The following is a 144,179-nucleotide window of genomic DNA, read 5'->3' as shown; positions in this document are numbered from 1 at the left end:
TTTAAGTTATTTATTCTTTCTCTGTGGACCGGTACCAAATAGCCCACGGACCAGTGGCCCGGGGGTTGGGGACCACTGCCCTAATTTATCAGGAGGCTAACACAGATGATTTTAAGCAAGTGACAGCTGCTCAGTTTCACCAGAAAAATCCACCAGTAAAGTTGAGAGAAAGCCTCAGAGTACCTTGTGCTGCACAAATGAGAAGATTGCCGTGGAATCTGGATTGATCCTGGCAAGGCCACCTCTCAGAATTCTGTGCTCCTGCTGGGATCCTGATCTCTCCCTCGTCCCCTATTTGGTTCTCCATATTCACTCTTCTGATGCTATTGACCTTAGATGTCTGCAGAACCCTTCCACTGTATTCCACTGGAAGTCACAGCTAGCCATTAGCAAATCCCATGTATCCTCAATCTCTTTTACTTTCCCTTTGCTTCTCATTCTAACAGAAATCTGTTCTTAAAGGACACTTCTTCCCCAACAACCCTAGGAAAATTGCTGTTTTATCTCCAAAGTCCTTGTACCACAGAGCCCAGGCTGGCTAAATGTTCTTCTTGACCATCATGGAGCCTCTTGACCATCCTTATCCCCTCCTCCTTAAAACTTCCAGCTTTAAGTAATGTTGCCAGACTATCCTACCCTCTATCTTCTCTTTGTTGCTGTCATCTAGGACCTTTAATTCATACTCCTTCAATTTTGGAGATTCCTAGCATCTGTGTTCCTTGACCTCATCTCCTCCAATGACATTGTTCTACACCCTAATCTAGCCATTCATCCCCACAGTCATATCCTACACCTTATTTTTACCCATACTTGCAATTTTTACCTAATCTCAGTTCCAAGCATGACACTTTCTGATCACCACCACCTCTTATATTTCCAGTTTTAGCGTCCCAATTCCAACAGGTGTTTGATGCTACAGAGACCTACAAACTACAGATTTTACTTCTCTTCACTGCCTCTACCGTAGCACTTTGCTGTGGCTTCACTCCCCACTTTCCCCAGGATGGAGTCTACAGCCATCATTGTAATTTCTCCCTTCCATGCACTTTCAACTAACTTCCCCTTTTCTTGCTTCATTGTACTTACTCTTTGAAATCTCCAACCTCAGTGAGATTTTCCTCTTCACTTCACCCAGCCTGCACCTGAAGCTGAACCTGGCTGCAGGTAAACACTGAATCGTGCTGACTGTTCTGATTTTAAGTTTATGACTTCTGACTTGGAGCAGACTCATGGAGCTGCTTGGGAATCATCTCTGTGATCCATTCAGTCTCCCACTTTCTTTGATAAGTATTTCATTCATTTTTCTCTCTTTAAACATCCATCCTTTCTTCCATCATTATTCCCTCTTTCACTGAGGCCAGAGAAAAAGTCACATAAAACTTCTAGAGGCTGCACCACCACATTTACCTTCACACACGTGTCTGTGCCTGTCTTTTCTGCCTTCCCTCTGGTTACTGTGAATGGACAGTCTACTCCTGCCTAGGCCAACCTGTCTAATCCAGAGATTTTCAACCTTTTCATTGCATGGCACACATATACTAATTACTAAAATTCTGCAGCACATCAAAAAATATATTTTTGCTGATCTGACAAAAAAAAAGAAGAGGTATAATTTTGATTCATGCACACCAGATGACTATTGTTGTGTTGGCTGTTGTCATTTCTTTATTTGACAATCTAAGGGAAAAGAGGGTAGTGCTCCTGACTAAACAGTCAGGTATTGCATGTTTTAAAAAGTCTTGCAGCACACTGGTTGAAAATTGCTGGTCTAATCTAAATGGATTCCTTCTCTTCTCTGTTACTCAAAAGCCTCACTCAATAATTTTTCTCTCTCTCTTTTATGTTATTGATTACTAACTCTTTATAAAGTCATCCCCATCTGCAAAAAAGAACACTTGAAATTCTGTTTTTAAAAAAAAAATTTTAAGACTTTATTTATTCATTTTAGAGAGAAGGGAGAGAGAAAGAGAAGGGGGGAAAAAGCAGGAAACATCAATTCCCATATGTGCCATTACTGGACAAACCCAGGGTTTTAAATTCAGCATTCCAGGTCAACACTTTCTCCACTGCACCACCACAGGTCAGGCTGACACTTGAAATTCTTTCATTTTTTAAAAAGGAAATATTGAGATTCCACATCCCATTCCAACTGACAACCTAATTTTCTGCTCTCTTTTGTAGTAAAATTCTTGAAAAGAGTTGTCAATGTTCATTTTCTTCAATTTCTCTTTTTCTGTTCTCCAAGGAATCCACCTCAAACAAGAATTTACCACTACCACTCCATAAGTAGAGCTCTTATAAAGGTCTTTAGTAATCAACATTACCTAACTGAATAGTTATTGTTCATTTTGTCAATCAGGAATATTTAGTTCCCCCTTCTTTCTTTAAATATCTTATTTGCTTGGAATCCAAAAAACTCCATCCTCTTAATCTCACTGACTGCTACTCAGTCCTTAGGTCTGCTCTCTTTCTTTTTTTTTTTTTATTCAGTGAGGGGAGTGGAGGTAGAGAGAAAGACTCCTGCATGCACCGGGACTGGGATCCACCTGGCAAGCCCACTAGGGGGAGATGCTCTGCCCATCTGGAGTGTTGCTCCATTGCTCAGCGATGGAACTTGTCTAAACACCTGCAGCTCACCATGGAGCCATCCTCAGTACCCTGGGCCAACTCGCTACAATCAAGCCATGGCTGCAGAAGGGGGAGAAAGAGAGAGAGAGAGAAGTGAAAGGGGGAGGAGTAGAGAATCAGATGGGCACTTATCCTGTGTGCCCTGACTGGGGACCAAACCCAGGACCTCCACACGCCAGGCCTACGCTCTACCACTGAGCTAACCTGCCAGGGCTAGCTCTCTTTTCTTCATGTATAATAGTACCTCTTTATCCATGGCTTCACTTTCTACAGTTTTTGTTACTCATGGTCAACCATGGTCAAAAAACATGAAATGAAAAATTCCAGAAATAAATAATTTATACGTTTTAATTGAGTACCATTCTGAGTAGCATGATGAAATTTTGTACCAACCCATTCTGACCCACCTGAGACATGAGTCATTCCCTTCTATAACATATCCATGCTATTTTTTCACCCACCCAATAGTCATCTAGTGGCTGTTTTGATTATCAGATCAACTGTCATGGTATAGTAATGCTTATGTTTAAGTAAACCTTATTTTATTTAATAATGCCACATTCATATAACTTTTATTATGGTAGATTGTTCTATTTGTTCTATTTTATTATTGTTATCAATCTCTTATTGTATTTAACTTATAAATTAAACTTTGTCATGGTTATGTACATATAAGGAAAAATTCCTTGCTGGTGGCTCATTGGATAGAGCATCAGCCCAACATATGGACATCCTGGGTTCAATTCCCAGTCAGAGCACACAGGAAAAGTGACCATCTGCTTATCCCTTAGTCTCCCTCTTCTCTCCTTTTTCCCCTTCCACAGCTAGTGGTTCCATTGGTTCGAGTGTGGCCCTAGGCATTGAGAATAGCTTCACTGAAGCTTTAGCCTCAGGCACTAAAAATAGCTTGGTACTTGAGCATTGGCCAAAGGTGGGGTTGCCAGGTGGATCCTGGCCAGGACACATGTGGGAGTCTGCCTCACTATCTTCCTACTCTTCCCTTAAAAGATATAAATAGATAAAAATAAAAACCATAATATATAATAGGTTCAATACTGCCTTTGGTTTCAGACATCCACAGGGGTCTTGGACTATATCCCCTAAGAATAAGGGGGGGTGAGAACTACCGTACTCATATCCTTGTAATCTCATCCAGCCTGACAATTTTAAATATATACAATCACCAAGCCTTCTAATAGGTATCTCAGACATAGCATGTCTGAAGCCAAACTCTTGATTTTCTCATACAGCCTCTGCTTCTATATTTTTTCTATCTCAATTAAGAAAACTCCAACCTTCTGGCTTCTCAGGTTAAACTTGGAACTTAATAATGATTTTTTTCTCTAATATCAGACATCAAATCCATCAGCAAATTCTGCTGGCTACATTTTTCAAATATCTAAAATCTAGTCTCTTCATACTCACATCATTACCTCTTTGGTCCAAGACACCAAACCCAGTTTATTGCAGTAAACCTGTTCACCAATGTCCCTATTGCCTCCCTTGATGCCTAAATCTATTCTCCATTTTTTTTTCAAATGTGTGAGTATGTTACTCCTCTCTGTAAAACCCTCCTGTGATTCCTGCTTTACTCAGAGTAAGAGCCAAGGACTTCCATGTAGAATAAACTAGTCTCTTTTTTCTCTGAGTTCTGTATGTACCATTTAAATGACAGTTATACTGAATATACTAATGGTCTAAATTTGCAGTTTGCTGTTGCCTACTCTGTTAATTCCTTGAGGATGGGGGTTGTGGACACTTTTTTCTTTTTCCTTTCCGTATCCCCAGCTCCTAGCACTATGCCTAATACATAGAAGGAAACCAGTAAATAGTCATCAAATTTTAACTGCACATGAGCACAGTGGGTCCTCCTAAATTCACAATTTTTCTAGAAGGAAAGTCCCAGGTGCACTCACAATTAGGCTATAAGCTCCATGAAGGTTGTTCATAGGTCTGTCTCCTGTACCCAGCATGATGCCTACTACCTAGTGGGTGCCAGGTAAATGGCTACTGAATGAACAAATGAATAAATTAGTAATGAGTGATGAAATAAAGGTCACCCAGCTCAAGCCCAAAATGCCATTGTCATCTCCAGAACACCTTCCTGTACTTTTCTGAGGGAAGGCTTAGAGCTGTTCACTTCTTTGAGTAGTGCCATGTTGGCAGAAACTGCCAGCCTCATCCCGCCCCCTGGCTGGGCTCCCTGCCCATTGTGGCCTCAGGGGAGGGGGAGGAAGGGAAGAGCAACTATAGATCACTGTTCAGTGAGTGAGCAGCACTTGCTTCCGCAGAGAAAATACCTTCTTTATTCACCTTCACCTCCACGCAGAGGAGCTCCCCACCCACCAGCTTTGTCCCCAGACAACTTCTCCCTAGCCCCAGGAAGCCGCAGCCGGGGCCCACGCCCTCTTTCCTGCTGTGTGGTCTGAGTTTCAGTTCTGTCTGGCAGACAGTATGGAGGGCTCCAGGTCAGCGGGGTCATCAGAATGCGAAGAGGAAATCTGATTGATGAGCGAGTGTCAGAAGGCATGAATGGGAGCCTTAATTAATTACTTCTGCCCTGTTTCAAAGAAAATGCCCTTACACCCAGTTCTCACTTTTCTCTGGAAAAAAAAAATTATGGTTGGGTGAGAGACTGAAGAAGAAAAAGAGGGAAAAACAAAGTTTTCTAAACAACATGAAGGAGACTTCAAAGACAGACATGGTCAGTTTTTTATGTGCGAGACTGGTTCAGTGATTCTCTCCTCTCTTTGTTCCCATGGACAGCTAGGCTCCATTCCAAAGTAAAAAATAAAGGCCACATTGTTCTGGGGGAGCTAGCTTTTATAAGAGATTTGCTCCTCACCACTGGGACAAATTAACTGCCTCAGCCCTGGTGCTCCGAGAGCGTTTCCTCCAGAGCTGGCCCCGCAGGCCAGCCTCCCACTCCTGCTCTGCTCACTCTGGCCAGAAAACAAGCATAATCCACCCAGTGCACCCAACGGGCCTGGAAAGTGGACAGGTGTGAATGATCACAAGTCAACATGACAAGTGTGCTCACAGAGGTCTGATCAAGGTTCACGTGCAACAGAGAGGCAGCATTAGGTTACAGAAGAATTCCTAGGACAGGAGGTGTCTAACCTGAGGTTTACAGTCAGTAATATTAGTTTGGAATTCTGCATTCAGCATCTGTCACGTGCCTGGATGATGCAACAGAATATAAGGAGGAAAGGTTCAATCACAGATCAGGATGTCACCTAATCTCTGCTCTTAGAATCCTCTCCTGTAAATTTCATAATATCCATTTCCCGGGATTGCAGAGGAAGCAATGAAATGAGACAACATAGGAACAATTTTTATTCAGTACTTGGCACACAGAAGTTAATCACTGAGAGTTTAAACACCAGGTGGGGAGTTAGTCTTTTACTGCAGGCCCTCTCAGAGAGCAACAAACATGTAAAACAAGAAACCACATATTAGCATAGACTGGGTTGTGTATAAACAACAGAAACACTTCTCCCACTTCTGAAGGCTGGGAATCCAGGATCAGCATGCCAGCACGGTCAGAACCCAGTGAGGTCCTCTTCTGGGTGTACAACTGATGCTTTTTGACTGTGTCCTCAATCATGAGGGCTCCACACTCATGACCCCATCGCCTCCCAAAGCCCCACCTCCTAACACCATCACACTGGGGCTGAGGACTTCAACATATGGATTGGAGCGGTGGGACACAAACGATAAATTGATTGCACGCTATGATATTCCAAAGGCTACAAGAGGTGTGCACAAAATATTGGGTACAAAATGTAAGTTTAAAGCAGAGCAGGAAGGTATAGTAATGCTCAAGGAGAAGTTCAGCTCAGGCTTAACAAAGAGGCCTGAGAGATGAAAATTAACCTGAGAGTTGAAAAGTAAGTAGTAATTCAACAAGTGAAAGAAGCTGGGAGGATGATCCAAGAAGAGGGCCATGAAAGCACATCAAGCTGCTACTAGGGGCAATTTGAGTAGAGACAGTTACAGGTGACGGAGAGACATTAGAATGACAAAGCAGTTAAAGGTGGTGTAATGCTGGTGGTTGAAGCCAGGCAGGTTCACATTGAATTTGGGCCAACGGTAGAGGAACTGCGGAGCTGGGCAGCATCGGGCCATACGCATTTACTGGAGGCTAGCTCGCAGAGGCAGGCGAGCAAATCCACAAAGGAGAACCGCTTTTCCCAGTGGAGGGCAAGGGATCAGGAACACTGCCCCTCCCGGTGGTGGTGGCTCCTGAGGGAATCAGGGAACCGCACCTCGCAGTGGCAGGAGAGTGATCTCGGAGAATCGCCCAGAGGGAAAGCACCCATCATAGTGACACACAAATGGCTTTCTGCCACGTGCTCACACACTAATTATGCAAAGTATTTGAAGCGGGAAACCAGCAAGCAAGCCTAACACAGCTGTTTTCCCCACAGGTGGCAACAGATTGGACGTGGGGTTGAGAGCAAAGGAAGACACCAAAGATGACTGAGGGTGGGCTCGGTGGCAGGAAGATGGCAATGTGCCAAATCAATTTCCTCAGGAACAAAAAAGAGTTGCTCATGCAAAGACAGGTGAAAAACTGAGTAGATCCATGAACACAAACCAGTCTGGTCTTTGGCTGCTCATAGGCTCCCAGAAGTAATAAGCTGGAGAGAGGACACTGGCTGGCCTTGGCCTATCAGGCTCCCACTATAGCAGACCCACCTCTGCCATTCCAACACTTTATGACCTGCTGGTGAAACCTTCATCGGATAGTCCTCGAGCAACCCTGGCAAGCAGGTGAGCACACTTGCTGTCATTCTAAAGATGAGAAAGCTGGAACTCTGAGTAACCTTTTACAGAAAAGTTATAGGCTTGTTTTTTTTGTTTTTTTATTTTTTATTTTTATTTTTGTATTTTTCTGAAGCTGGAAATGGGGAGGCAGTCAGACAGACTCCCACATGTGCCCAACCGGGATCCACCCGGCACGCCCTCCAGGGGGCGATGCTCTGCCCATCCGGGGCTGCCCTCTGTTGTGACCAGAGCCACTCTAGCACCTGGGGCAGGGGCCAAGGAGCCATCCCCAGCGCCTGGGCCATCTTTTGCTCCAATGGAGCCTTGGCTGCAGGAGGGAAAGAGAGAGACAGAGAGGAAGGAGAGGGGGAGGGGTGGAGAAGCAGATGGGCGCTTCTCCTGTGTGCCCTGGCCGGGAATCGAACCCGGGACTTCTGCACGCCAGGCTGATGCTCTACCACTGAGCCAACCAACCAGGGCTATAGGCTTGTTTTAATTAACTTAATTGACTTAACTGATTGTGCCTGAGTTAAATTTTAGGAATTCAGATGGCTGAATTTTATGAAGACACCTAAAACTAATAAGTCAAATCATTTTTCAAGTACAAGTATGTATAAAGTTAATTTACAAAAATTACTTTCTACAAATAGATTTTCTTTACCATTTCTACGTATTTTTTAACCAGTAAACACATGCACATGGGAAAAAATAAAAATCTAAAGGTATAAAGCTTACAGTAGAAAGCAGAACTACCTGTCCCTAGCTATCCCATATACCTTAAAGTGATTTAAATGGTATATTTTATGTCATATATATATACATATATATATATATTACCAAAATAAAAAAATAGAGAAATATGGTTCACAGGTTTTCAATCCCTGGGTTTAAAAAGTAGCAAGATGCTTTTTAAACATATACACATCATCTCAAAGGCACAGCGAAAGAACCTGTTTTCTAAAGAACATGCTCTAAGAAAGGAAAGGGAAGCAGTCTCTTCTCTTACTCTAAATACGGAGAACTAAGCCTCTTATTATTTTTTTATATGCAGGAAATTTAAACTAAAGACAAACAGTTCACCCTTTGCTCCCACCTCCTACCCCCTGCCTACTCTGGCAACCCCCAGTCTGTTCTCTGTTCCTGTGAGCTGAGCTAGCCTAGCTTTATTTTTAGATTCTGTATATAAGAGAGATCCTATGGTATTAGCTTTCTCTGTCTGAGTTATTCCACTTAGTATTATGCTCTTGAGGTCTGTCTATTGTTGTAAATGGCAAAACTTCATTATTTTTTGTGACTGAATAATATTCCGCTATATACAGGGTAGAGCAAACATAGGTTCACAGTTGTTCATATGGAAAATAATATTATAATTAATAATTAATAATACAAGAATAAACTCTGTGCTTTGTGTACTCACAACTGTAAATTTACTTTTGCTCCACTCTCTATATGCCACAATTTCTTTATCCACTTATTCATTGATAAATATTTAGGTTGTTTCCATATCTTGGCTTTTGCAAATAATGCTGCAATGCACATGGAGCATAGATAATGTTTTGCAATCCTATTTTTGTTTTCCTCAGATAAATACCCAGAAGTGGAATTGCTGGAGCATATGATAGTTCTATTTTTAAATTTTTGAAAAATCTCCATACTGTTAGAAAAAATATCTATTCAGACCTGCCCATTTTTTAAATGAATCATTTCTTCTTTTTGCTATTGAGTTGTACACATTTTTTATATATTTTGTATATTATTCCCTTGTCCAATATATGATTTGCAATATATTCTCCCATTCAGTAAGTTCCATTTTTGTATTTTTAGTTTGATGTAGAAACCACTTGTTTATTATTGTTTTGGGTGTTTTTGCTTGTGATGTCAGACTCAAAAAATTATAGCTAAGACCTATGTCAAAGAGTTTATTACTTATGGTTTCTTCTAGCAGTTTTATGATTTCTGGTCAATTTTTGTGTATGGTGTAAAATAGTGGTCCAGTTTCATTCTTTGGCATGTGGCTGCTCAATTTTCCCAACATAATTCAGTGAAGAGACAGTCTTTTCCCCATTGTGTATTCTTCGCTGCTCTGCCATAAATCAGTTAATCATATATGTATGGGTTTAATTCTAGAGAGCCACTTATTTTTAATTTGTATTTGCCCTTATAATCTAAATTCTATTCCCTAATTTCACCGTTAAGGAAACTGAAACCCAAAGAGATGAAAGAGCTTGTCTCACAGAAGGTGAATGGAAAATTTAGTCTTGACTTAGGTCTCCTGGCAGCCACGCTGATATTCACTTCCAAGATCCCTCCAGAGACAATAAAGCCCGTATACTTGTGTCTGAATGAGCAGGATCTTATCTTGCAGTTCACTGCCCAGACGCTGTGCATGTTAAAGAGGCAGTGTCCTTCGGCAGCATCTCTGCAGCTGGAGTCAACATGACTCATCCCAGTTTGAGCCAAATACAAACTTGCCAAGAAGCCTCTCCAGAGCACTCACCTCCTGCTGTGAGGAGGAGAGTGAGGAGGCAGGTAGTGTCCAGCCACGCTGCTTAAGGAAGTTCCTCTGCCTCCCTTTCTAATATCTTGGCGAGGACAGATGGTGTAAGTTCCATACTCCCCATTCACTTCAAGGCCCAGAAAAAGCTCTGTGAAGGCAGTGCAGAGGAAGCCAAGCTGGAAGGGGTTAGAGGAGAAAATCCTGCTGCTTGGCCCAAAGTGGTGCCATCTCTAAGAGCCTGTATTATATTGCTTTAGGTACTAACAATAACAGACTGCATATCTATAGCAATTAAAAGTTTCCAAAGTACTGTAAAACCATTTGTATTATTACAACCCTCTGAGTAAAAAAGGAAGGTCTTTATACTACTTACCGCCTCTCCCAACCCCTCCCAGCCCCCTCCCACCTCCTTCACCTTCCCCTAACACACACACACACACACACACACACACACACACACACACACCACTTTACCTTTCAGTCAAAATACACAAATCTTGTCCCCAAACCCCATTTTTTTTCTTTAAAAAAACCCTCAGGATATTCAGGAGGTCAATAAATATGGCAACATAGGGCATTCCTGAACTCCTCTCCCCCATGGGCACAGTGAATAGACGGCTGCACATGGAGCAAGTCTCTCTGAAAGAAATCCAGGTACTAGCTGAGCAGCGCTTACACATTGTGTAAATGGCTAAATACCTACATCAAAACAGGTAGGAAAGGCTGGGACATAGTCTTACCTTAGACTTCAACCCCAGCACAGTGCCATAAATTTGGGAGGAAACTCCCAACTCCCAGCTTCTCCCTGAGATTCAAAAGGTTTGGACCCCAAATTTGGTGCTCTAATTTTTAGACTCCCATCTGAAGGATTGGTCCCCAAAATAAATAGCTCTGAAAGCTGATAAGGTTATGTTCACAAATCCCACAAAACTACAGCAAACAAATAAGCAGATCTCTTTTTTAATGTTTATTTATTGATTTGAGAGAGAGAGAGAGAGGGAGAGAGAGAGAGAGACAAAAACATCATTCTGTTCCTGTATGTACCCTGACCGGGGATTGAACCAGCAGCCCCTGCCCTTTGAGGTGATGTTCTAATCAGTTGAGCTATCTGGCCCTAGCAACAAGTAATTCTTAATGAGCATGCAAGTACTAACTGTAGCTATATGCCTCAGGTCTCAGTGCAGAGGGAGCAGAAAAAAATAAATCTATCTCCCAACCTTTCCCTAAAATAAGTCCATATGTGTACTTCGAAAGCTGCTGTCAGCCCTGGATGGTTGGCTCAGTGGATAGATCATCAGCCTGGCATATGGATTTCCCCAGTTCAATTCCCACTCAGGGCACACAAGAGAAGTGACCTCCCCCATTCTCTCCCCCTTCTCTCACTCTTCCCCTCCTGCAGACAGTGGCTCCATTGGTTAGAGCAGTGGTCCCCAACCTTTTTTGGCCCACAGACAGGTTTAATGTCAGAAAATATTTTCACAGACTGGCCTTTAGGGTGGGATGGATAAATGCACAAAATAAAATTATGCGGCCGGTATAAAAACTGGCATTTTTAAAAATAATTGTCGAACTTACAAGACAAGTGTCAAGAGTGAGTCTTAGACAGATGTAACAGAGGGAATCTGGTCATTTTTTCAAAATAAAACATCGTTCAGACTTAAATATAAATAAAATGGAAATAATGTAAGTTATTTATTCTTTCTCTGCGGACTGGTACCAAATGGCCCACAGACCGGTACCGGTCCATGGCCCTGGGGTTGGAGACCACTGGGTTAAACACTGGCCTCAGACCTGGGTTGCTGGGTGAACCCCAGACAGGGCATGCAGGAGTCTGCCTCACTATCTCCCCTCCTTCCACAAAAGAAAGAAAGAAGGAAGGAAGGAAGGAAGGAAGGAAGGAAGGAAGGAAGGAAGGAAGGAAGGAAGGAAGGAAGGAAGGAAGGAAGGAAGGAAGGAAGGAGAAGGGAGAAATAAAGAGAGAGAGAGAGAGGGAGAGAGAAAGAAAGAAAGAAAGAAAGAAAGAAAGAAAGAAAGAAAGAAAGAAAGAAAGAAAGAAAGAAAGAAAGAAAGAAAGAAAGAAAGAAAGAAAGAAAGCTGACTGCCTGTTAGGTTCTAATTAAGCACACACCTTAGGGACTTCTGCCCTCCTCCCCAAACATCGAAGAAGCCAGTGGACATCTCCCTATCCTCATCTTTCCAGCTTGCTCCAAGTTACCAGTAATTCCCTGGAAGATGCTTGTACACATGTTTGCACCCAAATTTTTGTAGCCAACATCCAAGAGACAGAGCCCCAGATTGCCTGGCTCTGATGGCCAATGAGACTTCCATTAGGGAGTCCTACAGGACTTTTTTTTTTTTTAATAAATTTTTATTAATGGTAATGGGATGACATTAATAAATCAGGGTACATATATTCAAAGAAAACATGTCTAGGTTATTTTGTCATTAAATTATGTTGCATACCCCTCGCCCAAAGTCAGATTGTCCTCCACCACCCTCTATCTAGTTCTCTGTGCCCCTCCCCCTCCCCCTAACTCTCTCCCTCCCTCCCTCCCATGTCCTCCCTTCCCCCACCCCTGGTAACCACCACACTCTTGTCCATGTCTCTTAGTCTCGTTTTTATGTTCCACCAATGTATGGAATCATGTAGTTCTTGTTTTTTTCTGATTTACTTATTTCACTCCGTATAATGTTATCAAGTTCCAACATTTTGCTGTAAATGATCTGATGTCATCATTTCTTATGGCTGAGTAGTATTCCATAGTGTATATGTGCCACATCTTCTTAATCCAGTCTTCTATTGAAGGGCTTTTTGGTTGTTTCCATGTCTTGGCCACTGTGAACAGTGCTGCAATGAACATGGGGCTACACGTGTCTTCACGTTTCAATGTTTCTGAGGTTTTGGAGTATAGACCCAGTAGAGGGATTGCTGGGTCATAAGGTAGTTCTATTTGCAGTTTTTTGAGGAACCACCATACTTTCCTCCATAATGGATGTAGTACTTTACAGTCCCACCAACAGTGAATGAGGGTTCCTTTTTCTCCACAGCCTCTCCAACATTTGCTATTACCCGTCTTGTTGATAATAGCTAATCTAACAGGGGTGAGGTGGTATCTCATTGTAGTTTTGATTTGCATTTCTCTAATAACTAATGAAGCTGAGCATCTTTTCATATATCTGTTGGCCATTTGTATCTCTTCCTGGGAGAAGTGTCTGTTCATGTCCTCTTCCCATTTTTTTATTGGATTGTTTGTTTGTTTGTTGTTGAGTTTTATGAGTTCTTTGTAAATTTTGGATATTAGGCCCTTATCTGAGCTGTTGTTTGAAAATATCATTTCCCATTTAGTTGGCTGTCTGTTTATTTTGATATCAGTTTCTCTTGCTGAGCAAAAACTTTTTATTCTGATGTAGTCTCATTCATTTATCTTTGCCTTCACTTCTCTTGCCTTTGGAGTCAAGTTCATAAAATGTTCTTTAAAACCCAGGTCCATGATTTTAGTACCTATGTCTTCTTCTATGTACTTTATTGTTTCAGGTCTTATATTTAGGTCTTTGATCCATTTTGAATTAATTTTAGTACACGGGGACAGGCTGTAGTCGAGTTTCATTCTTTTGCATGTGGCTTTCCAGTTTTCCCAACACCATTTGTTGAAGAGGCTCTCTTTTCTCCATTGTGTGTTGTTGGCCCCTTTATCAAAGATTATTTGACCATATATATGTGGTTTTATTTCTGGGCTTTCTATTCTGTTCCATTGGTCTGAGTGTCTATTTTTCTGCCAATACCATGCTGTTTTGATTGTTGTGGCCCTATGATATAGTTTGAAGTCAGGTATTGTAATGCCCCCAGCTTCATTCTTTTTCTTTAGGATTGCTTTGGCTATTCGGGGTTTTTTATAGTTCCATATAAATCTGATGATTTTTTGCTCTATTTCTTTAAAAAATGTCATTAGAATTTTGATGGGAATTGCATTAAATTTGTATATTGCTTTGGGTAATATGGCCATTTTGATTATATTTAATCTTCCTATCCAAGAACAAGGAATATTTTTCCATCTCATTGTATCTTTTTCGATTTCCCTTAACAATGCTTTGTAATTTTCATTATAAAGGTCCTTTACATTCTTTGTTATGTTTATTCCTAGGTATTTTATTTTTTTTGTTGCAATTGTGAAGGGGATTATTTTTTTGAGTTCGTTTTCTAATATTTCATTGTTGGCATATAGAAAGGCTACGGACTTTTGTATGTTAATTTTGTATCCTGCGACCTTACTGTATTGGTTTATTGTTTCTAATAATCTTTTTGTGGAGTCCTTCGGGTTTTCGATGTATAGGATCATATCATCAGCAAAAAGTGATACCTTTACTTCTTCTTTTTCGATATGGATGCCTTTTATTTCTTTGTCTTGTCTGATTGCTCTGGCCAGAACTTCTAGCACCACGTTAAATAAGAGTGGAGAGAGTGGACAACCCTGTCTTGTTCCTGATTTAAGGTAGAAAGTCCTCAGTTTTATGCCGTTTAATAGGATGTTGGCTGATGGTTTATCATATATGGCCTTTATCATGTTGAGATATTTTCCTTCTATACCCATTTTGTTGAGAGTCTTAAACATAAAATTGTGTTGTATTTTATCAAAAGCCTTTTCTGCGTCTATTGATAAGATCATGTGGTTTTTGTTCTTTGTTTTGTTGATATGGTGTATTACGTTAACCGTTTTACGTATGTTGAACCATCCTTGAGATTCTGGGATGAATCCCACTTGATCATGATGTATTATTTTTTTAATATGTTGTTGTATTCGGTTTGCCAGTATTTTGTTTAGTATTTTAGCATCTGTATTCATTAGAGATATTGGTCTGTAGTTTTCTTTCTTTGTGCCATCCTTGCCAGGTTTTGGTATGAGGGTTATGTTGGCCTCATAAAATGTGTTTGGAAGTATTGCTTCTTCTTCAATTTTTTGGAAGACTTTGAGTAGAATAGGAACCAAGTCTTCTTTGAATGTTTGATAGAATTCACTAGTATAACCGTCTGGGCCTGGACTTTTATTTTTGGGGAGGTTTTTAATAGTTTTTTCTATTTCCTCCCTGCTGATTGGTCTGTTTAGGCTTTCTACTTCTTCATGACTCAGTCTAGGAAGGTTGTATTGTTCTAGGAATTTATCCATTTCTTCTAGATTGTTGTATTTGGTGGCATATAATTTTTCATAGTATTCTACAATAATTCTTTGTATATCTATGATGTCTGTGGTGATCTCTCCTCTTTCATTTTGGATTTTATTTATTTGAGTCCTGTGCCTTTTTTCCTTGGTGAGTCTTGCCAAGGGTTTGTCAATTTTGTTGATCTTTTCAAAGAACCAGCTCCTTGTTTTATTGATTTTTTCTATAGTTTTTCTGTTCTCTATTTCATTTATTTCTGCTCTGATTTTTATTATCTCCTTTCTTCAGCTGGTTTTGGGTTGTCTTTGTTCTTCTTTTTCTAGTTCCTTAAGGTGTGAAGTTAAGTGGTTTACTTCGTCTCTCTCTTTTTTGTTCATATAGGCCTGAAGTGATATGAACTTCCCTCTTATTACTGCTTTTGCTGCATCCCAGAGATTCTGCTATGTCGTATTTTCATTTTCTTTTGTCTGTATATATCTTTTGATCTCTGCGCTTATTTCTTCTTTGACCCATTCAATTTTTAGAAGTATGTTGTTTAGTTTCCACATTTTTGTGGGTTTTTCCCCCTCTTTTTTGCAGTTGAATTCTAGTTTCAAAGCTTTATGATCAGAAAATATGCTTGGTACAATTTTAATTTTTCTAAATTTGCTGATATTGTCTTTGTGGCCCAACATATGGTCAATTCTTGAGAATGTTCCATGTACACTAGAGAAAAATATATACTCTGTCGCTTTGGGATGAAGTGTCCTGTAGATGTCTATCATATCCAGGTGTTCTAGTATTTCGTTTAAGGCCACTATATCTTTATTGATTCTCTGTTTGGATGACCGATCTAGAGCCGTCAGCGGTGTATTGAGGTCTCCAAGTATGATTGTATTTTTGTTTTGGTTTTAAGGTCAAAAATTAGCTGCCTTATATATTTTGGTGCTCCTTGGTTTGGTGCATATATATTAAGGATTGTTATGTCTTCTTGATTCAACTTCCCCTTAATCATTATGAAATGACCATTTTTGTCTCTGAGTACTTTTTCTGTCTTGTAGTCAGCATTATTAGATATGAGTATTGCTACACCTGCTTTTTTTGGGGGGTTGTTTGCTTGGAGTATTGTTTTCCAGCCTTTCACTTTGAATTTGTTTTTATCCTTGTTGCTTAGATGTGTTTCTTGTAGGCAGCATATAGTTGAATTTTCTTTTTTAATCCATTCTGCTACTCTGTGTCTTTTTATTGGTAAGTTTAATCCATTTACATTTAGTGTAATTATTGACACTTGTGGGTTCCCTACTGCCATTTTATAAATTGCTTTCTGTTAGTTTTGTATCTTGTTTGATTCTTCTCTTTTGTTTTTCTATCATTTGTTTTTGTTTGTTTGTGTTCCATACTTCTTTCCTCTGTTGCTACCTTTTGTAAGTCAAGTGTTTTTGTGGTGGCTTTTTCCAGGGTGGTTACCATTAAGTAATGAAAAGGGTACCTACCATATTCATTGTAGTACCCTATCTTATGAGTATTTCTGCACTTCATCATCCTTTGCTACTGTTAATCTCCATCCTCTCCCCCCTTTTCTTCCTTTATTGTCACAGTTTAAGTTTGGTTTTATTGTGTTCTTGGTGGAGCTGTTACTTGTGGTGTTCTTTTCTTTTGTTCTTTGAATCTGGTTGGGAAACCCCCTTTAGTATTTCCTGGAGTGGGGGCTTTCTGCTGATAAATTCTCTCATCTTTTCTGTATTTGTGAATGTTTTTATATCTCCTTCATACTTGAATGATAGCTTTGATGGGTATAGTATTCTTGGCTGAAAGTTCCTCTCTTTCAGGGCTTTAAATATTGGCATCCACTCTCTTCTAGTTTGTAGAGTTTCTGCTGAAAAATCTGATGATAATCTAATAGGCCTTCCTTTATATGTTGTACTCTTCTTTTCCCTGGCTGCCTTGAGAATTTTTTCTTTGTCATTGGTTTGTGTCATCTTTATTATGATGTGCCTTGGAGTGGGTTTGTTGGGGTTAAGAAAACTCGGTGTTCTGTTTGCTTCTTGAATTTGAGGCTTTAGTTCTTTCCACAGGCTTGGGAAGTTCTCGTCCATTATTTGTTTGAGTATATTCTCCATTCCATTTTCTTTCTCTTCTCCCTCTGATATACCTATTATTCTTATGTTATTCCTTCTGATGGAGTCAGACAATTCCTGTAGGGCTTTCTCGTTTTTTATTATTTTTGAGTCTCTTTCTTCTTCTCTCTGTTGTGCCTCAAGTTGTTTGTCTTCTATTTCACTAATCCTATCTTCAATCTGGGCTGTTCTGTTAGCTAAGCTTGTTACCTCATTTTTCAGCTCGTGAATTGAGTTTTTCATTTCTGTTTGATTTGTTTTTATAGTTTCAATTTCCTTGGTAATATATTCTTTGTGTTCATTGAGTTGTTTTCTGATCTCCCTAAATTGCCTTTCTGTGTTTTCCTGTATATCTCTGAGTATTTTTAAGATTTCTATTTTAAATTCTCTGTCATTTAGCTCCAAGGCTTCCAATATGTTAAGTCTTTTCTCCATAGATTTTTCCACATCTATTTGTGTTACCTCTCTTTCTTTTGTATCCATAATATTCGATTTCCTCTTTCTTATTGGCATCTGAGGTGGTCTTGTTGATAGCACTAATTAGAATTAATAAAGAGTAAAAAGTAAAAAAAAAAAAAAAAAAGGTAAAACACCCCACAAAAAAAATACAGTAATAATTTATTATTTCCCCCTTTTTTCTTTCTTCTCTTTCCCTCCTCTCCCCTCCTCAGGGAAATATCATGATGACCTGTGAATTATATTATGCTAAATGGAACAAAAACTGCCTATAATGGAGGGCCTGATTTGGGGTGAAGAGTTCAAGGGGCAAAAAAAGGGAGTAGGGACCTACTAAATGCAAAAAAGGGAAGAAAATCTTAGACAAGCATAAGATGATTTGCTTGTAAGTGATGGTCGACTAAGAGATATAATGAGAGGGATAAGAGGGAATCAGAAAAAAGGAGGAAAAAAAAGAATAATAAAGAAGAAAAAAATAAAAATAATAAGTAAAAATCTGTTGTATTAAGTGGAGCAAAGACTAAATACAGTGGAGACCTTGGGTTGGGAGGAATGCTAGTGAGTTAAAAAGCAACGTCAAAAGTACCCAAAATGCCACAAAAATAAACAAACAAGAAAAAAACAAAAACAAAAGCGAAAAAGAAAAATAAAGCCAAAAAAAAAACCTTGAGTCCCAAATTAACTAATTTGTTCGTGATTGAGGATTAAATGGGAGGAAAGTAAAATGAGAAAAGAAAAAACGAATAGAAAGGAAAAAATAAGAAAAAGAGAAAAACGAAGGAAGAAAAAAAAAGGAAGAGAAAAAAACAAAATAAAGCAAAACAAAAAAAACAAAAGAGGAGAGAGTGAGAGTTACGTGTTTTGGAGTATAACCTTAAAAGAGGGTGAGGATGAAGAAGAGAAATAAAATGTAACACTCATGGGTAGTGTAGTTCAAGAAAGGGGAAGCATAAGATGGGCAGAGAATAGAAGGACCGAGGTGGAGGAAATAGAAATAATAATAATAAAGGCAATAAGATAGAAGAAACAAACAACAACAACAAAAAAATTAGTGGAACAAGTTGTAAAGTCTGTGGATTTTTCTTGATTTTGAGAGGTTAACTTCTTCCTTTTTCTTTTCTCTCCCTCTTCCTGGTTGGTGACTCTGTACCCCAGGCTGTGCCCCTGTGTCACACTTAGGTAGGGATTTGCAGTTGATGGGATTCTATGGCAATGTCATATAATTGGCTTTAGTCTTGCTGGTAGTCAAGGCTTGTTGGCGTTTGCAGGGTCCAACGATGAGAGAGTTTGCTTTCCTGGAGTCTCTCTCCTAGTCCCCCCTTCCTGAATTAGCAGCCTGGTGATCCAGCTATAAGGCTGCAACTGCTTCTGCCTGGGGAGTAAGAGGCTCAAAGAGCTGGGAAATCCCCACTCTATCCCCACTCAGCGCAAGGCTTTGGGAAAGGCTCTGGCAGTCAGAGCCTCCAGTGTAATCAGGCGGGGGTGGGAGTCAATTGTTGTCAAGGGGACTGTTCAGCGCCTAGCATTCAGTTGGACCACTCAACCCAGGCTTTCCACACTTTGTAGCCTGTTTTGGCTGGGAAGAAGAGGCACTAGTCTCTGCTTGCGACTAGTGTAGTATAGATCTTATTATCTGCCAAGTCCCTCTTGTTAGCGTTTATCCCTGAATATGGAGGCTCTATCAATCAGAGGTTGCCCTCGCCCCTTTAGCGAGAGGCACTAAAAAATATCACACCTCTTGTCTTGGATCACTGAACTGAGAGAGATCTTATCAATTAGAACCCGTGGGTGCGCAGATTTCATGGGTTAAGCTAATTTCAGTGATTGGGTCCGCAGCTGCGCTCCCGAAGGTATTTCAGGCTGCCTGCTCGCCCCTCCCCCAATGCTTGATTGTTAGCTTGAATGGCTGGGTGAGGTGCCCCACCCACGGAGAGTATCTCCCAAGTAGGGAAGACCGCCCTGGCACCTCTCCCGCTCGCCCCACCACGGCTGGAGCACACCAGGCGCAGGATAATGGGGCACCCTGGGTGTGCGGGCCAGTAGGGCGCTCTGGGCGCATGGAATGCCCAGGGCACGTGCGTGAATGGGGTGCTCCGGGCACTAGTGGCTGGGGACTCTCACTCGCAGTGCGCGGGCCGCTGGGAATGTTAGCGATGCTCGCTCTGCAACCAGACCGGGCGCGCGCCGGCGGCTGCTCGCCACTCCCGAGTGTGGGCTGACTCACCACAGGCGCACTCCCTCCGCGGCTTGAATGAACGTCCCTGCGGTAGCTTCCTCCACACCCTCGTCTCTCAGATTCAAGTGATAACAGTCCTTTCGCTTTCAGTTTGTGTGGAACTCTGGAATGCTCCGAGGATAAATTTTTCTGTTTCTAGTTGATAAATTTGTTGTGATTTTGGGGAGATCTGTCAGACGCGCTGCTCACGGCGCCATTTCCGTGACGTCTGTTCCCCACAGGACTTTACAAACAAAGAAACAGTTCCCAACAATGTATTCCCACAAGGTTAAGCACAGAGGGAACAGGCAAAAATGAGCCTCTTCTAGTCTTTACCTCAAAGGGATTCATCTGCATACTATAAAAGATACTACCTTAAGGTAAGGCTTCCAATTTAGCACCCACCTATGAGCTGACTGTGATCTTCCCCAAGGACCAAGGAATATAACAGACATAATTCTCCAACTTTCTTCCTCTAGGCAGCTCTAAGTTGCCAGTATCTCCATAGAAGAAGCTTATACACACATCTGATACCCCAGCTTTTGCAAAAGCTAACCAACAGATGGGCTGCCACATTGCCTGGTTCTGATAGTCAATGGAGCTAGTATTTACAAGTCTCAAGAGACTACAGAAAACAAGAAATCAATTCTTAACAGGTGTGGTAGCACACCCCTGTAGCCAAAAGGAAGCAGGCAAAATGCCCATCTACCAGTTTCTTCTTGGAAGGGGCTTGAATACATACTTTCTCATCTGCTGCCTGAGAATCTGACTTCTAATCAGCCTGCATCCTCCCCTTTGGGACAATGACAGGTCTTGGCACACCTATTATAGGTAGTATTAAGAACCAAGAAGTACCTTGGACAATAGCAGAAGTTTGAGAGACAACCAAGAGCTAGGGGCCAGGCTTAACAACTAGGATTATCTCCTACATGAGATCATTTCATAAAGACTGGGAAAGGCTAACGGACAAACATCAACACACATAGTCAAGAAAAAATTTAAAAATGTAAGACTATATTCCAAAAAAAAAAGAATGAACTAAAACTCTAGATGAAATGAAAATAAATGATTAACATGATGAAATGTTCAAAATAATGGTCATAGAAATTATCACATAGGCAGAACAATGCAAGAGAAAAGCAAGAATCCTCAAAAAACAAAAAAACAAAACAAACAAAAGTGAGATGGAAATATATGTACCAGAAAGAAATCACAGAGCTGAACAATACAATAACTGAACTGAAAAATTCAATAGAGAGAATCAATAGTAGAGTAGGTCAAGTAGAGGAAAAGATCAGCACACTTAAGGACAGGGCACTAAAATTTATCCTTTCAGAGGAGCAAAAAGAAAAAAAAAGAAAAAAGTTACCTTAACTGTAAGGGACTATAGGGCATCATTATATTTACCATTATATGTCCCAAAGAGATCCCAGAAGAAGAGAGACAGAAAGGGGCAGAAAGCCTATTCAAAGAAATAATGGAGATGGAAGTGAACACAAAGTATGTTGTATGAGATGTGTTGTAGAATTGAACACCTGAAGCATGTATAAATATGTTAACCAGTGTCACCCAAAAAAACACAATTAAATAAAGAAATAATGGGGAAAGAAGAAACAGACATCCAAATCCAGGAAGCCCAGAAAGAGTACTAAATGAAATAAATTAAAAGAGACCCACACCAATTATAAATAAATTGTCAAAACTTAAAAACAGGAAAAGAATCTTAAAAGCAGCAAGAGAATAACAACTTGTTACATACTAGGGAACACTCCCAGCCCCGACCTCAAGCTGCCTTCAAGACCATCTGCAGAATTTTCGTCAAAAACTGCAGGCCGGTAGGGAGTGACATGATCAATTCAATGTAGTGGGAGAAAAAACCCTGCCAACCAAGATATTCTACCTGGCAAAGTGGTCCTTCAGAATTGAAGGAGAAATAAAGAGTTCACCAGAAAAGCAAAAACCATCACCAGTAGACCAGACATACAAGAAATGTTAAAAGGAATTCTTCAGGCTGAAATAAAAGAATGCTAATTAGTACAAGAAAAACATATAAAATTCACTAGTAAAAGTAAATAGTTAAATTCAGAATACTCATGTTGCAATGATGATGAGTAAATAAAAACTCTAGTGTGAAGATTACAACATAAAAGCATAAAAAATAACTTTGAGTACAATATAAAAAATGTAATTGTGACATCAAAAAAATAAAATGTGGGAGAGGAGTATAAAAGTATACAGCTTTTCTATGCCTTTGAAGTTAAGTTCTTATGAGGTTAAATGGACTGTTATAAATATATAATGTTTTATGTAGTAAAAAAAAAAAAAAGACCCATAAGCATAGAGGAAATAAAAACAACTATCAAAAACCTCCCCTAAAATAAAAGTCCAGGACCAGATGGCTAAACATTCTACCAAACATTCAAAGATTTGGTACCTATACTTCTCAAAGTCTTCCAAAACAAAGGAGAAGAAACAATATACTTTAACATATTTTATGCAACCAACTTAACTCTGATACCAAAACGTAGCAAGGACAACATAAAAAATAAAACTACAGACCAATATCTCTAATGAATACTGATGCAAAAATCCTAAAAAATATATTAGAAAATGGAATACAACATATCAAAAAAACTAATAATACATCACGATCAAGTGGGAGTCATTTTAGGAGCTCAAGGATGCTTATACATACAGAAATAGATCAACATAATATACCACATCAACAAAACAAAGAACAAAAATCATATGATCCAATCAATAGATGCAGAAAAGACATTCGATAAGATACAACATCTCTTTATGTTTAAAACACTCAATAAAATTGGAATAGAATGAAAGTACCTCAACATTATAAAGGCCATATATGACAAACCATCAGCTAATATCATACTAAATGATGAAAAAAATAAATGAAGTCTTCCCTTCTAAAATCAGGAACAAGAAAAGGTTGCCCACTCTATCCACTCTTATTCAACATAGTTCTAGAAATTTTGGTAAGGGTAATCAGGCAAGAGAAAGAAATAAAAGGCATCCATATCAGGAAAGAAGAAGTAAAGGTATTACTTCTTGCAGATGATATGATCCTATATATAGAAAATATCAAAATTTCCACTGAAAAACTATTATTGAATAGAAACAATAGTCATTACAGTAAAGTTGCAGGATACAAAATCAATGTATAGCCTGACCAGGTGGTGGTGCAGTGGAAAATCAATGTACAAAAAGTCTATTGCTTTTTTATATGCCAATGATAAAACTTCAGAAAATAAACAAAAAATATTTATTTTACAATTGTAACCAAAAAAATAAAATACCTAGGAATAAACTTAACAAAAAATACAAAGGACCTATATACTGAAAAATACAAAGCATACTGAAGGAAATTGAAAAACACACAATGAAATGGAAAAATATTCCATGTTCATGGATTGGGAGAACCAACATAATTAAAATGACCATATTACCCAAAGCAATATTCAAATTTAATGCAATCCCCATCAAAATCCCAATGTCATTTTTTTAAAGAAATAGAACAAAAAATCACCAAGGTTGTATGGAATCATAAAATCCCCAAATAGCCAAAGCAATCCTGAGGGAAAAGAATGATGTCAAAGGTATCACACTACCTGATTTCAAATTATAATATAGAGCCACAATAATTAAAAAAAAAGCATGGTATTGGCAGAAAAACAGACATACTGACCAAAAACAGAATTGAGTCCAGAAATAAAACCACATATATATGGACAAATAATCTTCAACAAAGGAGACAAAACACAAATAATGGAGAAAAGAAAGCATCTTCAATAAATGGTGCTTAGAAAATCGTAAAGCCACATGCAAAAGAATAAAACTTGACTACAGTTTGGCCCCCTGAACAACAATTAATTCAAAATGGATCAAAGATCTAAATATAAGATCTGAAACAATAAATTACAAAGAAGAAAACATAGGTAATAAACCCATGGACCTTGGCCATAGAGAACAATTTGTGAATTTGACCCCAAAGGCAAGGAATATGAAGGCAAAAATAAATGAATGGGACTACATCAAACTAAAAAGCTTTTGAACAGCAAAAGAAACTGACAACAAAACAAAAAGGCAGCCAACTAAATGAGAGACGATATTTGCAAACAACAGCTCTGGTAAGGGGTTAATATCCAAAATATATAAAGAACTTACAAAGTTCAGCAACAAACAATCCATTAAAAAATGGGGAGAGGACCTGAACAGACACTTCTCTCAAGAGGACATACAAATATCCAACAGATATATGAAAAGATGCTCATCTTCACTAGCTATTAGAGAAATGCAAATCAAAATTACAGTGAGATACCACCTTACCCCTGTTAGATTGGCTATTATCAATAAGACAGGTAATAACAAGTGTTGGAGAGACTGTGGAGAAAAAGGAATCTTCATTCACTGCAAGTGGGAATGCAAATTAGTACAACCATTATGGAAGAAAGTATGGTGGTTTTTCAAAAAATTAAGAATAGTACTACCATATGAATTTAATAAGAAATACAAATTTCTCCCTTTTAAAATAACTGAAATAGATTTAATCTGTTCCAGCCCTGTGAAACATCCCCAAACTATCCTAAATTATGAAAAAAGACATGTTTTTAATTAAGAAACACACATGTATACTTTACCAATGCATAACAAAATATATAAAATAAAAGAAAAAAGTGTTATTTAGTACTGTAATCTTACCTTGGAGACAGATGAGTGCGGCTAATAGAGGTGAATGATGGAGGAGGAGGGAGGGAGGAAAAGATGCAGGCACTGTAGACATGTAAACTAAAACTGCACTTTCTTAACACTAAACGTAAACTAAAACTGCATTTTCTTTACTTTAAACAAAACTAAAACTGCACTTTCTTTACTTAAAATGAAACCACAAAAACTTAATTGTAAAAAAATGCACTTTCTTAACTTTAAACTTAACCTAAGCTTAACATTACATATTTTTTATTTAATCATTACCTGTTTTTGCCTTTTTGGCTGCACTTTCAGCACTTTCACTTGCAGGACTTTTGAATAAAAATCTATTCAAAGAGGTTTGCTTTTGCCTGCCTTTTAAAATGTTATGGAAATGTGACAAACAAGTGTCATTAAAAAGTGCTGAAGCAGGACCAATTGAAACTTTTTCTGGGTGTTTCTTTTCAATGAAACTTGAAAGCTTCTCCCACATTGCCAGCATGTCTTTAATTTCACTTGTAGAAATCACTTCCTCCAACTCTACCTCTTCCTCACTACTAATCTCTTGCAGAAGCTCCGTATGTTGCATCATCTGTAGCTCCTTCAATTCCTCAGTTGAGAGTTCCTTCTCATGTTCCTCAATGAGCTTGTATATGTCACCCTCACCTCCCTACCCATCGACTTTCCGAGGGACACAATCTCCTCCAACACTTCTACCTCAGTCTCAGTCTCTGGTTTGAATTCTTTGAAGTCCCTGTCTGCATCAGGCCATAACTTTTTCCATGCTGAGTTCAAGGTTCTTCTTGTAACCTCTTGCCATGCCAAGTCAATAATGCGTAAACATATCACAATGTTGTAGTGATATTTCCAAAACTCTTGAAGGGTTAGATTTTTATTCTCAGTCACCTCAAAGCAGTGGCAGAACAAGTGCTTTTTAAAGTTGGAAATGACCTGTTGATCCATAGGTTGCAAGATTGAAGTCGTGTTGAGTGGGAGGTAGAGGACTTTCACGAATTTGAACTCATTGAGAATGTCATCTTCAAGACCAGGTGGGTGGGCTGGAGCATTTTCAAGGATTAGTAATGCTTTCATCGGGAGTTTATTTTCTTGAAGATATTTCTTCACTGCAGGACCAAAGAAGAGATTTACCCATTCAATAAAGAACTACCATGTAACCCATGCCCTAGCATTGGCGTACCACATAACCTGCAGTTTTTCTTTAAGAATCTTGTGAGTCTTAAAGGCTTGAGGATTTTTGGAATGATACACTAGCAGTGGCTTTACTTTACAGTCACCGCTAGCATTTGCACACAATGCAAGGGACAGATAGGCCTTCATGGGTTTATGGCCTGGCAGCTTCTTCTCCTCTGCAGTGATGAAAGTCCTCCCGGGCATTTTTTTCCAAAACAATCCTGTTTCATCACAGTTGAACACCTGTTGGAGGATGTAGCCTTCCTTTGCGGTAAGTGCAGCAAAACGTGCGATGTACTCCTCAGCTGCCTTAACATCAGCACTCACAGCTTCACCATGCCTCACCACTGAGTGGATGCCAGATCTCTTCTTAAAATTTTCAAACCAGCTGTGACTTGCCTTAAACCTATCTTCTGATGCCTCTTTTGAGGTTGATGGTTCTTTCTTCTTCAAGTCGCTGTTAATAATACATGCCTTTTTGTATATTACAGTCTCCGTCACTGTATCTCCTGCCAGCTCTTTCTCTTTCACCCACACCAGAAGAAGCTTCTCCATTTCTTCCAAAAATAGAATAGGAATATACACTTCCAAATTAATCTCACAAGGCCAGAGTTACCCTGTTAGCACAACCAAATGAAGACAATACAAGAAAAGGAAATCACAGTCTAATAATGCTGATGAACTTAGATGCAAAAATTCTTAGCAAAATATAATATTTACAATCCAAATTCAATAATACACTAAAAAGACCATTCGCTAAGATCAATTGGATTTATCCCTGGGACACAAGGATAGTTCAACTTTTGCAAATCAATGTGATATATCACATTAACAAATAAAAAATAAAAATTATATACTTATCTCAATAGATATAGAACAAGCATTTGAGAGTTTTCAACATCCATTCATGATACAAATGCTCAACAAAATGGGTATGGAGTAAAATACTTTAACATAAAAAATGCAACATATGACAAACTAACATCATACTCAGTGGTGAAAAGCTAAAAGCTTTTTCTCTTAGATCAGGAAGAACACAAGAAAACCCACTCTCACCATTTTTATTCAATATAGTTTTGTACATCCTAGTCAGAGCAATTAGGCAAGAAAAAATAAAAGGTATCCAAATTAGAAAGGAAAAAGTAAAACTGCCTCATTTGCAGATGATATGATATTATATTAGAAAAAAACCCTAAAAACTCCAACAAAAGACTATTAGAGTTAATCATCAAATTCAGTAAATTTGAAGGCTATAAACTCAATCTAAAAAAAAAAACAAACAGTTTTTTCTATACCCTAATAATGACTTAACAGAAAGAGAAATTAAGAAACAATCCCATTTATAATAGCATCAAAAATAACAAATCACTGCTTGTCTTGTGGTGGTGCAGTGGACAGAGCATCTACCTGCAATGCAGAGGTTGCCAGTTCAAAAGCCTGGGCTTGTCCAATCAAAGAAAATATGACAAGAAATCAATCAATGAACAACTAAAAGTGAAGCCAAGTATCAGTTAATACTTCTTGCACCCTGTCCTCTCTCTCCTCTCTTTATAAAATCAATGAATAAAATCTTTAAAAATAAAATAAAACACTTAGAGTTCAAAGATTTATACACTAAAAACTATAAGAGAGTTGTAAAAGAAATTAAAAAACACAAATAAATGAAAAGATATTCCATGCTCATAGATGGAATTAGTAGTATTAAAATTTTTATACTATTCAAAGCAATCTACAGATTCAATGTTACCCCTATTAAAATTCCACTGGCATTTTTCACAGAAATAGAATACACAATCTTAAAATGTGTATGTAACCACAAAAGAACTCAAATAATACTAGCAATTTTGAAAAAGAAAAACAATGTGAAGGCATCCCACGTCCTGACTTTGAAATATATTACAAAGTTAACAGAAATCAAAACAGTATGGCCCTGGCATAAAAATAAATATATTGACCAATGGAACAGAATAAAAAGCCCAGAAATAAACTATACATTTATGGTAAACTGATCTTTTTATTTTTTTTTTATAATAAATTTTTATTAATGGTAATGGGATGACATTAATAAATCAGGGTACATATATTCAAAGAAAACATGTCTAGGTTATTTTGTCATTAAATTATGTTGCCAACCCCTCGCCCAAAGTCAGATTATCCTCCATCACCCTCTATCTAGTTCTCTGTGCCCCTCCCCCTCCCCCTAACTCTCTCCCTCCCTCCCTCCCATGTCCTCCCTCCCCCCCACCCTTGGTAACCACCACACTCTTGTCCATGTCTCTTAGTCTCATTTTTAAGTTCCACCAATGTATGGAATCATGTAGTTCTTGTTTTTTTCTGATTTACTTATTTCACTTCTTATAATGTTATCAAGATCCCACCATTTTGCTGTAAATGATCTGATGTCATCATTTCTTATGGCTGAGTAGTATTCCATAGTGTATATGTGCCACATCTTCTTTGTCCAATAAAAATGGGAAGAGGACATGAACAGACACTTCTCCCAGGAAGAGATACAAATGGCCAACAGATATATGAAAAGATGCTCAGCTTCATTAGTTATTAGAGAAATGCAAATCAAAACTACAATGAGATACCACCTCACTCCTGTTAGATTAGCTATTATCAACAAGACGGGTAATAGCAAATGTTGGAGAGGCTGTGGAGAAAAAGGAACCCTCATTCACTGTTGGTGGGACTGTAAAGTACTACAACCATTATGGAGGAAAGTATGGTGGTTCCTCAAAAAACTGCAAATAGAACTACCTTATGACCCAGCAATCCCTCTACTGGGTATATTCCCCAAAACCTCAGAAACATTGATACGTGAAGGCCCCATGTTCATTGCAGCACTGTTCACAGTGGCCAAGACATGGAAACAACCAAAAAGCCCTTCAATTGAAGACTGGATAAAGAAGATGTGGTAAACTGATCTTTAATAAGGGTGTCATGAATACACAATAGGGAAAGGATAGTCTTTTCAATAAATGATGCTGGGAAAACTGGATATCTACATGTAAAAGAATAAAATTGGACCCCTACTTTACACCATACACTCAAATCAAATCAAAATAGATTGGAGGCTTAAAAGTAAGGCCTGAAACTATAGAACTCCTAGAAAAAAAAAAAAAGGGAAAATGTTTCTTAACATTGGCCTTGGCAATGATTTTTTTTCAATATGACACCGAAAGCAAAGGTGACAAAAGCCAAAATAAACAGGTGGGAATAATCAAACTAAAAAGGTTCCACACAGCAAAAGAAACAATCAACAAAGTGAAAAGGCGACTTATGGAATGAGAGAAAAACATATGCAAATCATAGGATTAATAAAGGGTTAATATGGAAAATATATAATTCCCTCGCCAGTGGCACAGTGGATGGAGTGTCTTCCCAGAGCATCAAGGTTGCTGACTCAATTTCAGAGTCACTGGTTCCAACCTGAGGGTGCCAGATGGACCCCAAGGTCATCGATTCAAACCCCAGTCAGGGTACATATGAAAAACAATCAATGGGTGAACAACTAAGTGGAACAACAAGTTGGTGCTTCTCTATCCTCTGTCCGTCTCTCCCTCTTCATTCTCCCTTTCTCTGTCTCTTTCTCACATATATACTGCTCAGAAAAATTACAGGATATTTCAAAATGAATATGAAGCAATAAAAAAAGAATCATTCGATTTTTTTATTAAACAAGAACATCAGAAAAATAAATGACAAATCAAATAAAGTTGTTTTATTATGCAAATGAGATGCAAAACCAACTTTTATTTCATTGGTGAAAATGCACTTACAAAAGGCTGAAAGTACTGCAGTATCTGCACATTCCCCGATTCTCTAATTTTTGTGAGCAGTGTATATGACACTCCTACAACTCAATAGCAAAAAACCCCTAATTTATAAATGGCCAAAAGGCCTGACTAGACATTTCTATAAAGGAGAAAATATTTAAAGATCATAATGTTAGTGTCCAATTAAAACATAAGCTATAGAGACATGATGCTTACAACCTTTCTTGACAAGTGTCCCTTGATAAAGTTAAATTTTACAGAAAATATTTTTAAATGATTTTTTTTTTTTGAGAAAGAGAGAGAGAGAGGGAGAGACAGGGACAGACAGACAAAAAGGGAGAGAGATGAGAAGCATCAACTCATAGTTGCGGCACCTTAGTTGTTCATTGATTGCTACTTACATGTGCCTTAATGGGGGGGACTCCAGCTGAGCCAATGACCCCTTGCTCAAGCCAGTGACTTTGAGCTCAAACTAGTGACCTTTGGGCTAAAGCCAGTGACAATTGGGTCATGTCTATGATCTTACACACAAGCCAGCAACTCTGCACTCAAGCTAGTGAGCCTGCACTCAAGCCAGTGACCTTCAGGTTTCAAACCTGGGTCCTCAGCATCCCAGGCCAATGCTCTATCCACTGTGCCACCACCTGATCAAGCTGAATACTTTTTATTTAATTTCTTAAGAATGTTGAATAGCTAAGATAATTTCTGTATGCAATGGAGAAATGCTAATTCATTATACACAATAGGTACTTTAAGTACTAGAGAATAATACTTTCCTGAAATATATGAGAAAGACTCAAATAGAGAACCTAAGGAAGTCTACAGCCATACAACCCTGAACTCACCCAATCTCATCTGATCTCTGAAGCTAGGCAGGGTCAGGTTAGTACATATTTGAATGGGAGAGACAGAGGAAGAGAGACGGATCAAAAAGGAAACCTGAGATTCAGGCGTGGGACATGGGGAACTGGAAGTCCTATTTACTGAAATAAGAAACACAATACCCCACCCACACCCCGCTGAGTGGAGCAAGTTCTGCCACATCTAGACTGCTATTTCTTGTCCTTCCTGCTCATTCGGCTTGGATGTCCCACAGCAGAATCATTCCTCATGGTCTCATTTTTCGTTTCCCTGCATCCCCTTTTGACCCTCACTGGATTGGACTTTACCCTGGAGATGACAGATAGTGGTTCATAATCATCGATTCCAGGGCAGGGTCTATGCAGATGGTCCTACGCAACCTCACATAGTGCCTACCACAGGGCAGGTACTCCATACATACTGAGTGATAATTGGAAATGCATTTATGATGATGATTAAACCATTTAGGGCTTTTTAAAGTAAGAAAATGACTTAAGATTTGTATTTGAAAGGATTACTGTAGCTGCGAAACCTCCTGAATACGTTTTCTCAAGCACAGCACTCCTGGTATTTGAACTGCTAATTGTGGGGGCTATCCTGTCCTTTGTAGGATGTTTAGCAGCATCTTTGGCCCCTAAACACTAGGTTCCAGCAGCACTCCCCTCCCTGATTAGGACATCCAATAATGTCCTCCAGATGTTGGCAATGTTATTTGAGAAGGAAAATTGCCCCTGGATGAGAACCAATGTCCTAGAGAAAGAAGAAGATAAGAGATCTTCAGCCACTTCACTAGATAATGATATAGAAGGAAGGAGATACACTCCCATTGATTGAAAATGTGTTCTATGTGCTGAGACTTTGCATATGGTATCATATTTTAAAGAGAGATTTGAGAGAAGAGAGCCCCACTCCCACATCAGGTCCCCCTGAAATCCTTTCAGGGTTACCTGAGGTCAAGCTCCCAAATGATTAAATCCTAGAACAGACAGCATCACTTTCCCTGGCCCCACTGAGTGCAGTGAAGTCTAATTCCCACGCTATGTCAGAGAGGAGTGTTTGACACTGCTCCATGGGTATTAATTTGTTATTCTAGGGAGGCCTCAAAATCACTTTCCAGTCAACTCCAAGGGGGTAAATGACAGCGGTTCTTTGACACAAGCTGGTCAAACTCTAGGACTTGGGTGTCTTCCTTTGTCCAAGCACTCAGCATCCTTGGGGAGCCTCTCCCTGGGAACTATGCAATAGCTTATACCTGATGCTGGAGCTGGTCTGTTGTCCTGATAAAATCCAGTTCAAAGGGCCCTGCCAGGTGCCTCCACATTCTCTCCACAGCCTGGGGACTTGGTTTGCTCTTCTCTGCTCCCACCAACACCCGCTGGTTGCAGCTGGTATTAATAACATAAGCAGCAGGAGGCTTTGCCCCAGAACCAGAGCCGTCTGGATAATTATCTAGTGGCCAAGGACCAGTCAGTAAATTGCTCTGTGACCTGGGAATTCAGCAGGTTACCGCCATCACTCAGGCCTGCTCACTTTATTGCTCTCCCCTCCTGCTGCACTGACATTTATCTTGTTTATATTCAGAGCATGGATTCATGCCTTTTTGTTTTCCGTCTTAGAGGTGAGAAGTAGCCCCTTTGGGGACACGGGGTCTGGGGTCAGGGGATGGCTGGGCTGACTGGGGAGAGGGACTCTGGAGACCTTGCCCGGTGCATCATTCAGTGTGCGCCCAGCGCATCAGCACCTGCTCTGTGCACTCCCAGACGTGTGTCCATCTTTCTGAGCTGTGACACTCTCTAGCAAACTGACTCTATGTGGGACCTTTCATATTGGAGAGGGGAGGTCAGAAAAAGAATTCCTCACTCCCAACTCACACACTACACTTGAGCTATACCAAATGGAAATAGCACATTCAAGGTAATTTTCCAAAATGCAGTGGTATCTGTTCTTGGGGCATTCATAGTGCCTGTTCCTCCATCTAGAACACTCTTTTCCCTTCCTGTTCACCACACTCTTAGTCATCTTTTAGGTCTTATCTTAGATGTCCCTCTCCTCCCAGAAAGTTTTCCCTTGCCCATTCAGAACTCAGTTGGATTACTTCTGTCCCTTCTGAGGTGCCTTAGCATCCTACTCCTTATTATACAATTACAAAGATACCTCGGTTTTCATCAATAATCCCTCCAAAAACAATTGGTGAAATCCAAAACTGACGAAAACCAAAGCAATTATTTCCATATGAATCAATGTAAATCCAATTAGTTTGTTCTACACACTCCAAAATACATATCAAAAACACATTTTATAGAGAATAAATGTAGTGTTTGATACTAAAAACAATAAGAAATTAATATGAAATACTAATGTAAAGAATAAATGAACATTTAACATGCATTTACCTTTCTAGAGACTCTTCTTGGTGTATGTAAGACAGCAAAGAGGGGAGAGAAAGATGCAGATATTATTGTTTGAAAGGGGAACCCCCCCTCCATAAGGACCTTAGGTATCAAGGCACTATCTGGGGTCACTTCCCTTCTTGATCTTTTGGCACTAGGACCAGCTTCAGAGTCAGTGGACCCATGTCACACAGGAAAGCTGTCCAAAGACATCTATTTCTGCCACCTCTTTAAGATTTGCCCAAAATGGGGCAAGACATTTTCATTAAATAAGTTGCAGACATGTTCTGCAACAGCTTTGTCTGGGTGATTTATTTCCACAATCCCCTGTACCTTACTCCACATGGAGAAGATGTCCTTAATCTCTGAAGAAGGCACATTCACCCCTGTCTCTTCCTCCTCGTTTGAAGCAACTGCTTCCTCTGCCATCTGTTGCACTTCTAACTGAAGGTCTTGCAGCTCTTCCATGGTGAGTTCTTCACTGTGGTCATCCACCAACTCTTCCACATCCTCACCACTCACCTCCAAACCCATGGACTTCCCCAAATCAACAATTGGCTGCACCACATGTGTAGGGTCACCAGGGGAAGGCTCAAACCCCTCACAGTTGAAGACTTGTTGGGGGATGAATCCTTCAGCCTCTATGTAATTTTTGAATTCAGACACAAATTTTTCGACCCCAGACTTATCCAAACTCACACCTTCGCCATGCCTAGTAACACTGTGTATGCCAGTGTGCCTCTTGAACTCTTTGAACCAGCCTCTGCTGGCCTTAAAATCACTAAAGTACACTAGCACTCATCCCAGGCATTTTCTTAATGAGATCAGCATACAACAGTCTAGCCTTTTCACATATGATGACCTCCAAAACAGAATCACCATCTGACTGTTTTTGACTGATCCAAATTAATGATAACTATTCAACATCTTTAATTGCTTGCAATCTCTGTTTCGTTAGCACATTCACACCTTTTGCTACATTAGCTTCCTTAATTGCTTCCTTTTTCGCCTCAACGGAACTTGTCATGGATGGTGACTTCCCAACTTCCTGTACATAGGGCCAATTTCAGCAATCTTGAACCTGCTCTCGTATTTTTCAGTGATTTCCTTCTTCAACTAGATTGTGTTCCTGGCATTCTTCTTGAAGGACTGCTGGCTCTGGAAACTATCTTTGGTCCCATGATGTAGCTAAAAGGAAAGGGTTAACTTATTAGCAAGGGAAACATTTAACAGGGACAATGAGATTTGAGTACATGTGATTTTATCTTATGTGCATTAGGTACATTTTGAAACTGAAAAACAAAAAATAAACACATTACACCGAATACTGTATACGCAGTAATCACTTACATGTAATTGTAGTATTAGCACTCACAATCAATAAGAAAAATCACAAAAACACTGGAAAGCAATGGAATTGTTTGGCTAGATGCGCGGGGTGATGCTCACACAACGAGAAACAATGCCACACTGAGCAGGAGAACACGTGGGTCACCCTTTGTTTTCACAAAATTAGCAGCGAGGTCACTTGAGCACTCCAACGAAATCTGAGCCAACCGATGTAAACTGAGACAAATGTTTTGCGGAAAAAATCAACCAAAACCCAAACCGGTGACAACCAAAGTCAACAAAAACCAAAGTATTACTGTAATTCCAGTTTGTTGCAATTACCTGTTTTCTTCTCTGTCCTTCCTTTTGGATTGTGAAGTCAGTGAGAACAAGAATATACTGACATCAATACCAGGCCCCATTTAAAGTAGCCCGTGAAAATTAATAAGTAAACCTAGGAAGAGATTCCCTAACTAGCTTGCAGGCCGACCTCATTCCCAGCTTCAGCTCAGCTAACTCACAGATCCTACCGTTCTCTCTGGAGAGAGCTGTCACACAGGCTCCAGGCGGGCAACTTACAGCTTCAGCCAAGCACTTCATTTCAATTCCCTGGAATTACTCACTACATCTCTCCCTCTTTGCAATTGTACCAATTTCCATAAGTACCTGAAGATAGTCCTGCAACTCTCTCATTTAATGTTCACTTTAACTCCATAATTCAATCTAAAAAAAAACAAATATTCCAGGCTCAGCTGATTTAACTACTTTATAACCTGAATTAGACATTTATATGCATTCAACCTTAAGTTGCTCTTATATAGAATGAGGTCATTATCTTTTAGGTGCTTTCCCTCCTGAAAGTTTTCTGATTCTAAAATTTGAAGTATCTTTTGTTATTCTGCACAGTAAAGGTGGCAAGAGTTTCCACTTTGCTGCAAAACTCTTTTTAACAAACATGATATAAACCAAGTAATAATTAAAATAAATAATATACCTACATTTTTCACAAAGGAGCATTGTGAGAGGTCGTGACCTAGCCCCTTCTTACCCCTCCGGCTGCCCACTCCACCAGGAATCCCACACTGCTTCAAGCTCCTCTTCTCTGCACACTTGCTAGCCAATGTGCTTTTACCTATGCTGTTCCACCTGCCTGCAATGCTTTCTCCTCCGTACACCTGGCAAACTTCTAATTCTGTCTTGAAAACCAGCTATGCTCAGCTCCTCTGGGAAGTCTTCCTTGAATGAGATGCAGCACAGCACAATGACTATAAGTCAGACAGACCTGGGACTCCAATCAGGCCTGCCGCTACCAGCTGAGGTTCTGTGGAGAAGTGACATAATTGATCACACCGAGCCCCAGGCTCCTCACCTGTTCATTGGGCATGATAGCTCCCACCCCATACACAGGGCTACAAGGGCTGAATGAGATAACACAAGTAAAGAATTTGGCTCAGCTCCTGGCAGGTAACAAGCACTGTGTAAGTTTTAGCCATTATTATTAGTGACTCCAAGTTAGTGGAGTCACTAATAATCACTTCCAATACACATTCATCAAACTGAAGTTTACATGCCTGTAGGGGACTACAGGATAGTGACCTTCTTAAAATTCAGAGGCTTATTCTTAGCTATATCCCCAAACTGTGCGTGATGCTCTGCACATAGTAAACAGCCAACAAGTGTTTTGTTGAGTGAAATTGAATTATACATTTATAAAACAAGAGTATTTTCAAAAGAACTAAAATTAAAAATACTTTAAATAAATTTAGATAGAATAAAAACTGTAAAACATGTTATCAGATGTCCTAGATTGGCTATGACAGTTTCACATTCATGTTCACATTTTCACTTTGGTTTCATAGTGAATTTGTGTGGCAGGTATTATTATCCCGAGTTCACAAATGAGAGGACAGACAGAGGGATTTCATTTTGGCCCAAAGTCACAGAGCAAGTTGCAGAACCCAAGTCAGTATCACTTTTCTCACCTCTTATGCTTTTGCCCCCCTCCCAATCCCATCCCCAGAGAGGAGTAGCTAAGCCACTCTTAAAGCTCAGGTGTAAGAATTTAAGCTTCCACAGTTGATCCCTCACCCAGCACCCAATGAAACCAAGCACTGGACACAGGCCCTTCTCCGAGATGTCATTCCCACCGGTGACTGCAGCCCTGCTCTCCACGCTCTGTGGAGAAAGCATGTGTGCGCTGTTATGTTTCACGCACAGCATTCAGAGATGATGTTGGTTTCTGCCAGCACTTTGGGCTCCTCTAGCCTTTTCCTGTGCTTTGTGCAGCTGAGAAGATGAAGCAAGGGTATCAAAAGCTGCAAACAGTCCCTACCTCTGGAGACAGACTTTTACTAGAAGAAAGAATGAACCAATGGCTTCCCAGAGCATTGTTCAGCCTCTTTAGAGAAAGGATTAAGCAGATACATTCAGCTATTCTAACAGATTTTCTCTAAGCCTTGAATGCGTCTCTCACACTCACTCAGATAATCACATTAGTTTTGTCATTAAAAGATCCCTTTTATAGAAAGTACCTAAACCGCTTAAACCACCCAGAGAGGTTGCATACATTATCTAACACTAAGACAAACAAAAGAGATTTTCTGTTCCATATCACAGTTTTTCCGACTCCTCAAAATATTTGTGCGTTCGAGGTAGGAATGAGTTTGCAAATGACCAGTGGCAGGACAGCAATTCCCACTCCTTTCCTAGGCATTTCCTCTGCAAATGGAACTGGGAAGGCTGAACAACTCCCTCAGCATTGGGGCCAGCAGAAAACAGAAGACAGAGATGAAGACAGCAGGCAAGAGGGGGCAGAAAGAAGTGGGCTTGCCTCCTGCCACAGAGAATTGCATTTGGAACCAAGGAAGAGTAGAAAAGCACAGGATTTGGCATCAGACAACTGCCACTAACTACCGTATTTCCCCAAGTATAAGACACATTTTTTTCAAAAAAATTGGGGTCTTAAAACTCGGTGCATCTTATACAGTGGTTGTAGTTTTTTTACTTGCATTTCCCGCTTTTTCATGCTTGTTTTTGCGCTCATTCTTAAAGACAGTGATTTGTCATCAGACACACATGAGGACAAACTAATAGAAGGGAGTTTTGACAGTGATGAGGAGTTGTATGCATTTATGATGAATAGAACTTGAGTTCAGCCTGACCTGTGGTGGCGCAGGGGATAAAGCGTCAACCTGGAAATGCTGAGGTCACCAGTTCGAAACCCTGGGCTTGCCTGGTCAAGGCACATATGGGAGTTAATGCTTTCAGCTCCTCCCCCCTTCTCTCTCTCTGTCTCTCTCTCCTCTCTCTCCCTCTCTGTCTCTCTCCTCTCTAAAAATGAATAAATAAAATAAAACTTGAGTTCAATAACTTTATGTAATTCACTTTTTTCAAATTTCAGGCCCCAAAATTAAGGTGTATCTTATACATGGGGACATCTTATACACGAAGAAATACAGTAGTAGATCTGTTGCCATGGCTTGAAGTGAAAGAGTTCCTTCACCTCTCCTGGCCTCATGGTCCTGCTTTATAAAATGGAGGTATTACCTCCCTTGACCCTCACCCAGGGTTATTGAGGGGCTCAAATGAGAAAAGGCAGGCACAGAGTTCTGAGGTCTATAAAGTATGATATAAACATTAGAGAGGAGGTTTCCTTCGGCTCTTTTTATGCCCCCCCCCAAACAATAAGATCTATGTCTGTGATTTTTTTCAGAGTAACATGATTGGTGCCTAATTCTTGGTACATAATGGGTGATTAATAATTTGTTTTTATTGAATAGTGCTTTTATTGCCTGTTTCATTAAGCCCCACCCACCCTGCAAACTCCTCCTTTAAGTCTCAGTTCAGATGTTACTTCTCCTTTGAAGCTTTCTTCAGTCCTTTAGGATGAATGAGTCACTTCTCCTTTCAGGCTTACATGGCATCCTGCACGCCTCTCAACCTCTCAGCCCAAAGCACTTAATCTGACATGGTGAGCCTCTCTGATTAAAATTGAGCTTCTGGAAAAACAACTGAGATTTGCCTTTTTATTCTTACTACATTACATTGTACCTGCATAGTTGCTATTCAATAAATACTTGAATGACTGATTGAGAAGTGAAGAAACAACCCCCAAACCTGAGGTTATTTGGTCCAGGGAAGAGAAATTCAAGGACTCAATTAAGAAACAGTCTCCAAAATAAAAGTTATTAAATTTTAAAGGAGAATGTGTCTGTATTACAGTGTTTAGACTGTTGATTCTAAACATTGTGCTACTGGGTTTTTTTTAAGAGTGTAAGACTACCGGATGAATTGAATTAGCAATCAATTTTCCGTCTCTTTCGCATGGTAAAACTTGAGAAAAGGATTTTAAGTTATGATAGAGATTTAGGTTAGACATCCACACTATCACCATTTGGGGTCACATAATTTTTTTTTTATTAAGCGAGAGGCAGGGAGGCAGAGAGATAGGCTCTCGCATGTACCCTGACTGAGGCCCATCTAGCAAGTCTCTTACCGAGAGATGCTCTGCCATCTGGGGCTGCTGCTGCATTGTTTGGCAACTGAGCTATTTTAGTGCCTGAAGTGAGCTATTTTAGCATGGAGCCAACCTCAGCACCTGGGGCCAACATGCTTAACAGGGGTTGGGAACCCTTTTGGCTGAGAGAGCCATGAATGCCACATATTTTAAAATGTAATTCCATGAAAACCATACAACGACCCATGTACCTTACGCATTATCCAATAAAAATTTGGTGTTGTCCTGGAGGACAGCTGTGATTGGCTCCAGCCACCCGCAACCATGAACAGTAGGAAATAAATTAATTGTAATACCTGAGAATGTTTTATATTTTTAACGTTATTATTTTTTTTATTAAAGATTTGTCTGCAAGCCAGATGCAGCCATCATAGGTCCCAACTCCTGTGCTAGAACTATTCGAGCCAAGGCTACAAGAGTGGAAGAGAGAGAAGGGGAAAGGGAAGGGGTGGAGAAGCAGATAGTTGCTTCTCTTGTGTGCCCTATCTGGGAATCAAACCCAGAATATTCAAATGCCAGGCCAGCACTCTACCACTGAACTAAGCAGTCAGGGCCACACATAATTCTTTGTTGTAGGAGTTGGTCTTTAATATCATAAGATGTTTAATAGAATCTCTAGGACCTACTCATTAGATGCCAGCGGCAACTCCCCTGTACCTAGAGTTGTGACAAATAATGTCTCCTGACATTGCCAAATGTCCCCTGTAGGACAAAAGTGCTGCCTGTGGAAACCACTGACTTAGACTGGAAGAATAAACTCCTGCAGTTGAGGGTTTTGTGACATCACAAAAGGAGACAAAAGAGATGGTGGAAATCTGCCTGTGAGTTCCTTAAATATAAAGCAGATGGGTATTTTACTAGTATATATTATACCATCCATCCACTTTGAAGGTAGGTAGATTGACCCAATATACTGACATCATGGTAACATATGAAAGGACTTCTGTCAACTGTAAGGGATATTTTTGAAACATGAGTAATTTGATGGTTTTTGCTGATGAAAGAAGGAAACCGCTTTCCAAATCATCTGGCTACTTCACTGTACTGCACTTATTCGAGAGTATTTAGTGTATACCTGCAGTGTCATAATACACTCTATATATCACCTGAGCAAAAACTTTCATTTGGAGTTTAATATCTTGGAATTATTGATTATTAGTTTTTGGTAAAACAGAAAAAAATTGGTTCAAACCACTTCCTCAAAGCCACAGCGTAATTTGGTAACAGATGCAAACATCTCTGTGGTCAAAGCACTGGACTCTGTCTCTGCTCTGCAGCCATGTAGCTGGTGCGCTACCGTTGGTCCAACAGATTACTCGTGAGCCATTAGATGACAACCAGTTCAGGTGTCTGAGCTTATCTATTTCAAACTGCTTCATTTACGTTATAAAATACTATTCTTTCCCCTTGTTCAACTATCTACAGCAAGTAAGCTAGTCAGCTGGCAAATTTTTGGCTGACAGTCTTCCTCCAATACGGTAAAATCTATTTCTAGATTAAGCCAGATCAACAACTATATGCCAGTAGTATATTTCATTAGTTTGTTATAGAATAGTTGTTATGCTTTGGTGTTTTGACTTTCCTCTGTACTGAAGGATTATATAAGGATGGATACAGTGACATTTAGCAATATGTGTAGAGAAGTTGAAGATCTCATTCATTATTTCTGAGGCTCTTTGAAGTTCCTACCTGGGCTTCTCCAGACTGACTGGTCTGGTTTCATCTTATGCACAGTGTGAATTGTTTAACAGACTTTGCTTACCTCTTTGCAGATGGCCACTAGACAGTTTAGAGCTAGCTAGATTTTCTTGGCCCCTATCTTCAGAAAATATACAAAAGTCCACGGCAGCGTCTCCCAGTGGCTGTTTGGCAGAGTACTAGCTCCTCAAATGTTGCTGATAAAAGGGATTCACAGCAAATAAGTTTGAAAAATGTCACATTCTTGATTTAAATGCACATGGCATATCAACGTTTTGAGAGAGTCTGTTATAAGGATACGTGTTCACATTTAATTCCACCATGTCAAATGTTTTGATCTTGTACCCCTTTTCTATGTAACACCCACTAACAGCAGACTTTACTAGCATTCTCTGAAACTTATTTGATAAATGCTGCTTTATGGTTTGCACCCCTAGATCCATGTTACCTCTCTGTTCTTTTTAAATCTCTTCTTATGCCGTGTTTAATTTATATTTTTAAGTCATCAGAAATCCTTTTAGAACCAGGTGTGACAAAAATTTTGAAATAAATAATGAATAAATATATTAGCTCTATGACCTTGGGCAAGTAACTCTCACACTCCAGGCCTGTTACTTAATAAAAATGTTAGCCACATTAACACACATACAAAACAAAATGATCCCAAGGTTGCTTTCCAGCGCTGCTATTATAACCTTCTATCCTTCCACCTCCTCTATCAGGCAGCAAATTTGCTGAAATCAGCCCCATCTCTGACCCCTGGCATTGAAAAGTGGCTCCCGAGAAAACCATTCACTCCAATGGCTATTTCTACCAGAGTTCTCTCACCTAACAGGAAGGGGGCATTACAGCTTCCTTGAGGAAGAATGCCAGGGAGATGGTGGGAGAAGGAACCAGGGGCACACAGTCGAAGTGAGGAAAGACCAGGGAGTCCAGGTTCTAGAGGTTTAGAATGCTAAGAGACCCCCTTTCCAGAATTCAGGGAAGCCCAGGGGAAGAGGTAACATGAGCAGAGAGAGAGGTGGATAGAGGGCTTGGCTTTTCTACACTGAAATGTGTCTGTTCATATAAACTTAGGGCCCACTGAGACCATGCTGCCTGGCCCCATGCAGGATGCCCGTTACTATCAAAAAAAGGAATAAGACATCGTCCCTGTCGTCAGAGAGCTTAGTGTTCCTGCAAAGAGGATAAGAACATCTAGCAAATATTACAATTTGGGCTATGTGTACTAAATTAGAAGTGCTCAGGCACCATTTAAGGTCCTGGAGATGCAGAGATGAACAAGACAGACAATCCCTACCTTGATGAAGTTCACATTCTAGCCAACAGGCTAGCTGTAAACCTTGTTCTGTGAGAGAATAGATAAGGAAACCATTCCCTTTAGGAAAGCTGAGGAAGACTTTGCAGAGGAAGTAATCAAGGTGATCTGGGCTTTGAAAGACACACAGAAGTTTGCCAGTAAAAATATATTAAAGGCTAGTGCTGAGAACAGAATTTTAGACAGAGGGGTGGTATTTTATTTTTATTTTTTATTCTGTTTTAGTTTCACAGAGGTTGAAGAAATGAACTCAGGAAACAAGGTCCAGTGAAAGATGGGCCTTAAAGCTCAGGAGAAGGAGGGGGAGACATGTACTTTGAGAGCAGAAAGCTGGAGGAGAGGTTCCAACTGTTCTGGGGTGGGGGCAGGGTGGGGAGCACCCTGAGAAAACAGGGGTTGTCAAAGGAAAGGCTCAGGAGTTCTCCATACAGGAGCAGTGTTTTAGAATGATAGGAAGTTTGTGTGGCTGAACTACAGGGTGTTACAAAAGCGAAAGGTGGAGAATAGGAAATGAGAACAGAGAAGTAGATCCCAGTTTAAGCAGAGACAGTACCAGGGATCAGGTGGTGGGCTGACTCAGTGGAGTCATATGTACTAGTTATAGGAGAATTGGGATGTTTGGGGATCTCTTAAGAATGTATCATAGTAGGTACAGTAACGTAGCAGCTCCTGAAGCATCTTACCTGCCTGCAAGTCACTTGAACTCACACTCATGCTTTCATTACTATCTACAGTATTCACCATGATTTTCCCACCTACTCTGGGTTCCAGTTTGTACATCCAACAGCCCTACTTTACAGCTAGCCCCACCTGTTTATTTCAAAAGTGCATAAAACTCACAAACTTAAAAGCTACCTGCCAAACCTGGCACTGTCTGGTGCTCTTTCCAGTGTATGACTCCACTATATATTCAAGTACACAAGCCAAAAGTATCATCCTTGACACCTGCCCAACTTTGATCTCATATAGAAACCAACACCTAATCCCACTGACATTCCTTACTAAACCTCTCTCAAATTCATCCTTCTTATTTTCACCTCTACCACCCTAGTCAAAGCTCTCTGTTCTCTTACCTGAACTACTGCAACGGTGGTCTTCTATGTCACATGTTTGCCCCTACAAAGCACACTCTACTCAATAGCCAGAGTAATATTTATTTCCTAAGTTATTGTGATATTATTGACTTTATTTCCTATGCTGTACAAAACATTCCCATGACTCAATTATCATTTGGAGAGTTACAATGCATATTTACAGATTAAAAAACACCAACTATTTAACTTCATTTAACCCACTCTTTTCAAACTTGCTTGACTATGGGTTTTTTTACTACATAAATCATTTGCATTTTATCAGACACCTGGGTCCCCAGAAACACTATAGGATAGGAACATACTGAGATGGATGAATAGCTCCCCTTTCATCCCAAATAGTGTATTTCTGATGCCATGTATTTATGACCTTGTCCCTCCCTAACCACCCGAGAGTGTGGACTTGTGTGGTGGTGCAGCCTCTGGGGCCTGAGAACATCATTTTGGGAAGTCATTATGGGCCCTGTGCAAGCAAAGAAGAGAACGAAGCAGCAACAGGAAGAGAAGTGGTAGGCAGGACTTCCACACTCAAATGGGATCAGGCAGGGCACTAGGAGCAAGTGAACTGAAGGGACATGCTTTCTGAAGAAACTGACATTCAGAATTCTTTCACCTCGTTTTCAAAGTGTGATCCCCCAGCATCACCTGGGAAATGGTAAGAAATGCAACTTCCCAAAATTCACCCCATGACTTTTATTTATTACAAACCCTGTGGTGGGGCTCAGCAATCAATGTGCTAACAAGCCTTTCGGTTAATTCTGATGCACATGCACCCCTTTAGACTGCTAGCCTAACTATAAACACCTGAGGAACAAATCTCCTCCACAGGCGGATGACTGCGGACTTCTGTTCACAGTGAGAGAAAGAGGAACAGCAGTCCTGACTGAACGATTCCGCAGACTCCTTCCATTTCCTCGTGATTCCACCTTACCCAAGTCCTGGAGTCTTCCTGCAGTTTCTGTAAATTCCCTCTTCTGTTTAAATGGGTTCGATGAAGTTTTGTTTCTTGAATCCAAACAAAGATTAAGCTACACCAATACAATGAAAACAGCAACAACAACAAATCTGGATTCAAAGCCCAGTTCTGACAAAACTGAGCTGTGAGGCCTCACACAAGTTCCTTCTCCCCGCGCTGCAATGGCAGCCACCTGCAAAGGGTGGGGTTGGACTGCATGTCTGAGGCGCCTTCTCTCTAATGTGCTAGACATTGGCTCCTCTGGATAATCTCTCGACTATACAGAACTCTTGAGAAAGATCCCTAATTTTCCTCAGTTTTACCCATGGACTCTAGGTACTAAGTAACAAAAGCAGAAAATAAAACCCACCCAAACTCTCTTTGTGTCTCTTCACTGGTATTTCAAAAGCATCATCTATTAATTAGAGGGATGCTTTAAATGAGGTTTATTTAATGTTCTAATTCCTTTCTTTAAAAAAAATATTTTATTTATTCGTTTTGGAGAGGAGAGAGAGAGAGAAAGAAGTGGGGAGGAGCAGGAAGCATCTACTCCCATATGTGCCCTGACCAAGCAAGCTCAGGGTTTTGAACCAATGACCTCAGCGCTCCACATTGATGCCCTATTCACTGCACCACCACAGGTCAGGCTCTAATTCTTTTTCAATTTAAATTTCAGCATATTATAATTAAGTTAACTTTAATTAAGGTTGCCATCTGCCATGAAATGTGCATAGAAAACAGCATTGTACATAAGACCAACTATAGTTGCAGAAAAAGTCATTTTCGGCAATTATTCTCTTCACAAAAATGCAATTCATCCCAAGAATAAATATTAAGTGAAGTGGCAAAGTATTTTAAAGATTTTAAACAAGTAAAAAGTTTCAAGGAAAATATCCTATAATCAATAGTATCCTCAAATAAATAGTAAGAATACCTTCCATTAAGCCCATAAACCCTGCATTACATAACTTCTTTGTTGACAAAGAATAAAAACTAGAAACTAGTGTTGTTTTGACCCTAAAATTGGCACCCTAGCAGACTTTTCTCTGATGTTGAAATGAAAATAGTGACCAAATGCTTTGATGGACAGCTCATCACAATGAGAACTGAAGGCTTCTGAAACTAGACAAAGATTTCTCTGTTATCTCCCGGATGGCAGAAATATTTCTGTCTCTCACCCAAAAATTAACTTTAAATGCACTAAAGAAAATAATGCTTCAAAATGATAGAGATCAAGGTACAGTTTTTAAACAGCAGAAAATGTTCTCAAGTTAGGGTAAAGAAAAAAACTTTTGAGAAAAAATAAAAAGAAACAAGAGAAAATCCTTCAACAAAGTAAAAACCGTTAGTTTCTCTCTGTATCCCTGAAAGGTTTTTTCACAACCCTATTTGTTACTCTAGAAAAGCTCTTCTGAAGAAAGGTTTCAGTGTAAATTCTGCTTGAGAGAAGCCAACTCTTTGGAAATAGGAATGGCTCGGCCATTTATTAATGTCAAATATGCTGCCTGCATGAAATAGCTTGCCTTTCAGAAGCACACAGAAAAGTCCTCGTGCACCTGCCTCTTAGTGTCCTGACACTTCTGGCTTTAGCAACAGCAGAACGACCACCAGAAAATAATTTAAAAAAATTTTAATGCTGAGTATAACTACATTCTACCTTCTGAATAGTTGATTCATCAATTTTTAAAGGCTTCTTACTGAAGTATCATCAGTGACCACAGTATATAAAAGTTTGCCCTGATGTAAAAGGAGAAGCAAAAGAGTCATTTCCCTAAACTGGCAAAATGTAACCAAATTACCACAACTGACCTTAGAAACAGAGAAATGGAGCAGAAAACTGCCAGATTTCTTATTGGCAGTACCACAGTGGCAAATATCCCAGAACTAAGAAAAGTTGCCAAGTAGAAGAGATTTTGAAACTTTCCAAAAGCAGCCGAGTCCGATGCACACAGCATCCTCAACAGCTGGGGTGAGTTTCAGAAGCAACACACAGGTATAAGGCCCAGCCTCATTCTTTATTCACAGCACAGTTCAAAGTTTTTATATCAAGTACAAACAAACAAACAAACAAAAAAACAACTCCTATTCCATGGATTGGCACCAGACATCCTTCCTACCAGCTGCACTTACAGCACTTTTCCCTATCTTCTGCTTTTCCTATCGGGAGGGTGGGGATGGGCAATGACAAATGGGCCAAAGAGACTTTAGTCTCAAAACCAAGAACAGTTCCTGCTCGCAGAGAAACAAAGGAATTGACGCTCCCTCTTGTGAAAGGCAGTGAGGACCCTGCTCCAGTTATGAGGGCCACTGATGGATGAGAAACTGTCACAAAGAGTCTTCCTGGAAGTGGTGCAAAGATGGCAAGGACCTGGGTGTGGGCTAGCTGCTGTCACCAACTTTAAGGTTGATGCTAGACATGGCCCTTCCCCCTCCCCAACTACATGACACCTTGGTCACAGATTCTGATTTCAGGGTCATGAGATAAAGAGTAGTAAAATAGTAACTAAGGTTTTACTAAGAACAATGAAACTGAGTCACCAGATATGTATCAAGGAGAGACAATTCAGAATGGTGCATACCCTTATCCCCACCCCCTGCTTACCTGCTTACTTGCACTTAAGACAAAATGTTTCCCTTGAGTAACTGCCCAGGACTTAGCTATTTAAATAGCAACCCCGCCCAGTGAGGTGCAGAACTTCACCTTCTGGTGCTGCCCCTCTGTATAAGTAATAAAGGCTGTTTACCCCATCTAGTCCTCCATGTAGTTTGTTTGGGATCTTATAATACCAGATCCATTTTCCAGGTCTGGATTTCATACATTACATTTGGTGTAGCCAGCCAGATTGCACAACCCAAGGGACCCCCAATTGAGCTGACCCTGAGCTATGTGACAAGTGGGAGAATATCAAAGGGAATCTGGGTTGGCCAGCTGACTGCATGTGGCGTGATGTTGCCATGTTGGTGGACTGTTGGGGTCTGCCAAGGGACTGAGGGGATGCCACTACAAGTCCCATTAGCCTAGATGCCCTGAAGGTGGTGGAGGACCATTGGGAGTTGAGTAAGAGAAAAGACTTAAGGTGAGCCATGGTGGTGCTGTGTGACCCCTCTTGGATTCCTTGTGTGCCATCACACAGAAACAGCCACTGAACTGATTGGAGGAAGAACTTAAGCTAGATATGGACATGTGGCTTATACAAGCTGATAATAAGGAGTCTTTGGGGGAAAAGCTGGAACAGACTAGTGTGCAGTTAACAGATTTAGCTTGCTGCTTTACTTACAGTCAGGGCCACCCCTTGGCTATGATCCATGTCCGAGTGGTGGTCTCTCAAAACAGGTGGATCCGATCACTGAGAGTGACTCTGATTTTGATGGTGATAGTGAAATAATGGTTAATAATGATGAAGAAGCAGAGGTGCCTTGGCAGCCTGCCTGGCGGTAGTACAGAAAATTAAGTCTCAGCAACCAAGGGTGCTGGGAGGGCACAGCCTCCCCCCACCCAATAGGTCAACCACATCAGGCTGGGCTGTATGCTCAGGCTGAGCTGGTTAAATTGGTGGGTAAATTCCACCAGTAAGGCACTGAGAACACAGCTACCTGGCTTTTATGTCTGTGGTACATGGGTGCTAATGGTATTTCTCTAACAGGGAAAGAGCTATCATGAATGTCTTCTTTTAAAATTCACCCATCCCTATGCCAGCAGATACATGATATTAGTTTCCAGGCCATGCAGACTACATCCCTGTAGATGTGGTTGATGGTGGGGTGTCCCACAGCATGGTCTAATGGAAGGGATCTTCCTTACTTTTGGGGTGTGGTAGATGACCCTCATGAAATTGAAGCACTTTACCTGTGAGTTACACATGTGGCATGCTATTTACAACTCTATTATGCAGGGGCCAGATGTGGAGACTTTATGGCTAGCCTGAGGGACAGAGTGGTGCAGATGGCCCTTTCAGAGTGTCTTGGCACTCTCATTCCCATTCTTTCTGCCCATGTGAGGTAGCTTACACAGATTGTAGCCCAATCAATCATCAATTTGGAAGCAGTAGAGATTATGAGGTAGAAAAAGGAGAAGGGTGATGCTGCCCCTGGTAAGAGCATCCTGTCAAGGTTTCCTACAAGCAGCTATGGATAGATCAGTGGTTCTCAACCTTTCTAATGCCGTGACCCCGCAATACAGTTCCTCATGTTGCGGTGACCCCAAACCAAAAAATAATTTTGGTGGCTACTTCATAACTGTAATTTTGCTACAGTTATGATTCGGAATGTAAATACCTGATATGCATTATGTATTTTCCGATGGCTTTAGGCGACCTCGCTGGGGTCGCGACCCACAGGTTGAGAACTTCTGGGATAGATAGACCTTGTAAAAGTGGGGGTAGACATTGCCAAGATTGATGAGCAGCTTATTCAGGTCCTCCTCACTCTTTGGCAGCAATTAATGGAAAAGCATAAGTGGCAGCCCCTGCCAAAGACAAGTGTACATTCTATAGCATGGGTTCAATCCATGGCTGCTACTCTGTTCGTTCCATCATTGCCAGACATCAAGGACTTGCTGGTCCAGTTGCTACCTGCATACCCCCAGAATGACCCTTGGGGAAGGAGTGACCTTCTGCTCCCCTAAGAAGCAGGCTGAGAGACCCAAGTGCAGGGACCCAGTGAGGACTGGAGGCTATATGTTGAACTAGCCAACTACCCACAAAATGTTCACCATGTATTGGCCATCATGGATACTGGCACTGAGTGTACACTCATATATGGCAACCAAAATGTTTCATGGGGCCTTTATCTGTCATTGACAGTTATGGGAGATCCGCCATCCATGTGAAATCCATTACTCTCAACCTTGGCATAGAGTGGATCCCCCCTCATCCTTTCTGAGTGTATGTCTCCCTCATTTCTGAGTATATTCTTGGAATTGACGTACAGGCAGGCATGGGCCTACAAACCACCACTGGGGAATTTTGTTTAGAGCAAGGTAGTGAATGCTGTCTTACAGGGAAATGCAGCTATCATTCCCTCGACAGGTGGTGAACATCCACCAATACTGTCTGCCAGGGGAGCATACTAAATTAACCACATAGGAATTGGCCAAAGTAAACATAATTTGTACAGCTCAGAGTCCCTACAATTTTCTCCATGTGGCCTGTCTGCAAGCTAGATGGCACCTGGTGCATGACAGTGGACTAGAAAAAGTTAAATAAGGTAGTGCCCCCCTTGCATGCAGCAGTTCCCAATTATCACAAACTTGCTAGATGCATTGAGTCACCAGCTCAGGACATATCACTGTTTGAGACCTAGCTAATGCCGTCTTTTCTGTAGCTATTTCTATAGCTATTAGTGAAAACCAATTTGCTTTTATTTGGGAGGAGTGACAATGGGCCTTGGGATATCTGCACAGCCCAACTATCTGCTACAGGATTATGGCAACTGATTTGTCAGCCTGGTCCAAACCAGCAGAAGTGCTATTTAATTATTACATTGATGATGTCATGCTAACTTTTGACTCTCATGCCCTAGAGAAAGCAGCTCCCTCTTTGTTAACCCACCTCTGACAGCAAGGATGGGAGGTCAATGAGAGTAAAATGCAAGGCCCTGGCTTATCTGTCAAATCCCTGGGGGTTATCTGGTCAGGTAAGACAAAGGTGATGCCAGCCACATTGAAAAGTACAGGCCTATCCACGACCACAGCAGGACAAGCAATTGCAGGAGTTTTAAGTGTGTTAAATCAAAGGGTCTTCATTCCCCATTTGGCCTGACTGGTGTGGCCCCTTAATGCACTACTGCATAAAGGGGCTGTCTGGGATCAGACAGAGCACCACAAGGCAGCTTTTCAGGCCACTAAGTGAGTCATAGCCACTATCCAGGATCTGAGCAGTCGACTAGAGCCAACCATGTGAACTAGATGTTCACGTAACACATGAGGGGTATGACTAGGGGTCATGGCAACATCAAGGCAGGGTGATGACACCACTAAGGTTCTGGTCCCAACTGTGGTGGGTCAAGGGCCAATATAGTACCATTGAGCAACAAGTTAGTGCACTGTGCCAAGCCCTGTTAGAGATAGATGCCTTGACAGGACTGGCCCCAATCAAAGTCTTCACCACCTACCCCATCACCAGCTGGGTGCACCCAGCCATGTAACAGCCCAAGAGTATGGTGGCACAAACATCCACCCTGACCAAGTGGAGTACATATCTCTAATAGAGAAGCCACCTTTCTAATCCATTAAGCAAAGAACTGCAGGGCATTCTCGGGCTGGTGACATATCAGGATGTTGAAAACCAAAGCCCTGGTCGGAGATGCTGCTGCCATCACCTGTCCCCAAATGGAAGGCACCCATTCCTGAAGAAGCATGGTACACAGATGGCTCCTGCTGGGGGACCACACCCTGGTGTCACACTGTTGTGTATCAACCTGTGACTACGAACATCTGGTTAAAGGATAAAGACAAAACTCGGGGCTGTGTGGACCATCACACGGGAGCCCGAACCACTGACCATCTGTACTGACAGCTGGGCAGTATACCGAGAACTGACGCTTTGGCTCCCTGCCTGGGAATATGCAGGATGAACAATACATCAGAAACCCCTCTGGAGTCAGGCCATGTGGGCCAACCTGTGGTGCATGCACGATGAAAAGACTGTGACTGTATTCCATGTAAGAGATTACCCACCTTCGTAGAGTCCAGGAAACAAAGCTTATGCTTTGGCAAGAGTTCGCAGGCAGGAAGATGCTTCAGGGGCAGACATTGCCAAGTGGCTATATCAGAAACTACACCACAAGGGTCAAAGGACCATGGGGAAACTGTTAAGTCGTGGGGTCCCCCACTAAGATACGTGGAAGTAGGGACTGCCTGTCAGCAATGCCCGGTGTGTAATGAGACACAACCACATCTCCTCCCCCACAACAGCACAAAGAAATGTTGGGGTAGGACACCACTGACTCGATGGCAGATGAACTACATTAGACCCTTGCCACATAGCAAGGGGTCCTGATTTGCCTTAACGTGTGTGGCTATCACTGCTGGTATTCTGCAGGCCTACCGAAGTGGAACAGCTAACCAAAGAGCAACCATTTGGAGGCTCTAGCAATTGTGTGCCTCATTTGGCGCCCCAGAGAGTGATCTGGGCTCTCATTTCACTATATACTTAGCACAAGAATGGGCTGAAGCCCTCCACATTGACTGGCATTTTCCCCTTCCATACAGCCCACCAGGGGCTGGACTCATAGAATGATACAACGGCCTCTTGAAGAATGCCTTACAGACTGACACTCCTTCCAGGGTTGGACAGATGGTGTTCAGGTGCTAAAGGAACAGCCACAGAGAGGAAGGGCAGCCCCACTAGCACTATTAATCCAACCATGGGTGATGCCCATTCACATTCAGATCTGTGCCAGCCCTGGCCTCAAGCTGGGACAGGGACAAAAGAACATGCTCCTACCAGCCCCTCAGAATGTTCCCCTGGGTTGTCAAACCTGACTTGCAATTGGGCAGTGCGGATTAGCCCCAAGTGGTGCTCTCTTCTCTCCCTCTGGGGCAGGGTTTAAAGCAATACCTGCAGTTACAGTCAACTGTTTCAGGGACATGGCCCACCATGATCCAGAGTCACAATCTTTGTTCAGAAATAATATCAAGTGGCACTTACATTGCCTCTGAACGGCAAATCAGAACTCCTCCTGTCTTTCTCTCTGCTGGGGAATGGGATGAGGGGCAGCAAACATGGCCTGGTACCTTAAGCCCGGCCAGGCCCCACAGATTGTAACCTTTTTGATGCAGGACTGTATAACAGATAACATCCTGCCAGATGGCAACGACCTTCCACTTATTGTTCCTTTATCTCATTTGTCTTACCACCCTTAGTCTAGGTGCCTGCAACTCCTTTCTGCAGTGGGTAGGTGATTTTGCAGACATCCAGAAACAAAGTGCTTCCTGGGTATGCTCCGAATTCCCACTTCACCACTGACAGCCTGCCTCAGCAGATTCACCCTGTGAATCATACTGAATAGTCCTAGCTTAGTCAATGGGACACTGCTGATCCACCTTCTCCTTTTGCTTTTTTGTGCTTGTAGTATATACTGTATTAGTGGTATCTGGATGCAATGTGCTACTAACGATCAGCCCACAAGGGTAATGGTAGAAGAATCGCATGTAGACTGTGAGATGTGAGAGCAATATTGGGGTGGAGTATAGGGCTGATGCTGGATTGACCCACCCCCCTCCCCAGCCACATAGCACAGTGGTCACAAATCCTGACCTTGGGGTCATGAGATAAAGATAAAGATGCATCAAGGAGGGACAACAAAAAATGGAGTATAGACTTCTCCCTGCCCCCTGCTTACCTGCTTGCTTGCACTTAGACAAAACATTTCCCCTGAGTAATTACCCAGGGCTTAGCTATTTAAATGGAAACCCAACCCAACAGCATGCAGAACTTTCACCCATTGGTGCTGCCCCTGTACATAAGTAATAAAGGCTGTATTTGCTTCATCTGGTCCTCTTTGTGGTTTCTCTGGGATCCAACAACAACACCAGATCCATTTTCTGGGTCTGGACCTCCTGTGTTATACCACCATCACCCTTTTTTCTGTCTCAACCTTTGCCCTGCCAAATCTATGGTACACAAGGGAAAGTAATTATGTGTCGAAAACCAAAAGGAACGGGAATGTGGGTGGAATGAACATAAAAGAAGAAACTGAAAATGATCAAAAGTTGCTGGCTCAGTGCTTCTTTCTCAGACTGCTATAGAAATCTCTGATCCACTGCTTCATGTATTTAACTTCCAAGGAGCGGGCTAATTGCACACTCATGGGATCAAAGGCATTGTTGGCTCGGAGATCTAGATGATGGGCCGCCTCTCGGATGGTGATGGCAACCAACGTGTCTGTGATGTTCTTGGTTACTCCACCTCCTGACCAGGGATCTAGGTCACCATTGCTAAGTGAGGGAAAGAAGAAAAAATAAGATTGTTAGTTTTTCCAGTCTATATCCAAATAACAGAGGAGAAACCACTTATATGCATAATATCCAAAATTATAAGCTTATAACCTGAGGGATTTCATCTGAGAATTTAATCTGTCATATATAAAGGTGATTCATACTAGAGTTTTACAAAACTTCTGCAACTAAGTGCAAGAAATAGGACCAAAGAGTAAAAGTGGTGTGCCAGGAATCAATTCAGATTGCACTGAAAATTGCAATTTAGAAGCCAAAATTCCAATCCCAGCTTCATCACTCAAGAGCCATATGACCTTCTTCCTCTATGAAACAAATAATAAGTTTGACTTCAAAGGTTTGTTGTATGGGTTAAACAGGATGGTACATGTGTTGCTTCCCATAGTGACCTGACTGGGATTAAACCTGAAACATTGGTATTTCAGAATAATGCTCTTACCAACTGTGCTGATTTGCCAAGGCCTATGTATTAAATAAGCTTAAGTGCCAGGCACATAGCAGTCCCTCAATTAATTCCAGTGTCCTTCTTTCCTGAGACCTAACTATTAAAATAAAGAAAACTCTCATAGTTGAAAAATGTTAATTATCTCTTAGCTTTTAACAAAAAGAAAAAAACCTTCATTTTTATACAATATGTTCTTTGAAATACTGTAATTTAGAAAATAGGGTGACATCTGAAAAAAATTCCTCTGAATTTGATTCAAAAAATATGATCTTTGATCATTACTCAAAGATCCCCATTTTGCATTAGCTTTAAAGTTAAGGAAAAGCTATTAGGGTCCAAGTTAAATACTATATGTGAAAGGGCCGTGGCCAGAGAGTTCAGTTGGACAGAGCATCGTCCAACTGATTGAGGTTGTCAGCTCAATCCCCAGTCAGGGAACATTCAGGAATGAATCACTGTTTCTATTTCTCTTTCTCTTCCTTCCTCTCCCTCTACAGTCAATGAAATAAATAACAACAACAAAAATACTAGATGTGAAAGGTATAAATTACCACATAAATGTGTAGTATTATTATAATTATTATCATATTCTGTAAGCATGAGAAGTGTTATTATTTCTGAGAGGTAAACGAATCACAAGGGATGTGAAAGCATTTCTCATAAAAATTGGGCCAGACAACACAATAGTTCTTTTCTAGGCAAATGTACAAAGTAAATGAAAAAATATGCATTTAGGAACATTAAGTATATGTGTCTTTGAAATGCAAGTTTAAATTCCCACCACACTATTCTTTAAAAGAAAAAAATAATTTGCCCTGGCCAGGTAGCTCAGTTGGTTGATGTGGTTGAGGGTTTGATCTCAGGTCAGGGCATGTACAAGAATCAACCAGTGAATGCATTTACAAGTGGAAAACGAATGTTTCTCTCTCTCCCTTCCTCTCTCTCTCTAAGATCAATCGATCAACAAAAATTTTTTTTAACTGAAAATAGAACTACCTTATGACCCAGCAATCCCTCTACTGGGTATATACCCCCAAAACTCAGAAACATTGATACGTAAAGACACATGCAGCCCCATGTTCATTGCAGCATTGTTCACAGTGGCCAGGACATGGAAACAACCAAAAAGCCCGTCAATAGATGACTGGATAAAGAAGATGTGGCACATATACACTATGGAATACTACTCAGCCATAAGAAATGATGACATCGGAACATTTACAGCAAAATGGTGGGATCTTGATAACATGATACGAAGTGAAATAAGTAAATCAGAAAAAACCAGGAACTGCATTATTCCATACGTAGGTGGGACATAAAAGTGAAACTAAGAGACATTGATAAGAGTGTGGTGGTTACGGGGGGGAGGGGGAAATGGGGGAGGGAAAGGGGGAGGGGGAGGGGCACAAAGAAAACAAGATAGAAGGTGACAGAGGACAGTCTGACTTTGGGTGACGGGTATGCATCATAATTGAACGACAAGATACCCTGGACTTGTTATCTTTGAATATATGTATCCTGATTTATTGATGTCACCCCATTAAAAAAATAAAATTATTTAAAAAAAAATTTTTTTTTAATTTCCATTGCAACTTAATAATATCATTCTTGAGGGAAAAAACAATAGAAAATGTACTTTTTTGGTTTTATTAAAAACAAAAGGGAAAGCTCACTTGAAAAATAGGATCCTTAGTTTTCAATTACCAGATAGAATTTTTAAAGTAAACTACAGAAGGGTTTGGCTCTGTCTGGTCAGCTCAGTGGTAGAGTGTTGGCCCACCGTGTAGAAGTCTTGGGTTCGATTTCCAGTCAGTGCACACAGGAGAAGTGCCCATCTGCTTCAGCACCCTTTCCCTGTCCTTTCCTCTATCTCTCTCTTCTCCTCCCATAGCCAACGCTCCATTGGAGCAAAGTTGGCCCAGGCACTGAGGATGGCTCCATGGCCTCCGCCTCAGGTACTATTGAAGGGCTTTTTGTTGTTTCCATGTCTTGGACACTGTGAACAATGCTGCAATGAACATTGGGCTGCATGTGTCTTTACGTATCAATGTTTCTGAGTTTTGGGGGTATATACCCAGTAGTGGGATTGCTGGGTCATAAGGTAGTTCTATTTTCAGTTTTTTGAGGAACCACCATACTTTCTTCCATAATGGTTGTACTACTTTACATTCCCACCAACAGTGTATGAGGGTTCCTTTTTCTCCACAGCCTCTCCAACATTTGCTATTACCTGTCTTGTTAATAATAGCTAATCTAGCAGGTGTGAGGTGGTATCTCATGACAGTTTTGATTTGCATTTCTCTAATAACTAATGAAGATGAGCATCTTTTCATATATCTGTTGGCCATTTGTATTTCTTCCTGAGAGAAGTGTCTGTTCATGTCCTCTTCCCATTTTTTTATTGGATTGTTTGTTTGTTTGTTGTTGAGTTTTATGAGTTCTTTGTATATTTTGGATATTAGGCCCTTATCTGAGCTGTTGTTTGAAAATATCATTTCCCATTTAGTTGGCTGTCTGTTTATTTTGTTGTCAGTTTCTCTTGCTGAGCAAAAACTTCTTAGTCTGATGTAATCTCATTCATTTATTTTTGCCTTCACTTCCCTTGCCTTTGGAGTTAATTTCATAAAATGCTCTTTAAAACCAAGGTCCATGAGTTTAGAACCTATGTCTTCTTCTATGTACTTTATTGTTTCAGGTCTTATATTTAGGTCTTTGATCCATTTTGAATTAATTTTAGTACAAGAGGACAAACTGTAGCTGAGTTTCATTCTTTTGCATGTGGCTTTCCAGTTTTCCCAGCACCATTTATTGAAGAGGCTTTCTTTACTCCATTGTGTGTTGTTGGCCCCTTTATCAAAATTATTTGACCATATATATGTGGTTTTATTTCTGGACTTTCTATTCTGTTCCATTGGTCTGAATGTCTATTTTTCTGCCAATACCATGCTGTTTTGATTGTCGTGGCTCTATAATATAGTTTGAAGTCAGGTATTGTAATGCCCCCAGCTTCGTTCTTTTTCTTTAGGATTGCTTTGGCTATTAGGGTTTTTTATAATTCCATATAAATCTGATGATTTTTTGTTCCATTTCTTTAAAAAATGTCATTGGAATTTTGATGGGAATTGCATTAAATTTGTATATTGCGGCCCTGGCCGGTTGGCTCAGTGATAGAGCGTCGGCCTGGTGTGCAAGGGGTCCCGGGTTCGATTCCTCGCCAGGGCACACAGGAGAAGCACCCATCTGCTTCTCCACCCCTCCCCCTCTCCTTCCTCTCTGTCTCTCTCTTCCCCTCCCGCAGCCAAGGCTCCATTGGAGCAAAGATGGCCCGGGCGCTGGGGATGGCTCCTTGGCCTCTGCCCCAGGCTAGAGTGGCTCTGGTTCGCGGCAGAGTGACGCCCCGGAGGGGCAGAGCATTGCCTCCTGGTGGGCAGAGCGTCGCCTCCTGGTGGGCGTGCCGGGTGGATCCCGGTTGGGTGCATGCGGGAGTCTGTCTGACTGTCTCTCCCCATTTCCAGCTTCGGAAAAATACAAAAAAAAATAATAATAGTAATAATAATAATAATAATAATAATAAATTTGTATATTGCTTTGGGTAATATGGCCATCTTGATTATATTTATTCTTCCTATCCAAGAGCAAGGAATATTCTTCCATCTCATTGTATCTTTTTCGATTTCCCTTAACAATAGTTTATAGTTTTCATTGTATAAGTCCTTTACATTCTTTGTTATGTTTATTCCTAGGTATTTTTTTGTTGTTGCAATCATGAAGGGGATTATTTTTTTGAGTTTGTTCTCAAATGTTTCATTTGTTCATAATGTTTCATTATGTTGGCATATAAAAAGGCTATGGACTTTTGTATGTTAATTTTGTATCCTGCGACCTTACTGTATTGGCTGGCTTATTGTTTCTAGTAGTCTTTTTGTAGATTCTTTGGGGTTTTCGATGTATAGGATCATATCATCTGCAAAAAGTGATACTTTTACTTCTTCTTTTCCGATATGGATGCCTTTTATTTCTTTGTCTTGTCTGATTGCTCTGGCTAGAACCTCTAGCACCACATTTAATAAGAGTGGAGAGAGTAGATAACCCTGTCTTATTCCTGATTTAAGGGGGAAAGCCTTCAGTTTTGTGCCATTTGATATGATGTTAGCTGATGGTTTATCATATATGGCCTTTATCATGTTGAGATATTTTCCTTCTATATCATTTTGTTGAAAGTCTTAAACATAAAATTGTGTTGTATTTTATCAAATGCCTTTTCTGCATCTATTGATAAGATTATGTGGTTCTGCTCTTTGTTTTGTTGATATGGTTTTATGGATTTATACATAAAACGCTAACCGTTTTATGTATGTTGAACCATCCTTGAGATTCTGGGATGAATCCCACTTGATCATGATGTATTATTTTTTTAATATGTTGTTGTTTAGTATTTTAGCATCTGTATTCACTAGAGATATTGGTCTGTAGTTTTCTTTTTTTGTGCTGTCCTTGCCCGGTTTTGGTATGAGGGTTATGTTGGCCTCATAAAATGTGTTTGGAAGTATTGCTTCTTCTTCAATTTTTTGGAAGACTTTCAGTAGAATAGGAACCAAGTCTTCTTTGAATGTTTGATAAAATTCACTAGTATAACCGTCTGGGCCTAGACTTTTATTTTGGGGGAGGTTTTTAATAGTTTTTTCTATTTCTTCCCTACTAATTGGTCTGTTTAGGCTTTCTGGTTCTTCTTAACTCAGTCTAGGAAGGTTGTATTGTTCTAGGAATTTATCCATTTCTTCTAGATTGTTGAATTTAGTAGCATAAAGTTTTTCATAGTATTCTACAATAATTCTTTGTATATCTATGATGTCCATGGTGATTTCTCCTTTTTCAGTTCGGATTTTGTTTATATGAGTTCTTTCTTTTTTTTCCTTGGTAAGTCTTGCCAAGGGTTTGTCAATTTTGTTGATCTTTTCAAAGAACCAGCTCCTCGTTCTATTAATTTTTTTCTATAGTTTTTCTGTTCTCTAATTCATTTATTTCTGCTCTGATTTTTATTATCTCCTTTCTTCGGCTGCTTTTGGGTTGTCTTTGTTCTTCTTTTTCCAGTTCCTTAAGGTGTGAAGTTAAGTCGTTCACTTGGGCTCTCTCTTCTTTGTTCATATATGCCTGAAGTGATATGAACTTCCCTCTTATCACTGCTTTTGCTGCATCCCATAGATTATGATATGTCGTATTGTCATTTTCATTTGTCTGTATATATCTTTTGATCTCTTTGCTTATTTCTTTGACCCATTTATTTTTTAAAAGTATGTTGTTTAGTTTCCACATTTTTGTGGGATTTTTTTCCTCTTTTTTGCAGTTGAGTTCTAGTTTCAAGGCTTTATGATCAAAAAATATGCTTGGTACAACTTCGATTTTTCTGAATTTGCTGATGTTTTTGTGGCCCAACATATGGTCAATTCTCGAGAATGATCCATGTACATTGGACAAAAATGTATACTCTGTCACTTTGGGATGAAATGTCCTGTAGATGTCTATCATATCCAGGTGCTCTAGTGTTTTGTTTAAGGCCAATATATCTTTATTGGTTCTCTGTTTGAATGACCAATCTAGAGCCATCAGCAGTGTATTGAGGTCTCCAAGTATGATTGTATTTTTGTCAGTTTTTGTTTTAAGGTCAAAAATTAGCTGCCTTATATATTTTGGTGCTCCTTGGTTTGGTGCATATATATTAAGAATTGTTATGTCTTCTTGATTTAGCGTCCCGTTAATCATTATGAAATGGCCATTTTTGTCTTTGAGTACTTTTGCTGTCTTGTAGTCAGCATTATCAGATATGAGTATTGCTACACCTGCTTTTTTTGGATGTTATTTGCTTGGAGTATTGTTTTCCAGTCTTTCACTTTGAATTTGTTTTTATCCTTGTTGCTTAGATGAGTTTCTTGTAGGCAGCATACAGTTGGATTTTTTTTAATCCATTCTGCTACTCTGTGCCTTTTTATTGGTGAGTTTAATCCATTTAAATTTAGTGTAATTATTGACACTTGTGAGTTCCCTATTGCCATTTTATACATTGCTTTCTGTTAGTTTTGTGTCTTGTTTGATTCTTCTCTTTTGTTTTTCTATCTTTTGTTTTTGTTTGGTTGTATTCCATACATCTTTCCTCTGTTGCTATCTTTTTTTAAATTTTTTTTAAATTTTATTTATTCATTTTTAGAAAGGAGAGAGAGAGGGAGAGAGTGAGGGAGAGAAAGAGGGAGAGAGAGAGACAGAGAAGGAAAGAGAGGAGAGAGAAGTGGGAAGGAGCTGGAAGCATCAACTCCCATATGTACCTTGACCAGGCAAGCCCAGGATTTTGAACCTGCGACCTCAGCATTTCCAGGTCAACGCTTTATCCACTGCACCACCACAGGTCAGGCCTGTTGCTATCTTTTTTAAATCATGTGCTTCTATGGAGGTTTTTTCAATGGTGGTTACCTTTAAGTAATGAAAAGGGTTCCTACCTTGTTCATTGTAGTGCACTATCTTGTGAGTACTTTTGCACTCCATTGTCCTTTGCTACTGTTAATCTCCATCCTCTCCCCCCCCCTTTTTTTTGTTGTTGTCACAGTTTAACATTGGTTTTATTGTGTTCTTTGTGGAGCTTTTACTTGTGGTTTTGTTTTGTTTTGTTTTGTTTTATCTGGTTAGAAAACCCCCTTTAGTAATTCCTGGAGTGGGGGTTTTCTGATGATAAATTCCCTCATCTTTTCTGTATCTGTGAATGTTTTTATTTCTCCTTCATATTTGAAGGATAGCTTTGATGGGTATAGTATTCGTGGCTGAAAGTTCCTCTCTTTCAGGACTTTAAATATTGAGGTCCACTCTCTTCTAGCTTGTAGAGTTTCTGTTGATAAATCTGATGATAATCTAATGGGCCTTCCTTTATATGTTGTATTCTTCTTTCCCTGGTTGCCTTGAGGATTTTTTCTTTGTCATTGGTTTGTGGCAATTTCATTATGATGTGCCTTGGAGTAGGTTTGTTTGGATTAAGAAAATTCGGAGTTCTGTTTGCTTCTTGAATTTGAGGCTTTAGTTCTTTCCACAGGTTTGGGAAGTTCTCATCTATTATTTGTTTGAATATGTTCTCTGTTCCATTTTCTCTCTCTTCACCCTCTGATATACCTATTATTCTTATGTTATTCTTTTTGATGGAGTCAGACAATTCCTGTAGGGCTTTCTCATTTTTTTAAATTTTGAGTCTCTTTCTTCTTCTCTCTGTTGTGCCTCAAGTTGTTTATCTTCTATTTCACTAATCCTACCTTCTATCTGGCCTGTTCTATTAGCTAAGCTTGTTACCTCGTTTTTCAGCTCGTAAATTGAGTTTTTCATCTCTGTTTGATTTGTTTTTATAGTTTCAATTTCCTTGGTAATATATTCTTTGTGTTCATTGAATTATTTTCTGAGCTCCCTAAATTGCCTTTCTTTGTTTTCTTGTATATCTGAGTATTTTTAGGATTTCTATTTTAAATTCTCTGTCATTTAGCTCCAAGGTTTCCAATATATTAAATTTTTTCTCCATAGATTTTTCCTCATCTATCTGTGCTACTTCTCTGTCTTTTGTATCCATGATATTCAATTTCCTTTTCCTTAATGGCATCTGGGGGTGGTTTTGTTGATAGTATTAATGATAATTAATAAAGAATAAAAAGGTAAGAAATAAAAATAAAAAAGAATAAAAAAATTATTATTCCCCCCTCTTTTTTTCCCTCTCCTCTCCTCTCCCCTCCTTCTTGAGAAAATCTTGTGGTAAACTGTGAATTATATTTTGCTAAATAGAACAAAAACCACCTATAATGGAGGGCCTGTGTTGGGGAGAAGTTATAAAGGGGCAAAAAAGAAGATATGGACCCACAAAATGCAAAAAAGGAAAAAATTGGGGTCAAAAATAAAATGATTTACTTTTAGGTGATGGTTGACTAAGAGATATGATGAGAGGAATAAGAGGAAAACAGGGAAAAGGGGGGAAAAATTTAAAAATTACTATTGTATTTAGTGGAGCAAGAACTAGATAAAATGGAGAGCCAGGGTTGGGAGCACTGCTAGTGAGTTAAGAAAGCGAAGTAAAAAATCCCCAAAGCACCACAAAAAAAAAATTTGATTTCCAGATAAAATAATTTGTTCATGACTAAGGATTGAATGAGAGGAAAAGTAAAGGAGAAAAAAAGAAACTAATATAGAGGGAGAAAAAAAAAGAGAAAGAGGGCCCTGGCCGGTTGGCTCAGCGGTAGAGTGTCGGCCTAGCGTGCGGAGGACCCGGGTTTGATTCCCAGCCAGGGCACACAGAAGAGGCACTCATTTGCTTCTCCACCCCTCTGCTGTGCTTTCCTCTCTGTCTCTCTCTTCCCCTCCTGCAGCCAGGGCTCCATTGGAGCAAAGATGGCCCAGGCGCTGGGGATGGCTCTGTGGCCTCTGCCTCAGGCACTAGAGTGGCTCTGGTCGCAACATGGCGACACCCAGCATGGGCAGAGCATCGCCCCTGGTGGGCAGAGCGTCGCCCCTGGTGGGCGTGCCGGGTGGATCCCGGTCGGGCGCATGCGGGAGTCTGACTGTCTCTCCCTGTTTCCAGCTTCAGAAAAATGAAAAAAAAAGAAAGAAAAAGAAAAAGAAATAAATAAATAAAAAGAAAGAGGAAAATACAAAAAGAAGAAAAAAGAATAAAAGGAGAGAGAGAGAGAGAGTTAAGGGTTTTGGAGTGCACCCCTCATAGAGAGAAAGAAAAGATAATGGGAGATGTAACACTTATGGGTAGTGTAGTTCAAGGAGAGGAGAAAGTAAGACTGGCAGAGAATTAAATGACCAAATTGGAAGAGGAAGAAAATAATCAATACAAGAAGATAAGAGAAACAAACGGACAAATATAATAAAATGGGATAGGTTATAAAGTCTGTGAATTATTCTTGATTTTGAGAGGTTATCTTCTTGCTTTTTTTTTTCTCTCCCTCTTCCTGGTCGGTGACTCTGTACCCCGGGTTCTGCCCCTGTAGCATGCTTAGGTAGAGGTTTGCAATTAAGTCTCTATGTTGATGTCATATATTGGGCTTTAGTCTCGTTGGCAGTAGACGCTCATTAGCATTTGCAGGCTCCGCCAATGAGAGAGTCCATGTTCCCGGAGCCTCTCTCCTAGTCATTCCTTCCTGAATTAGTAGGCTGATGATCCAGCTATGGGGTTGCTGCTGCCTGTGCCTTCACGTTTAGTGTGGAACTTCTGGAGGCTCCAAGGATGGATTTTTCTGTCTCTGGTTGAAGATCTTGTTGAATTTTTGGGGAGATTTATCGGTATCGCTCCTTATGGCGCCATTTCTCTGACGTCACTCCCCGCCTCAGGTACTAGAATGGCTCTGATGGCTCAGATCGCAACAGAGCAATGCCCTAGATGGGCAGAGCAACGCCCCCTAGTGGACATGCCTGGTGAATCCCAATTGGGCACATGCAGGAGTCTGTCTCTCTGCCTACCCACTTCTCACTTAAGAAAAAATTTTAAAAATAAAAAAAACTACAGAAGAGTTTAGATTCTCCTATGTGAACAAATAGCCTTTATCATTATTCCCGACTGACAGGACCAACCCACAAAGAAACTCTCCATTATTTGCAATACAAAAAGTCATCCTAACAGCCACATAATAAGCAAACTGCATTTGATTTAAAAGGTCATCTGAATCAGCCTAGTGACTTAGCATCAGTGTTTGGAGTTGCTGAGAGAACTAAGATGTACATGAACTTGAATTTCTTGGTTCTAGACATGTGAAAGTTAAACCAGTCACTGGAAAATATATAAACAAACAAACAAAAAAATTAATTAATTAATTAATTAATTAAAAGTAATAACCCTTTCTTAAAAGAATATAGATGCTGGGATAAAATTCCCCACATGGAGCCTCACTTAATTCCTGACAATAATTAATTTGCCAAAACAATTATGTTAAACTAATCAGCTTCTCAGAGATTCCCTTTTGGTTTATTTTTAAATAACTGAGAATGACCTCTGGGGTAAGGTAGTTTCTTAATAATAGGGGCTGGGGAAAAAATTAATCCTTCCAACATAACTACAATGGAATAAGAAATATTTGTTGAAATGGAACTATTAATAGTTACTATTTTTTAAAGTCCTCATTTACTTAACAAATGTTTACGAAGTGGCCTACTCTGTGCCAGGCACTGACTGGGCACAGGGGGTTCAGCAGTAAACAGACAAAATCTCTGCCCTCATAGTGCTCCCTTCCATAAGAGTCTGTGTACTCCTGAAATAACCCTGGTGGGCAGACATTATTTCTAGTGCTCCCTTCCAGTAAAGTCTATCTACTCCCTAAAATAGCCCTGGCAGGTTATCATTATTTCTAACTTATATAAATTAGCAATCTCCCAAAGGCCAGGCAGCTAACTCAGTGAAGAACCAGAACAGCACCCGAGTCTCTCTGACTTCAAAACCCAAGCTATTAACTGGCAAATCTCCAACCCAACAATTACGGAGTGAACACTCCAATCAGAAAAGCAGTCACACTTGGATTTGTGTGAGGCAACCTGAAAAGAAAAGCATGAACATAAGGATTTTTCCCTGGCCGGATAGCTCAGTTGGTTAGAGCATCGTCCTAAAGCTCAGAGGTTGTTCATTCTATCCCCAGTCAGGGCTCGTACAGGAACAGATTACTGTTCCTGGTTCTCTTTCTCTCCCTTCCTCAAATCAACAAGTAAAAATAATAAAATAATGAACATAAAAATATTCCATATGGTTCCTTGAACATCTTCTTACTCCTCAACCAGAAATATTTCTAGCAGGTAGCCACTAAATACATAGAACAGAGACACCTGAGGCCACTCCTTTACTTTGAGAATGTGCTTTCTTCAGAAAAGCAGAATTCTGAACTTTTAAAAACAGAATTTATTTCTTACATTTTTACATTAGATTTTTCAGCTAGCAATATGGAAAATGATTTATTTTTACTGGTAGACTTGCCACTGCAGAAGGATAAACCAGCACCTTCACATACACAGCTCTGCCTTTAAACTCTGGCATGCCCCTGAAGCCTTCCTGAGCTTTGTATTTCAGTCCTCATCCTTATTGACATCCTCACTTATTGCACATTCATTATGTGCCAGTCATGGTAGCAGGTGCTAAAGGCACAGAGATGATTAAGACAGAAGTTCACAACTCATGGGGGCAGACAGAAACACAAACAGTAATTTCCACCTGGTCTGCTATGACAATCACAGGCCCTAGGAGGCCCTGTAAGGGGTGTGGGAACCCTAACCTCCCTGGAGAAGTCAGAGAAGGTTTCTTGGAGGATGCTGGAGTCTTAAGAAAAGGAGAAAAAAAGGAAGGGAAAGGACATTCAGGGACAAATACACAGTTCCCTGTGGCTTCGATGTAAAGTATAAGGCAGAAAGTGTACTTCCATTTATTCATTCAACAAGTATTTTTTGAGCATATACATTTACCAGTTCTGAGACAAGTACTTCACTGGGTTAACTATTGTAAGCATTACAACAATTTTATGGGGTGAGTGATATTATTATTCTCATAGTGTTCAGAAGAGAAAACTGAGGATCAAAGAGAGCTTAAGTAATTTTATTTAAGACAGCTCATTCTACCTTTTCACAGCTGTCAGAAAGTCCTTTTTTATACTGGACAATAATTTTTAACACTGAGCTATAATTTCTACCTACATGTTTCAGTTCTATTCCCCAAACTTTTCTCACAAAATCTGTCCCCTTCCCAGTGAAAATGATGATAATGATGATGATGATGATTGTTATTTTGATGGTCTGAGGGAAATAATACAAGAGAAAAAATGAGTAAATAATATCCTATCTGTAATGGATAAATCCAATAAAAAAGGACAATGTAGTTGACTAAAACTCATATATTAAAACCTTCATACAAATATTTAAAGACTCCACTTTATAATACAACTTGAACTTCAGCTTAATAAGGTCAAAGCAAGCAAGGATGAGCATCAAGTGTCAGTATGCTAGAGAAGTCCACATGAATATTACATGAAGATAGATTAGCTCCTAAAGAAAAACAAGAAATTGACAAAGTACTTCCTGCTTGAGGAACAAAGATGCGCCTGGAGCCCCAGGCTTGTGCTTAAGCCTTTTTCAAACCTCTCGTCCTTTTACCACCAGGATTTGGCACAGTTTCCTTAAGTGTCCTAAATAGATTTACTTGTTCAACAGTCACTTTCATAAGGCTAAGCTGAAGACTATAGTTGGGAAGAATCCTACTGAGAGCAAAGAACACAATTTAAGAAAATTAAACAAAAAGAATCTTGGACTTGCCAGGCAGTGGTGCAGTGGATAGAGCATTGAACTGGGATGCTAAGGACCCAGGTTTGAAACCCTCCCATCTCCGGCTTGAGTGCAGGCTTACCATCTTGAGCATGGGATCATAACATGACCCTATGGTCTCTGGCTTGAGCCCAAGGTCGCTGGATTGAGCAACGGGCCACTGGATCAGGTAAAGTCCCCCGGTCAAGGCACATATGAGAATCAATTAATGAACAACTCAAGTGAAACAAGTTGATGCTTCTCATCTTTCTCCCTTCCTGTCTGGCTTTAGCTGTCCTTCTCTCTCTCTCTCTCTCTCTCTCATTTGAAGGAAAAAAAAAAAAGAATCTTGAAGTTTTCCATCAAAGTATTTTACCTTTTATTTTGGGTAGGTAAGCTGCTCGGTGAGAAAACAGCATCAACCCAGTAAGACAGACTGCAAAGTGGGCAGTGCTATGGGCCTAAACCTAGAGAGTGAACCTTCCATCAAAACACACTCCTCACTCCTAAAAGCTATTGAGCATGTCCTGAAGGCCAAATTTGACTCTTGTTTATAAGAGCTTGTAAAAGAAAGACATTTACAATTTGAACAATAGCTCCAGGTTAAGAGATACAAAGGGGAATCTCTACTATTTCTATATACCTAAATTTGGGGAAAATTTTGATTAGTTGCTATTCTTAATAGCTGATAACATGATGTACAAACCAAAGCATGGATATTTTGAAGTCACAGTCAGATACAAAGAGTCTACTCAAATAACTCTGATGTGAACCAATAGCAAATATGTCCCTATAAGGGCAGTGTAATGCAGAACAAACCGGATTTTTGTGGTCAAACAAGCCAAGGTTGAAACCTGGCTTTATTATAACTAAAACAAAGCTGGATAAACTTGGGCAAGTGACTGAACACAGTGACCTTCACTCTCCTCCTCAGTAAAAATAGAACTATAACAACTATTTCACAGGATTTTTGTAAGCTTCAATTTTAGGTAATTTATTTAAAGTGCCTCATGCAGTGTTTGTTGAATAAATTTACCAAACATTTTTATTAACATTAATAACAACAGTAACAAAAGTAAGGCAAATTGAGAATAGATATGCTTCATTGTGTACTGGGTAGCTTTTTTTTTTAATATTTTAATTATGTTGCTGTGTTGTTTTAAGCCTTTAAGCATGTTGATAATAGAGTGTATAATCATATCTCTTCTCAGCATCCTCTATCTTTCAAGAAACAGGGAAACAAGATACCACTGGTTGTATTCTATATTGTTTTATTTTCCAACATTTTTCCTCATTCTATTTTCTCAGTTATTCTACAAATGTCTTCATCAGTCAAAGTTTTTCTTTGGACCAGCAAAAACTCACCTGAAAATTATGTTCGTGTGGGAATTGATGTTTTTGCCTCCATACATAGTAGTGATCCAGGAGGGCCTTGGTTTCACACCCCACAGATTAAAACAATCATCTGAAAATTTCTTCAAGTCCCATGTGTGAGGTTCAAACATATCATCAAAACCATTTGTACAAAAGGGCACGACCATTTCTGTGCAGGCCTGAGAAAGCAAGCCAGGAGAATCTAGTGAAAAACTAAGACACAAAGAAGTTGAATAAATTGTCCAAGGCCACATGGGTAGTCAGCAGCAAAGCCAGGGGGTGAACTCAGGCGGTCTCGCTGCAGAGCCCCCGCTGTTTCCCTCTATGCCATTCCACCCTCCCTGCCCCTGGAAAGGTTCTATGGAGAAGCCATGGAAGGTAGAACTATACACCCCCTTTGTGCACTGCTTTCTTTCCCATCTGTTAACATATGAATCCTCAAAACAACTCTTGACAGGAAAGCATTCTTATTATTCTCATCATACAGATGAAGAAATAAAAGCTCAAAGACAATCAAGTTAGACTTCCCTTCTTTTATGTGTCCATAAAATGCCTCCTTCATAGAAATTATCAACATCTGTTGTAATATTAGCTATACTTCTTTTTCAAGCTACACTTGATGCTAAGATCATGTCTTATTTATCTTTGTATCTTTGAAGTCTATAAGGGTGCTTGACCTATGGTAAATACTCAGAATATATTTGGTGATGATTAATTCCATGAATGAATGAGTGAGTGAATAAATGAAGGATTTTATCCATGATTTCAGAAGGAGACTAGATTGAGATTCAGGTTAGGTAAAATATCTTGTGAACATTATGTTACACACAACCATATCAGTGAAAATTAAGTTCTATGTGGGGAAACAATGCACCATTACCTGATAGCTCCAACTAAGGTGTCCCATACTGCTAGTTGATGTCTCTGACATATTCAAGCATATCGCCTGGCCTGAATAATTGTAATATACATTAAGAGCTTGGAAAATGTTCTGTAGCAACTGTGTATCAGATACACCAGGATTTTTCAAATATTGGCACGCCTCCTGTCATTTTAGAGATAAAAAGGAAAAAGGTTAGAATATGAAAATAAAATTATAGTGTAATAAAACAAAAAAAGACATGACTTTGATTTGATTATAAAACAATCCTAAGCATTTAACTTGCACTACTTGACAATTTTTATCTTTTGAGTATACTCCCTTTCACAAATAAATAAACCTTTTACATTCTCCCCAAACTGTAGAAATAAACCAAAGTCCTTTGCATAGCATGCAGTCCTCCGTGCCTCCCACTCTGGCTGCATCCCCTGCAGCCTTTGCTCCAGCCCAGCAAAACCATTTCAAGCCCACCAAGCGTTCCTTTCCTCTTTGCTCTTGCGCTCCCAGAAAGTCCTTTCCCCACTCTCCCACTCCACCTGCACCTGGAAAACACTCCTCTTCCCAATACTCAGCTCAAGTACTGCCTCCCCTATGCGGCCATCATGGCTATGCCCTCAAGTCAGGAAGAACTAAATCACTCCCTTCTTCATGTCTCACTATGCCCTCTGCCTATTTCTATCACAACCCCCATAACACTGTACAGCACTCATCTGACTCTAGAATGTCTCCCTCACCACTTCCTTTGCAAGGTATCAAGCAACTAAATGTTGGCTGAATGAATGACGATATTTTTTAAAAATACTAAATTTATAAAACGTCTTATGGAACAACTATGCAAAGCTCCAATGTCTTCGGTGTGATAAGCAGACAAGGCAGCTCCCCAGCTCCCAAATACTCCCTCTTCCAGACGCTAATCAGACCTGAAACTCCACTACTAAAAATCAAGACATCCTCAGGGCTGAGAGGGAAAGCAGGGACTGACTAGACAGGGGCAGAAACTTTCGGGGGGTAGGTAAATGTTTCAGAGCTTCGTGGTGGTCTGGCTTACACAGCAAATGGTACACTTACAACAATCTGTACGTTTTACTGAATGCAACTTTTACTTAAATAATCATAAGTTAATACTGAATCCTAGTTATTGATGGGAAAGCTGATTTAGGAAGTATACTGATGTTTATAACTTATTAGGAAATGCATGAATAACAAGGTAAAATAAAGGACAAATAGAAGGATGTTTAGGTGACTATATATAATAAATATAACAAAATATTATTTATAGAATTTAGGTGGTACACTTATGGGAGTTCACTGTCAATTACTTCAACTTTTCTTTGCTTGAAAATTTTCACAATAAAATGTTGGAGGGAAATCACAGAAAATGGAATCATAGCTGAGTAACAACAATAGCTCCTGATGACTGACCCTTGGGTTTAGAATCATTACATCACTTAATCCACACACAATCATGTCAGATGTGTTATCATCCACTATTTTACATGAAGAAACTGATTCTTGGTTTAAATCTCTTGTTCAAGGTAATCCAGGTAGGAAATGGTAGGACCTAGACTCCACACCAGGTCTCCTGGTTATGAAATATACGTCTTATCCATAATGCTGCACGGCTTAGGTTGTATCCCCTGTAAAACTGCAAAGAGCTCCAAGACAAGGGAAATGCATTAAGTTTCCATCCTCTATTAACACTCTCATGCAAATTCAGTGTTCTCATCCTTTCTCATTTCATATGGAAAATATCTATACACCAGGCAGGTCCTGACAAAAAAATAAAGAGATGAAACCAGAGAGGAGAAGCTTAGAAAAGAGAACTCAGTACCCCACTCTAGGGAGAGACTGTGGGCACAGGAGCAGCCAGGCCCGGCGGGGGAATGCTCCCAGTCGGGAAAGCAGGGCACTGAGAAAGGAGGGCAGGGCCCACAAGCGAACACGGCCTCTCATCCCAGTCCGGCCCAGTACCAACTCCCAGCATCACTTTCCTGAAGAAAAAAAAAAAAAAAAAAAAAAAAAAAACACCTGAAAAGACTGCTGAGCAAATGAATCACAGAAAATATTAAATGCCTCTCCCTGATGTTTTCAAAACAATAATATTTCTATGTAATGTTACATGATACTTCGTGGAAAAAGTTTTGTTTTGCCTGACCAGTGGTAGCTCAATGGATAGAGCTTTGACCTGGGATGCTGAGGACCCTGGTTCATATCCCCAATGTCATTGGATTGAGTACAGATTCATCTGCCCTGAGTGAAGGTTCACCAGGGTGAGTGCAGGATCACAGGTGAGCGTGAGATCAAAGACATGATCCCATGGACGCTGGCTTGAGCAAAGATCACTGACTTAGCCCCCTGGTTAAAGCACATATCAGGAAGCAATCAGTGAACAACTAAAGTGATACAACTATGAGTTGATGCTTTTCATCTCTCTCCCTTGCTAAAATAAATAAATAATTAAAATGTTTCCGTTCATAGTTAATTTTAGGAAATATATTAGCAAATGTAAAGTTTCCTGAACTGCAGAATATTTCAAAACCTTTAACATGATCTACTATAATGGTGACTTACCAAAAGTGAGGTAGAGGATGTATTATTCCCAATAAGTTTTTGGAAATACTGAGTTGAGAAAATTCAGAAATTAAGATGTCCAAATAATGAGCTATACTGTACCTTTAAAAAGTAATTGTGTGTCTAAAAATTTAGTCAAAAAAAAAGTAATTGTGTGGCCACACATCAGGGTTTAGAGCACACAAAAAGAAACAAAATCATGCTTCACTGAGAGCTTCACACCTACCAAGCACAAGCAACAAGGAAATGTAAGTTGAAGAAAAAAGGCAAAACAGTGTTACTATTCTGACAACTCTCAATTATTCATGGTAAGTAAAAAAAAAATTAATTGTATAGCACTTTTCTCAGAAAATGCTCCTAAGAAGTATGCCAATCAGAAATAACCAAGAATATATGGAAATCAAGCACCAATCACAGAATTTATTACACTACCCATTCCCACATGGGATCGGCATTCTTTTCTGCATGTGGACACCAACAGTGGACTCAGCTCTTTCACAGCGCAGCACAGAACTCCAGAGGGGACACAGGGGATGCAAAGCGCCTTATATGCGAGCACAGCATGGCAGACGAGGCGGGGGGCATGCAAGCTGGGCCGGGAGTAAGGAATGCTGACGGGCAGCAACAGCAGCCTCTTACTCAGGAAAAGAACAGTAGCAAGTGAGTGTGACACACATGCTGGCATCAGATCCCCTCCCAATGCTAGAACACTGGGCCTCTGTCAGGCAAAGAAAGGGTGTCCCCATGAATAGCCATCTCTGCAAATAGCAGTTACTCTCACTCCTTAAAAGACACAAGCACGGCTGGGGACCAGCACCCGTTGACAATACTTGGGTTTCAGCAACCCCACTTACACAAAGAGAAAGAAGATCATGGTCAGAAACTGGCCTCTGATGATAGAAATTCCATGTCCAGATTAAGGACCATCCTGGGCCCACTGTGTTCAATGAGGTCAGAGCACCCTTGGAGTACTGGGTCCAGTCTGAGCAACACATTTTAAGAAAGACACTGATCAACATGAGAAAATCCAGAGGGGAGCTGTCGGGATGGGGAGTTGAGAAAGAGTTGAAGAAACCCTATAAGTGGTCATTTGTATTATTCTCAATCTTTCATTATTACAAATAAGGCTACAATAAATAAACTTGGGGCTCAATGTTTACATATATCCTTAACTGTTTTCTGGAGATAAGTTCTTAAAGAAAGTACTGGTTCAAAGATATAAACATTTTTTAGGCCTTTGCTACATCCTATCAAATTGCCTTATAGAAAGAAAGTACCCATTTAAAATTCTACCAATACGCTAGGTAGAAGGCCAGAAAAATATTACTTAAAATGTTTTTGCACCCTGGCTGGATAGCTCAGTTGGTTAGAGTATTTTCCTGAAGCACAGAAGTTACCAGTTCAATCCTGGTCAGGGAGATAGATGTTCCTGTTTCTCTCTGTCACTCTCTCCCTTCCTAGCTCTAAAAAAAAATCAATAAAAGTTAAAAAAAAATGTTCTTGCAATATATCTGCCAATTTACTAGGAGAATTTTGTTATTTTAGGTGGTTTTAAAGTTCCTTTCTAAGTCAAAGCGACTATAAGTCCAAGCATCATCCTCTAGCATAAAAGAAACAAAATTTCTGCATATCTCTATGTATTTCCTTAACAATTTGGTAGCAAAGAATAAATAAGTTTTCAAAAAAAATACTTAAGTCATACTGGCAACACCTCACACTAGTCCCATACCTAGTCAAAGACTGTAGTAATCAAATGGAGATAGTCATATACTTTTATTAAAGATCTGTAGGATGCACAAAACACTTATATAAATGTTGTTAACCCCTATGAAATAGACAATCAAATATTGGCATATTTGGTTCAACCTTATATAATACTCAAGCTTAATAATTTGCAGATGTCTCCCACTTGATAAGGGCAAGTTGTTAGTCTGTCAGTTGTTTACTTGGGGCCTGTGATCTAATCAGACAATAGGAAAAGACTCACTGCCAATCACTTCCATCCAAAATACTCAACAGGAAGGCAGCCCCTGTATTATATCTTTTATTTATTTTGTGGACACTAACAAACAGCATCTTCTAAACAATTTCTACTTAAGGTACTGCATAAGGCCATAAATTCTCTGATATGGGGCAAATGGGGCTGAGGCTGCTAGTACAACTATTGAATGTTCCTTGAGGTAGATTCTTTCCCTACAATGACCATCCCCATTTCACAGAGGAAGAAACAAACTCAGAATTTATAAACTGTGAATATAGGTTCTGAACCCAGATTTTAGCCACAAAGTCCTGGTATAACAATCTGTTTTCCTGACATTGTTTTTATTGTTATTATATAACTAGCACTGATTTAGCGCCTACAATATATCTGGTCCTATTAAATCCTCATAATGACCCTAACAAGTATTACAATTACTATTATCCTCATTTTGCCCATGAGGAAACTAAAACACACAGTAGTTGAGAGACTTGCCTAAAGCCACACAGCCAGGAAGGGTAGCAGAGCTGGCATTCAAATACAGACTTACTATGAACTGCCATTTGTAACCACTATGCTACACACAGTCAACTTTGAAGTTACAGTGTATGAGAGAAATAACACAACAGTGCCTAAATACACTTGTAATCTCATCTTTATTATTTAAATTTCTATTTGTCAATTACAGTTGACATTTAATATTATTTTATATTAGTTTCAAGTACACAGCACAGCAACTAGATATTTATATAATTAAAGAAGTGATTTCTGCCTGCCCCATGGTGGTGCAGTGGATCAAGTGTTGACCTGAAATTCTGAGATCATCAGTTTGAAACCCTGGGCTTGTCTGTTCAAGGCACATACAAGAAGCAACTACTACTAGTTGATGCTTTCCACTTCTCCTCCCCACCCCTTACCTCTTTAAAATCAATAAATAAAATCTTAAAAAAAAAAAGAAGTGATTTTCTCCCAGTAAATCTAGTACCCACCTGGCACCATACAAAGTTATTCCAGTATTACTGACTATATCTATATTCCCTATGCTAAATTTTCCATCCATGTGATTCTTTTCATTCTTAATTTTTATACATCTTTTATTATTAGGTTATCTTTACATAACTCAGATAAAACTTAGAAGAGATTCTGTGACACTATAAAATCTTCTTTATTGTGTGCAAGAAGAAAACGGTAAAACAGTGACATGAGGCTCAAGAATCACATGAAATAGACTGTATTCACTTTCTGTTTCCTAGGACTAAGGTAAACATTCAGAAAAAAACTGAAAAATAGTATTATAAGTCCATTTTAATAATCATGCTTTTTAGGACTATAGAAATCATGGTGCTAAAAGAAGAGTCTAACCTTAGTACCAAACTAATCAGCTCTGTACCCAAATATAAATACTTAGGTCCTGCCCTATGAACACCAGAGTTTTTAAAAATAACAATTTGTTTAAAAGCTTTAAGTGTCCCCCACCTATGAGGATAAGAGGGAAAAAGGGGGGGCAAAGAAAATTTTTAAAAGAAGGAAAGAGGACAGGTGAAAAAAAAACAGTTTCCGCTCAGAGGGTATGGTCCATCCCCATTAGAGAAAGAATTAGGCAGATACATTCAGCTTTTCTAACAGACTTTCATTCTCTAAGGCCTCAATACCCTTCTCACACTCACTCCAATAATCACATTAGTTTTGTCATTAAAAGCTCCCTTTTCACAGAATGCACCTAAACCGCTTAAACCACCCAGAGAGGTCGCATACATTATCAAACACCAGACAAACGAAAGAGATTTTCCAGTTTATGTCTTATTATTTCACAATATCTATCTGCATGCTCAGAAGGCTAAACTAAAAGATTTAGTGAGTTATCAGCTAAGAAAATGATTCTAAAATAAACAAACTCTGCAGTGTCCTTTAAAATGGCTCTTTAAGCTGAGAAGAGACCTAGTAGTTTCATGCTGACAGAGCAGTCAAATGACAGAGGGGTTTTCAATTTCCCTTTTCTCTTCTTCCTTGTCTTCTATCAGCCGAGTCCATGATTATTTCTGCCTGAATGTTGCAGCTTCGGTTAACAGTAAACAAAGCAAATGTCTGAGCAGGTAAAGCCCAAAGACAAATGAAAAAGTACAATATCGAGTTGGCATGGGAAATGGCATTCAGTTGCTGACTATGGATCCATCAGAACCAAACAAGGTCCAGACAGACTTTGAAATCACCTGCTTTTCTCCATAGTCCACTGTCAGTTATTATCTCACCACCCTAAGCCTGAGTGGGATATAAAACTGAATCGCATAGACACAGACAACAGCATGGTGGTTTTCAAAGGGAAGTGGGTAGGTAATAACGGGTAAAGGGGTCCAAATACATGGTGATGGAAAAAGATTTGATTTTGGGAGGTGGGTACATAATACAATATACAGATCGTGTATCATAGAAATGTTCATTTGAAATATATATAATCTTATTAACCAATGTCATCCCAATAAATTTAATAAAAAAAAGAAAAGAAAATGAAAGTTTAAAAAGAAAGAAAGAAAAAATGGCTGTTTGTCAGCCCTTTCAAAAGGAGGAAGTGAATGAGAAGGAGGAGGAGTCCTGGTTAAAGGAACTATCCGAGTGAAAGAGCAATCCCACTGGGTAGTGTTCCAGGGATTAGAGGGCTGGGAGAACAGACTGGGGCTCAAGAAAAGAGAAGCAGAATGAACAGTGAAGGAAAGTGAGCTGAAGCTAAAAGTCTGGGAGGGAGACATGTAGTGGAAAAATTCTAAATCAGATAGGATGAAACTGAAGACAGATGCATTCAAAGTTTCTCAAGCAAGAGGCAAAGAAAAAAGGTTATTTTTGGTGAGGTAAGACAAGAAACAGAATCATAAATATATCATAAACAATAAAAAAATTCCTTAATATACTGCTCACAAAATTTAAGAGATATTTCAAAATGAATATGAAGCAAAATTTGATTTTTTTGATTAAATAAAAACATCAGAAAAGCAAACAAGTCAAAGAAGGTTGTTCAATTACGCAAATGAGATGCAAAACCAACTTTTATTCCATCGGTGAAAATGCACTATACAAAAGACTGAAAGTACTAGAGTATCTGCACGTTCCCTGATCCCCTAATTTTTATGAGCAGTGTCAAAGGGAAGGATAAGTCAGTAAGAAATAATTGAAGAAAATGACAAGAACTAGTCCTGGATAAAAAATATAAAAGGTGACTGTGGGACAGACACAAAGTTATCATGTCTTAAAAATAAACTTTTATAATACACACACACACACACACACACACACACACACACAAAGATAAAAGAATTATGTTAAATCAAAAAAAGATGAGGCCCTGGCCAGTTGGCTCAGTGGTAGAGCGTCGGCCTGGAGTGCAGAAGTCCCGGGTTCGATTCCCAGCCAGGGCACACAGGAGAAGCGCCCATCTGCTTCTCCACCCCTCCTCCTCTCCTGCCTCTCTGTCTCTCCCTTCCCCTCTGGCAGCCAAGGCTCCATTGGAGCAAAGATGGCTCCATGGCCTCTGCCTCAGGCGCTAGAGTGGCTCTGGTTGCAACAGAGCGACGCCCCCTGGTGGGCGTGCCGGGTGGATCCTGGTCGGGTGCATGCTGGAGTCTGACTGCCTCCCTGTTTCCAGCTTCAGAAAAATAAAAAAAAAGATGACAAAAATATTTGAGCTGGAAAGAATTACTTGAGATATACTCCATTTTGAGTTATTATTTAAGAGAGAGAAAAATATTTATTCACATTTAAACTCAACAGAAAAATATCTCAAAAGGAACATTAAAGAAATGAAGAGAAACCAAAGTTAGACTATTCACTGTTACAAATCATAAATAAACAAACAGTAAAAAGCTGGACTCTTCTAGCTTTTTTCCTAAATCAGGGTTAGCAAACAACAGCCCCCACACCAAATCCAGGACACTGCCTGTTTTATAAATATTAAGTATTATTGGAATACAGTCACCCTCATTCATTTCTATATTGTCTATGCCTATTTTCTGCTACTTTCTTGCTATACCAGCAGACTTCAGTAACTGGGGCAAAAACCATATGTCCCACAAAACCTAAAATATTTACAATCTAGTCCTTTACAGATAAAGTTTGCCAAACCCTGTTTTAAATAAGAAGTGAATTCCTCATGATTTTACCATCTAAAAATTCATTTGTTCTTCTGGTGGGCATAAAGATGCAGATGTAATTCTCACTTTGTATGCATGCAGAGTACAGAATGAAATCTGACAGCTGTCACACTGTGGCCAGCAATCCTCCCAAACCTTTAGTCAAGTCATCCAGTATAAAGTGTTAGATCATAGGCTCTAAACAATGGTATACCTGAGTTCAAATTCCACAATGGTATACCTGAGTTCAAATTCCATATCCACAGCCTCTTCATTGAGCTTAAATTTCCTATCTATAAAACTGAGATTATACCTCTTTTTCTATTTTGGGGATTGAATGAGAGAGTGTATAGGTAAATGCTTTGTTAATATGTACTATTAAAATTTTATTTAATTCAATACCCATTTACCTCTGGCCTTCTATGTACAAGATACCCACTGGTCATTATACTTTTTAGATGAAGTAAACTATCTCTAATAGCTAATGTCCTGTTACATTTGGGTTACAAAGTTTGAAGTTAGGTGTGCATTTAACAAAGGGACAGTTATATTAAATGTGCTCTGGAAACCTGGTTCCCCTATGACCAATTCAATTTACATTTCAGCACTCATTCTAGCTATAGAGTCAGTTATATTCTCTAAAGTCAATAACCATCAAGCCTGACCAGGCGGTGGCACAGTGGATAGAGTGTCGGACTGGGATGCAGAGGATCGCTGGCTTGAGCCCAACGTCACTGGCTTGAGCAAGGGGTCACTAGCTCTTCTATAGCCCCGCAGCCAAGGCACATATGAAAAAGCAAACAATGAACAAGTAAGGTGCTGCAATGAAGAATTGATGCTTCTCATCTCTCTCCCTTCCGTTCTGCCTGTCCCTGTCTGTTCCTTTCTCTGTCTTTGTCACAAAAAATAAATAAATAAACATCGTTAGCCAGCCTCTGTTTTCAAAACTAAGGAATGTTCCTTATTAAAAAAAAAATGTTTTCAAAAGGGCACATACAATAACAGAGTTTGGTATAAAAGAAAACTAATATTTATAGTGTGATGTGTCTGCACTTTCTGGACTGTTTTCACATCCAGTATTTTATCTGACACTCAGCGCACCCCAATGGAAAAAGTAAGTATCATTATCCTGTTCTGCAGAGGAAGACATGGAGGCTCAGGAAGGAGAAAGCCTTGCCCAAGATCACACAGCTGGGAACTGGTAGCTCTAGATCAAGGATCCAGAGTCAGTGCTCATTCCACTCCACCTTGCTGCGTGTGGTTCACCCCTTCATGATGGATGTAGAACTTGAATGCATAAGCAGTTGACTGGATCATAGTGCTGTGATATGAGATGACAAAATATCTGAGCAGCTGCCACTCATTAAACACTGACCATATATTACATACTTCTTCGTGTCTCACATACATCACAAGAATTAAATCAAATGAATATGCAAAGAGCATAGCACAGGACTTGACATATAGTAATATTCCATTATCAGCAACTATTTTATTTCTAATTCATGTAACTCTTTAATCTATGCATTTTATTTCCATTATTCAAATGAAGAAACTGAGTACAGAAAAGTTGGTAACATGGCCAAACCTGAGTAACCAGAGGTGGCAAGGCCAGAATTCCTGCCCAGATTTGACTAATGCCCCAGCCCCTTTGTCACTGGGATTTCCCCTGATGCTGAAAGTCAGAGAATGCACACATACAATTAAAAAGAATGTTATTACATATGATGAAAGGACATTTTCCTGTTACCTTGACTGGCCAAGCAGGCAAAGGCTGCAAAAAGTTAGCTTCATAAGGGTAGTCCACCACTGCCAGATTTACCCAGGTTTCAGAGATCCAGTCTTTCAAATGCTGAACATCCTGAGAATTTGTTAATGGGGTACATAACTGGAGAGCTTCAGAAAGCCAACGCAAGCCAGCCCCTGAAAATAAAATCACAATGCTGAAATCCAAAAAGCCCTGCTCAACATAAGGTTTTAGTCTTCACTTGATATTCTAGAAAATTCAATCTTCTATACCATTTCTCCAAGATACTTTTTCAATATCACTGAGATAATTTTAGAGCAACTGGATAATCTCAAGATAGACAAGTTGCCATTCTCTTGGAGCTTACCAGAATTTGTATTATGAATTACTGCCTAATTTAAAGACACTATTGAAATAAATGAACAAATGAGTAGAACATTATAAAGCAATAAGAAGGCACAAAGTACAACTAAATAAAACAAATGGAATTGTCTAAAAAACACAGCATTGAGCAAAAGACAGCAGACACAAAAATACACACTATGCAATTCCAAAGACTATAAAGTTCAAGCGCAAGCAAAATTAATCTATGGTTTTAGAAGTCAGGATAGTAATTAGCTTGGGAAATCCGAAGTAGTGACTGGGAAGGGGAGAGGGGCCTGGCTTGTGGTGGCGCATGGATCAAGCATCAACCTCAAACACTGAGGTTGCTGGTTTGAGGCCCGAGTTGGTCAGGTCAAGAAACATACCAGAAGCAACTATGAGTTGATGCTTCTCACTCATCCTTCCACCTTTCTTTCTCTTTCCTAAATCAGTAATTAAAATTTCTCTCTAAAAAAACAACAACAAAAAAAAACCCAAAGGCATGCGGGGATTTGAAAATTCATCAAGCTGTGTATTTTGATTTGTGTACTTTTCTGTATGTTATATTTAAATACATATGTTATATGCAAATTAAAAGTTTATAGGAAAAGTGGTAAATGTTGAATTTAATAAGTGAAAGGTAAAAAGCATGATTTCATTCTCCTAGTTAAAGCTTACCTGTTCTTGAGAATCGGTTAATGGCATCCCAGGACCTGCGGATGCTCTCTGAACAATCCGGGTCATTTTTCCTAAAATCTGTAGTTACAATTTTCATAAATACACCACAAGGTACTATATCCTCAAACTGCCAGATGGGGGCAGAGGCTGCAAGAGCTCTAAATGGTAATAAAACAAGGAAGGAGAAAAGAGGGAAAAAATGTTACTCATCGAATTCAAGTTTTAAAATTAAAACTGATATTGAACAAAAATGATAAGAAAAATAACAGCTGTTAATGAGATAGAAACCAGCACAATACAATAAAATGGAACATATTTTACCCAAAACTAATCTCTAAGCTTGCCTTGACAACCATTATGAAGTGCTTGTGTCGAATATAAATGCACTTACCCAACCACCACATGAGGATATTTCATCCTGAGCCATGCAGCAAGCATGCCACCATAAGAGCCCCCCACGGCAATAACAGGTTGATTATCAGCTCCTGGGTTTGTTCGTTTCAAGTGTTTGATTAACTGTGCAAAATCAGCAAGAGCTTGTTCTGATGTCAGAAAATTCATGTGTTTGGAATCCTAAAGAAAAATAACAAAGAACACAGGTATAAATGTGCACATAACAGCAGCTCAGGCATAGCATAGATCCAGAAAAAAGCCAGAGTCAGATAATCTTTTCTCCAAATAAGATTTCTAGGCAATTGAGTTAAAATGCCTACTTGAAGCCATAGCAATGCTGATTTACAGTAATTTTAAGTTTGCATAACTTAATAACATGCTGCATTTTGCATTCAAATATAACTTCTATTAAATGCTATTTACCAAAGATTTTGTTGAGGTTGTAGAAATAATAGAAATATATTGATAATAACATTTAACAGCAAATGTGATAGAACATAATACCAAGCTTAACAGACAACTGCTGTATCACAATGTCTTTTCAAATCTTCATTTAAAATGGCTACCACACAAGCAAAGGTAAACTAAATCCTGCAGAAAAGTAAAAATCAATAGTGGGGGGGGGGGGAGTAAAGAGGCACAAATATATGGTGAAAGAAAATTCTTTGACTTTGGAATGATGGCCACACAACCCAATCAATAGTTCAAATGTTTTAGAAATGTTTATTTGAAACCTATGTATTCTTATTGACTAATTTCACCCCATTAAATTTAATTTCTAAAAAAAAAAAAGTGGTCCTGGCTGGTTGGCTTACTAGTAGACCATCAGTGGGCATGTGGAGGTCTCGGGTTCAATTCCCAGTCAGGGCACGCAGAAGCGATCATCTGCTTCTCTATCCCTTCCTGCAGCCATGGCTTGAATGGTTTGAGCAAGTTGGTCTGGGATGCTGAGGATGGCTCCATGACCTTACCTCAGGCACTAAAATAGCTCAGGTGCCCAGCAATGAAGCAAAGGCCCTACATGGGCAGAGCATTGCCCACCTGGTAGGGGGCTTGCTGGGTGGATCCTGGCTGGTTGATCAGAATGCATGTGGGAGCCTATCTCTCTGCCTCTCCACCTCTCACTTAATAAAAAAATAAATAAAAATAAATAAAATAAAATTATTAAAATAAAATTCATCCTTCTTTATCAGAAAATGATTATGATGTCTGATATATCAACAACTGAAACAAATTTGCCTGCCTATTGTAAACAACTATAAAATTAGAGTCAGAAAAAAAAAACTATGGAATAACTATTTTCAGGAATAGGAAAACAGAAACACAAGACATTAATACCTCAGAGGGATACTCATAAAGTAAATTCATGATCATCTAGCTCTCTGCCTAGGGACAAGTTCTCACTGCGGTGTAGGGTAGTGCAACTCAAACAGAGTCTTGCTAAGCTAGGGAGACTAACAAGGTCCCTTTAAAAGTTGAAGCCTACTCTCTCACTTTGAACTTGGGCTAGACTAAGTGACTTGCTTTTAACAAAGGGAATGCAACAGAAGTGATATATGACTTCCAATGTTAGGTCAATAAAAGCACTGAAGTTTCACTTTGCTCTCTTGAATTGTAAACATTGAGGGAATCTAGTCTCCATGTCATGAGGCCACTCAAGTAGTCCTCTGGAGAAATCCATGGGGAGACAAACTGAACCCTCTTGCTAACAACCAGTACCACTTTGTCACCTATGTGGATCCTCTGAGAGTGGAGAGGGACCTCCAACCCCAGTCAAGCCTTCAGATGACCATTGCACCAGCTGACACCTTAATCCATGAGACTCCCCAAAACAGAACCACCTCACTGAGCCATTCCTAATTCCTCACCCATAGGAACTGTGAGATGGTAAATGTCTGTTATTGTTTTAAGCCATTAAGATTTGAGGTAAATTGGTGTATAGCGACAGATAACTAATATAGCTGTATACCCATATTACGCTATCCTATATGACCTTCATGCTTTGGTTTCGCCACTCTGACTCCTTCCATCATTTGGCACATTCGGAATCACATAGTCCCCATCTTTCTTATGTATGTCACCGACTCCTTAAGCTCTGACTTCTACCCATGCCTCTCATTGTCTATCATTCTTTTAAAAAAAAAAAAAGATTTTATTTATTCATTTTTACAGGACAGAGAGAGGAGGAGAGAGTGAGAAGGGAGGAGGAGCAGGAAGCATCAACTCCCATATGTGCCTTGACCAGGCAAGTCCAGAGTTTTGAACTGGCGACCTCAGGGTTACAAGTCGATGCTTTATCCACTGTGCCACCACAGGTCAGGCTCTGTCACTATTCTTTACTTCGTTTTCATGCCACTATGTATACTTGAGTGAAAATGTTTTTTCAAGTCCTTACATAATATTTGTAATAAAGCCTAGGTGACTGACAAATTCTGTGAGCACAAAAAGAGGAAATGCATATATCAAAGAAGCCCTTTGCTCCATTTTGCTAACAAAATATAAACCATAGGGACCTAATAGAGGTTATGTTTTTGTGTGTGTTCTGTGTGTGTGGAGGTTATGTTTCTATCTGCAACAAGCTGACTACTTCCCAATGGTTTCAGGACCTGTCAACTTCCCTAACCAGATAATTATGCAAAATAATAAGCTAAAAGATAGAGATTTTCATGCAGCCCACAAATATCAAGAAATTGTTCTGCTTCTCATTTATAACACATGGACTTTTTATTTATAATACAAGAAAATAAAAACTCTAAGAACAAAAATTTTTAAAAGCCCTTTAAAAATTGGCAGCCAAGAAAAATAATTGACCACTCTGAGTTAGTTTTTCTAACTCAGAGTTCCCAAAAGTATAGTATGTGTATACTGGTGGTATGTATGATGATCTCAGGTATTACATAAACATTTTTAATTTAATACTTGTTTTAATGTAATTTAGAAAAAAATTACTAGTATATAAAGCCCTTGTTAAGATAGTGCTAAGTTTGAAAACTGAGTTGTTTAAAAATATATATTAAGTAAATAATAGTACAGGTGACAAAATCATATAGCCAGAAGAATTACAAGGATATGACAGGAATGACTCAGCTAAGGAAAAAGTGTCCTGGTTCATTAGGTGTCGAGTCCATGGCCAAGGCCAAAGCTCCTTGTGAGAACAGGAAAGGCCAAAATGAATCCATGTGGCCAGCTGGCCTCACTGAATCATAGAGATTCTTTGTCTTTATTCTACTGAAAAGCACTTTATTAAACAAACATTTCAATTCTTATTTTTTTCAGTAGTAGACCCAATAACTTAAGTGTATAATTTGCTGACATTTTTGAAACAATGAAAAGTTCCCTCCAGTCTCTGTAGCCATAGATTAAGATTCGTCTGGGGAAGGCTAGCCTCATAATACGGAGTTAAAGACTGATCAACATTAGAAATGATAACATGGTTTAAAAAAGTCTCAATATGTTCAAATTGTACATAAAAGTGAAAGATTAAATACAAATTATTGAAATTACAGGAAGTTCATATTAAGCTATTCTTTCTTTCTTACAGCAGGATTATAATTAGAAAATGTTCTAAAATTTAAAATAACTTTTAAACTTTAGAAGTGAAAAGTATACTTAACCTTGAATGAGTTGGCACCAAAGGGTAGAGACTTTCCATAGTATCGATGTTCAGCAAACACCAACATTGCTTTCAGTTCCTCAGCCACATCCCACATGAACCCCTAGAAAGAATTTACACAGTCAGATGATAAAAGTAGGATACAATAATAAAAGTCATTAATTTTTTTGCAATTCATATGAATCAGATGCTCAACCAGACCAAAAAGAGCTCTCTGAAAATTTTACAATTTATTTGTTCTACAGATAAATTATATAATTGCTGTGTCATTGTTGCCCATCAATCTCACACTGTATTAAAGTGAAACGATTAAAAATCAGCCATTGCTCAATCACTACTCACTCCAATTCTCTGTATTCTGACACTGTAGACACAGAATCAATATTATAGTCTAAAATAGTCTTCAGGTTGTAATGTGTGCCAAATAGCCTAAAACAGAGCTGAAGATATCTTAGTTCACTGCCTACCCATAGATATTTACAACATAAAAAGAAAACAGCACAAAAAAACATACTGGATTCACATGGGTTTTATATTAATCTTATTTACTTGAAAATAAATAATAACTAGAAATATCTAATATTAATTGAGTGCTTACAATGTGCCAGGCACTGCTCTGAACACTTTGTATGTATCAATTCACTTAATTTTCATGGTAATCTAAGAGATATGCATTTTGATTATTCCCAATTTACAGATAAGTCACTGAGGCACCTGCCACGGTCACAGCTAGACAAGTTAGAAAGTGGCAGCACCAAAATTCAAACATAGGCTGTCTGGCTCCAGATCACAATCAACAGTGTTGTAAGATATTCTTACTTCTGTACATAATGCATCAATCATTGAATTTTTTCACTTAGATCAGTGGTGCCCTCAGAATTCCTTCTCAACAAAGCATTCCAGGCAGCCAACATCAACCAATTAAATTTAGATTTAGCAACATTAACTATTTGTCATTCATACTGTAGATTTCTGCTTTTTTTTTTTTTTTTTTGTATTTTTTTCTGAAGTTAGAAACAGGGAGGCAGTCAGACAGACTACCGCATGCGCCCGACCGGGATCCATCTGGCACGCCCACCAGGGGGCAATGCTCTGCCCATCTGGGGCGACACTCTGTTGCAACCAGAGCCATTCTAGCACCTGAGGCAGAGGCCACAGAGCCATCATCAGTGCCCAGGCCAACTTTGCTCCAATGGAGCCTTGGCTGCGGGAGGGGAAGAGAGAGACAGAGAGGAAGAAGAAGGGGAGGGGTGGAGAAGCAGATGGGCGCTTCTCCTGTGTGCCCCAGCTGGGGATCGAACCCAGGACTCCTGCACGCCAGGCCGATGCTCTACCACTGAGCGAACCGGCCAGGGCCGATTTCTCTTTTTTAATGAGGCATTGCTCCCTAATAAGGAGCAAGAACCTCCAAACATTTTTGTTTAGATCAATAAATGTCAACTGAGGAGCTGTATGAAGGTGAGGATGGAGAATTTAACCTGATATCTGTGATGATTTCAATAACCCCACCACTTCTCTTAACACCCTGCTCCTTCCCTGCCAGCTCTATAGAGCCTGTACACAGCAGCTCAAGTGCGCCATCCTCTGCCTGCCACACCCTGGCCTGCTGCTCCCTCCTCTCAACACTAATGTGCTAAATATAGATAACCATTACTGTGCTGCAATAGTTGCTTACACATGTGTCTTACCCTACCAGTCTATGAGCTTCTTCAGGTAAAGACCATCCATCAAAACACCCAGACCTCTGTGGAGTTGACCCTTGGCTTTGTAATTGAGCTAATTGACACTGTAATAAGTGATGATTTGCCTCAACTTCAGGGGTATATTTATTTTTCAAAAGAGGTCCATGTAATATGTTAATTCTCAATAACATTATGTGCCAGCTTTGCTCTAAGAGCCCGATTCTTATCTAGTCTTCACATAACTCTATAAACTAGACATTGTTACTATACCCATTTAACAGATGAGAAAACTGAGGCACAGAATGAGCAACCCAAAGTCACACAGCACAGTGGCAAAATAAAAATTCAAACCCTATCAGTCTGGCAGAAGTCTTCACTCTTGACTACCATGATAGACTGACTCTCAATAAATGAACGTCCAGGACATATCAACACACACTGGAACACTTTAGTAAGTAAAGAAGGTGTGCAGGGCTGGGAAAGGACCAGGAGCTATCCTTCCAGGATCGGGCTCCAGTCAGTTCTCTGGGACTGTTATTACACTATGTATTCCTGTCTACCACTTCTGAGGTCCGGGGTTTCTGGGCAGCCTTTAGTTACACTGCAGTGCCAGTGAGGACAGCGGGTGGGAGGGGCAGGACAGCTGCCTGCCTGTAATAAAGAAGAGGAGGAGCTGGGAAAATGAGTGGGCAGGAGAAGCTGCCTGTGGCCTTGGCATGAAAGGGAAGTTACACAAGGAAAAGGAAGGAAGACGAGGCAGACTCAGTTATTTCACAGCGTACCAGAGCTGGAGTCTGACACAAAATAGGTTTTAGATGTCACTCGTCTCTGATCTAAGAAATAGACATTCTAGCATCTCATTTCTCAGGGAATTATTTTATTTTCAAGTAACATATTGCATATTTAGAATCTCACCATTGCTAAGAAAATATCAGAAATGTGGTGTGCAATAACAAAGTATAATTGGCTTCATAATTTTGCTTTCAATTCAGTTCAGTTCAGTCCAGCATTTACTGAGACCTCCTGAGTACCAGGCACCACACCAAACATTGACATTAGAGAAAATATGATTCAGTTCTCACTTTTAAAGAAAAGCAGAGACTAGGCTTTTGGTAGAAAGTTTTCATTTCCTAGTCAGAGCTCTGACACATTAGCAAGGAAAATTTCTTCCTTCAATGTGTCCTTCTAAATTAAGTTTTGTTAATGGACTGAAGAATTATTGTCCCTGGCCATTTGGCTCAGTGGTAGAGCATCAGCCCCGCGTGTGGAAGTTCCGGGGTTTGATTTCCAGTCAGGGCACACAGAAGAAGCAACCATCTGCTTCTCTACCCACCCCCCCTCCTGCAGCCATGGCTCGAATGAGCAAGTTGGCCTCAGGCTCTGAGACTAGCTCCATGGCCTCATCTCAGGCACTAAAATAGCATGGTTGCCAAGCAATGAAGCAGTGAGCCCAAATGGGCAGAACATCAACCCAAGACAGGGGTTGCCAGGTGGATCCCAATCTGGGAGCCAATGTTTTATCCACTGTGCCACCATATGTCAGGTTTATGTGAAATTCTTTAAAGCTGAACATGCAGGCTTACTGGATATCTGTATTTGCTCTCTTGTGAATTGCCTATTCATATATGGTTTTCGTTGTTGTTGTTGTTGTTTTATAGTGTTATCTTTTTGTTTTTTTAAAAAAGAAACTTTACATTTAAGTACATTAATACTTGGTCATATATACTACAAAATATTTTTCCACTTTCTTATGACAGCAGACAAATAGAGCATAGGAACTACACAAATCTGCACATACCGTGTTGTTACATATCCAGACAATGTCCCCTTCGTTACCAGTATAGAAAAGTATTGATCCACCATCTCTCTTCCAGTGTTTATCAGCAATTAGGTACCGTTGTTTAAAAGTTCTATCAGTCTTAAATCCAAAATGATCAACCTGTGACAAAAACAAAACAGACAAGATACAAAAATATTAAACTTCATTTGATTTTATTAGTAGTAGCAATATTAATACTGTTATTTTCTTTATATTGTAAGGTAAACCAAATTATTTTTTTTATATTGCAGGATAAAGCAATGTTATTGGTGGTCAAGATTTTCAGTATAAGAAAAAAATGGAATTATAAAATCAAGTAGCTACTTTACTAATGTTAAAATTAAATTGGCAATACTGGTGCAAGCTTTTTAAATTTTTAATTTGATTTATTGGCATGGCATGGGTTAGTAAAATTATATAGGGTTCAAGTGTACAATTCTATATCATCTATATATTGTGTTGTATGTTCACCACTCAGAGTCAAGTATCCTTCTGTCTCTATTTATCCCCCCTTAACCTTTTTGTACTTCCCCTCTCATCTTTCCATCTGGTAATTACCATTCTGTTTTCTATGTCTATGAAGGAGTTTTCTTGTCTTACTTAATCCCTTCACCTTTTTGACCCAGTCCTCCAACCCCCTCCTCTCTGACAGTTGTCAGTCTGTTTTCTGTATCTGTGAGTCTGTGTCTATTTTGTGAATCTATTAATTATTAAAATACAGATATCTCTACCATCTAAATTTTCATTATCCAAACTTTCGGTATCAAAATTCAAAAACTAAACAGACCACTGAAAAGGTCTATAGTCACTGTCACCCCAGTAACATTTGACATTTCTGGTATCTAATGCCATTCCCCACTAAAAGGAACTAGGCTTGTTAGTGACGAGTCTGACTGGCACTGGGACAAGGAGGTTACTAGATAAATCTAGGCATTTTGCGGTTCAAAGCAAGGAAGTACTCTAAAATTAATTGAGTTATGTCTAACAGACACAAGAACTAACTACAAGAGATTATCACTGGGTATAGTTTTAAATTAAATATAAAATATACTGAATGTAAAAGGAATAATTATAGTTAATTTAATTATTCAATTCATGAAAATAAATTAGTCCATAAGGATATCAAAAAAGAAAAATATTCACTTGCTACCATTTAGATGTCTATTAAACCAACTCCTTTGAAATTGGGAATAAAAAGAGTAAAGAACTCAAGTTTTAACCTACCTTTTCAACAGAATTGTATTTCAGGGTACTAAATAGTCCCAGTTGATGAAAAAGAGCTGTGTATAATCAAATATCAACTATTGCAGCAAATATGACAGACTTATAAAAATGATAGTTTTGTAAACCCTAATAAAGTCACTGATTAAGGAATTACAAAATGGAGTTAAAAGCATTAGGAGAATGGATGATAGGGAAATGAACATTCACATTAGTGGCTGGTTATATCATACAGAGTACTCTCTTTTCACAAGGGAAATGTGTAACTTTGCAATGAAAGGATCAGGCTGTCATCACTTTAATCTAGTGATCAATGTTAGTTAGCATCACTAACAGTGAGGTAGGCAGGGATTGTGTATCTCTTCACATGATACATGAAGCACAAATCACCCATGATGAATTCTTGACAAAAATGTTCAGCTGTATCTTAGACCAGCCTTTAGATCTAATTTCTAGTTTCCAAGAAATACACAGGATAGAAGAATAAGCTTAAGACACTCTGAAGAGGCAATCAGACAAATCTAAAGTTGGGACATTTTACAAAACAATGACAAGGCAATGTCATTAAAAGAATCTGTTTAAGTCCTGGCCAGTTGGCTCAGTGGTAGAGCGTCGGCCCGGCGTGTGGAAGTCCCAGGTTCAGTTCCCGGCCAGGGCACACAAGAGAAGCGCCCATCTGCTTCTCCATCCTTCACCTCTCCTTTCTCTCTGTCTCTCTCTTCCCCTTCTGCAGCCAAGGCTCCATGGGAGCAAAGTTGGCCTAGGTGCTGAGGATGACTCCATGGCCTCCCCATCAGGCACTAGAATGCCCCAAATGGGCCCAGCCTGCCCCGTGGATCCTGGTCAGGTGCATACAGGAATCTGTCTGCCGCTCCCCATTTCTCACTTCGGAAAAATACAAAAACAAAACAAACAAAAAAAAAAACCCCACAACTGTGCTGGAGTGCCAGCCCATGCTAAGGACCCCTGACCCAATTTAGCTTATAGCTACAGCTACAGTAGAAAATTCTTACATGCCTCAGTAGGTCTAATCTTACTAACAGAGGCAGGATATGCGTTCTTCGTGCGTCAGCCTTGCAGAAATTGCAGGAAGAAGGAACAGTATGTACTTTTACAAAGATATTGTACAAACGTGCTGAACACATACTGAACAGCTGTAACCTTGTGGTTTTTGCCCTTAAATACTCCTCTCCCACCAAGCTATTCATTGCTTCTCGGCCCAGCGGACAGATGCCGGCCAAGCTTTCCAAATTCCTAATCAATTTGGGCTCTGATTCTGTTCAGTGTGAGTTGCACCGCAACAGAAATTGTTTAATTTTATACACACACACACACACACACACACACACACATACACACACACACACACACACACAATTTACATGCACCGTTAAGTTCACTACAAGATTATTGACAATATCTGAAACACAGAAGCAACCCAAGTGCCCATCAATAGATGACAAGATAAAAAAGTGGTGGTACATATATATAATGGAATACTACTAAACTATAAAACAAGTAATTTTACCATTTGCAATGGCATGGATAGATGTAGACGGTATTATGCTATGTAAAATAAGTCAGAGAGAAAGACAAATATCATATGATTTCACTTACATGTGAAATCTAAAGAACAAAATAAACAAACAAAATAGACTCATAGCTACAGAGAACAGACTGATGGCTGCTAGAGGGTGGGGGCTTGGGGTGCTGGGTGAAAAAGGTGAAGGGATTAAAAAGTACTAATTGGTAGTTAATACCAGACATGGGGATGTGGAGTTCAGCATAGGGAGTATGGTCAATAATAATGTAATAACTCTGTATGGTGCCATATGGGTACTTGAAATATTGGGAGGATCACAGTATAAATATATGATTATCTGGCCACTATATTACAAGTCTGAAACTAAAAATAATGTTTAATGTAAACTGTGATTGAAGAAATATTTTTTTAATTTTAAAAATAAAATTTTTTAAAAAGAAAGAGAATGTATGATCCACCCAAGAAAACAAAATGACTTTAGCTGAGTGATCTGTAGAAAGTCGAAAGATAAAACTGTGAAATACAATGTTATTCGAGCAAATGACTTACTTTGTTGGCAATTAACTTGCTCATCTGTAATTTCTAGAGATAAACTGCAATCAAATTACAATACCTTCTATTAGTTTTGCCACTGGGAATTGTTTGATCATAGTAAAATTATCCTAACAATAAATCTGCTCATTTTTACTACCTCAGAGGAAGTTGCCATTAGAATGCTGAGAGGGGCTAGAATGATGACCAGTATTATTTCTTGGTCAGGGGCTTTTCTCTCCTCTCAATAGAACGGAGCAATTAATTCTAAGCCCCTGCCTCTGACTAAGAACTAAATAGGAAAAGAGGAATCAACTGCTCTTCCCACTTCCTCAGTGTATGATTCCCAGGCATACTGGCTGTAACATGCTGGAGCCATACCTTTGTAGTTCCAACATCACTAATTCATATTTGATGATCATTTAGGTAGAGCTAAGTAGCTCTATCTATTTTTTTATAAGGTTGCAGGACAAATTATGGTGTAAATGCCTTGACTGGATAGCTCAGTTGGTTAAAGCATCGTCCTGATGCACAGAGGTTACAAGTTCAATTCCCAGTCAGAGCACGTACAGGAACAGATTAATGTTCCTGTCTCTCTCTCTCCATTACTCTCCCTATAAAATCAATAAATAAAAATTTTAAAAAGAAATCAAATTATGGTGTAAAAAAGATTACAAGGAAAGTGTTTAAACTACTAAGAAAGTAAATTGTTTTTAAGCACTTAAAAAAAGAAGATAGGTTAGCTAAATTTTAAACAACACAATAAGCAGATGCAAAGCATGATTCTAGGTTGTATCCTGGTTTGAACAAAGATGGTATAAATGACAATCTAGGGGAAAATAGGCTAATTTTAATATGGACTGGATGTTGGATGATAGTAAGGACTTGTTAATTTTGCTAGAAATGCTCATATTATTTAGGCTACATAAGAAAAAAAATTTTATTGATTTTTATAGAAAGGAGAGAGAGAGAGAATGGGAGGGGAGAAGTAGAAAGGATCAACTCCTAGTACTTGCTTCTTGATGCACCTTGACTGGGCAAGCCTGGTTTTCAAAATGGCAACCTTAGTGTTCCAGGTTGATGCTCTATCCGCTGTATCACTAGAGGTCAGGCAAAAAAATTTTATTTTTACAAATGTACATAGAAGAATTTAGAGCTAGAATGGCACATTGTCTATCATTCACTTGAAAATACTCCAGCATAAAAAAAGTAAAATAAATTTAAAGGAAGAATATTTAATCTATATTAAAAGAGGGGAAACACTGGATACTGAGATTTTGCAAGTCAGATAATATCAAATATGTCAAAAAATAACAATGTTAAGCCTAAATTGAACTTTGAATATAATTTTGAGGTTATTTTTCCCCTTTGCTGAATAAACTCACCATTTAAAATATAATCATCAAACCCTATAGCACAGTAAGATTCAGGTACAGTACCTAAATTTGCAGTTATCTCATAGTACCAGAGCTCTACAGAGCCTTTAGGATCATGCGGGCTGAGTCCCCCAGTGCTCTGGGGAACAGCAGTGAGAACGCAGTGTCTGGTCAAGGGCAGACATAAGCTGATCCAAGTGCTGCTCAGGCTTCCCTGGGGCAGGAGTTGGTTCTGACCTCACCCAGACCCTGCAAGTCTTCCTAGGACCATCTAAACAGATGGGACTCCCCTACCCAGCTATACACACACACACTTCACATTCCTATCATGGGTCCCGGAATGCAAGCCTCTCAGAACTGAACCTAACTACACACTCCTTGATGTCCGTGATCATTGCCATATATGGTCCTAACATACAAGCCATTTGAATGTAAAGACTCCCTACCTTCAGGAAATACGCAGTACACATACAGCAGGTATACAATAATAATGTCCACGTGCTAAAAATCCCTCCTTTTAAATGTTAATTCACACAATCATCATTCAATAAAAATCTTTTTTTTAATTAATTTATTGTGGTAACACTGGTTAACAAAATTATACAGGTTTCCAGTGCCCAGTTCTACAATACATCTTAATACACCCTATCATGTACTTGCCCCTCTCCCCGCCTCAATAAACAAGCATCTATTGAATGCACCAAGTACTTGTTCTAGGCCAAGTAGTAAGCTAAGCAACAGGATAGAGGTGGCTGAGCCACAACCCCTGCACTTAACACAAACTAATCCAACTGCACCCACTCCGCCTAAAAAAGAGAGAAGACAGACAGTGCTTCTACCTGCTTCCATGCAATGAGTACAGTGCTTCTTCGCATGAGGTCCCTAAAGGAACAGCATCACCTGGAACAGCCAGCAGAAATTCAAGTCCTCTGGCTGAATCCCAGACCCACTGAATCAGAAACTGCGAGAGCAGAACCCTGGAACCTGTATTTTAACAAGCTCTCCAGGTGATTCTGATGTACAGTACAATAAAGTTCTGGGAACCACTGAGCTAGCATGAGCCACAAAATAAGATACAAGTCCACTATTCCTTGTCTCAATCAATTCAGAATACTTCTCATACTACAAGCACCTAACCATGCTGAATGAGACTCTGGTGTTTAAAGATGTGACTTACCAGCTAACATCACCCCCAAATACGAGCCACTGGCATCTTTTAAAGTATCTTTTCAACAAGGCAAGAAAGACTGGCTGTGCTGGATTTAAAGAAAGGAAGCATATACATGTCTTTTTAACAAGATGCCTTCCTGGGGGATTTTCTTTCTTTTCATTTTTTAATGTTGATTTTCTTGATTTTAGAGATAGTAGAAAAAGAAAAGAAAGAAAAGGAAAGAGAGAGAGAGAGAGAGAAAGGAACATCAATCTCTTCTTGTATGTGCCCTGACCAGAGATCAAACCGGCACTCTGTGCCTCAGGACACTCCTCCAACCACCCGAGGAATCTGCCCAGGGCCCTGTGGGATTTTCAAAGATAATTTTGCCATAGTTATGTTCATCTTATCCACTGACTTTAGAGCCTAACCTTCTTGTAAAATGAAATCTGGCTGTATCATTAAAAGCAGCCCACAACATTCAATAATCCAGGTTTCAAATTTAAAAACATGAGTAAGCCCTGGCTGGGTGCTCGGTTGGTTGGAGCATCATCCAGGAGTGTGGAGGTTGATGGTTTGATTCCCCTGTTAGGGCACATACAAGAACAACTCGATGTTCCTGCCTCTCTCAAAAACAAAAACAAAACACCCATAAAAACATGGGTATATATGTATATATCATGTTAAAAATGAATGGCAAAATTTCTCACCAGAGGAAAAGCTTTCATCTAGAAAAACAAGGGCCAATAGAACTTCAGAACCAGAGAAAGTCACACTTCCTTCTGTGGCCATTCTCAGGGTACTCCTGCTCCCAGCAATCATCCTTAATTGGATAATGGGGTAGGGGTAGGGAAGGCTAGGAACCCTGGTATACTGGAAGGCTAGCAGGTTTGAGAATTAACAGACTGAACTTGAATCTCTATGGTGAGGAATCAGGGTATCTCTTAAACTTAACCTTTGAGCCATGGTGTCTTCCTATATAAAATGAGGATAATAACACATAATCCAAAGGATAGCTGTGAAGATTAGAGGAAATGTACCTAAAGTACCAGGTAAAGTTCCAATTAAATAATTACTGCTCAATAAATGTTAGTTCTCCTTTTCTTCCCATTTGCACACCAATCCTAAGCATGGAGTACTTGGATGCGCTATGAAGTAGAGAGATGAACAAACTCTTCATAGAATTAACAGGAAATATCTTTGGGATGTCAAAATCTCCTATATTTTGAGTGCTTTACCTAAATATTAAGCTTTTAGAAACAGGCATTGAAATATCCTTTGAAAAACATTAATTTACAGAATTTTGATGGCTCCTTCCTATCACCATAAATGTACTCGAGTTTCCAGTACCTAGTCCTAGTGGCTTAGCACACTAGGAGCACTGTGCCCTCTGCTGTAGAGAACTGGGACCTATGTGCCACTTTCAGCTCTGTGCTCCTGAATAGTTTTATAAATCACATGAAATGGGACAAGGGCCTTAGAAACTATCTGATCTGTGTTGTTCAGCTAAAGAAACTAGGCTCAATGGTCAAGTGACTTGGTGAGAAGACAGAAGCACAGTTGGACTTTTAATTATTTTTGTAATTTGGTTTATGAACATAACTAAAATAAATAATAGTTTTGTAAAAGCAACAAAGAAACACAGTTAGTCACATACAGTAGTCCTTTCCAGAATGTGGTCCAAGAAATTTTAAGACATATTTCCCTCCAACTTGTAGAGGATAAAGATCCATGAGATGGATAAGCAAGGTACAAATAGAACATTCTTTAAATAAGTTTATTGTGACAAAAATAATTATTTGGCCTTTAAAGCTCAAAAGAGAAGTACAAAAAACAGAACTGTCCTTCCCTGGCCACAGGGATACTCTCTTCATTGCCAACCTTAGCAGGTCTAGTTTCCATTTTACCAATGAAGGTGAGAGTGTCCTCAGATACACCCTTCAAGTAAAATCACTGTCTGTGTAATAAGACACTGCTCTTCACACATTTCACACACACCTTCTGACCATATTAACCAGGAGAGAGAATGATACTCTCTCCTTCTATTCTTCTTTGGTAACCTATCCCTAACCTTAAAAAGGAGACTGTTGGTGCTCCTTCCCTCTGGGGAGCACGCCAGCACCTTTCCCTTCCCTCCTTTTCTCCCCTCCTCTTATCCCCCCCACCCCACATGTTACCTCTGCCTTTCGCTCCTAAGTTCCAAGAGCCTTTCTACTACCTCAGTAACTTTCTAAATAAACATTGCCTTACAATTTGAAGGGGGGGACGGGACGGACGGAGACTCTTATTTAAAGAGAAATGACCCGAAGGAAAGGAAGACAAGGAGAAACTGGGGAGAGTCCCCCCTGGAAAAAGTTTGGCTAAGTCCAGGCTCCTGTACTTACAAATAGATCATTAGAAAGGCAAGAACACAAGAGCTACCACAGAGCTTCTGTACCACAGATACTTTACAAATAATTATTAAATAAATGCAGTTCAAATCTTCTAAATCAGTGGTTCTCCACATTTATTCTTACGTTAAAATTTTCATAGACATGTTCTATTTTAGCGGCCAGTGCTTGAGAAAATATATGAGAACTATTATAAATTCAATACTGATATAAATATAATATAACAATCAAATTATATTTAAAAAATGTATATACTTGGTAGGCAAATGGCTTCAAACATCCTCTGCAAGTTACTGTGCAGTGCTCACAAACCCCCTCTTCCATGACCAAGGACTGGTCCAAAGAGGGAATCACATTCTAATTTACCAAAATTCTATGAAATCAAAATACACTCTGCTCTACTGCTACAGCAGAGGTGGAGATATCCTGCCCTTGAAAACACTGAAAATGTTCCAGTAAATCAAGAAACAACATATTATTATCAAACAAGAATTAAGTGTTTCATTAGATAAAGATTCTGGCTAAACAGCTCTGGAAAGCAAAACATGATCAAAAATACTTCTGATGGCTTCAGGAAGTTTGTACCACTAGAATTATCTGGCCACGACTTATGCTCTAAAATCAGATATAAAGTGCTTCTCCGATTATGAAATACATACAAAAAATTTATACCACTAGAGGGCGCTGTAGTATAAGAAGTAAAATGGGAGAGACTTAAAGGTTTAAATATTAGATTTGTAAAATTTTAGGACAGGAAGGGAACTTAGATCTCCAGTCCAAGTCTTAAATGAAAAAACTGAGATCCAGATATGCCAATTATTTTAAGTCTTCATTTTTTAAAATATTCACATCATTTAAATATGGTATTCATCATCCTTTTTAAAGTCAGGGTTTTAAATTTATGCTATTAGAAGTCAGAATAGTGTTTACCCTGCAGGGGAAAAGTGATGCAAAAAGAAGAAGAGATGCTGGAGTTAGGATACTGCATTTTTCTATAAGCCAACAAATAGCTTTGTTAATATTTAAGATTCCCTTTAACATATATTTTATATTTTAAGATATATTTTATAATATACATATGGTGCTTACATTTCTAGTTCACTATAGTCATCTGTAAATTACATTGCACCAAATAACAACTTTATTAAATGTTTCATTTCAAAGAAAAAGGTATTGAGTACTCTTAAATGACAGGCATTAAGGAAGATTCAGTCCCATCTCTCAAGTTTTGAACCTAACAAATGATGAACGTTCTAATAAACAGTGGCATGATGGTGTGGAAAAGTTCTGCAAACAAAGGGCTGTGGGAGCTCAGTAGAGGGGGCTGCCCTCCTGCCTGAGGAAATCTTGGAAGGCTGCAGAAAGGAGCTGACATCTGAGCTGAACCCTGATGAGTAACAAGAATTTTTTTAGGTACAGAAAGACAGAAGAGCATTTCAAGTTAAAGGGAGCATGATGAACTGTGCAGAACAAACATTCAGGAACTGTTGTTTTATGGCAGGATGTATATAGTTTATGAGGGTAAGACTGGATTCATCAGGCTGCCATTAGACATAGATATGAAAATATTCCATAAAGAGAAACCTAAATGAAATCTGAAATTGCTTCTCTAAACAAGCAGTGAATGCAATCAGTCCACTTGAAATAGAACCTTAACGAGGCCGAGGCTGTAGTCTGTTTTGTCCACTGCTAAATCCCCAGAGACTAGAATAATGTCTGGCAAATAGTAGAAGATCAGTGTATATGTAGAGAATAAATGAATGTAGGTATACATCTTAGCTCTTCAACTGATATCAAAACAGACCAAACCTAGCTTCGAAGAAAAGCATGACTAAAAGCAATGAGAATGAAGATCGAAGTTCCCAAGATCAACTTTGTGCAGGTTCTTTTATTGCATGGGTCTGTTACCGGCTTTGGAAGAGTTGCAGAATGCTATACTTGGATGTGCCTTTTGCCCAGTGACAAACCATAGAACTAATGCAAAACTCAGCATAAAATCTAAAATTAGTTCACCCTGGCCAATTAGCTCAGTCAGTTAAGAGCACCATCTGGAAACAACAAGGTTGCTGGTTCGATCCCTGGTCAAAGCACACACAGAAAGCAACCAAGGAATGCACAATTGAGTGAAACAACAAATGAATGCTTCCCTTCCTCCTTCCCTCTCTCCACACTACCTCCTCTCCGTTCTTTCTCTCTATCTCTCTCTTTTCCTCCTGCAGCCATGGTTCAGCTGGAACAAGTTGGCCCCAAGCACTGAGGAAGTTCCATGGCCTTGCCTCAGGCACTAAAATGGCTCAGTTGACGAGCAACAGAACAAGAGCCCTAGATGGGCAGAGCATCACCCCATAGGAGGTTTGCCGGGTGGATCCAGGTCTGAGTACATGTAGGAGTCTATCTCTCTGCCTCCTCGCTTCTCACTTAAGAAAAATAAAAAAATAAAAATAAAGTATAATGCCCAAAGGCAATAAGTGATTAGAGGGGACAGTTGAGACTATATTGAGAGGAGGATTTCATGATACTGAGAGATTCTGAAGTGGTAGGAGGGAATGGGGTCCATAGCACAGATGGACGGATTTGACTTGGACAGGAGAGAAACCCTCTTCCACTGAGAAACAGATTGGTACAGAAGGAGGTTTATTTCTAGGTAAAAAGAAGGAAACTGAAGGGATGGTGCCTCTCACACAATATCGTAGTTTTTTAATCAGTAAAGTTGGGGGCAAGACTATCTATTTAAAAGAGAGTTAAAAAATGTAAAAAATAAAAATAAAACAGAGTAAAATAGCAAAAGTGTAGCATGGAAAAAGAACTGATGCTTAAATGTCCAGAGGGTCCCTGCCTGAGGTTTAAGGCTGAATTTGCAGGTGCAACAACCTGCCTAGCTGTAGGTTTGCTTCAGCAGGTATCTTCAACCCAGAGTTAGAAAAGAGAACTTGAATGGCTATATAAAACCAGGAGGAAGTTTCACTAAGAAGCTGTGACACAAATACAGAGCAAGAGAATGGAGCTCATCCCCAATATCCATATAACCATGAATAGCCAGCACGATGAGGTCCCCTCCACCACAGACAAATGCTGCCAAATCTGCTTGCTTACTAGCAAGGGAATCTAATCTATGCTATAGTTATCCCATTTTAAGAAGAGAAAAATGTTTCTAGAACTCATATATACAATATGTAAGCATTTCAATGGTAATCTTATAAAACTTATATAATGATGTATATTATCAAACAGAGCTTTACAGGTTTGTATTCTCCTGTTTTGTTAATACAATATGTTGTATTGCTAATGTTTTTCTTTCTTTATATGCTATTGTTCTGAATACTTTGATACATGCAAAACATTCTCCTAGTAATACTACTATAATCATATATCATGCCAGATCTGAGAGATGGAAGCTGGTATCTGGTATAATACAAAAGAATAAAACCTCACCCCCACCCCCAAAATAGGCAGAGCCATGCTTCTCACATAAAGAAGTACAGACTTGTGATGTGTATAATTCATAATCTTATCCTCCATACTACCCTCCTCTGAAGGGACAGCCCTCCTGTAGAGGGCTCCTATGACTTCCCAAATCTCTTCTTCAACTGAGCAACCTGGTTCTTACCCATATAACACTATTTCTATAATCTTTATAATCCTGTTCACATCTCGGTTCAAGTACATTCCCTTTCATGGATGGTGTGCCCAGAATCCAGTACAATGTATAAAATGTGCTCTAATGAAATGCCTTGCTCACCACTGGCCAGAAATAAGTAACATGTTTGTTTATAGGTGTAGCTCCACTAATGCAGCCTACTTTAAATTGAGAGTCAGGGAAAGCGTACTGGGTCAAATAGTGTCCCCCAAATTCATGTCCTTCCTGGAACCTCAAAATGTGACTATATTTATAAATCAAGTCATTGAAGATGTAAGTAGTTAAAATGAGGTCATGCTGGTGTAGCCCTTACACCATTATAACTAGGATTCTTATAAAATAGGATTCTTATAAGAAGAGACAAGATACAAAGACATACACACAGAGAGGAGAATGCCATGTGAAGACACAGAAGCCATGTGGTGACAGAAGGAGGCAATGGAATTATGCAGCTTTAAGCCAAGGAATGCCAAGACTGCCTGCAGCCACCAGAAGCAAGGAGTGGGCCAGACAGAGACAGATTCTCCCTCTGAGTTCCCGAGAAGGAACCAATCTTGCGGAGACTTTGATTTTGAACTTCTGGCCTCCAGAACTGTAAGAAAATAAATTTCTGTTATTTTATGCCTCCCAGTTTGTGGCACTTTGTTACAACAGTCCTAGAAACAAGGCCCTTTCATCCCCCTACCACTTTTCATGCACCTAATGCATGTACCTGGCTACACTAGATACAATGATAAAAGGCAGTTTGCTCTAAAAGAGGCCACACACTAGCGCAGACAAGCAAGCAAAGAAACTATTTCCACACAAAGGATGCACACTGTGAATGCGGGTAAGCACGGGGTGTCTGCTGTGGCAGCGGAGAGGAGATGTCACCCGACTATCTGCTGTACAGGAAGGAGCTACAGTGAAGGCAAACCCAGAGGAATAGTAATGCCACCACCAGGACCGTGCCCACCACTTTCCCCACTTCATCTTCTACCACTTGCCCCTCTCCTGCCTCATAATTCAGAAATCCTCTGAGCATAATACACGTTCTCAAGTCCCCACGCTGTCGCACATGAATTCTCCCCCACCCAGAAGATCCTCCTCCCTCAGGTCATTATAGAGATCTATTTCATCCATCACCCTTCCAAGTGCTCCCCTAAGCACTGTTCCCTCGGTAAAGCTTTCAAGGACAACCCTTGGTCCAGAGGGAAGTACCCCTTCTCCAGTGGAAATACACAGCTTTGTAGCCTGACAATTCTGGGCTAAAATTCTGATTGTGCCACTTTCAAGTTAGATGAATTCCAGCAATATTAATTTTAAGCGGACTGGACCTGAAGCAGGTCTGCCTAGGCTGGCGTGTAGAGTGGGTCCTTGATTTCAAGCAGGAAAGATTCACAGCATGAGTCCAGCTGATTTTGACAGTATGTTTATTAAAGCTGGGGACAGTGAAACAAAGGAAGGGCCTAGGATAGAAGCAGCAACAGGAGACTAGGTGGGGCTGCTTTGGCTCTCTAGAGATGTTATGAAAAAGAAGTGAGTCAAGGTGGGGCTGCTGTCAGCACACTGGGAAGTCAGAGAAAAGGGGCTTTGGGGACAGGTTCAGGCAGTTACCCCGGGACAAGCTCCCACTGCTCATCGCTGCCTGGTTGCACATCTAGTGGATTCCCTTAGAGCAGTGGTTCTCAACCTGTGGGTCGCGACCCTGGTGGGGTCGCCCAAAGCCATCGGAAAATACATAATGCATATCAGGTATTTACTTTCCGAATCATAACTGTAGCAAAATTACAGTTATGAAGTAGCCACTAAAATTATTTTTTGGTTTGGGGTCACCGCAACATGAGGAACTGTATTGCGGGGTCAAGGCATTAGAAAGGTTGAGAACCACTGCTTAGAGTTTAGGAGATGCACGCCAGTGGGGGAAGGACAGAGGGGAAAGAAAGGCGCCGGTGTGCTCCCAAGAAGGAGAGTGCAGCCCAGCAAATTTTTTCACATCTAAACCTTAGTTGCCTCATCTATAAAAAAGGGGCTACTAATATTTCCCTTACAAGGTTGCAAAGATTCAAGGTAGTATGTGTACAAACCCCTGACCACAGTATAGGCTCAAAATTTATTGAATTATACCAAATAACCTCTGATGGTTTAGCAATAATTTTACCTTGTGATATTAAACACACAAATACACACACACACACACACACACAAGTACATTACAACTATATGGATATTTTCACATTTGGCATATGACCCTAGGGAACCTAAAAAACAGTTTAATTATACACTTTCACTTGGTACAATACAATACTGTTCTCATTAAGGCAGTAAAACTAATGTAAGGCAGCCTGTATATACCGCCTCTTCTATACGGAAACAAACTGCCACAAAGAATGTAACCAAGAAAAGCTCTGTCTCAAAGGCTCGTACCATCTAAGAATAAAAATGTTAAAAATCAATGGAAAATAAACAGCACATTCTGAGGGAATTACTCAGAAACAATAATAATATTCTTCCCTAATATAATATTTCATGTCAATAGTAATTGAAAAATAAAAATAATAAGCTAAACAATAATTGTTTACCAACATTATTTACTATAGCATATTGCCTCACTTTAAAACTATAATCTGGGCAGCCTACAATGAGAAGGTACTTACAACTATTCACAAGTGGTGAGGTTTTCATCCCAAAGCCTAGTACTTTCCAGAGCTCCCACTTTTTAAATAGTATTTTTGTTCATCCCCAAAATGAATGAATATTAAGGAAGACATAAATCTCCTCCCTTACAGTATCTTGTTTTCCTTGTGTTTAGAAATACAATCCATCCTGACCAGTGGAAGCACAGGGGACAGAATGGCGACCCAGGACACTGAGGGCCCCAGCTCAAAACCCCAAGGTCTCCTGTTAGGGTACAAAGTCACTGGCTTAAATACACAATCATCAACATGATCCCAAGGTCAATGGCTTTAGCCCAAGGTCACTGTTTTGAGCCCAAGGTCACTGGCATGAGCCCAAGGTCACTGGCTTGAGCAAGGGGTCACTGGCTTGACTTGAGCCCCCAAGGTCAAGGCACATATGAGAAGCAATCAATAAACAACTAAAGTGAAATAACTACAAGTTGATGCTGCTCATCTCCCTTACCCACTCCCTGCCATCCTCTCTCTCTCTCTCTCTCTCTCAAACAAACAAACAAACAAACAAAGGGGAAGGAAAAAAGGGAGATACAGACTAACTTTGGAAACCTCAACTACTAGCTCTGCTATTATTGCAAGCACACAAACACCAAGAAGAAAAACAGAACAGTGAATAAATAAAGAGAAAATGGATGAATGACCGCTAAGAGATACTCAAGTCTCTTCTCTCCCAAACAAAATCAACTTTCTACAACAGAAAGCAGTTGGCATGCAATTATCCTTCCTCTGAACTCTCATGCTGCATACTTTTCTTGCGATAATTTACAACTCAACCTATAGTAAAGATTTTTCCTTCCAGACCTTACCTCTTCATTCCAGGAGAAATATTCATCTTTGTAAGGCCCATATAGTATAGGTCAGTGTTACATAAATGGAAGTAGTGATCCACTATGGGGATTTAATTAAGTTAAATTATAACTTAATTTAGTGGGTCATGGTCAGTATTTCTCCTTAATAAAATTGCATATCATTCACCACCCTAGCTGCAAAGTTTAAAATTGTGTTGGTCAAGAAATTTTTAAAATATAGATACACTGAACCATATGCTACAGTATATGTATTAATTCTAAACCAGATATGCTTTCTACTTTAGAGATAACTATCTGTTAAACCATATAACAAGATGGAATTACAGTTCAGGCAGCAAGAACAACTTCACAAAGCAGACAGTTAAAAGCTAAATGAATGCTATAGACAATAAATACTAGAGAAGCTCAGAGCAGGATAGCTTGTGCTAGGCTAGGTCAGTGGGAAAGGTTTCCCTGAGGAGGTGGGGTTTAAGCAGGGCCCTCTAAAGCCTGGATTGGAAAAGAAGAGAGGAGAAAAAAACCATTGTGCCAACTGGCCTGGACTGAGACTAAAAGAACAGAGGCACGAAGAGCTTATTCTAACAGTTTAGCTGGGAATTATATGGACCTTTACAAGGTGGTAACCCCAGGAAAATAAAGGAAGGGATAAAAACTAGGAAGGACTCATAAAAAAAAAAAAGGTCTTGGTGATTGATTGGATTTTGGTGAAGAGGTAAAGGTGAAGAAATCAGCAGATTCCAAAAAAAACTCTAGCCTGGGTGACCAAGAGGAGATAGTGCCATTAACAACTGTCAACCAATGGTCAAAGGTGCCAGTACAATACAAACAGAAATCTCTGATTTGGGATGTGGAGAAGAAAATTTATTTAGTGCAAACAGCTCAATTTTTTTTAATTTTTTAATTTTTTTAATTCATTTTTAGAGAGGAGAGAGAGAGAGAGAGAGACAGAGAGGAGAAGAGAAAGAGACAGAGAGAGAGAAGGGGGGAGGAGCTGGAAGCATCAACTCCCATATGTGCCTTGACCAGGCAAGCCCAGGGTTTCGAACCGGCGACCTCAGCATTTCCAGGTCGATGCTTTATCCACTGCGCCACCACAGGTCAGGCCAAACAGCTCAATTTTGATACAGCCTGGCTGAGAGAAAAATAGTATGGCTCTGAAGAGGCCCTGGGGCAAGATGGCTCTGGGGCCAGGGGGCCTGGGAGGAAGGTCCCACTCTGACTAGTCAGCTCTGCTCAGCTCTGCTCTGCTTGCTTGCTCTGTTCCACTGAGACATCTTCAATGTTTCAGCTCTAGCTGAGAAAACACAGTGGAGAAGTACACTCCCTATCCAGAGTGTAACAGGCTTATAAAGAAAAAGTCCTCAGCCTTGGTTGCTGATTGGCCCATCTTCATGCAAATGAGGACTCCAAAACTTCACAATTTGATTGGTCAAAAAGGAAATGTCCCAATTGGTCAAAATGTAGCTGCTCTCACTGGTGGGTGAAGATGCTGATCAGAATATAGTTGCATAACTCTGAATAGATGAAGAAAACCCTCAGCCCTATTGGTTAAAATACAAGTCCAGGAACTCCTTCATGGGTTGGCTCAGATGGCAGGAATACAGTGCAGGCATGAAGTTCACTTCCCCCTGAAGTGCAGTTTTGCAGGAGAAGCCCCTGTTTAAGCATAACTGCTAGGCTCTGCTTTTAAATTTGAACCCCATTAGTCACCAGGAGCTCTTCTTACTGGGAATCTTCTTTCTCAGGGATCACACAGTAATGTGAAAAAATCAGAAGACTTTTAGAAGGGAGAGTTAAATGACAACAATATTTGTTATAAATGTTTAATTTATAACACTTTGAACTTATACCTACGAGCTTTGAACACTTATACCTACGAGTTGCACTTAGGTATCTATATGAGGGGCCCTAAGCAGTCAAAGCAGCGTTCTATGCTTACAGCACTTACTACCTGGAAGAACCAAGGCTGTTACTCACCTAGTTCTTAAAAAACTTCTAAGCCAGTTGGCAAATAATTATCTTAGCACCTTGAGTGATGCCTGGCCTCTCATATGCCCACCTGCCCCTTTGCCCCAGTCCCTTGTCCTAGACCTCCAGACTTAAAGAACTAGCCTATGGTACCTTAAGAGGCTTCAGCTCTATAACCAGCTCCTGTTCTGACTGGGCAGTATCTATGCCATACTGGTTACTACTAGGTAAATATAATACAGGCAAGGACTAGCAGCTTTCAGAGGGAGTTATCACATCAGCTTGGGCCAATGATCCAAACACTTGTTGAGTGTGTACGCTGAGGATGCACTGAGGGGTGTAGTCCCAGCACTCAGGCTACCCACAGTCTAAGGGGCATACCAACAGAGAAACAAACCACTGAAATCCAGAGTAGTAGAACAGAAGAACTTCTATAAAGTGCAGTGGAGACACAACTGGGGTAGAAGTCAATTACCCAGCCTGTGGGAGAGCAGCAAAGGAGTCCCATACAGTTTCACAAAGAAGGTGAAACAAGACCTGAGCAGTAAAGAGTGAACAGGAGTCCACCAGGGAAAGGAAGGAGGAAGACAAACCGTTCCAAGTAGAGAGATACCAGCACTGAGTTATATCCCAGCACACTGTACACAAGACAAGGAAATGACTGATGTGTAATGCCTTACATATTATAACAATTTTTAATAAAGATTTTTTTTTCCAGCAGATTCACTTCTCTGATTGTTTTTAAAGGTTGATCTTAAAATTCATTTGCACTGTCTAAGCCTACACTAGCTGAGCAAGGGATGAGGCAGTAAAGATACATTGGAGGCATAGGGTCAGTTTAAAATTTAACAATAAAGCACATAGAATCCACAAATCTACTAGAGTCACCTTCATGTGCTAGATGTGTATAAGGAAGATGGAGGAAAGACAGGGAATGAACTGGAGTGTGAAGTATGAGAAAAGAACAACAGAACCTCACGACTTTCCCAATGTATAAAAAGGGCTTCCTGGAGGGGGACATTTCTGTTTCTTTTTATTGAATTCACTAGGATGACATTAGTTAATAAAATTATATAGGTTTCAGGTAGGGGGGAACATTTCTTAACCGACAGGAACAAGCAAGCACTAAACAGGCCAGATACCTTGAAGATCAAAGAAGTATTTAAAGAATAAACCTTGAAGATCAAGAGGAAAGAGTAAATAGTTACATATATATCTGGCTGGGGTGTGAAGTGAAACAAGGTCACCTAGAAACAGAGACTACAGATAAATTACTATAAATTCATATTAATGAAAGTTATAGAATTTGACTACAGCTTGACCAGGTGGTAGTGCAGTAGATGGAGCGTCAGACTGGGATGCGGAGGACCCAGGGTCGAGACCCCGAGGACACCAGCTTGAGCATGGGCTCATCTGGTTTGAGCAAAGCTCACCAGCTTGGACCCAAGGTCGCTGGCTTGAGCAAGGGGTTACTCGGTCTGCTGTAGCCCCATGGTCAAGGCACATATGAGAAAGCAATCAATGAACAACTAAGGTGTCGCAATGAAAAACTGATGATTGATGTTTCTCATCTCTCTCCGTTCCTGTCTGTCTGTCCCTATCTATCCCTCTCTCTGACTCTCTCTCTCTCTCTGTCTCTGTAAAAAAAAAAAAAAAAAAATTGCAAAAAGCCCTTCTGGACATCTATAAAAACCATGATCCATATTTAATGGCAAGTAACTCCCTAACATCTCAGCCAATATCCATTTCACTCACATCCTTCAGAGATGGACTAAAGCACAGAGATATATGAGTAACAACAATAGGCTCTTTGCATTTAATGTCCGTGATAAGACAGGATATGACGTGCAGTGCTGTTCCATCCTCTCAGCTAGCTCTACGTGTACAGAGTGCGGTGCTGTGGCCTCCGAGATCCAAAGATGAGCGAGAGCCAAGGTTGCTGTCCTTGACAAAATCACAGAAAGGTGCTTGGCAAATATGAATTCCTTCCCTAATTTACAGGGTGGTCATTTTCTGGGAGCCTTTAAGATCTTGCTATCAGAAAATAACCTGGTGTATGTAATCGGTTGGCCCAAATAAACTCTTTAAGTTTCAAATTAATAAAAATATAAAGTGAGGTTGTTTTCTAGAAATTAGACTACATAAAAAAGTCAAACAAAAAGACTTTTGGTTTGTAGGGGCAGCACTGGTCACTGTTATTCAAGCCATTTTTCAAGAGAAAGGAAGCATCAGACACCACAGAGTCATCAGCACTCCTTTGCAAAATTATTGTATGAGCTGCTCCCTTAAAGGAAAGGCCATCACTGCTCAGGAAGTGACAGAGGTTTCCGACAGTTTTAACAGACAGTATCTACAGTGTGACCCATGGTTCAAACTGCATAAAAATAAAATTCACTGACAAATAATAACAAGTGTTTCCTCACTTTCCTATCTGCTGAATCAGAGCCATTGTTGGGTTGTACTTCCTTCTTTAAATTAGGTTATTAAATCGCAATGATGCTAACCAAACACACTAGTAATACATCATCAGGAAAAGTTATTAAAATACAAATTGTATCAAGCTTAAATACACACACACACACTTTTGCATTAATAAAATTTAATCATTGTCAAGGCAATCATTCAGAACTTTTTTTCCCGGCCTGACCTGTGGTGGCGCAGTAGATAAAGTGTCGACCTGGAAATGCTGAGGTTGCTGGTTCGAAACCCTGGGCTTGCCTGGTCAAGGCACATATGGGAGTTGATGCTTCCAGCTCCTCCCCTCTTCTCTCTCTCTGTCTCTCCTCTCTCTCTCTCTCTCTCTCTCTCTCTCTCTCTCTCTCTCTCTCTCCCTCTCCTCTCTAAAATGAATAAATTAAAAAAAAATTAAAAAAAAAAAAACAAAAAACTTTTTTTCCCTCCTGAAAACCACAAATGTTCTCTGATACAGTGAAAGAGAAAGGCATATGAAGATAGATCTGAATTTGAGTGCCAGTTCTGACATCCATTAGAGCTATTTAATCTTTAACATGTTACTTCATGTCTTTGGCTTGTTTTCTAATACGTACAATGAAAAATATAATAACTATCCCAGAGGGGTCTTTTGATGATTCAATTGGATAATACATGTGTGCCAGTGCCCAGCAAGGGCCTGGAAGGGAGAGCTTGATGATTACGTGAGCAAGCACCTCCCACGTCTGAAACCACAGACAAACACACAAACAAACATACATAATGATGTTATATGTTTAATATTGCCATTTATAAAAAGAAATTATGAGATAAAACTTTAACTATTAGTTCTCAGTGTTCACTTAACCTTGCAAAATCAAATTAAAAGAATTTTTTAAAGCCCTGGACCAGGTGGCTCAATTGGTTGTAACATCATCCCAATATGAAAAGGTTGTGGGTTCAATCCCTGTTCAGAGCTCACACAGGAATCAACCAAAATAAGTAAGTGGAACAACAAATTTATGCTCCTTTCTCTCTGTCTCTCTGTGTCTCTCTCTCTCTTTTCTCTCCATTCATCACTCTAAAATCAATAAATAAATAATTTAAAGAAATCTGCAGTTATCTTAAAACCAATGACAGGGCAATGACTTGGTGACAGTGAGGGTCTCTTACACACCAAAAATGATGTGTAAGAGACCCTCACTCTTCCTATAACTCTTCCTCCCCTCCTGGAGTCCTGAGAGTGACATATACCTCTAGACAGAGGGATCACAAGCCCAATCCCCTTGCTTGAAAAACCTGCATTCTGTAACATTTTATAAGCTTTCTAATAATCATCCCTTTTGAAATTATTTATATGTATAAAACTTGTAAACTAAGCAAAACTTTTAGCAAAGGTAATTTCATTTAGCTTCTCTCCTTATCCTAAGCTAAACATTTCATTTCCTGCTATTGTGGTGACAGGGATAGGTAGTAGGCCCTAGAAGATTTGGAAATGTCTCTGCTGGGTATGTAAAACATTTATCACTACTGTGTGACCTTGTGGTCTTGATGCATGGGAATGTTTTCTTCCTTTTAATGGATCCTATAGATAAATGTTGTAAGCTTGTTAGTAATGACTTTAATGACTTTTGTACCATGCTCCTCCTCCTTACCCACTCCAACCAGTACTTGATTTTGTCTAAAAGCAAGCTCAGAACTGTATGAGAGGCTACATGATTTGGGACTGTGCCCCATTAGGCTAGCCAGCTAATCAATAAACTCCTCAAAATTTTATAGAGACACCAGGTGTCTCTATGTAACCCTCGGATTGTAGTACTTTATAATAATATAACCAAATTGTAGAACCACTCAGAAAATGCTCCTAAAGAAATCTGGCTAACAAATCTGCCTTTTACTAACCCATACAGGTAGTTCCCGCAGTAGGAGCATTAAGAAAGAGAACAGCATAACCTCTCCAGTTGCAGGATCACAGGACAACCTGGAACTGACACATACATTGCAGACAGTAAGGATTTACAAATATACATAGTTAACTGGCCTGTTTGCAAATGAAAAATCAAAATAATAAAAACAACTGCCTTTACTTGAACTCTCTAATAAATATGGGCAGTACACAATTACCATAGAAGCAGCCTTTAAAAAGACATTTCTTTCTAATGTGTTCATTCTTCACCACTTCCTTAGCCCTCATACACACGCACGCGGGTGCACACACACACACACACTGGCACTCCCTCCCATGACTATTTCTCTATAGATATTTGTAAGTAGAGTAGGGTCAGCACAGACAAGTAGCCACAGCTTCCAGATCATCAAAATAAAAGAATGAGAAGAAGAGGATTGTTTTTACTTACCTGATATTCTATCTTGTTCCTATAAAAATTTTAGACATTTGGGAATCAAGGTCTCATATTCTTCATCTAGGCACACGCACACACACGCACGAGCACATGCACCTTCTTTACCTCAACGTGTAGGGAAACAGAAAAAGGAAGAGGGGAAAAGATATAGATTCAACAAACATTCATGAAGATGATACTCTTAGGTAAAATGTGCAGTAAGCTCTGGAGGAATATGGATATTTACAAGATAGGTTTCCAGCTCTAAAAAGAGATTAAAACAAGAATACAAAAGATTTTGACACAAAGCTAGAGTAAGACTCTTGTCACACACTTCTAAGGAGATTAAGAAACAGCCCCAGGAGGCAGGGTCTGTGATGGAGCTGATAAAGAAGGGAAGGGCATGGGAGAGGCCTTTCAGGCAAAGGGAACAATGTGGGCTAGGGCACAGAAAAAAACAAAGGAAGGGGCATGTGTGCAGAGTAGATTAGCAAATGGAAAAGTTGGGTTGGGGCCCTAAGGTGGAAGGTCTTGAATGCTACAGGATTTTGTTCTTAATAAAGTGAACAATAAGGAATTGTTGCAGGTTCTGAGCAGAGGAATGGTTTGACTAGAAGGAGAAGTGATTAAAGTGACCTATGGAGACTGCAGTGGAGGGGGAACTGCAGGTAGCAAGGCAGTAATACAGGTTTGCAACAAAGGGTAAGGGCCATTCAAGTGAAAATAACAGATACACTCAGGATAGAATCAACTCAACTTGGTAAGTACAAGGAATATGGCATAAATGAGACAAAAATAATAAACTTTTCAAATTTTAGGGACTTTATACTTTCTGCTCCCTCTCTGATCCAGTGTCTCTTCTTGAGATAAAGCTGTTCCCATCCACCGTATCCCATATTAACACACACATATCACCCTGCTTATTTTCAAGGCAATCATTATAATCTATAACTAGTTCATTTAATGTTGATTTGCTTGTTATGTACTTATTTTCTAATCAAAATATAAGCTCCACATGAGCAGTTCATCTGTTGTGTTCAGTACCATGCCCAGTATATATATACTAAATACTTTTAATTAAAAATATTAATTTTTTAGTGATAATAGAGCCACTAGGAATAAATTGGACCAAGTCATCATCTAATCAGATGAGTTTGGTTCTGAGTCAGAACTATAAAACCTACAAGTAGAGCCTGACCAGCAGTGGTATAGTGGATAGAGCATCAGACCTGGAACGCAGAGGACCCAGGTTCAAAACCTCGAGGTCACTAGCTTGAGCATGGGCTCATCTGATTTGAGCAAGGCTCACTAGCTTGAGCCCAAGGTTGCTGGCTTGAGCAAGGGGTCACTCAGTCTGCTGTAGCCCCCCCATCAAGGCACATATGAGAAAGCAATCAATGAATAACTAAGGTGCTACAACAAAGAATTGATGCTTCTCACTTCTCTCCCTTCCTGTCTCTCTGTCCCTATCTGTCCCTCTCTCTATCTCTGTCACAGAAAAAAAAAAAAAAAAGCCCTACAAGTAGAAATAACAGGAGGCAGACTGAGATCATTGTTAAAACACATAACACTTGGTGCCTCAGTTTCTCCATCTATAAATTGGGGATAATTGTGTCAAGAGTTCATAAGGTCACCGTGAGAATTAATCAGCTAATAGGTGTATAGTTTAGAACACTGTCTAGTACATAGTAAGAGCTCAGTAAATATTATTTATTATTATGATTACTCTTAGAGAAATGGGTCAAAGTGCATGAGAGAGAGAGAGACAGAGTGAGAAATCTACAACTGTGGATTTGGAATGATCAGCAAAGCAGCCCTGAGAGAAACCAGGAGCACCTATCTGTGAAAAGCAGACAGACTGGAGGAGCTAGAGACTTAGGAAAATATATGCACTGGTACTATTTAGGTGACCTTAATTCCCACCCCTCTCTTTTAAACAGGTACCAATACCTATGGAAACCTTCCCTTTATTTCCTCTCCCTGTATTCTCCTCTTTCATCCAGTAAAAGCTCCATCTCTACTCAGCTAAGTTCTTCACCCTTACCCTCAGCTGTGTATAGAAGACAATGATGTAAAATAATTAACCCTTTGAGTAATACAAACATTCACATACATCCTCGTGCCTCCTGACCATCCAGAGTACGATCGTACATGTATGTCTTTAAACTTTGAGCTGGAGCTCAAAGCTATTTTTTATGAAATTGACATTGCTGTTTTGAACCATACATTGTGTATCAGATGAAAACTGGAAAAAGACCACAGCTATATAACTTCAGATTGAAGCTCACCAATCGCTTTTGGAGGAGTTTGTGAAAGAGATAAAATCACCCAGAGGAGGCTGCGGACCATTGTCAGTAGGAGACAGCCTTCCGGTGTCACTTCCCAAAGTCAGTCCCTGCAACAGCTTCAAAGAATAAGCCAAAACGAAAATGCTTCATATGTTAGCGTACTACAAGAAAGGAGCATAAACAGAGGGACTCAGGGGTAATATGCATTGAACGTAACAAACCACTTTGCCTCTGTTTGTCAAATAAGTTTGTGAAATATGATTTTTATGTTTGCTCGCTTGTAGTTTGCATTGGGGGCTGGTCAGTACCAGGTATATGTGGGTCTGTGAAATTGCAAATTACCTTCTTGCTTGGGAAGGGCCATTGTTTTGCTGTTTGCTGGAGGAGAGGTTTTCACACCAGAAAGTTTTGAACAGAGATAAGCCATGTTTTGCAGTGAGAGCACAGAGAATGCAGAATGCTGAAGAAGAAGCCATGTGCAGAGATAGAGAAGGTATACAGATGGGGAACCAGAGGTGAGGGGTTTTTGCAAGCTCAGCTGAGACTAGTGGGGCCTTTGATTCTAGGAGAAATCGGAGAAGATTCTCCTGGTTGAGGAACCGAAGAATGTGTCAGTGGCTTTGGGAGCCCTGTGTGTTTGCTCATCGGCCAGTGCGAGACTTTACAAAAGGAATGGCCCACCATTTATTGGCTCCACTGTTTCTTTACCATCTATCCGAATCTAATGGGAACCTGCATGTGCATGGCCACAACAGCAGCGACTACTGGCCATACAGCCTGCATCCATGTTTTGAGGACTACCACAGTTTGAAAAGTTTTTAAATGTAAGGAATAAATAAAAATACCTATAAATTATCCTAAGAATATCATTATAGATAAGTATGTATTTGAGATTCTGCTAATAATAATTCTTTATTTATAGATGGGAGGTGTATAAGATAACAAAAATTTTTATTTTAAAAATGTGTAAAGCAACATAAAAAGTGCAAATATATATTCTTCTTGTTTCCATACATTGGTTATTGTTGGTCAAATAAGTTTGTAAACTGTGACTTTTATGTTTGCTCGCTTATAATTTGCATTGGGGGCTGGGCAGTGCCAGGTATATGTGGGTCTTTCCTGCTTGGGAAAGGCTATTGTTTTGCAAATGTTTTCTGGAAAAGAAGTTTTTGTGCCAGAAAGTTTTAAAAGGAGAGAGAAGAAGGCGAGGAGGCAGAGAGAAGCCATGTTTGCAGAGTGAGAGCAGAGAAAATACAGAGTACTGAGAGAAGCCATGTTGGCAGAGAGGAGAAGATGTGCAGATAGGGAACCAGAGGTGAGGGGCTTTTGCGAGCTCCACTGAGACTGGTGAAGCCTTTGATTCTAGGAGAAACCAGAGAAGATTCTCCTGGTTGCGGAACCGGAAAATGTATCAGTGGCTTTGGGAGCCCTGTGTGTATTAAAGTCTCGCATCAGCTGGTGCGAGACTTTACTAAAGGAATGGCCCACCATTTTTTGGCTCCACTGTTTCTTTACCGTCTGCCTGAATCTAATGGGAACCTGCATGTGCATGGCCATGACAGCCGTGACTCCTGGCCATACAGTTATCAAACAAACATGATTTTAAGTTAATAAAACTGAAACTGGAACTAATTTCATTTTTTGAAAAAAAAAACTCACTCCCAGGGGTCAGCAAGCATAAAAAAAGCTCACTACTCAAAGGTTTAAGAAAAAGATGTGAAGCAGTCATGGCTAGGAAGCGAAGGAGGAACAAGAGTAGTGCAAGTGTTTACCAAGTGTCATGGCACTTGGTGATACACAGCCTGAAGTTTGAGACCCACTTCTAAATGCTGCCACATACTGCCTACGTGAGCCAGGACAGGTAAATGGCTTCTTTAATAACACTTTTTTTGCAATTGATTGATTGCTGACAGACAGAGAGAGAACAGGAGAAAGAGAGGAGAAAGGGAATCTTTAGTTTCTAAGTCGCTTGGTTGTGCCCCAACCAGGGGTCAAACCCACAACCTTGGCATTTTGGAAGAACGTTGTTCCAGACTGAGTAACTGGCCAGCGCTAATCACATTTTTTAAATGGATTATAAAATAATATAGGTTCATTACAGATCATTTTAACACTACAGGAAAGTATAGAGAATAAAATAAAACATCACCCGGTTAATAGTTTAGTATATTCTACTCCTTTTCTGTGCAGTTATAATCATATTTCTAAACATATTTGATTCTCTCAAGTGGTAGCTGATTTTTCCTCTCAAACCTCTCCCCCCACTCAGCCTGAAAGTGAGAATAGTTATTCTTCTAGTTCCTGATTCTCCAGGCCTTCCCTAACTCACTGCCTTTAAATATTATGTCATAAAACTATATCACCCAACTACTTCTCTTGATATAATCATCTACTGCCCCTTGGTTCACTTTCCCTTATGCCTTGAAGATTTTTGCTCCTCGTTCACTGTCACTCCAACATAAAACCTTTCAAAATTCTTTGTGATTTCTATATCCTAGCCCTTTGTTTCTTTTTATCCTCTCCTTCAATGACCTTGTCTTCCAAGTCACTAACCCAGGGTCAAACCCTAGATTTTGTCACTCCCAGTCACTGTAATACCACCATATACTGTTTCAAACATTCTACTACTTCCTCATATCTTTTCATCTCATTCCCTCTACTATGATTCCTCAAAACTTTCAACCTCATAATAATCCACCTTTTCACTGTCCCCCACCTCCTCTTCATGCCCCTCTTCACTGGGCTTCAATTCCATGCTCTATGCATAATCATTGCCTTGCATACACCCTTCAGTCCTTATGTATTTTTCTCACTTTGTTTTACTCATTTGGTAAATGGACAATCTTGTGTAAAAATAAATAAATAAATAAATAAACTCTCCACCAACTCCACACCCATAACCAAGAAACTAAATATAGCTAGAAAAACATATAGCCATTCAAGTGGTCTTATTACCTTGCAGGAGACTTCAAAGCAGCCCTACAATCAAACTCAATTTCCCTCATCCATTTACTGTCCTTATCTGTTAGAGGGGTATTTACATTCTCTCTCCTCCTCACTCTCATCCCCTACTACTCTCTCCCTTGGGCATGTCCCTCTACGCATACTGTCTTCCTTGAAGTTGCTCCTGCCTAGTATATATGTACCTCAGGTTTTTTTACTTGCTCTTCCTCACACCTTATATGCTCTTCCTTCAGTGCCTAGGAAAGTGCCTAGCACACAGTAGGCACTTAAAAACTGAGTAAATGAATTTAAAAACACATTATACATCCAGTTTCTATTTTGCTTTTCTCATTTATCATCAGTGCATGAACATTTCCCCACACTGTCAGAATACACTTCAAGTCAGTCATTTTTATCAGACTAATAGAATTCCATTTTATAGATATACCACCAATCATCTACCATCTGATACTGAGAAATCACATTTAAAAGTGGTAAATGTTAGCCTGACCTGTGATGGCACAGTGGATTAAGTCTCAACCTTGGATGCTGAGGTTGTCAGTTCAAAACCCTGGGCTTGGCCAGTCAAGACACATATGAGAAGAAACTACTATGAGTTGATGCTTCCTGCTCCTCTCTCTATCTTTCATTCCCTCTATTCTCAGTCTAAAATCAATAAATAAAATCTTTAGCCTGATCTGGCAGTGGTGCAGTAGATAGAGCATTGGCCTGGGACTCTAAGGACCCAAGTTCAAAACACCGAGTTTTCCACCTTGAGCATGGGTTTACCAGCTTGAGCACGGGATCGCCAGCTTATGTGTGGGATCATAAGATATGATCCCATGGTCACTAGCTTGAGCCTAAAGGTCACTGGCTTGAACCCCAAGGTTGCTGGCTTGAGCAAAGGGTTACTAGCTCAGCTGGAGCACCCTAGTCAAGGCACATGTGAGAAAGCAGTCAATGAACATTAAGGTGCCACAACTATGAGTTGATGTTTCTCATCTCTCTCACTTCCTGTCTATTTGTCCTTGTCTGTGTATCTCTCTTGTGTGCTAAAAAACAAACAAACTTATAAGTGGAAAATGCTGGATATTTCTTCCTTTGATCTTTCTGAACCTCAGTAGTTTCACCTCTAAAAATCAGGATAGTATCTACCTCACAGGATTCTTGTAAAGACTAAATGTATAACATAAATAGGTACAAAGACATCAGTTTTGTTACCACTGCTTAGATGTCTATTGAATGAAAGATCATAGATTAAAATGTAACTCACAATATTGTCTCTTAAAGACTTATCAAGACAGGTAACCAAGGTGCTCTACCTCTCAGAGCGCACCCAGCCCCCCTCCCAGGCAGGCCCTCTCTGGACTGTGCCGGTGCTTTTCCCTCCCCATCTGCTTCCCTCCAGGCACCTTACCTCATCACTTGCTAAATCAACTTTTTCTTATAAGTTGAAAAAAAAGACACTTAATCTCTACGAACCTCAATTATAACATCTGTTTTTTAAAAGCAAGTGTGATAATTAAAATCAAATATGTAAAAGAGCTGAGCGTAATACCTGGCCCAGATTAGAAAAACAATAAATGTTAATTCATTCACTGCTCATAAAAAATAACTCGACTTTTCTTAAATTGTAAACAAGAAGAAAGATTTTTATATATTCCCCAATACAGAATTTGCCTTTTTGATGAACAATTCACCAATACTTACAAAGCATACTTAAGATTTTTTATAAAAATCTGTATCAATTTTATATGGTTTATCATAAAAAAGATAGGCAAAATAATTATTTTAAATTACTGAATGACAGTATAAATAAATTCTTTATCATGTGCTTCAATATATATATATATATGTGTGTGTGTGTGTATATATATATATATATATATATATATCAGGTCAGTGAACTATAATGATGATGATAAGAGCAAGAAAATATTAAGTAAACCAGCCTTACATCAGGAATGTTCTTGGAAATAATCTGTGAGTTGCTGCCATATATATGCCAATACCTTACAAATTTATCAGTGCTTTTCTGTATTTTTCAGAGACAAGTTTGAGGATGAGCTAGTAGAATGGTCAACAAATACAATGTAAGCTTCTCCAGGTTTTAAATGTCCTACAGAGTCCAGGTATTTAGTTGAATGTTATTTTGGATACTTCCGTGAAGGTGTTTTTTTGGATGGGATTAACATTTCAATCAGTGTACTCAAGTAAAGCAGATTTGCCCTCCATGATGCAAGTGGGACTCATTCAATCAGGTAAAGGCTTAACTATCACAAAAGACTGACCTGTCTTGAACAAGAAGAAATTCTGCAAGCATACTTCCTTTGGACCCAAACTGCAAATCTTCCCAGGTCTCCAGCCTGTGGGTCTACCCTGCAAATTTTGGACTTACCAAGCATCCACAATCAGATGAGCCAATTCCTTAAAATAAATTGATCTCTCTTTGTAGAGATATACACACACTATTGGTTCCATTTCTCAAGAGGACCATAATTAGTACAATCGATATTGCTCTCTATTTCACCATTCAGGAAAATGACAGTCTAAAAGGACTCATTCTCTTTCCCACAATATCAAATGGTAAAATTCCCTCAGGACTCACATTCTAGTCTGAGGAGCTAGCGTGGGAGGCAGAGGACAATGAGAAGCAGGGAAATCCTGCAACCACAAATCACACACCCCAGAGTCCTTTACAACACTAGGATTACACATGAACTCAGGGCCTTCATTTTACCAAGTGATGTACTATCCTTTGTCTTGTATTCTAATTCAGTTACTTTGGATAAAAGAAAATATTCCTTCTAAATCAATGTTTGAAGACTTTGAAAGGGCCCTGCCAGTTGGCTCAGTGAATAGAGCATCAGCCCGGAATGTGGATGTACTGGGTTCAATTCCTGGTCAGGGCACTCATGAGAAGCAACCATCTGACTTTCTTCCCCTCCCACTCCCCTTTCTCTCTCTCTTCCCCTCTTGCAGCCAGTGGCTCAGTGAGAATAGCTCAAATGATTCAAGCATCAGCCTCAGACAGGGGTTGCCGGGTGGATCCTGGTCGGGACACATGTGGGTGTCTGTCTCTCTATCTCCACTCCTCTCACTTAAAAAAAAGAAAGACTTTGAAAGAAAAAATAAATAATTAATCAAGATTTTGCTCACCTTGATTCAATCATCAATTCAAATAGGTACTGTAGCCAAAAAAATCAAGATGGCTGAGACTCAAAGGGACAGCAGCAATGGGAGAATTAGGAAAGATCACCAAGAGCAACAATGTGTCATTAGAGACCCAGGTTAAGATAATCCACACCTCACATTCCCAATTATATGTACAGATGTCAAAGTTGAACAGTGAAGGAAACAGGCTGATAGGAAAAATTCAATTCCTTTGAAATACAGTGTTGGAAGAAAGCTCTATGAATACCCTGAACTTCCAGAAAGAGAAACAAGTGGATCCTAGAGCAACTCAGGACTGAAACATTCCTGGAGCCTAAAATGACAAAACTGAAGCTATCTTACTTTACCACATCATAAGAGGGCAGAGAAAAGACAATAATGCTGGGGAAAATAGAAGGCAGCAGGAAAACAGGAAGAGAGAATATGAGGTGGACTGAATCCATAAAAGAAGCCGTAAGCATGAGTCCACAGGCACTGGGCAGGGCTGCTGAGGACAGAACATTTGGGATATCACTCAGTTTGCAATAATTGGAGTCAACTCAATGGCATCTTAACACACAAAGAATGGAAGTAAAAGATTTAAAAAAAAGAGAGAGAGAAAGAAAGAGGAAAAAAAGAAGTATTTGTGTCTGTTTTATTCAGGCTTTCTTTGGTTAGTCATTCATTCACTTCCTCAACATGTATTTATTTTGTACGTGATATACTTTTATAGTTCTTCTGGATGCTGGAGAGTACTATCTAGCTGGGCAGGATATATACAAAACACTAAGTGTACAGGGTGAAAAAAGAGCAGCTAATTTGTCCTCAAGTCAAGCAGGTATCACAAAAGAGGTGATATTTCAGCTGAGAGAGAGATATGACTTATAATAATGTTGGTAATTAAAAGGCATAAAAGTACTTCTCATGCTCTAACTAAACAAATTAAAGTTCAATTTGCACATACATAGACAGACAGCTGCAATTAAAAATCTATAATCCAGAGGAGAGACGAGATGGCGATGGAGCAGAAGCACGTACCAACTTCCAACTCCCAGAACCAAAGTGGATTACAAACTAATTTTAAGAGCCATCATCTGGAAAAACCAACTTTGGACTAAACTAAGAGGACTCTTCAACCAAGGAACACTGAAGCCACACTGAGACTGGTAGGAAAAGCGGAAACGCGGAGAGGGCTGCACAGCTCCCCAGAGTGAACAGCAACCGGGAAAGACTCGCGTGGTGGGAAGTGAGTTTAGCAGAGAGGGGAGGGTCCTGAGCCCTAGGAACAAAACCCCAGCCTGCAGCCCCAGAGTCTAGAAGAAGCATACAAACAGTATTTAGCTGGAAACAAGACAGGATACTGTTTGTGAGAAAGAGACTGATTTCTCAGACCCAGGATTCTTCTTAAAGAGCCCGCGCAGAAAACCTCTCTCACAGCCACTCACCAGGAGCTCTGGGGGACAGGGAGAGAGGACATGACCGGAGTAGCAGGAAGAGAGTATAATCTAGGAGGCACAGTGTTGGGCAGATAAAATGTATTATGCTCACTTTGTTAAAGATGGCGCTGCCCACATGGAGGCCGTCGCCCAGGTGATATTAATGTGTGTTGGGGGTGGGCTGTGGGCAGGCAGAATCCTTGTAGCCTGGGGCTTGGTTTTGGGATTAAGCCTTTCCTACCCTTTTTGATGTGGGGTGGTACAATCCCATCAAGACCCAGATAAGTGACTTTGTATTAGAGACTTCCCTATTTTGTATATAGGATTAAAGGTTTGGATTTCTACACTATAAAATAGGGGCAGAACGAGAGCTTGCGCTCGGTTCCTGAGATTATGATTAGAGGAGGGAGCAGAGAGGAGAGCAGAGAGAGGCCACGTGGAGGAGGCCTGAATAAGCAGCCAAGATGGCAGAGTGTTGAGTGAGAAGCAGTTTGTGCAGGGAGAAGGAAGGAGATGGGGAACAGAGGTGAATAAGTCTGGTGAGCTAGAAACCTTTGATTCTAGGAAATTCAGATAAGTCAGTAGCTTTGTGAGCACTGAATGTGAGTGGGTTTTGGAGCCCAGTATGTTTTTTGCTTGCCCGCCGGGTGCAAGCTAGGATTAAAGACTATGGCCCACCAGTTCTTGGCTCCATTGTTTCTTTACCAACTGTCCGAATCCAATGCGAACCTGCATGGGCCAGGCGGCTGTGATGGTGGCCCTGGCTGCTGGCTTTACACACAAGGAGAAACACATTGAGAGACAGCCACCCTAACCCCTGGGTCACGTCACTCCCCACATCTGAAGTGAATATTTCCCCTGGAAACAGCAATACCAGCAAAGGGAAGCAGGACACCAGCCAAACAAGCTCTCCCACGGCACTCAGAGCAGAGTCGCTTAGAAGGAGGGAGCTTTCAGGACTACAGTAGTGAGTCTTAGAGTCTCAGCTTCAGCGCCCCCATCCACATGGCTGAGGGCTCACCCAAGGGCAGGCTGCGGCAGGACGTGAAAGCGCGGTTCTGTCAGCAAGGGCGGAAGCCAGCTGGCCACCACTGAGGCCAAGGTGTGAGCTCGGTCTTTCCCAGCTGGGGAGGAGAGGATGTGGAAAAGTGGTCAAGCCTAGCTGCAGGCCACCTTGTAATCTAGCCTCAGGGAAGGGCAGGAACCCCAGAAGGGGTGGAGACCTGCCCTTGAGCAAGGACACCGGGGCGCAGCCTTTCCCCACCTGTGGAACCAAGGCTGTGGCCTGACTTGGGAGAAGAATCCTCATGTGGGGGTGGAGCCAAAAGCCCAGAGCAGGCGGAGTCCTGCTACTGAGTGTGGGCATGCAGTCCCGCCCGGCAGGTGGAGCCAAGGCTTGCAGCTGTCCCACGAGCTGGCTCCTCCTGCAGGGGCAGGGTAAAACCCCAGAATAAGACAAAGACCTGCAACTGAGCAAAGGTGCTTACGCCTGGCCTCAGGGCCGAGCATAACGCCACTAGCAGGGGCGGGGCGAAGTCAAAGGCCATGGAGGCTTGTAAACCCAAGCACGTGATCACAACCACTCCCGTGAAGGAGAGGCGGAAACCACAGCAACAGCCCAGTGGGCAGGCACTGGTAATGCACATACCCAAATGCCTCAGGCAGCAGCAGCAGAGGGGGTGGCAGGCCTGCAGACAGACCACACCTAGGGAACACAGAGGCCACACCCAGTGGACCCCAGTGGCCATAAACTTCTTTTACACAGACAAAATGAGAAGGCAGAGAAATGCAAAACAAATGAATCAAGAGAAATCCCCAGAAAAAGGCCTGAATGATTCACATATAACCAAATTACCAGATGCAGAGTTACAAATAACTATTGTTAGAATGCTCAAAGATCTTAGAACAAAAAATAGACGGTCATTACGAACACCTAAATAAAGAGATAGCAAATAGGCCCTGGCCAGTTGGCTCAGTGGTAGGGCATCAGAGAATTCCATTAAAGAGAAACCCAAAGAAATCCAAACCAAGACACATCATAATAAAAATACCAAAGCTTAGTGATAAAGAGAAAATATTAAAAGCTGCTAAAGAAGAAAAGGCTATCACCTACAAAGGAGCCCCCATAAGGATGACTTCTGACTTCTCAACAAAAACACTAGAGGCCAGAAAGGAATGGCAAGAAATATTCAAAGTAATGCAGAACAAGAGCCTACAACCAAGACTACGTTATCCAGCAAGGCTATTGCTTAAAATTGAAGGAGAAATAAAAAGCTTTCCAGACAAAAAAAAAAACGCAAGGAATTTACTACAACCAAACCAATGCTGCAAGAAATGCTAAGGGGCCTGTTGTAAACAGATCAAAGGAGAAAAAGAATATAGCAAAAGATGAATACAGTTTTAAAGAATAAAACGGCGGCCCTGGCTAGTTGGTTCAGTGGTAGAGCGTCGGCCTGGTGTGCAAGAGTCCTGGGTTCAATTCCCAGCCAGGGCACACAGGAGAAGCGCCCATCTGCTTCTCCACCTCTCCACCTCTCCTTCCTCTCTGTCTCTCTCTTACCCACCTGCAGCCGAGACTCCATGGGAGCAAAGTTGGCCCGGGCGCTGAGGATGGCTCTGTGGCCTCTGCTTCAGATGCTAGAATGACTCTGGTTGCAACAAAGCAACGCCCACCCCCTGGTGGGCATGCCAGGTGGATCCCAGTCAGGCGCATGCAGGAGTCTGTCTGACTGCCTCCCCGTTTCCAACTTCAGAAAAATACAAATAAAATAAAATAAAATAAAATAAAATGACAATAAACAATTACTATCAGTAATAACCTTAAATGTAAATGGATTAAATGATCCGATCAAAAAACATAGGGTAGCTGCATGGATAAGAAAACAGGACCCATACATATGCTGTCTATAAGAGACACACCTTAAAAAAAAAGGATGCACATAGACTGAAGATAAAAGGATGTAAAAAAATGTTTCATGCAAATGGAAATGAAATAAAAGCTGGGGTAGCAATACTTATATCAGACAAAATGGACTTTAAATCAAAGGCTATAGTAAGAGATAAAGAAGGTCACGACATAATGATAAAGGGAGCAATCCAAAAGGAAGATATAACTAGTATAAATATCTATACACCTAATATAGGAGCATCTAAATATATAAAGCAGACTTTGATGGACTTAAAGGGCGAGATCAACAGCAATACTATTATAGTAGGAAATTTCAATATCCCACTAACATCACTAGATAGATCCTCAAGAAAGAAAATTAACAAAGAAACAGCAGACTTAAAGGACATACTAGATCAACTTGATTTAATACATATCTTCAGAACCTTTCACCCTAAAGCAGAAGAATATACATCCTTTTCAAGCGCTCATGGTACATTCTCTACGATAGACCACATGTTAGGGCACAAAAGCAGTCTCAACAAATTTAAGAAGATTGAAATCATATCGAGCACTTTCTCTGATCACAATGGCATTAAACTAGAAATCAACCACAACAGAAAAACTGAAAAATACTCAAACACTTGGAAACTAAATAGCATGTTATTAAATAACGGGTGGGTTAACAATGAGATCAAAGAAGAAATTAAAAAATTCCTAGAAACAAATGATAATGAGCATACATCAACTCAAAATTTATGGAACACAGCAAAAACAGTCCTGAGAGGGAAGTTTATAGCATTACAGGCATACCTCAAGAAGCTAGGAAAAGCTCAAATAAACAACTTAACACTGCATCTAAAAGAACTAGAAAAAGAACAGCAAGTAAAGCCCAGAGCTAGTAGAAGGAAGGAAATAATAAAGATCAGAGCAGATATAAATGTCATAGAGGCTAAAGAAACAATACAGAGGATCAATAAAACCAGGAGCTGGTTCTTTGGAAAGGTAAACAAGACCGATGAACCTTTGACCAGACTCATCAAGAAAAAAAGAGAGAGGACTCAAATAAATAAAATTAGAAACGAGAGTGGAGAAATAACAACTAACACAACAAAAATACAAAATATTGTAAGAAAATACTATGAAGAACTGTACGCCAAAAAACTAGACAATCTAGATAAAATGGACAAATTCCTTGAAACATATAATCTTCCAAAAATTAATCTGGAAGAATCAGAAAACCTAAACAGACCAATTACAACAAATGAGATTGAAACAGTTATCAAAAAACTCCCAACAAAGAAAAGTCCTGGGCCTGATGGCTTCACAAGTGAATTCTACCAAATATTCAAAGAAGAACTAACTCCTATCCTTCTCAAGCTATTTCAAAAAATTCAAGAGGAAGGAAGACTTCCAAGCTCCTTTTATGAGGTGAGCATAATTCTGATTCCAAAACCAGGCAAAGACAACACAAAGAAAGAAAATTATAGGCCAATATTCCTGATGAATTTAGATACTAAAATCCTCAACAAAATATTAGCAAACCAGATCCAGCAATATATGAAAAAAATCATACACCATGATCAAGTGGGACTTATTCTAGGAAGGCAAGGCTGGTACAATATTTGCAAATAAATCAATGTGACTCATCATATAAACAAAAGGAAGGAGAAAAACCACATGATAATTTCAATAGATGCAGAAAAAGCATTTGATAAAATCCAGCACCCTTTCATGATCAAAACTCTCAGCAAAGTGGGAATACAGGGAACATACCTCAACATGATGAAGGCCATCTATGATAAACCCACAGCCAACATCATATTCAATAGGCAAAAAATTAAAAGCAATCCCCTCCAGATCAGGAACAAGGCAGGGGTGCCCCCTTTCACCACTCTTCTTCAACATAGTTCTGGAAGTCCTAGCCACAGCAATCAGACAAGAAGAAGAAATAAAAGGCATCCAAATTGGAAAAGAAGAAGTAAAACTATCATTATTTTCAAATTATATAATATTGTATATAGAAAACCCTAAAGTCTCAGTCAATAAACTACTGGACCTGATAAATGAATTCAGCAAAGTGGCAGGCTGTAAAATTAATACTCAGAAATCAGAGGCATTTTTATACACTGACAATGAACTGTCAGAAAGAGAAATTAAGGAATCAATCCTGTTCACCATTGCAACCAAAAAAATAAAGTACCTAGGAATAAATTTAACCATGGAAATTAAAGACTTGTACTCAGAAAATTATAAAACACTGATAAAAGAAATCAGGGAAGATACAAACAAGTGGAGGCATATACCGTGCTCATGGTTAGGAAGAATAAACATCATTAAAATGTCTATGTTACCCAAAGCAATTTATAAATTTAATGCAATACCAATTAAAATACCAATGCCTTACTTCAAAGATATAGAACACATATTCCAAATATTTATATGGAACCAAAAAAGAACACAAATAGCCTCAGCAATCTTGAAAAGGAAGAATAAAGTGGGAGGTATCACACTCCAGATATCAAGTTATACCACAAGACCACTGTACTCAAAGCAGCCTAGTACTGGCATAAGAACAGGCATATAGATCAATGGAACAGAACAGAGAACCCAGAAATAAACCCACACCTTTATGGACAACTGATATTTGACAAAGGAGGTAAGAGCATACAATGGAGTAAAGATAGCCTCTTCCACAAATGGTGTTGGGAAAATTGGACAGCTACCTGCAAAAAAATGAAACTAGACCACCAACTTACACCACTCACAAAAATAAACTCAAAATGGATAAAAGACTTAAATGTAAGCTGTAAAACAATAAGCATCTTAGAAGAAAACATAGGCAGTAAGCTCTCTGACATCTCTCGCAGCAATATATTTGCCGATTTATCTCCACGGGCAAGTGAAATAAAAGACAGGATAAACAAATTGGACTATATCAAACTAAAAAGCTTTTGTGCAGCTAAAGGCAATAAGAACAGAATAAAAAGACAAACTACACAATGGGAGAACATATTTGACAGTACGTCTGATAAGGAGTTAATAACCAAAATTTATAAAGAACTTGTAAAACTCAATACTAGGAAAACAAACAATCCAATCCAAAAATGGGCGAAAGAAATGAATAGACACTTCTCCAAAGAGGACATACAGATGGCCAATAGGCATATGAAAAAAGGCTCAACATCACTAATCAGTAGAGAAATGCAAATTAAAACCACAATGAGATATCACCTCACACCAGTCAGAATGGCACTCATCAACAAAACAACACAGAATAAGTGCTGGCGAGGATGTGGAGAAAAGGGAACCCTTCTGCACTGCTGGTGGGAATGCAGACTGATGCAGCCACTGTGGAAAACAGTATGGAGATTCCTCAAAAAATTAAAAAATGAACTGCCTTTTGACCCAGCTATCCCACTTTTAGGAATATACCCCAAGAACATCATAGCACTGTTCCAAAAGAAGAAATGCACCCCCATGTTTATGGCAGCATTGTTCATAATAGCGAAGATCTGGAAACAGCCCAAGTGTCTATCAGTAGACAATTGGATTAAAAAGCTTGGGACATATATACTATGGAATACTATTCAGCCATAAGAAATGATGACATCGGATCATTTACAACAAGAAGAATGGACCTTGATAACATTATACTGAGTGAAATAAGTAAATCAGAAAAAACTAAGAACTATATGATTCCATACATAGGTGGTTCATAAAAATGAGACTCAGAGACATGGACAAGGTTGTGGGGTTATGGGGTGGGGGGGAGGAGAGGGAGGATTGGGGGAGGGGAGGGGCACTAGAAAACTAGTTAGAAGGTGATGGAAGACATTGGACTTTGGGTGATGGGAATGTAGCATAATCAAATGTTAAAATAACCTAGAGATGTTTTCTCTGAACATATGTACCCTGATTTATCAGTCACCCCATTAAAATTAATTTAAAAAAAATTTTTTTAACTATAATCCAGAAACTGGAAACTACTATAACTATTATTCTGCCACAAATACTTATGTGTAGGTTTTTCTTAAAAAATGAAACAAAAATCAATTGGGCCCTGGTCAGATAGCTCAGTTGGTTAGAGCATCATCCTGAAACACAGAGGTTGCCAATTCGATCCCTGCTCAGGGCCCATACAGAATAGATCAATTTTCCTATTTCTCTCTTGCTCTCTCCCTTTCTTTCTCTAAAATAAAAAAATAAATAAACATTAAAAAAAGAAAAAAAACTCAGTTGGAGTTGATGTAAAGAAAACTGTTACCATGATAATAAAGATATGTGTAATCTGGATCCTAAATTATAAACTAAATATTATATTTAGGCCTGAGTTGCAAAAGGTGCCTGAGTGAAGTAAAATAGATTTTGTAAATCACCAAAATAGAAATATAACTAATCTTAAATCACATTTCTAAAGAATGAAGTTGTCAAGAAAGAAATCTACTATGAAGGAATACCAATTAGGAGCTAACAAATCATTCAGTCTCTTCTACTTTTCATTCTCCCCTTTCTGCTGATAGTTCTTTGTAATCATTCCTAAAGGGATTTTACAGATCCTCACTCCAAGAGTTCCCTTCAATTTCACATTAGCAATGGAACACTGCAATAGTCATATACAAAATCAGTGTATAAAACAGATAAAAATGTAAAGCTCAGGCTGAAAACAGTAGGGAGAAAGGGGGTACTGAGGCACCCTAACTTGGCCTCTACTTGGGCATTCACCCACCATCCTTCTGAGATGTCTCTCCAGAGAGCCCTTGCATTTCCTCAGTGAAGTGTGAAACACTTGGTCCTTGTCCAAACCTCTAAATTTACAAATGAGAAAATTGTAGCCTAGAGCAGTGGTCCCCAACCTTTTTTGGGCCACGGACCAATTTAATGTTGGGAAAATTTTCACAGACCAGCCTTTAGGGTGGGATGGACAAATGCACAAAATAAAATTATGCGACCAGCATAAAAACTGTGGTATTTTTAAATATAATTGTCGAACTTACGAGACAAGCGTCAAGAGTGAGTATTAGACGGATGTAACAGAGGGAATCTGGTCATTTTTTAAAAATAAAACATCATCCAGACTTAAATATAAATAAAATGGAAATAATGTAAGTTATTCTTTCTCTGTGGACCGGTACCAAATGGCCCACAGACCGTTCTGGTCCCTTGCCTGGGGGTTGGGGACCACTGGCCTAGAGAATTAATGCAAGTTGAGTTACCTGAGAAAAAGACCCCTCTGCTAAAATTAAATGCTTTCTCTTTTTCATAAACTCTAATATAAATTTCCGGGTTAAAAGCCATCTCTGATAAATTATTCTACAAGTTCATGCCATCCTCTATCCCAAGTTCCTATTTAAAATTTACATAGATCAATAATCACAAATTTAATAAGTGCCTACTAGGGACACATCATTTGCTCTCATTTAACTATTACCATACCCACAGAGATCAAGAAATTGGGTTCAGAGAGAAAGTAATTATAACCTTCCCAAAGTTGCAGAGGTAGCAGAGTGGAATTCTAGTTGCTCTGACACCAAGAGCCAAACTTCAGATTCTTGCACTCCTTCTAATCCCAACCCTTCCCAAATCTTTGCCTACCTACAAAGGCTCCCAAAAATACAAAGCTGTAAGAGATTCCACCATGTCACACAAGATGTGCATTTCCATCTAAGCTTGTTGTAGAACACACCTCATTCCAGCCAAACACAAAGTCATGAAGTCTACCTTCAATTTCTAAAGTCAAGCTTCAGAACCACAAAGATGCTAACCCTCATCCCCACCTCACTCCCAAAGCTTGATGTACTCCTACAACTTCTTTTACAGGCAAGGGCTACCTATATGTTCAGTCTTACCAAGAATCGGGAAGGTTAAAAACTCTTCATTAAAGGGCTACAAAATCAACTTTGAACTGAGCATGAGATGACAAGCTGGCGTTTTAGGTTCAATATTAGATGTCAACTAAAAAGATACTGGAAATTTGTATTTAAGAGCAGCTTCAGGACGAAGGATGACTGTTATAGGCAAAGTAGAGGCCAGAGTTGGTATTAAATAAATTGGATTGGACCGAAGGTAAAGAAAATTTTAATTATGAATTAGAGCATCCGCTGACAGCTTAAGGTCTTGAAGTAACTGCCATGGCCAATTACAGAAGACTGTGGAGGAAAGACTGATAGTAAATTATTGGTAAAGGGTTAAGAGATTTTAAACAGAACTGGGGTTGGGGGCCAACCTCTGGAAAATGCGATCCAAAGATCGGAAAAGCCCTAGGTATTTAGGGGTTTGAAACTTCGGGTAGTCTCCAGTGCCTGGGGTCCCGTCGGTTGAGCGGTAAGCGCTGAAGCCCCAGTCCTTTCCTTGCAACCCACGTGCAGTCTTACCTTCTGTTGAACATAGCGAATTGAGTGTTCCATGTCTCCACTGGGGAGGGATGTGAAGCTGGTTGACAAACGCACGTTGCTGAGGGCCCTTAGAGCTGGTGGTAAGGGGATGGCGACCCCGGACATCAGGAAACCCAGGAGTAGAAACAAGAGGACGCAGCGCCCCATGGCTCAGGCTGGCAGCTGCAGTGCAGGTGGGGAGGTTGACCATCAGAACCATACAGCCAGAAAATCGCCCAGCCTGAAGCTCCGCCCATCTCAAATAGGCTCCGCCCCAGGGAAACCCGAAGTCACTCGCCCCTCAGCCATGCTGTCCAAACCCAGGTCACTAAACCACACCGCCCCCGCCCCCATTCCAGAGAAGCCACTTTTCATTTCCCTCTCCTGCATCCCCCCTTGGGAGTCCACCCTCATTTCGGTCACACTACAAATCTGCCCTCATCATCCCAGGGCCCCATTCTATCCCACCGCTGAATCACATTTTTAACTGTATCACCCTCTTGCCGCCTGGTCACCCTATAGTCTCGCCGTAATCGTCACCTCCAAACCCTACCCTGTCCGTCTTACCTCCATTGCCACACCCCTTGCCCCCGCAAATCCCATATAATGGTACCAACAGCTACCGTGACAATTTATTGATCGTTCCCTACACGTCACTTTATCACTGGGCATAATGGCAAACACATCGTCTATCTCAACCACCACAGAAACCTCGTGCGTGTGTGTGAACACCACTCTCATTTACAGAGGAGGAAACTGAGCTTGCACTGGGCCACTCGGATAGAGGGGGCGAGGGCCTCTCAGACGGCTCCCTCGGCTCCTTGACGCCACCTCCGCTGAGCCCGTCCAAGGCCCTCCTACTGGGCTCTGTCCCTGGGTCAGCCCGAGCCTTTGTGTTGCCCACAGCACCACCCCGTATGGAGGTCACCCGAGGCCCACGCAGCCCCGAATCCCGCTTGGTCCTGGTCCCTTCTTCCTGTTACGCCCCGTCTTTCCCCGCAGCCTGCTTCAGGCCCCGTCTCTCTGCCTCCCCGCGCGGAAGCCCCTTCTCTGCCCCGTCGCCGGGTCACGCCATCCCATCCCGCAGAGCCGCCCTCTGTCTTCTCGGCTCCGCCGACCCCCTTCACTGGCTTCATCCTCCTTCCACTCGCCCTGCTGAACTCCTACCCCTTCCCCTGGACCCCTTCGCCCAGTGGCTCAGCGCTTCCCCCAAATCAGCTTCACAGGCTGAACTACCGCTCAACCAGCCGAGGGAAAACCCTCGCCACACTGAAACTGTTCGCCCAGTTTGACTAAAACGGTCGTTCCCGAAGTTCCCGGGAAAGCCTGGTTAACCGCTCTCCCTCACGATGCCTTCCTCTGATTGGCTCTAAGGAACCGCGGCCAAAACGTCACTTCCGGTGGAAGGGAACGGAGAGCGAGGGACTCATGACTGAGGCCAGGCTGCCTGCATTACTGAGCCTTCCTTGGGCACGTCCTTGGCTTCTGCCCGCCATGAGTACCTGCGGGAAGAGGTTCTCTTGGAGGGCGAGGTCCCAGACTCCTAACGAAGCCCTTGACGTCATTATGTATGAGACTAAGAGCAGTCTTTACTTTTTCAGGAGTTAGCCCTTTCTATAAAAGGGTACTCATGAATGAGGGTTGAAAGTGGAAGGGCAATCGTTATAATTTTAGTGCTGTTGCAATGCTCACGGAGTTGTTATTGAGCAATTACTGGGCAATCCGACTAGACATGGATGAGCGGCTGGAACTGAACATACAGAAAGGAAAGACGGTAACTCCAGCTTTTGAGATGCCCCAGAGATGCATATTTAGCTGATAGCTCTGCTGAAAGCAATATGTACTGAAGGGGAGTGTTGGGCAAATGAGTTTATAAAGTCTGTATTTTGGGGGTTTGCTCACTTTTATTGTTAAAAATGGCTGCCCAGATATGTGATCTGTGAAACTGCTAATTACCTTCCTGATTTGGAAGGGCCATTGTTATGCTAATGTTGCTGGAGGAGGGGTTTTGGCGCCAAAAAGTTTTTTTTTTTGTTTTTTTGTTTTTTTTTTTTTATAATTTTATTTTTTTAATGGGGTGACATCAATAAATCAGGATACATATATTCAAAGATAACAAGTCCAGGTTATCTTGTCGTTCAATTATGTTGCATACCCACCACCCAAAGTCAGATTGTCCTCTGTCACCTTCTATCTTGTTTTCTTTGTGCCCCTCCCACCCCCTATCCCTCTCCCATTCCCCCCTCCCCCCCGTAACCACCACACTCTTATCAATGTCTCTTAGTTTCACTATTATGTCCCACCTACATATGGAATAATACAGTTCCTGTTTTTTTCTGATTTACTTATTTCGCTTCGTATCATGTTATCAAGATCCCACCATTTTGCTGTAAATGTTCCGATGTCATCATTTCTTATGGCTGAGTAGTATTCCATAGTGTATATGTGCCACATCTTATTTATCCAGTCATCTATTGATGGGCTTTTTGGTTGTTTCCATGTCCTGGCCACTGTGAACAATGCTGCAATAAACATGGGGCTGCATGTGTCTTTACGTATCAATGTTTCTGAGTTTTGGGGATATATACCCAGTAGAGGGATTGCTGGGTCATAAGGTAGTTCTATTTTCAGTTTTTTGAGGAACCACCATACTTTCTTCCATAATGGTTGTACTACTTTACATTCCCACCAACAGTGTATGAGGGTTCCTTTTTCTCCACAGCCTCTCCAACATTTGCTATTACCTGACTTGCTAATAACAGCTAATCGAACAGGTGTGAGGTGGTATCTCATTGCCGTTTTGATTTGCATTTCTCTAATAGCTAAAGAAGATGAGCATCTTTTCATATATCTGTTGGCCATTTGTATTTCTTCCTGGGAGAAGTGTCTATTCATATCCTCTTCCCATTTTTTTATTGGATTGTTTGTTTGTTTGTTGTTGAGTTTTATGAGTTCTTTGTATATTTTGGATATTAGGCCCTTATCTGAGCTGTTGTTTGAAAATATCATTTCCCATTTAGTTGGCTTTCTGTTTATTTTGTTATCAGTTTCCCTTGCTGAGCAAAAACTTCTTAGTCTGATGTAGTCCCATTCATTAATTTTTGCCTTCACTTCTCTTGCCATTGGAGTCAGATTCATAAAATGCTCTTTAAAACCCAGGTCCATGAGTTGAGTACCTATGTCTTCTTCTATGTACTTAATTGTTTCAGGTCTTATGTTTAGATCTTTGATCCATTTTGAGTTAATTTTTGTACAGGGGGAGAGACTGTAGTCCAGTTTCATTCTTTTGCATGTGGCTTTCCAGTTTTCCCAGCACCATTTATTGAAGAGGCTTTCTTTTCTCCATTGTGTGTTGTTGGCCCCTTTATCAAAAATTATTTGACTATATATATGTGGTTTTATTTCTGGACTTTCTATTCTGTTCCATTGGTCTGAGTGTCTATTTTTCTGCCAATACCATGCTGTTTTGATTGTCGTGGCCCTATAATAGAGTTTGAAGTCAGGTATTGTTATGCCCCCAGCTTAATTCTTTTTCTTTAGGATTGCTTTGGCTATTCGGGGTTTTTTATAGTTCCATATAAATCTGATGATTTTTTGCTCTATTTCTTTAAAAAATGTCATTGGAATTTTGATGGGAATTGCATTAAATTTGTATATTGCTTTGGGTAATATAGCCATCTTGATTATATTTATTCTTCCTAGCCAAGAACAAGGTATATTCTTCCATCTCATTATATCTTTTTCGATTTCCCTTAACAATGGTTTATAGTTTTCATTATATAAGTCCTTTACATTCTTTGTTATGTTTATTCCTAAGTATTTTATTTTTTTTGTTGCAATCGTGAAGGGGATTATTCTTTTGAGTTCCTTCTCAGTTGTTTCATTGTTGGCATATAGAAAGGCTATTGACTTCTGTATGTTAATTTTGTATCCTGCGACCTTACTGTATTGGCTTATTGTTTCTAGTAGTCTTTTTGTGGATTCTTTGGGGTTTTCGATGTATAGGATCATATCATCTGCAAAAAGTGATACCTTTACTTCTTCTTTTCCGATATGGATGCCTTTTATTTCTTTGTCTTGTCTGATTGCTCTGGCTAGAACCTCTAGTACCACATTAAATAAGAGTGGAGAGAGTGGACAACCCTGTCTTGTTCCTGATTTAAGGGGGAAAGCCTTCAGTTTAGTGCCATTTAATATGATGTTAGCTGATGGTTTATCATATATGGCCTTTATCATGTTGAGATATTTTCCTTCTATACCCATTTTGTTGAGAGTCTTAAACATAAAATTGTGTTGTATTTTATCGAAAGCCTTTTCTGCGTCTATTGATAAGATCATGTGGTTTTTGTTCTTTGTTTTGTTGATATGGTGTATTACATTAACCGTTTTACGTATGTTGAACCATCCTTGAGATTCTGGGATGAATCCCACTTGATCATGATGTATTATTTTTTTAATATGTTGTTGTATTCGATTTGCTAGTATTTTGTTTAGTATTTTAGCATCTGTATTCATTAGAGATATTGGTCTGTAGTTTTCTTTTTTTGTGCCATCCTTGCCTGGTTTTGGTATGAGGGTTATGTTGGCCTCATAAAATGTGTTTGGAAGTATTGCTTCTTCTTCAATTTTTTGGAAGACTTTGAGTAGAATAGGAACCAAATCTTCTTTGAATGTTTGATAAAATTCGCTGGTATAGCCGTCAGGGCCTGGACTTTTATTTTTGGGGAGGTTTTTAATGGTTTTTTCTATTTCTTCTCTACTGATAGGTCTGTTTAGGCTTTCTGCTTCTTCTTGACTCAGTCTAGGAAGGTTGTATTGTTCTAGGAATTTATCCATTTCTTCTAGGTTGTTGAATTTAGTGGCATAAAGTTTTTCATAGTATTCTACAATAATTCTTTGTATATCTACGGTGTCCGTGGTGATTTCTCCTCTTTCATTTTGGATTTTGTTTATCTGAGTTCTTTCTCTTTTTTCCTTGGTAAGTCTTGCCAAGGGTTTGTCAATTTTGTTGATCTTTTCAAAGAACCAGCTCCTTGTTCTATTAATTTTTTCTATAGTTTTTCTGTTCTCTAATTCATTTATTTCTGCTCTGATTTTTATTATCTCCTTTCTTCGGCTGGTTTTGGGTTGTCTTTGTTCTTCTTTTTCTAGTTCCTTAAGGTGGGAAGTTAAGTGGTTCACTTGGGCTCTCTCTTGTTTGTTCATATATGCCTGAAGCGATATGAACTTCCCTCTTATCACTGCTTTTGCTGCATCCCATAGATTCTGATATGTCGTATTGTCATTTTCATTAGTCTGTATATATCTTTTGATCTCTGCACTTATTTCTTCTTTGACCCATTCATTTTTTAAAAGTATGTTGTTTAGTTTCCACATTTTTGTGGGATTTTTTTCCTCTTTTTTGCAGTTGAATTCTAGTTTTAAGGCTTTATGATCAGAAAATATGCTTGGTACAACTTCAATTTTTCTGAATTTGCTGATATTGTTTTTGTGGCCCAACATATGGTCAATTCTTGAGAATGATCCATGTACACTGGAGAAAAATGTATACTCAGTCACTTTGGGATGAAATGTCCTGTAGATGTCTATCATATCCAGGTGCTCTAGTGTTTTGTTTAAGGCCACTATGTCTTTGTTGATTCTCTGTTTGGATGACCGATCTAGAGCCGTCAGCGGTGTATTGAGGTCTCCAAGTATGATTGTATTTTTGTCAGTTTTTGTTTTAAGATCAATAAGTAGCTGTCTTATATATTTTGGTGCTCCTTGGTTTGGTGCATATATATTAAGAATTGTTATGTCTTCTTGATTCAGTGTCCCCTTAGCCATTATGAAATGGCCATTTTTGTCTCTAAGTACTTTTCCTGTCTTGTAGTCAGCATTATCCGATATGAGTATTGCTACACCTGCTTTTTTTTGGATGTTATTTGCTTGGAGTATTGTTTTCCAGCCTTTCACTTTGAATTTGTTTTTATCCTTGTTACTTAGATGAGTTTCCTGTAGGCAGCATACAGTTGGATTTTCTTTTTTAATCCATTCTGCTACTCTGTGCCTTTTTATTGGTGAGTTTAATCCATTTACATTTAGTGTAATTATTGATACTTGTGAGTTCCCTATTGCCATTTTATATCTTGCTTCATGTTAGTTTTGCATCTTGTTTGATCCTTCTCTTTCGTTTTTCTATCTTTTGTTTTTATTTGGTTGTATTCCATACATCTTTCCTCTGTTGCTATCTTTTTTATCTCATGTGCTTCTGTGGTGGTTTTTTCAATGGTGGTTACCTTTGAGTAATGAAAAGGGTCCCTACCCTGTTCATTGTAGCGAACTATTTTGTGAGTACTTTTGCACTCCATCGTCCTTTGCTACTGTTAATCTCCGTCTTCTCCCCCTCTTTCTTTTTGTTGTTGTCACAGTTTAAATTTGGTTTTATTGTGTTCTTCTTGGAGCTTTTACTTGTGCCTCTGTTTTTTTTTTGTTCTTTGTATCTGATTGGAGAACCCCCTTTAGTAATTCCTGGAGTGGGGGTTTTCTGATGATAAATTCCCTCATCTTTTCTGTATCTGTGAATGTTTTTATTTCTCCTTCGTATTTGAAGGATAGCTTTGATGGGTATAGTATTTGTGGCTGAAAGTTCCTCTCTTTCAGGACTTTAAATATTGGGGTCCACTCTCTTCTAGCTTGTAGAGTTTCTGCTGAGAAATCTGATGATAATCTAATGGGCCTTCCTTTATATGTTGTATTCTTCTTTTCCCTGGCTGCCTTGAGAATTTTTTCTTTGCTGTTGGTTTGTGTCAATTTCATTATGATATGCCTTGGAGTAGGTTTGTTGGGGTTAAGAAAACTTGGAGTTCTGTTTGCATCTTGAACTTGAGGCTTTAGTTCTTTCCACAGGCTTGGGAAGTTCTCATCAATTATTTGTTTAAGTATGTTCTCCATTCCATTTTCTCTCTCTTCTCCCTCTGATATACCTATTATTCTTATGTTATTCTTTTTGATGGAGTCAGATAATTCTTGTAGGGCTATCTCATTTTTTTTAATTTTTGAGTCTCTTTCTTCTTCTCTCTGTTGTGCCTCAAGTTGCTTGTCTTCTATTTCACTAATCCTTTCTTCTATCTGACCTGTTCTATTAGCTAAGCTTGTTACTTCGTTTTTCAGCTCGTGAATTGAGTTTTTCATCTCTGTTTGATTTGTTTTTATTGTTTCAATTTCCTTGGACATATATTCTTTGTGTTCATGGAGTTGTTTTCTGAGCTCCCTATATTGCCTTTCTGTGTTTTCTTGTATATCTCGGAGGATTTTTAGGATTTCTATCTTGAATTCTCTGTCATTTAGCTCCAAGGTTTCCAATATATTAAATTTTTTCTCCATAGATTTTTCCTCATCTAGCTGTGTTACCTCTCTTTCTTTTGTATCCATGATATTCGATTTTCTCTTCCTTAATGGCATCTGAGGGTGGTTTTGTTGATAGTATTAATGAGATTTAATAAAGAATAAAAAGTTAAAAAAAATAAAAAAATAACAAATCGAAAAGAGTTGTTTTTTTTTAAAAAAAATTAATAATGAAATAAAGAAAAATAAAATAAATTAAAAATTTTTTAAAAAGAAATTATTCCCCCCTCTTTTTTTCCTCTCCTCTCCTCTCCCCTCTTTCTTGAGAAAATCTTGTGGTGGACTGTGAGTTATAACAAACAATGCCTGTGATGGAGGGCCTGAATTGGGGAAAAGTAATAAAGGGGCAAAAAAGAGAGAAAGAAAAAAAAAAAAAAAAGAAAAAAGAAAAAAAAAAGAGCGTATGGACCCACAAAAAGCAAATAAGGAAAAAATTTGGGTCAAGAATAAAATGATTTGCTTTTAGGTGTTGGTTTTCTAAGAGTTATGATGAGAGGAATAAGAGGAAAATGGAAAAATGGGGGGACAAATTAAAAACTTACTATTGTATTTAGTGGAACAAGAACTAGATAATATGGAGAGCCAGGGATGGGAGCACTGCTAGTGAGTTAAAAAGGTGAAGTAAAAACCCCCCAAAATGCCACAAACATAGGTTTGAGTCCCAGATAAGATAATTTGTTTGTTATTGAGGTTTGAATGAGAGGAGATGTAAAGGAGAAAGGAAGAAACTAATATAGAGGGAGAAAAGAAAGAGAGAGAGAGAAAAAAAGAGGGAACCACTAAAAGAAGAAAAAAGAAAGGAGAGAGAGAGAGTTAAGGGTTTTGGAGTGCAACCCTCATAGAGAGAAAGGAAGAGAAGAGAAATGATAATGGGAGATGTAACACTTATGGGTAGTGTAGTTCAAGGAGAGGAGAGAGTAAGACCGGTAGAGAGTTAATCGGCCAAATTGGAGGAGGAAAAAAAGGTCTCAAGAATGAAGATAAGAGAAACAAACGAACAAATATAATAAAATGGGATAGGTTATAAAGTCTGCAGATTATTCTTGATTTTGAGAGGTTATCTTCTTGCTTTTTCTTTTCTCTCCCTCTTCCTGGTCGGTGACTCTGTACCCCGGGTTCTGCCCCTTTGGCACACTCAGGTAGAGGTTTGCAGTTGATAAGTTTCTATGGCAATGTCATGTATTGTGCTTTATTCTCGTTGGGAGTCGAGGCTCATTAGCATTTATAGGCTCCGACAGTGAGAGAGTCCGTGTTCCTGGAGCCTTTCTCCTAGTCTTTCCTTCCTCAATTAGTAGCCTGATAGTCCAGGTATGGGGTTGCTGCTGCCTCTGCCTGGATAGTAAGAGGCTCAAAGTGCTGGCAACTCCCCACTCTATTTCCACTCAGCACAGGGCTCTGGGTAAGGCTCAGTCAGTCAGAGCTGCTAGCATAATCAGGCGGGCTTTCCGCCCAGTCGAAGACCTCTGGCTCTGCCACTCTGTCCGGTAACACAAGCGGGCGCCCACTTCCGGGGCGCTTGGAGGAAACTCTCACTCACTGTCTGCGACTAGGATATCCGGCCAGCAGTCTCACGCTCTGAGTGAAACCCCCAACCGCAGGGAAACGTTGCAGCGTTGGAATTGAGTCTCGCTCCGTCCCCGTGTGCGGCTTTTGCAAGGCGCTGGGGCGTCCCGAGATTCCGCTTTGGCCCACACAAAGGCCCCTGACTCTGCCCCTCTGTGCGATAACACAGGCGCGCACTGCCGAGGCACTCGGAGGAATCGCTCACTCCTTATCTGCGTGCGCAAACCAGGATATGAGGCCGGCCGTGGTTCCCTCTGAGTGAAATAGCCTCCAGCACGGAAAATCTCCACCGTTGGGATTAGTTCTCACTCCCTCCCGTGCGTGGCTTTCCCAGGGCGCTGGGGCTGCCCAGAGACTCTGCCCTCAGCCCACAGAAAGGCCTCTGACCCTGCCTCTCCGTGGGGCAACACGGGCACCCACTTCCGCGGCTTAGGAAGAAATCTCTCTTCCACTAACTGCGCACCGACCAGGAGACCGGGTAAAATGGCCGCTCCGCTTGTCTTTCTTTGTTTGGGTTTGGCGCGAGTGTTAGCTTGTATTGCCCGGGTTGCCACAGGATCAGATTTTCCTCGGCTTGGATCTCTGAGCCACAGCCTGGTTCGGCCGTTTTTGCTGCGGCGGCCTGGATCTATTCACCCCCTTTGCCCGCCTCAGTTTCTATATTCACAGTTACCAGAGAAAGTCGCCCCGTTTAGGTTAGTGAGGAAGGCGGAGCATTTCTTACTCCCTATTTCCTTCGGGGTTTGGTTATATATTTAGCCAATTTTTCACTCAATCATACCTTTGGGTGTATTGCGAAGAATCTGGAAGCTCCAAGTATAGGTTTTTCTGTTTCTGGTTGAAGATCTTGTTGAGTTTTGGGGGAGATTTATCGGTATCGCTTCCTACTCCGCCATTACTCTGACGTCATCTCGCCAAAAAGTTTTAAGAAGAAGGAGGCCATGTTTTTGCAGAGTGAGAGCAGGGAGGAAGTGTGCTGAAGAGAAGACGCAGCCAAGATAGCAGAGTGCTGAAGGGGAAGCCAGTTCGTGAAGAGAGTAAGAAGCCATGTTGGCAGATGGGGAATGAGAGATGATTTAGACTGGTTTGGGGCCTTTGATTCTCGGAAAAACCGTAAAGATTCTCCTGGTTGTGGAACCCGAGAATGTGTGAGTGGGTTTTGGTGCCCTGTGTGTTTGTGTTTACTCACCAGCTGGTTGTGAGGCTAGAATAAAGGTATGGCCCACCAGTTTTTGGCTCTGCTGTTTCTTTACCATCTGTCTGAGTCTAATGTGAACCTGCAACCTGCACATGCCTGGCAGAGTCTCTGACGGCTGCGACTACTGGCCCTACTAGGTGGCTTTTCCAAACTACAGTACAGTACTTCAATGGCCCTGAGGTAAAGGTGAGTCTGAGCGGTATATTAAAACCAGAAGCATGACTGTTTCCCAGATTCCTACCTAATTGCTCACATCTAGGCAGTCACCGGGCCCCTCTCCCATTGCCTTCCCCAAAGTTCCCTTCCCCCAGTAACTACTTCACTTTTACCTATGCCCATGAGTCTCAGTTTTATATCCCATCTATGTGTAAAATCATACAGTTCTTAGCTTCTTCTGATTTACTTCTTCTTTCCCGATATGGATTTGTATATCTATGATGTCTGTGGTAAGTTCTCTCTTTCTTTGTGGAGTTTGTTTATATGAATCCTTCCTCTTTTTCTCCTTAGTGAATCTAGCCAGTGGTTTGTTGATTTTATTGATCTTTTCAAAGAACCAGCTCTTTGTTGTCTTAATATTTTCTATAGGTTTTTTTTGTTCTTTATTTCATTTAGTTCTGCCTAATTTTTACTATTTCCATTCTTTTGCTCACTTTGGGTTGCCTTTGTTCTTCTTTTCCTAGTTCATTTAAGGTGTGATGTTAGGTTGTTTAGTTGGGATTGCTCTTGTTTTCTTGATATAAGCCTGTAACGATTTAAACTTTCCTCTTATTACTGCTTTCCCTGCATCCCAGAAATTTTGATTGTATTGTCATTTTCATTCGTCTATATATCTTTTGATCTCTACTTTTATTTCTTCTTTGACCCAGTCATTTTTTTTAGAAGTATGTTGTTTAATTTCCACATTTTGGGGGGTTTCTTGACTTCCTTTTTACAGTTTGAATTCTAATTTCAAAGCCTTATGATCAGAAAATATGCTTGGTATAATTTCAGTCTTCCTCAATTTGTTGATGTTAGTTTTGTGGCCCAACATATGGTCTATCCTTGAGAACATTCCATGCACACTCGAGAAAAATGCATAATCTGATGTTTTGAAATGAAATGTTCTATAAATGTCTATTATGTCCATTTGGTTCAGACTGTTGTTTAAGGCCAATATTTCTTTAATGATTTTCTGTTTGGATGATCTATCTAAAGCCATCAACGGTGTGTTTAGATCTCCAAGTATGATTATGTTTTTGTCTGCTTCTATTGTTAGATCATTTAGTAGATGTCTTATATATTTTGGTTCAGCACATATATATTAGGAAGTGTTATGTCTTCTTGATACAATGTCCCCTTTACCATTATAAAATGTCTATCTTTGTTTCTTCTTACCTTTGTTGTCTGGAAGTCAGCATTGTCAGATATGAGTATGGCTACACCTGTTTTTCTTTGGATATTTTCTTGGAGAATCATTTTCCAACCTTTCACTTTGAGCCTACTTTTGACCATGCAGCTTAGATGTGTCTCTTGAAGGCAGTGTATGGTTGGGTTTTGCTTTTTGATCCAATCTGCTACTCTGTGTTTTTTTATTGGTAAGTTCAGTCCATTTAAATTTAAAGTAATTATTGACATCTGAGGATTTCCTATAGCCATTTTATGTTTTGTTTTCTAGTAGTTCTGTGTCTTATTTGGTTCTTCTCTGTTTTGTTTCTGTAGTTGTTTTTGTTTGCTGGTATCCCATACTTTTTCCCCATGTTTCTTCTTTTTTTAAGTTGTGTGTTTCAATAGTGGCTTTTTTGTGAGTGGTTACTACCATTAGATTTTTTTAAATTAATTTATTTATTTATTCATTTTAGAGAGGAGAGAGAGGGAGAGAGAGAGACAGGGAGAGAGAGAGAAAGAGGAGAGAAAGACAGGGGGGAGGAGCTGGAAGCATCAACTCCCATATGTGCCTTGACCAGGCAAGCCCAGGGTTTCGAACCGGCTACCTCAGCATTTCCAGGTCGACGCTTTATCCACTGCGCCACCACAGGTCAGTACTACCATTAGATTATTAAAAGAAAAATGTTTATATGTACAAGAGTCCTTTGTCTTATAAGTGCTTCTGCACTCCATCTTCCTTTGTTACTGCTGATCTTTATCCTCTCCCCTTTTATGTTATTATTGTCACATATTATCATTTTTTTATTTGACCTTGTTGGCGCTTTTACTTGTAGTTTTGATTTGTTTTGTTCTTTGTATCTGGTCGTATAATCCCCTTGAGTATTTCCTGTCATGGAGGTTTTCTGGTGATAAATTCCCTCAGATTCTGTTTGTCTATAAAAGTTTTTATTTCTCCTTCATATCTGAAGAGTAACTTTGATGGATATAGTATTCTTAGCTGGTCATTCCTCTCTTTTAATATTTTGAATGTTTGGGTTCACTCTCTTTTGGCTTATAGACTTTCTGCTGAGAAGTCTGATAATAATCTAATGGGCCTTAATTTATATGTTATGTTCACCTTTTCTCTAACCGCCTTGAGAATTCTCTCTATCGTTGATTTTTGACAATTTTATCACAATGTGCCATGGAGTTGGTCTGTTTGGGTTGCAATAACTTGGTGTTCTGTTTGCTTCTTCAATTCAAGGTTCTAACTCTTTCCATAGGCTTTGGGTATTCTCATCAATTATTCTCATTCCCTTCTCCATCTCTTTTTCTTCTGATTTACTCATTATTCTTACTTTGTTCTTTCTGATGAAGTCAGACAGTTCTTGTAGAGCTCTTTCAGTTTTTTTTTCTTTCAGTTTTTTTAATTTGTGAGTTCTCTCTCCTCTTCTCTCTGTAGCATTTCTAGTTGCCTGTCTTCAATGTCACTGATTCTTTCCTCTATGTGGCTTGTTCTATTAGCTAAATCTGCTACCTCAGTGTTCGATTCACGTATTGAGTTCTTCATCTATTTTTAAAGGATTTTCTCATCAATTTGTTTTCTAAGCTCATTATGTTGCCTACTGGTGTCTTTGCACATCTCGTTTAGCATTTTCAGAACTTCAGTTTTGAATTCTCTATCATTTAATTCCAAGGTTTTCATGTGATTGAGATTTTTTTTCTGGAGATTTTTTGTTTTCTTTCTGAACTACGTCTTTGTCTTGTGTAGTCATGGTATTCGATTTCTTCTTCCTTTATGGCATTTGAGAGCAGTATTATTAAGAACCCTAACCAGCCTGACCAGGTGGTGGCACAGTGGATAGAGCATAGGACTGTGATGCAGAGGACCCAGGTTCAAAACTGCAAGATCACCAGCTTGAGTGCAGGCTCATCTGGTTTGAGCAGAGCTCACCAGCTTGAACCCAAGGTCTCTGGCTTGAGCAAGGGGTCACTTGCTCTGCTGTAGCCCCCTGGTCAAGGCACATATGAGAAATCAATCAATGAACAACTTAGGTGCTGCAATGAAGAATTGATGCTTCTCATCTCTTTCCCTTCCTGTCTGTCTGTCCCTATCTGTCCCTCTCTTTGTCTCTCTCTCTGTCTCTGTGACAAAAGAAGAACCCTAACAAAAAAAAAACAACTAAAAATGAAAAATAAAAAAGTACAATAAAATTTTTTAAATTATGACAAGGAAAGAAGGAAAACCACAGGAAAGAAAGATTGAAAGCAACAAAAAAATCAAAAACAACACCCACCGAAAAATAAGAATAAAAATGTAAAAATTAAAGAAAATGAAATTCAAAAAAAAAAGGATAAGAAGAAAGAAAAGGAGAAAGTGGGGAAAGAAGAAATAAATTTTTGTTTTGAGAGGTTTCTTCTGGTAGATGTTGCTGTACTACAACTTTTAGCTCTATGAAGTTCATGGGCTGGCTGTTGCTGAGATGTTGCTGTTGCAATGATTTAGGCAGGGCCACAGTTGCGTTAGTGGGAGGGTCGTATTGTGAGGGCCTTAGGCTTCAACTTTGTGGCTTCAGGGTTCTAGCAATGATGATCTCAGGTTCCCGGGCACTCCTTCCTATATCTCAACAGACTTGGGGACCAGACATGGAGCACCTCTGTTCTTCAGAGGAAAGACTGGCTCTGGAGAGCTAGCTGTGGGGTTTGTCTCTGCCACTCTTTGTACTTCAAGGTGAGGAAGGCGGGATCTGGGAGGCTGAGGGCCGTGCTTTAACTTTCTGTCTTTGCTGTGTACAAGCTGCAGGCAAACCGCAGGAATATTGATCATGACCCTGTACTCTGGTCACTTTGGTTTATCTCCCCCTCTGCTCCTTTATCTCATTACTCCTCCCAGCAAAAAGAGACCCAGTAACTCTGAGTTTCCCTCTCTGTACCCTCAGACAAAATCCAGAGAGCCTGAGCTTCCTTCCTCCCCATAGTCTGGCAGAGAAAAAAAGTTCCTCCATGTTTGTCTCCTCTCCTTTCCAAAGCTCACCACAAATGTGTTTTATCTTCTGCCCCCTTTTTCACCCTATCCCACCTTTAGTCCATTCAGTGTATGGATCTTTCAGGTGCACCAGCAAGACCAGCTGGAGTTCCTTCACTGCATTATAGTTATTCAATTTGTTGAAATTTCAAAGGGAGAAATCATGAGTTTCTCTCACTCTCCCATTACTCTGTCATCATCTAACAGACTTGTTTAATTAGAGAAAAATAATCTCCTTAGGAAATGATACCTACCCCTTTAGTTAGAAAGTTTTAATTTCAGACCATCCTGTGTGGTTACTTTATGCCTGTGAGTTTTCAAGGTCACCATGCAGGCCTCCCCTGAGCTTGTTAGGTTCGGCATGTGGCCCTTTTTTACCCACAACAGTTTACAGGGATCTTTTGGCTGGCCTTTGCCTACCTCTGCAGCTTTTTTTTTTTCACCACTCTAGCCAGAGTTTCCAACCATACAGAATGTCTTTTTGAGTTCCTCAAATGTGTCATATTTCATTACCTGCAGTTAGTGATTCATTCTGCAGATAGTATTTAACTGCTTCTCTCCTCTGTGCTAAAAACTGCTAGATACTGGAATTACAGTTGTTAACAAGATAGATCCCCATTTTAATGGAATTTAAAACTTTTATTGATGACTTAAAGGAAAAACAAAGAAATCTATTTGAATTAGGTTTGTCTGGGAAGGCTGCCCTGAAAAGTTGACATTTCAATTGAGGCCTAAGAGATGAGAATGATCCATCCATTTAACAGAGGAAACAAACAACATTCCACAGTGAACAAGTTGTGCAAATGCTGTGAGACAGGAAAGAGCTTGGCATCTTCATGTTGAAGGACCTAAGGAAAAAACAATGTTTCTGGACTATATTCAAAAAGAACAGTTGTATGAGATGAGTCTGGAGAAATCTGTAGAGACCATACTGTTAGGTTCAGATCCAGGGCCCCTTACCAAAAGCCTCAACTAGCCAGGTTGAAATTTATGTGACCCAGGACCAGGGCAGTTCCCATAACTCTCCACCTAAGCAATCCTAATTGTTATCTTACCTCCACCCGGGTTCAATTCCCATCCAGGGCACACAGGAGAAGCACCCATCTGCTTCTCCACCATTTCCCCTCTCTTTTCTCTCTATCTCTCTCTTCACCTCCTGCAGCCAATGCTCCATTGGAGCAAAGTTGGCCCGGTGCTGAGAATGGCTCCATAGCCTCTGCCTCAGACCCTGAATGGCTCCTATTGCAATGGAACAATGGCCTAGATGGGCAGAGCATCGCCCCTAGTGGGCATGCCAGGTGGATCCCAGTTGGGTGCATGCAGTAGTCAGTCTCTCTGCCTCCCTGCTTCTCATTTCAGAAAAAAAAATGATATACCAAAAGGTAGTTTAGGTAGTTTATTATTTCATGGATTTAATAAAATAAGAACAATAAAAGAGGTACACAAAACTAGACTATAAGAAAGAGCTTTAAAATATTAGTGGAAAAATATTAAATAATACCTGACAAAAAATAGTACAAGTTGTCACCCTTTGGTTGTTTGGCACTTTTTCTCATTATAATATATTATATATGTTTGTTTACTGAAGTAACAAATGTGAAGGAATTAAAATGTAGTATTTCATCAAAGGTATAATGAGTTTTATGAAATGAATAAATAAATATTGCAAGCATAGTTCTGTCAAAATTTTTTCACATATGAATGGAATAAACATTACTACTGATGCTTAGAATACACTGTTGCACAGTTGAACATTAAAAAAGAGTAAGGAGCCTGACCTGTGGTGGCGCAGTGGATAAAGCGTCGACCTGGAAATGCTGAGGTCACTGGTTCGAAACCCTGGGCTTGCCTGGACAAGGCACATATGGGACTTGATGCTTCCAGCTCCTCCCCACCTTCTCTTTCTCTCTCTCTCTCCACTCTCTCTCCTGCTCTGTCTCTTTCTCTCCCT

At 39.9% G+C, this 144,179-nt stretch overlaps 1 protein-coding gene across 1 annotated transcript; it reads right to left on the bottom strand.

The window, feature by feature from the left end:
• Nucleotides 1-52,331: 52,331 nt before the first annotated feature.
• Nucleotides 52,332-129,011, bottom strand: LOC136316919 (lysosomal Pro-X carboxypeptidase-like). The gene is made up of 10 exons (XM_066249286.1): nt 128,880-129,011; nt 127,713-127,895; nt 86,542-86,682; nt 83,063-83,164; nt 79,447-79,628; nt 79,056-79,213; nt 78,018-78,190; nt 67,601-67,765; nt 66,712-66,899; nt 52,332-52,592 (listed from the first exon to the last, which is right to left on the bottom strand). The coding sequence occupies exons 2-10, from the start codon at nt 127,878-127,880 to the stop codon at nt 52,376-52,378; spliced, it is 1,494 nt and encodes a 497-aa protein (XP_066105383.1). The 5' UTR covers nt 127,881-127,895; nt 128,880-129,011; the 3' UTR covers nt 52,332-52,375.
• Between the last annotated feature and the right edge of the window lie 15,168 nt (nt 129,012-144,179).

This window comes from Saccopteryx bilineata, chromosome 1, assembly GCF_036850765.1.
Source record: "Saccopteryx bilineata isolate mSacBil1 chromosome 1, mSacBil1_pri_phased_curated, whole genome shotgun sequence".
In the NCBI taxonomy this organism is placed as follows: Eukaryota; Metazoa; Chordata; class Mammalia; order Chiroptera; family Emballonuridae; genus Saccopteryx; species Saccopteryx bilineata.
This window is presented reverse-complemented; position numbering and strand designations above follow the sequence as displayed.

Bases quoted from the DNA above. Each gene is read 5' to 3' on its own strand.
- LOC136316919 (XM_066249286.1), bottom strand. From the start codon at position 127,880: ATGGGGCGCTGCGTCCTCTTGTTTCTACTCCTGGGTTTCCTGATGTCC. The intron at 83,165-86,541 runs GTATGTGCAGAT...AATTCTTTCTAG, and splicing joins TCTGGATATGTAACAACACG to GGGTTCATGTGGGATGTGGC. The intron at 79,214-79,446 runs GTAAGTGCATTT...ATTACCATTTAG, and splicing joins TATCCTCATGTGGTGGTTGG to AGCTCTTGCAGCCTCTGCCC.